Consider the following 135429-nt stretch of genomic DNA (forward strand, 5'->3'; position numbering starts at 1 on the left):
CTGTGTTTGCTCACCTGTGTGTGGGGAGTTTTGCATGCGTGTGCATGTGTGCGCTGTGCGTGTGTGCACGTGCGTGCGTGCAGCAGTGAGCCAAAACACACAGCCAAACCCCAGCACACAAACTGAAGGTCAGTGGAAAACACCGGAAACCACAGAAGCAGGAGGCAGCAAGCACTCCGAACCTATATTCAAGGTTAAATCGGGGGAGTCAGCCTTATCGGTGCCAGTGTCAACTGGCCTGGACGTCACTGTGTTTAAAGCTCCCAAGTGATATGATGTGCATCAAAGATTAAGAACCCAGTTGAGGGGCGCCTGGGGGGCTCACTGGGTTAAGTGTCTGTTTTCCGCTCAGGCCATGATCCCGGGGTCCTGGGATTAAGCCCCACATCCAGCTTCCTGCTCAGTGGGGAGCCTGCTTCTCCTTCACCCCTTCCTCCCCACTACTCCTTCCCTTTTTCTCTCTTAAAGTCTAGAGAAAAAAACCCAAAAAACAAAACCCAAGAAACAAAGAACCCAGTCGAGAGCAGAGATTGCGAGTGGGCTGGTGAGGCTGAGGAGACCCCCTAGCCCACCCACAGGCACCTCTCAGGGCGGCCTGTGTTTGTCTCTGACACACCTTCACTGGGAAGAAGAGTATCTTCTTGCTCTTGGATGCCGGCATGCCAGTCCCTTGAGTTGCTCGGGAAGGGAGGGGGCAGAGACCATCCGTGGACACTGATCTCCTGCATGGACGGAGCCCCGCCTTGGGTGTTCTGCACGCAGTCTCGCTGGAGGAGATCTTTGGGAAGAAGGTTGGGGATGGGGTGCAGACACACTGGCTCTAGGCCAGCAGGCTCTGGGCAGGTGCGCCTGACCCCTGAGCCTGGCGAGGACGGGGTGCCACCCAGGAAGGACGGGCTGCAGGGTGGTGAGCGAGAGTGGGCAGCTGCGCAGGCCTGGGACCCGTTCCCTGGCCCGGGGGCCTGGCGTGGCCTCGTCTGTGGGGAAAAGTCATCAGAAGAGTGGGCCGTGGCCGCCTAGCGCATTGTTTCCTCTGCGGCAGGGGGTGGAAATCACCCCAGAAGATCTCGACTCAATGAAAATAAATACATTTCTCCCTCTCCCGCTCACCTCCCCTCCTCTCCGTAAATCAGGTCAGACAGAGATAGACGTAATGTATCACATCATCCTTGCTCAGGAGGAAGATTCAAGCGGAGGCTTTCGGCAATTGGGTGGAAATTCAGATTCGATCTCCTCCGAGGTTTTCTCTGTCTCAACACCCCGCCGTCCCGAGGGTGTGAAAACCTCATTGAGACGGAACCGGTAATTCACGGCGGTCACACCGGGCCCTGCGGTAATGTGCCTGGAGCTCACAGAGAGGCTTTCCGAGGAAGTCGGGCTTCTCCAAAGCAAGCCGAGGCCGAGCAGGACAGCGGCTCCACACCGACAACCGGCGCTCTCATTAAGGTAATTCTCAGAAAGCTTCCAGAGAATTTTGTTCTCCTCAGCAACCCTCTCTTAGCATATTTTGGCTACTAAATGTACTTGACTTTCCACCAGCCTAAACTGATAGGTTCTGCCCCAACGCGGGCAAGCCCGCCGGAGACGCGGGAGACACTCACCGAGGATCGAGGCCGACTGCCCAGCCAGCGGCTGTCCGGCTGTCCGGCTGATGCTCCTGAAAGCCCGGCACCCCGCAGCTTCGCTCGCCGTGCTGGTGAGTTCTCAAAAAGCGGAGATTCCTCCGAACACAAGGAAAGTGAGGCTGGAGGCACCTTCTCCCCCTCGTGCCGTGGCCTGGGAGCAGAGCTCCTTCCCGCGCCTGCGCTCCTGCTCTCCGAGAACAGCTGCTGGGGAAGGCGCTGGAAGGAAAGAGGGCAGCTGCAGGGGGAGGACGGGCGTCTGCCCGAGGGGCCTGGGGCAATGGACAGACTCACGACGCCCAGAGCACGCTCAGCCAGGCCCTGCGGGTCTCGTCCTCCCCCAGACCACACCGGGGCCCTGTGTTGAGGTCTTGACACGGTATTTTAAGAAAGACTGGGGCATCCGGTGGCGGGCTGAGACGGGGATGGAAAACCTCGAAACTGTTTGGGGGAATCGTTGAAGGAAACAGGAATGGTTTCTGAATTGGACTGCGTTTGAGGCAAACGTGATTGAAAGTTTCAAATATTTGGGAGGAAGTTTTTTTAAAAATGGCTCATTTTTACTTGGTGTGGTGTGGAAGATAAAGCTTGTGTTTAGTCCTGCCGCGTTTGCCTTCCTTTCTGCCTTCCTGTCGCCCCACCGCAGTCAGGCCTGTGTTCAAGGAGGCTTCCACTGCCTGCGGGCTCTGCCAGGAGGCTCGAGGACCCTCCCTGACTTTTACAAAAGTTTGTAAGAAATTACTTTCAAGCGGTGGTAGAGAGAGGAGTGGTCTTTTTAAGAATTAGGAGAGTAAGATACTCTGGGAGGAAGGGGATGGACGTAGGTGACTTGCCCCGCGGTGAGCGACCTCACCCCCTTCCACGAAGGCACCCTGGAAGGCAGGAGGGCCTGGGGGCCTGGGGGTTGCTGAGCGGCCACACCCAACACAGCCCCAGCGGGACCCTGAGCATTCCAGTGGTCTTGGGCATGAGTGAACAGACTAAAATAGGAATGTCCCTGAGTATTGGCTCCCACGGGCCCGTGGGAACTTTTCCCTGCCCCGTGGTTGTCGGGTTTTGGCCGGGAACTTCATACTCACGGACTCTGAGTGCTGACACTGACCGCACTGGAGGGAGGCACAGAAGTGGACGTAAACTGACTTAAGGGAAGGCGTTGCCACTTCTTCCTTGCCTGTATTTAGAGCTTGGGTAGCCGTACGTTCGTGGAGTTCGATGACAGAGCAGGCCCCACGAGTGCAAGGTTCGGAAGGGAGGAGCTCGGTGCAGGCCAGGAAGCCTTAGCTCAGCACGGACACTGCCCAGTGACAGCACGGACTGGGGCGAGAAGCCGTGAACTCTGGTCACAGCTGGGGACTGGAGCGCTGCCCTTGGAAGGGTGCTTTGAAGGACAATCTCATGATGGTCGGCTCAAATCTGAGTTCTCTCCCCCGTCCCCTCCAAATCTGGGGCTCTGTGGGTCTGTCGAGCCGCAGAGTCCATGCGTCAGGGTCGGAGCAGGATGGAGGGTCCAAGCAGCTTGTAAAGACTGACCCCGGGGTCCCGGGGAAGCAGCGGCTGGACTCGAGCGTCCCAGCCCTGTCGCAGGCACGGAGCCCATTTTCAGAGAGGACAGCTGTGTCAGCTTTGACTGTTCTCGGACGTGCTGTGTATTTTGTTTCCTCCTTGATGTCCAAGGAATGTGTTTTCCTTTCCTTTGTTGTTGTTGTTTTTAATGGTGACTGTCAGACTGTACCGGGAATCAAGAGAGAAGAAACTTCAGGTGGAAACTGGAAGTAATCCTGGAGGAATCAGGGCCAAGGAAAGGAAAGACACAGATGGAGAAGAGAGATGGAAACACAGTCACATTCCCAAGCCAGGCTCGAGCTTTATCACAGGACGCCTCGAAGCCCCACTGTTGGGTTCGGCGGGACATCCTCCGGCGACACTCGCTCTGGGTCAGATGAACGTGGGGTTTGCAGAAACCACTGCAGCGGCATCTGAGTGCACACGCGTGTGCCCCGCTCCCACGCAGCCCTCACGCCAGTTCTCGGGCAGCTACCCAAACCACCCGTCGCTGTGCAAAACATTATCTGAGCAAGCTTTATGGGCAGAAATTAGTTCTTTAATTTTAATTATCTTTCATTTGATTGAAAACCCAAAGAATTCCGTCCGTTTAAATGTCAGTTCCAATATCAAAGTGTGGAAAAGTAACTTCTCTTTCCTGTTTTTGATAAGCCTATGAAAATTATTTTCATCACTCCTAACTGAACTACTAGCAGGTTCCGTGTGATGCTAGATCCGGTAAACACAGGGAAGGGAGCTGCACATGAGAAACAGGTCACTCCGCTCTGTTGCTCTGCAAGTACAGAATGTGTAAACGCAATTACAGCTACTCGTGTTATATAATGTAGGGATACTAGGAAGTAGAGGTGACAAAAGTTATTTTGTAACAACTGGGGAAATACTGTTTTCTCAATTTATAAGGATTTCTGACCTCAACTGCACATCAGGAAGATATTTTGGAAAATCTTTTGGGCCGTGGCAATATTGCTCTAATTGGACTAACTTTCCGGCTAGTAACAGTGGTAAAGTCCGTATTAAATATCAAAAGCAGCGCTTGGAAGGCATCAGTAGCGAGCAGAAGCGGACAGAAACGGGAGGGACACAGTCCTTGAAATAAGGAAAGCAAACTAGTGAATGTCCTTCAGCCACATTCATCTGACTTCTCCCCTGAGACACTTCCCAGCTCCCCAGGGCACGTGAGACTCAAGCAAAAGGCGACGGTTTTACCAAGATGAGGAGATAGAATCTGGAGGTCGATGCTGTTGGAGTGGCGGGAAACTAGAGAAAATCCCAGAAGGGAGGGAGGCACACAATGGGCGTCTCCTGAGTTTGTGCAAAAACATGTCCCATGGTCTTGGCTGGCTCCCAACTACACATGTACAGTTAGGGACCCAAATCAGCAGCTGGAAAAGCTAAGTCCCTGAGGAGGCCCTGCACTGCCCACAACAGAGACGGTTTGGAGTTCAAGTTCCATCAAGTCAGGAGGCCTTGATAGATGCTGTGGCTTCCCCAGAACGGACCCCCCTGGGGGGATCACATTTCAGGACTAAGGGTGTTCCCTGCTCCTTTATGTGATGGTGAGTGAGGTGCAGCCCCAAGAGGACATGCAGGAGAGACTCAGGAAAGAACAAAGTTCATGACGCTCACGGGTCCCAGACATGGGAGGCACAAGGCCATATGGAGCCATGCCAGGAAGCACCAGCTGGTCTGGACGGAGGGAAAACCAAAATCAAGACCTTTACTAGGATTTCTGTGGGAAAGAAAGGCAAGACGGGACAGGGCAAATGGCTTAGGACTGACTAGTTTGAATAATTCCAACGGGCTCTGAGCAATAGGGAATGTCTCTTGTTCTGAAATGAAGACAAAGGAACTGCCTCCTGGGGTGCGGCGGCCAGACAGGGAAGGTCTGGCTCCCTACTTTGCTTATCAAAGGTGTGCTTCCGGCTGAGACTTTCAGCATCTCTAAGGGGTTGGCTGGCCCTGGAAGGGGCAGCCTCTCCCCAGACAGAAAAGTTTTAAAGATGTCAAAATATTGTAATATATCAAAAAAATTAGAAATATAAACAATACACAAGACCAAAGGGGAAAACCAAAGCAGACCTATTTTGACAAAGATTCAAACCAAGTTTCCCACATGATCAAGTAATCTGCCACTAATTTAACTGCCTATCAGAAAAACAAATATCAGTTCTTTTTTTTTTTTTTTTTAAGATTTTATTTATTTATTTGACAGAGAGAGATCACAAGTAGGCAGAGAGGCAGGCAGAGAGAGAGGAAGGGAAGCAGGCTCCCTGCCGAGCAGCGAGCCCGATGCGGGACTCGATCCCAGGACCCTGGGATCATGACCTGAGCCAAAGGCAGCAGCTTAACCCACTGAGCCACCCAGGCGCCCAAATATCAGTTCTTTATAGAGGAAGATAACACACTCCAGTTTCTCCAGTATCATCCACAATGTCAAGATACAGTGAGAACCACTAGATATGCCAAGAAATATGAGACACAATCAAGAAAAGAGTCTATAGAAACACGTCAAGAGATGGTCTGGATGTTGGAATTAGCAGAAGACTTTGGGTGACTCAGTCGTTGAGCATCTGCCTTCGGCTCAGGTCATGATCTCAGAGTCCTGGGATCGAGCCCCGCATCAGGCTCCCTGCTCAGTGGGAAGCCTGCTTCTCCCTCTGCCTGCCTCTCCCCCTGCTTATGTTCCCTATCTTGCTGTGTCTTTCTTTCAAATAAATAAAATCTTTTAAAAATAAAATAAATGAGGCAGAATAAGACTTTAAAATAACTATTACAATAATAAAAAACAATTTATGAAAACAAATATGAAAAGATGGACAGAACATGCAAGCAAAGGAAAATTCTCATCAGAAAAATGTGAAATATAAAAAAAAATGAAAATATTGGAAGACAAAGAACATAATATCTGAAATGAAAAATTCCATACATAGACTTAACAGCATAATGGATACAGAAGAAAAAGGATCAGTTAACTTCAAGATACTTCATTAGAAAGTATCCAAATTAAACAGGAAATAATGGAAAAAATAAAAGACCATCCAAGATATGTGGAATTATAAATTTGTTAAAAATACATGTCAATGGGACTTTAGAATGAGGACAGAGGGAAGGGGGCAAAATAAAGAGAGATAATAAAATATAGAGCATCTCTTCTATATTTGAAGAGTTAATGGACAAGATTTTCGATAACATAAAATACACAAACGCACAGATCTGAGAATCCCAGTCAGAATAAACATAAACCACCCCTAGAAATATGATCATTAGATTACTGAGAAACAGATAAAGAGTAAATCTTTAGTTAGAGAAAAACTGCCCATTACATTCAGGGGAACAAACATAAAATGACAGCTGATTTCTCACTAGAAACAGTGAAAGCCATAAGACAATGCAATGGCAGCTTTGAAGTCCTGTAAGTACTTATGAAAGGAAGAAAGAAAGGAAGAACCATTGCAACTTAAATTCTATATCCAGTGGAAATTTCTTCAAAATGAGGGAAAATTTGAGATATTTTAGAAGAAAAATATTCTCACAGAATTTCACACCAATGGACTTGCCCTCTAAGAAATGCTAAAGGAAGTTCTTAAAGCTTAAGGGAAAGAATTCAAGAGGAAATCTGGATCTGCAAGAGGAAACGAAAAGCATCGACGTTCAATATACAGGTAAGGGTAAAAAATTATTCTTGCGTCATTTTCTTAAGTGTGTTCGAAGGAACAGTAATCGTGAAGGTGATGATGACATGTTGTGGGGTTTACGACACACAGAAGTGAAACAGCAGTAACACAACGTGCTACGGGATAAAGGATCATGTTGTGCGTTTCTTTCATCGAATGTGAGGTCTGATGTAGTGAGCAGAGCCTGTGATGAAGTGAAGGTGCGTATTATAGTCGCTGGTGTCACCACCAGAAGCTACTCGGAAAGAAACAGCTGAAAAGCCAATAGCAGCAACAAATGAGGAGGAAAGGAGGAATGAAGAATGAATGGAAAACGGAGAGCAAAGAGCAGCTGTGTCAAGAATTACACTAAATATAAAAGATCCGAACATTCTCATAGAATCACAGCTGGGAGAAAACCAGTGCAACCATCTGCTGCCTACATCGGCCTGTTCTGAATTTAAGACAAAGATAGAGTGAAAGTGAAGGGACAGGGGTGCCTGGGTGGCTCAGGGGGTTAAAGCCTCTGCCTTTGGCTCAGGTCATGATCTCAGGGTCCTGGGATCGAGCCCCGCATCGGGCTCTCTGCTCAGTGGGGAGCCTGCCTCCCCCTCTCTCTCTGCCTGTCTGTCTACTTGTGATCTCTCATCTCTCTGTCAAATAAATAAATAAATAATAAATAAAATCTTTTAAAAAACAAAAAAATTTAAAACTGAAAAAAATAATAAAACAAGTAAAGGGACCGAGAAAGGGCAACCACCTCGGGTCCCCTCCCTCCTCGGGAGCTTTGTAGCGTCACTTTGCCATCACTCAATAAACTTCGCTTTGCTGCCCCCCACTCTGTCCAATCCACCTCTTCACCTTTCAAAGTGGCATGACCAAGAGCCACGGGCCCTGATGGAGGAAAAAAATCCTGTCACATTTATGAGGGTTGGCCCAGGATCTCCACCTTTGTTAGGGACAGCCAACCGAGAGTAGTGGGCACAAGTCTCTCTCTCCTCCACCCTTTTGTTTGTTGAAACAATAGGCACCCATCAGCCATTAAGAGCGATTAGCTCATCTGCCATTCTCAAGTCTGGGTGATAGACTCTCAGGGCTCCTTTCTGACTGGCCCCCCAACAGAAGTTGGGAATGTCAGTTTGGTGGGGGCTCAGAACTCTTCAGCGCAGATCACTAGTTGTGAGGCACCGAGGGGAAACTGAGCAGCGACTGCTCGCTGAGGGGCCTGACCAAGACTACCCTTTGGTGGACACCTGCAGGCTCGTGGAAAGACCTGGCCCCTTACTTGTCCATCCATCCTTGGGGTTGTGCGGTCCATTCCAAGTGAGGAATGGAAATCCTGTTCCATGACCCTGAGGGAGCAGCCCTGACACCCAGACCCTGGGACAGAAATAGGGCCACAGCAGCTCATCTTGGGGCTTCCTATAAATGGAACAGGAAGCTTGAATCACTCAGTTGTTTTTAATAAACCAGAGACTCCTCCAACACTCAGGGACAGGAAGCCTCGTGGTCCAATGAGACCCCATGGGTCCCCAGCCTCATTTCATAGGGTCCTTGCGCCAGAGAGGACAAGCCCCTTGCTTTCGAGGATCTTAAAGTGAAAAAGGACTAGCCTGGTCATGAAGAGACATGGATTCCAGCTGTGGTTTGGCAGTAACTAGCTGTGTGGCAAGACTCATACCATCTCTGCAGTTCAGGTTTGTCCCATATGCACATGATTACATAACTGATTAAATAGCAACATGTCACTAATTGATTAGTTAGTTACCCAACCAACACCTGTTGAGAGATGACTGAGCCAGGGATGGATCTCTGGCAGGGCTACAAGGGGCCCCTGCACACGGTGACCAACTTGTGGGAGGCCCACAGCCTAGACTGCTTTCTGAAGAGAGTACTATTCATTCACAGTGATGCTCAAGGGGGAGACAGCGTGACAGTCTCGAACTGGGGGTTATGACAGATCCAATTCAGGAATGGGGGCAAGACCACAGGAGCTGTAACAACACACGAAAGTAACAGAAATTAGGAGAATCAGTTACTTGGCTCTCTTGTGCTTCAGGATAAATGATCCCATTGTCCTCTCTTTTGAGAACCCACGTCATTTGTATTTTAGGGGCTGTATTTTTGATCGCCATTTCTGCTAGTATGCCAAGCCTATGAATTAGTCCTCAACCACCCAAAGTTTCTCGACCCTCCCTCCTGTCGTCACCATTGTTCTGTTCGACAGATGAGTTACAGGTGAATCTGTGCCATGCCAGGACTCTGTGGAAACCCTCTTACTGTTCACCGCCCCTTTGGGGTCTAGATGGGCCTGTGCTGGGGTGATACCTGGTGTATTTCATGAACTTGAAGGATACATGACATCCCAGAGTGTTACATGAGATGTAACACTGAGATGTTCTGGTCTTATCCAACAGGGAGTTCTCAAACATCAGCATTTAACTCAGGTTCAATTTAACTCAGCCAACTTTTCTATTACGTGTTGCTTGCAAAGAGAGAAGAAAGAGAGAGGACTGAACTCTAATGAAACGATTGAAATTAAAAATTTTAAAATCCCACGGATATCTCAAAACCTCATTTTAGGCTGTTCGATATTTCATCGCTTCATCCACCCATGCTCCCGTCCACCCATCCAGGCACCCACTGCCCCGTCCACCCATCCAGGCACCCATCCATGCAGCCATCTATTCATGCTTCTATCTATCCAGCATCCATCCATCCACTCACCCACCCAACCATTCATCTGTCCATCTATCCCTCCATCTACCCATCCATCCATCCAGTATCTAGTGATTATCCTGGTAGGATAAAGCCATCAGAGAGACCCTTTCTAGTTCTAAATCTCTAAATTCTATGATTTACGGACCCAGCACTATTCTAGCTACCGTGAGGTATACTGAAATACAGAGCATGGATTTCCCAGCTGACTCGGAAGTCACAGTCTAGTCTGCAGTCAGACGGTGGTTCATACATCCAGATTCTGGGTGTTGATAGTTGTAAGCTCTCTCACACACACAATTTTTAAATTGTCATGGCGAGCAAAGGAAATCAAGTTCTATCACCAAGCATCGTGCCTCGCAGGTTGTCGGTATTGCAAACAACAACAGCTAATACATGTGTGCGGGCTCTCAGCTGTGGGCGACTGTGCCCGGCAGGGGCATCTGGGGGGTCTGAGATACCTGGGGTGGGAGGGTTAGGGCTGTGAGCAGCCAGGGGGCAGAGGCCGTGGACCTCCTCAGCATCCTTCAGTGCCCAGGACAGCCCCACAACGTGGAAGTTTCCAGCCCAAAATGTCAGTGTTGCCAAAGCTAAGAAACCCGTATGTGTACACGTGTGTGCATGTGAAACACTGTCTCACAGGTGCCACTCTAACTAACCACTGGGCACCTGTGAGCTCCACCAACACAGCAGTCTCGGGGGCCGCTGGTGTCAGAAGGCTGCGGCAACAGGAAGCCAGAAGCTTAGAAGCTTAGAAAAACTCAGATTTATTGTCTTGTATGTCAGTGTCTGAAACGGGTCTCACTGGGCTAAAACTGAGGTGGCAGAGGGGCTGGCTCCTTCTGGAGGCTGCGGGGGGACATCTGTTCCTTGCCTTTTCCAGCTTCTAGAAGCTTCTGCCTTCCCTAGCTTGTGCCCTTCCTCCGTCTCCTGGGACAGCAATGCCTCACGTCTCAGAGCCTCTCCCGTGGCCACATGTCTCTGGGGCGCGGTGGGAAAGAGGTCCCTGCTGTCAAGGACGGGTATGATTCGGTTGGGCCCCAAGAAGCAGCAGCAATCCCCCCATCTCAGGATTCTGTAACCTCACACCCGTCCTTTCTTGTGGCAGGCGGAAACACTCACGGTTCTGAGCATCAGGACACAGACATCTTCGGAATCCACTATTCCCGCTGCCACACTGGGTGCCACGCTGGGTGCTTCTGGAATCTCGTGAGCAGACACTGAGGGACAGAGAAGCAAACAGCTCAGGGAAGGTTCCGCAGCTGCTTGTGGGGCGAGCGGTCTGCCTGCAGCCCGAGCTCCTGCCCCTTGCCAGCAAGTCAGAACCTCAGACGAACAGAGGGACAGACAGACCAAGAAGCAGCTCTGCCCTCACGCCCTGAGTCTTCCTGAGAGGGAGAGGACAGGGGTGTGCGGGACCCACACCCTGAGCTGCGCGGCAGGGTTGCGGCTTGCGAGATGGCAGACACCGCTCCGTGCCTTTGCCCCGCTTCTGACCTCTGGCAGAGCTGGCGGACCTTCTGGCTCCTTCCCGCGCGTCTTCCCAGCGGGCTCCTTGGCCGTCGCTCCTTCCACCAGCGAGTGTTTGACTGACACGAACCCAGAGCCAGGCTGGGACTCAGCCCCCGTCCCTCCGTCAGGGAGCAGAAGCATGTCAGGGAGATGGCGCCCGAATGCTGCGCCACCGCGTGCCGTCGGCGCAGGGCGGGCGGCTGGATGCGCCTGTGCCCGGGGACGGGCGGGCTCGCAAGTAGGAGCCTGGGCCAGCGCGGGGCGGGAGGGGGCGGGAGCCAGCCAGAGGGTCGCAGGCATCCTGGCCCGAGGGAGGGAGCGTCTGGGCCGCAGTCGTCCCCGCAGGAATGTCACACGTGCCACATCGGTGACTGCCAGTGATCTGGTCACTCACTACTCGTCTGAAAACCGTGGAGAAGGCGGAGCAGGACGGCGGAGGGGCGGGAGAGGGTCTGCTCCGGCCGCGGGGGTCCGCTCGAGCGACCGGGCGGCTCCGAGCATCCGCGAGCTCAGCGGGCGGGCGACGGGCGAGCCGCGGGTCTAGACGGAACCGACCGCCCCCCGGCAGGCAGGACAGGCGGAGAAGCGGCCCCGTGGTGGTCGCGGGCGGACGGCCGGGGCGGAGCGCGAGGTCGGGACTTTGGGATCCGCTCCGCGGAGGGACGACCCCAGACGCCGAGCGGGCCAGAGCCCTCGCGGGGACACTGTGGTCTCAGGACACGCGGGTCCCAAAGGCCGGGGCGTCCGCGTGCGGCAGAGCGGCCAGGGACCGGGGCAAAGCCAGCGGCGGAGACGAGCCGAGGGGGCTCTCAGCTCGGGGTTTCCTTAACCCGTGATCGAGGCACAGTCGGCCGCGGTCTCCGCGCAGGGACCCCACGAGCGGCCGATCGGGGGACACTCGCCTTCCTGCCCTGGGAGGAGCCGTGTGGCGGGGATCCGCGGGGTTCGGAGGCTCCAGACGGGCCGCGCGGGAGACGGAGACGCTCGGTCACAGGCCGGGGAGCTCGGAGCGCGGCGGAGACCAGGGAGCCTGGCGGGAAGGACGGCTTCAACCCACGGCGCCTTGAGGAGCGGCCGAGCTCCGGCTCCTCCCGGCTGGGGACTGGGCGGCCGCCATCTTCGTTCCCGCCCTCCGGACTCTACGGAAAGCGCTCGGGGAACAAAAGCTCCGAGCGCGAACCCAGCGGATGGCTTAGCCCGGCCCCTGGCGGTCCCTGGCAAGGATGGGGCAGTTCCGCCTCGGGCAAAGGCATTTGAGAATCAGGGCAACGGACCCCAGATCAGCAAGAACATCCAGCCAAGACCAAGTTCACTAATCAATGACAACTGTGGAACCCCAGAGCTCCGGGAATACGGCACATAGAATTCATGGTTTCCCCCCCAGGATCCTTTAGTCTTGCAAAGTTACATTTTTTTTTTTATTTAATTTTTTCTTATTCGACTTTTTAAAAATTTTCCTCTTTCCTATTTTAACATTTTTAACTATTTTATCGTATCAATACCTGAAATAAAAATTTTCATTGTTATAGTCATATTTTATCCCTTCATTGTATTTAACATTATTTTTTGTATACATATAGGGTTTTTCTTAAAAATTGTGGGATACAATATCTTCTAATACATCAAAATACACCCTAAATCTAGCACATGGCTTTGTTCTAGTTTCCAGCCTGATCACATTCTTTCCTCTTTTTTTTCTTTTCTTTTTTCAACCAACTACTTATCAATTCCTTTTTTAGAATCTTTTTTAATTTTCACCTTTACAGTCATATTCCATCCTTTCATCGTGCACAAACAAAAGAATGAAACTGGACCACTTCCTTACACCACACACAAAAATAGACTCAAAATGGATGAACGACCTCAATGTGAGACAGGAATCCATCAAAATCCTTGAGGAGAACACAGGCAGCAACCTCTTCAACCTCAGCCACAGCAACTTCTTCCTAGGAACATCGCCAAAGGCAAGGGAAGCAAGGGCAAAAATGAACTACTGGGACTTCCTCAAGATCAAAAGCTTTTGCACAGCAAAGGAAATAATCAACAAAACCAAAAGACAACCGACAGAATGGGAGAAGAATTCACAAACAACATATCAAATAAAGGGCTAGTATCCAAAATCTATAAAGAACTTATCGAAGTCAACACCCGCAGAACAAATAATCCAATCAAGAAATGGGCAGAGGACATGAATGGACATTTCTGCAAAGAAGACATCCAGGTGGCCAACAGACACATGAAAAAATGCTTCACATCACTCAGCATCAGGGAAATACACATCAAAACCACAATGAGATCCCACCTCACACCAGTCAGAATGGCTAAAATGAATAAGTCAGGAAATGACAGATGCTGGCGAGGATGTGGAGAGAGGGGAACTCTCCTACACTGTTGGTGGGAATGCAAGCTGGTGCAACCACTCTGGAAAACAGTATGGAGTTTCCTCAAAAAGTGAAAATAGAGTTACCCTATGACCCAGCAATCGCACTACTGGGTATTTACCCTAAAGATACAAATATAGTGATCCGAAGGGGCACGTGCACCTGAATGTTTATAGCAACAATGTCCACAATAGCCAAACTATGGAAAGAACCTAGATGTCCATCAGCAGATGAATGGATAAAGAAGGTGTGGTTCATATATACAATGGAATACTATGCAGCCGTCAAAAGAAATGGAATCTTGCCATTTGCGACGACGTGGATGGAACTAGAGGGTATTATACCGAACGAAATAAGTCAATCAGAGAAAGACAATTATCATATGATCTCCCTGACATGAGGAATTTGAGAGGCAGGGCAGGGGGCTTGGGGGGTAGGGAAGAAAAAAATGAAACAAGATGGGATCGGGAGGGAGACAAACTATAAGAGACTCTTAATCTTACAAAACAAACTGAGGGTTGCTGGAGGGTAGGGGAGTAGGTACAGGGTGGCTGGGTGATGGACATTGGGGAGGGTATGTGCTATGGTGTGTGCTGTGAAGTGTGTAAGCATGATGATTCACAGACCTGTACCCCTGGGGCTAATAATACATTATATGTTAATTTTTTTTAAAGATTTTATTGATTTATTTTGACAGACAGAGATCACAAATAGGCAGAGAAGCAGATAGAGAGAGAGAGAGAGAGAGAGAGAGGAGGAAGCAGGCTTTCTGCCGAGCAGAGAGCCCGATGCGGGGCTCGATCCCAGGATCCTGGAATCATGACCAGAGGCTTTAACCCACTGAGCCACCCAGGCGCCCCTTATATGTTAATTTTTAAAAAGTATAAAGAAACTAGTGTAAGTTATTTTTCACAATACACGTATGTAACCTGACATAACAAAGACTTTATCTGTGTGATCAACATGCAAGTGACGGGTGAGATTTTACACTCTCTACATGAACTCTGCATGGGAGATGCATCTGTACCCCCAGCACACCTTGATCCAGAAGCCCCATGGGTCTAGACCTGGGGCCAGTGGTCCAGACAGGACAGAGCCTCTGGTCCACATTCATAGCAACTGCGTGACAAGTAAGGCAGGTGCAGAGGGCGATGAAGCGGTGGTGACCTGACCCCCATCCATGAGCACCCACTGGCATGTGGACGTCTGTGTAGGTGGTGGGGCGTGAGGGGACAGGATGGTGTCTTCCACCCTTCACGGTGTGCAAACCCCTAGCCTGAGGGAGGCCACCCACCCAGAGCTTCATAGGAGAAGCTTTGTTCTGCATGTGCTGGGCAGAGGCCTGGGCGTCAGGATTCAGACACCGTGCAGGAAAGCCTCCATGTCACAGCCGCGAGGTTGCCAGGACCAGTCCTGGGGAGTTGGCTGAGCCCCCGACCCAGCCCCCACCCCACCTGAGCCTCCTCTGCGCACTTGCCCATCACTTCCTTGTTCCCCTCCCCATGTTTGCTCTAGTGTCCTCAATAGAGGTGTCTATCCTACGCTGTGATACATTGTTGTTTTTGCTTCAGCGATCTGTTATTCTACAACACGGGTGTTGGCAGGTAGGAGACGTGAGAATTCCAGGTCCCATGCGAAGGGCTTGCACTCTGCAGCCCCAAGGTGCAGCTGCTGGGGACGTTTTCAGTGGCGCAGGGTGGCAGAGGTGAGCGCGTCAGGTGCCTGCTGAGTTTGGAGCTGACGCGGGCGCGGTGCCCTCCCTCCGGTGCTCAGCCCTCTGTGTGGGCAGACTGGCTCTGCTCCTACGTCAACATGCAGGAAAGGTTAAGTACACTGGCCTAGGCGGGAGTTTCCTCCTCCTGCACGGGCCCAGCCCTTGACACCAGGAGGAGGCGTCCGCGCAGGCAGCCATGGGCGTCTGCCACCTTCCAGGGTGGCTGCCAGGGTGTGGGCACCACATCCTCCTCTACAGGCCCGCCGGCCCCCATCTGCCAGGCAGGCCCTCCCACGGGGGGGGGAGCTGGGGGAGGGTGACAGCCGGACTGTGGGTGCCACAGCACCCCGGCATCGTCGGGGGGTGTGGCCGGTCAGATGGACCCCAAAGAGTGGAAATCGGACCCATGTCCGCAGACGCCACCGAAACTCACAAGCCTGGCGGGTCAGGGTCTGAGTTCTGTGCAGTGAGGACTGAGTGGAGTCAGGGACTCAGATGCCTGCAGGACAAGGGTCTGGAAGGTTTTTAGGGGGACAGACCCCATAATAAGTAGGTTCTCTGGATGCAGAATGGGGCCAACACAGTGAGGAGCAGTGTCTTCCTCAGTGCCAGCAGCCTCGCCAGCGTTTTCTAGATGGAACGTTCTGGAACAGTCCAGCGACATCCAGAAGTCTTATTAGCGGAGTTGGGGAGGGGAGTGCTGACAGGAGTCCAAAGACAGGGCCCATGGGAGGCTCTAGAAGCGCCACTGACCAGTTTGGCACCTGCTACAGGAAGGCAGGCCTGTCACCTCAGAGCCCCAGCCCAGTCCACGTTGCTCACATTCCAAAGTTGAGGTGAAAAATGAAAGTTGGAAGTGTATGGGCAACAGACACATGAAAAGATGTTCCACATCACAGACTGTCAGGGAAATACTAATCAAACCCACAGAGAGATCCCACCTCACACCAGTCAGAATGGCTAAAATTAACAAGTCAGGGAATGACAGATGCTGGCGAGGATGCGGAGAAAGGGGAACCCTCCTACACTGCTGGTGGGAATGCAAGCTGGTGCGACCACTCTGGAAAACAGCATGGGGGTTCCTCTAAAAGTGAAAATAGAGCTACCCTCCGACCCAGCAATCGCACTACTGGGTATTTACCCTAAAGATACAAACGTAGTGGTCTGAAGGGGCACCTGTACCCCAATGTTTATAGCAGCAATGTCCACAATAGCCAAACTATGGAAAGAGCCTAGATGTCCATCAACAGATGAATGGATAAAGAAGATGTGGTATATATACACAATGGAATACTATGCAGCCATCAAAAGAAATGGAATCTTGCCATTCACGACGACATGGATGGAACTAGAGGGTATTATGCTAAGTCAATCGGAGAAAGACAATTATCATATGATCTCTCTGATATGAGGAATTTAAGAAACAAGGCAGAGGGCCGTAGGGGAAAAGAGGGAAAAAATAAACGAAACAAGACAAAACCAGAGAGGGAGACAAACCCTAATCTTAGTAAACAAACTGAGGGCTGCTGGAGGGAAGGGGGCGGGGGGATGGGTTAACTGGGTGATGGACATTAAGGAGGGCATGTGATGTAATGAGCACTGGGTGTTATATAAGACCGATGAATCATAGGCCTGTACCTCTAAAACCAACAATATATCATATGTTAATTAATTGAATTTAAATTGTAAAAATAAAAATAAAATTGGAAGTGTAATTTCCTGATGACAACGTCGATGTTTTCCACAAAGCCCCAGGCTGGCGTTGCCTCATCTAGCAAATAATACAAAGCCATTAAAACTGTGGGTGAGGGGTAGGACCCTAGCGTGGCCGTGGCCACCGCCAGTCCCGAGGAGAGTCCCCGTGCACAGGGTGGCAGAAGGCACCCACTTCCCTGTACAAGGGAGCTGCACTGGCTGCTGGGAGGGCACGCAGCCCCCCCGTGCTGACCCCCAGTGGGAGGGTGGGAAGAGGAACGTGGTGCGACCACTCTCTCCCCTGTGGACAGTGGAGGGGACACCAGCCCCAGCGCCCGGCGGAGGGACAGTTCCATGGCTCCATCTCCAGGGACCTGCCTTCAGTTGCCACACAGAAGGGACAGACAGCTCTGCTCTGATGCCATCTTCGCTCCTTCCGCACTAACGCCTCCCTTCTGCTCAGACAGCAGACAGAACGCTGCACAGAGACGAGTACGCGCGTGTGTAAGCGTGACGACGCCCGCACGTTTGTGTCTCCGGGTCCAGAGCCACGCTGCATCTGTTTCTTCTTGAGCGAGATGGCGGCTGGACCAGTGGATAAACCAGCTGTGTGTGAGTTTCCTGCTGCTACTGTGACACGTGGCCGGCGACGAGGTTGAAAACAACACAGAACCTACTGTTCTTCAGGCTGGAATTCTGGAAGGGCCCCCCCACCCCGGGCTCACTTCCAGTTGCCGGTGGGGCTGCGTCCTCCTGGAGGGTCACAGGAAGAAGCTACTTCCTTGCCCTTTGCAGCCTCTGCAGCCGCCCATCTGCCTTCTGTCCCCACAGGCCTCATCTGACGCCCACCCTGCTACTGCCCTCTTCCCCTTCCAAGTGCCTTGTCGTCGGCTGAGCCCACCTCGCGCATGCCTCCGGGTCAGCTGGCTAGCACCCTCCATCCACCTTCACTTAGCTCCCCGGGCCATGGTCTCGTAATGCACTCATGCACTCTTGGTCCCGGGCATTAGGATGGGGGGCTTTGGGGCCACTACTCTGCTGAGCACACCCACCAATACGCCAGGCTCAGTGGAGGCATATGATGCAGATTTCCTAATGAAAGTAAGTAAATAAATAGGCCTTGATATTCAAACTCTACTGAATCAACGTGGTGTTTACCATTTTGGGCAGTGTGCACATGTGTGCATGCCCTGCAGCGGCACGCAGTAGGTCTAGAAGTCTGCAGACACACTGCTTCCTGGGCGGTGGGCACGTGTGTGCACGCTCTGCAATGGTGCACAGTAGGTATCCTCTGGTGGCTCACCGCACCGGAGGTGGACTCAGGAGGAGGCACCAGCCGATGAGAGGCGCTGGGGCTCGCGTCTGCTCCTCTTACGCTGCCCAGTGCCCAGCCTGTTCCCCGCTTGGTCAGAGATGTGGGGCCCAAGATGATTAAACTGAAGGGTGCTTTTGGAGACACAGCGGCACCAGGTCTGTGCTGGGGCCGGGAGACCTGCTTTCCCTTTGGATCCCGTCTGGAAGTGGCTCCTCTCCCAGAGAACACGGACCCAGACACGCCCCTCCGGGTGCCGCAGAGAGAGCTGGAATGAGCCATGTAGTCCCCAGGGCACCGTGGGTGCAGAACAGCTGCTGTCCATTTGAGTCACGGAGCATCATTAGTAGGTAGAAAGGAATCGACGGCCGGTACTTCGTGCTGGAAGGCGGCCTGTGTCTGTGCGCCAGTCCCAGGAAATGAGTGAGCCGCACAGCGGACGGACGGGGCTCATGGAGGGTTGTCTGTGTGCCCAGGATGGCTCGGGGGCCTCACGCAGACCCTGTGGTGGCAGCAGGAGATGCAGAGGCCGGGGTCAGGAGGCCAGGGGGCTCCAGCAGGCACAGAGGGAAGAGGAACTGGAAACCAGTGTCAGAGCCCACCATGACTGTGTCGTCCGCTGTGGGGTCACAAGCTGTCCTGAATGGGCCCAGCAGTTGTCCCCAATCTCTCTTCATCAATCCTGTGTGGAAGAACCGGCAGTGACATTTACAGACCACATGGGAGATGGGAAGAGCCTAGTGCAGACTGTATCCAGGGGTCAGCCGGGCCAGCCAGTGGGCAGCACGCGGAACCTGACACGGCCAGGCCCGGCTCTCACGCACATGCTCTGCTGCTGGCTTGCACACACCTGTCCCGGGCCCTTTGCAGATGTGCACGGCTGGGATTGGGTTCACACCATGGAAGATTTTCTCTGTAATATCAGGACGTGAGTCTTCCCAGAAAACTGCCAGAAACATCTCCGGCCAATGCAGAGGCAAGAGCAGGAAGGGGAATCAGGACCTCCCCGCAAGGCCCTCCTCTCCTGCTGGCCCCGACCCCCTCCAGGCAGCCAGGGTCTCTGTCCCATCCACTTGTCACCCCACAGACGCTCTCTCGAATCCGCCTCCCCAACCAGGAAGATGAACAGAGTTGGGGCTGCCTACGGCTTCCTGCCCGAGATGTTCCACGTCAGAGTGTCGGACCCTGCTCCCCTGGGTGACAGGGCCCTCCTGCTTTTTAACCATGCTCCAAACCCGGCCCTCCTGCACATGCGACACTGCTGCTCTCATGCCCCTCTCCCTCGCCCCCTGCAGTCCGCACCCCGACCTGCGGACCCTGCACTGCTTGCCGCCCCTGCTGACAGGTCTCCTGTACACGCAGGCCCTTTCGTGGTCACCCCCTCGCCCTTCCGAGCACCTTCAGCAGCTTTCTGACCAGAGGACTAGGCCCTCATGATAGCGCCCGTGTCTGCATGGTCTGTGCTCCTGAGCTCCCACCCCCGGGGCCCCAGGCACCCATGCTCCTGCCCCTGGCTGGCTTCCCTACTTTCCCCGGGGAGGGACTTCTCCTTCCTGTCATCCAGATGTGCCTGATGTGCCTAGGGGAGGGCATCTGCAAGCCACTGGCTTCTCAGCCTGGAGGTGCCCTGCCATCCTGGACACCCTGGATGGGGGTGGGTACAGGGGTGCACAGTGTATTTCCCCCTGGGTGTCCATGTGTTCATGTCTCTGTTAGAAGAACAGGAAGAAGGAAGGGCCTGGCCGAGGCTGTGTGAAGGTGGCTGTGTTACTGTGAGCGTCATCTCCCACATGGAGCTGGTTCCTGGACCACCTGTGCAGTCCTGCTCCTTTCTCATCCCTGATCCCAACAGTGAGGCCAAGCACATCTGCCATTGCTGCGCACTGCACAAAAGGTCTGTCCCTCCATCAGCCTTGTGCCATCCTCAGAAATGCTGGTACTTGTTTGATGACAAATTTCAACAAAATCACATTATCCACTTTCTTGGACTTAGAAATCCAAGGTCATATTACTTATGGCTCATGTGTGAGAATTTGGGGATTGTATTAGCATTTGAAGGGAGCCAGAAAACAGTATTTGAGACAAACTTACTCCTAGTCACTGTCCAAGGAAGTTCTGAGAAGCCCGGGACCTCGGGTGCCCGAAGATGGGGCTGAGTCAGGAGGGTGGGGTTCCCGAACCTTCTGAGACTGATCGTAGAAACACACGCGAGAAGCACACCCTCATTGCTCTGAGAGTCCGCAGCTCAGCGGTGATCTCGAAGGGCCGGTGACTGTAAAGACGAAAGGCCCACCTGCTGAGGAGCCCGCAGGGCGAAGCTGGGCGTGAGCGGTAGTAGACTTGAAAGGGGGTTCCCGCAGTTCGCTCAGCGGCTTCCGCACAATCATGTGTGTCCTTGCCTTGCATGAAGCACACCCCGCTAAGGGTCAGCCGTCGGGAGCACCACACACTAGAGATCTGGTGGCGGCCAGTGGAGGATGAAAGGAGAGAGAAGAAATGAGAGGAGAGCCACCGCTGTCACTGCACTCTTGGGCTCGCTCCATGCACAGCCCCCCAAGGTCCCAGAGGTGGGGAGAGCATCTGCCTTTCTTGTTCTGAGGTTTGGCCTGAGGCTGAGCCACGGGGCCTCGTGTATTTGTGGGGTCTGCAGCCAGGGGCTGACAAGCCCTTACAAGAGCCCCCACTGCCCTTCCCAGAGAGCACATTTCTTTACTTCTAAAACTTACAAGGGATGCGGACTATGGTCAAAACCAAGATGACAGATCACAATATGTGGGTCACTACAAGGCGCTGTTGGTGGCGTGTGGGGTGCACTGGGTGTGGGGTTGATATTGTTGGCGAAAGGAGTGTTTCTAAGAGCGGGTTGTTGTGATAGCCGCTTCCTGATGTCTGTTCCCTTGTGGCTGAGACACCGTCCGCAGCAAAGCCCAAGGCTTCTATCAGAAAGGCTGGGGTCGCCCTGGGAGTCTGTGAATGCTGCTCCCACACGGGATGAGGGCTCCTGGGTGTCCCTGGAACATATCCTGTGGCCATTTGCCAGACTCTGACACAACGGACCACCAGCAGTGTGACCATAGCACATCTTAATGTGTGTCTTGGTTTTTAAGTTTCATATCTGAAATGTGTAAACAAGTGAGTTTTCGCTGGGAGATTACAGCCTGGAACCAGGGGTTCTGAGGATGACTAAGAAGGGTGAATACTTAGCCGCTGCAGAGTCCTTGGGCTGTCGGGCAAGGTCAGGCTTCTGGTGGCCTCTGGTGCCATCACAGCCTCAGGCTCCAAAAGACGAACCTATGACACAACTTCCATGAACGCCCAACATCTCAGAGATCCAGCTTGTAGGACAAACTAGACGGGCAGCAGGGTAGGAGCGCAGGAGTGAGGTGGTGCCATACGGCTGGTCAAACACGACACCTGCTGTGTGGAGGTGTGGCCAAGCTGGTTGGGAACGGCACACGCCAGCTCTGTCCCCAAACAGTGTGACCAGGGCTCCGGGAGGGGCCGCTGGTAGAGGTCCTGTGACGATGACTCAGCAAGCCCTTGGAAACCACACCCGTGCTTGCGCCAAACCACCGGCCCTCCTGGGCAATCGAGCGTGGATCAGAAACGTTTGTGGGACAGGTTTGTCCCCCCGAGCATGCCTCCCCCCCAGCAGCAGCTCCTGCAAGCGTCACTGGGTTCTGCCCCTGCGCCGCCTCGCTGGGGGCAGAATGAGGAAACCTCTCCGCTTCCTTGTCCCTACGTGGGAATAACAAAACCTCTGTTGGGGGGTGGTTGGGATTTCTATTGTGATAAATCATTAGAAATAACCTATGTGAAGCCAAGTGCCTGGTACGCACACCCCTGTAGGCGGCCACTGTCCCCTACTCCCCAGCCAGACAGCTGCACAGAGGCCACGACCCCGTGTTCTGACTCAGCCGTGAAATATCCTACCGGTCCGTACCCAGGTGAGGTTAGCAGTGGTCGTGAGGTTGAGAGGAATTGATGCGAACCTGGCTGGGTCCATACTCCTCCGCGTTGCCCGTGTTGTGAGCAAGTGCGTGGCTCTCCCACCCACCGTGGTCGCAGGGGTTGGGAAGGGTGTGACATTGTCTTGTCGCGACAAATGGAAACACAGCAGGGTGGGGGTGGGGAGCTAGGCCTGGACTGACATTTGAACCAGAAACGCATGCACATTATTTTTACAGGTTCCCGGCAGTCAAGGAAAAAACAGCAAGTTTGTTAATTGGTGATGGTTTACGGTAGACTTGCTGGTTTGTGCGTTTACATAAACCTCCTGATTTGATCGCATCCCCTCAGGCTGTCACTTGTTTTACTTACTTGCGTGGACGTCTTCCTAGTGCTCAATGCGGGGTCAGCCACACAGCTGGTATTTTATAAATAGTTGTTGAGTTGCAGAGATAACATACTAAATTTCCTAAGAGTGTCCTTGGGGCGCCTGGGTGGCTCAGTGGGTTAAAGCCTCTGCCTTCGGCTCGGGTCATGATCTCAGGGCCCTGAGATTGAGCCCCACATCCGGCTCTCTGCTCAGTGGGGAGCCTGCTTCCCTTCCTCTCACTCTCTGCCTGCTTCTCTGCATACTTGTGATCTCTGTCTGTCAAACAAATGAATAAAATCTTAAAAAAAAAAGAAGAATGTCCTAGAATTTCTCATATCTTGCTCCTTCCCCTGGTGTGGGGGCACAGCCTTACCTACATTTTCAAATACAAAAATCTGGATTTGAGGAAAGGCTGTTTTCTCATGTGTAATACAGGCATTACTAGGAGGGATCCCATCCAACGGTGAGCCCTTTGCCCAACTCTCATGACCAGATCGCAGCCCTCGGGGACGCAAGGAACAAAATCAAGGCCCGTCTGGTGCAGTATGACGCAGAGGACAGGGCCCCAGGACGTGTGCTCTGCAGTTAGCTGAGGTTAGGTCTGTCTCTGGATGTCTGCAGGGCTCGCTTTCTCATCTGCACCATGAGATTCTTGAAGGACAGATAACTGACACATGAACTTGGCCTCCCACTGGCATTGTCCCTCGGAATTGGCCTCATAAACTTGATTTTTTTTTTTTTTTTTTTTTTTTACTTACTGCCTCTTGATTGTGTCCATTTCTTAAATTGGAGTGCCGCTGACCTACCATGTTCTATTGGCTTCAGATCTAAAGCAACCCTGTGCACCGCTCAGTGCTACCCACGGTGAGTGGGTCCCCGACCTCAGCACAGCGTGTCTTGCAGCACGACTCCCTGGATCCCCTGTGCTGTGATCAGCGAAGGGCAGCGTATCTGAAGAACACTGAATTCCTGCTCTGTCTTCCGCTGTACTGAGACATAATTACACACGGCCATGTGTAAGGTCCTGGTGTCCCGAGTGACGGTCTCGCACACCTGTGCGTCCGGAAATGCTCATCACGGCAGCGCTAGCTGACCACCCCCGCCACGCCTCTGGTGACTACCATCTCCCTCTCGCGGCGAGGACGTTGAAGACCCACGCCCTCACGGCTTTCAAGCATGTGATACAGCATTGGTAACTGTAACCACCACACTGGACGTCGGGCCCCTGGACCTTATCCATCCAATAACTGAAGGTCTGTACCTTCAACAACACCGCCCCTCTTCCCCCAGCCCCGGCCCCCGGCGACCAGCGTCCCGCTGTCCGGGTCTTTGGGTCTGATGTCTTTCGAGTCCATGGCGGAGTGATGCCGCGCGGTACCGTCTGTCTCGCTTCGCCCAGCGTCACACACTCCATGCGCACCCATGTTGTCGCAAACGGCAGGATTTCCTTCTTTCTTCGCTGTGTATCCGTGTGTAGCGCATCCTCCCCGTCCGCCCACCGCTCACAGACGCTTGGCCGTGTGCTCTGGGGAACACGCCGCAGGGAACGCGGGGCCGCCGGTATCGATTGCGGGGCCGCCGGTATCGATTCCGTGTCCGGATTCCGCTTCCTCTGGGCAGACACCAGCAGTGGGATCGCTGGATTACAGGGCGGCTCCATTTTCAGCTTTCTGAGGACCCTCCACACTGTCGTCCAGAGCGGCTGCCCCAGCTCGCCTTCCCAGCAGCGGTGCACGGGGCTGCCCTCTGTCCGCGTCCTCGCCGCATCCCTCATTTCCTGTGCCGCGGGTTTTAGCCGTCCCGACAGGTGTGCGCGATCCCCGCCGCGCTGGTCGGTGATGCTGAGCGTGTCTTCATGCACCTGTCGGCCGTCTGGATGTCTTTGAAGATGTATCTGTTCGGGTGCTCTGCTAATTCTTTTTTTTTTTTTTTTAAGATTTTATTTACTTATTTGTCAGAGACCGAGAGAGCAAGAGAGCGAGCACAGGCAAGCAGAGAGGCAGGCAGAGGCAAAGGGGGAAGCAGGCTCCTTGCCGAGCAAGGAGCCCGATGTGGGACTCAATCCCAGGATGCTGGGATCATGACCTGAGCCAAAGGCAGCCGCTTAACCCACTGAGCCACCCAGGCGCCCTGCTCTGCTCATTCTAAAAGTCAGATTGCGTTGTTTTTTGTTTTTGCTTTTTGTTTTTGCATGAGTTTCTGGATGTTGGCCCCTTGTCAGACGTACAGTCTGCAAACATTCTCTCCCTTTCTGCAAGGTCCCCTTTATCCTCAGTTGTTTCCTTTTCTCTACAGAAGCTTTTTGTTTGATGCAATTCTACTTGTCGCTGTTTGCTTTGCTACTTTGTGCTTCGGTGTCATATCTGTGAAACCCTTGCCAAGACTCACGTCAAGGGTTTTTATGGTTACGAGTGTTAAATTTAAGTACTTAATCCATTTCAAGTTCATTTCTCCTGCCTCCTCCCAAGACAGCAGGTGGGACATTAGCACCAGCAGCTCATGTGTGGCAGCCCTGGGTGTGTGAATGCACTGTGTGTGTGTTCCTAATCCCTGTAACCTCTGAAAAAATTGCAGTCATCCTCAAGCTGATATTTTGTAGAATAAACGTAGTAAATATCAATGTGATAGAAAGTAGTAACTTCTGTTTACACTAACTTTTAAAACTCTTAGGTCATCATATTAAAAGTGAATTTAGTATCAATATTAAATAATATATTAAGGCATTTAAGAGTATGGCCCCGTGGAATCAGGTATGTTTGGTCTTGACTTAAGATAATCCCTTGGAGATTTCATAAAAAGGAAAGAAAAGTCTGCTTCAACATTGTCTCTCCCACAGATAGAGACAGAAGATGCTGACCGCGCAGGTGCACTGCCTGTTTGTGGGGGCCGTGGGGGAGCTCTCAGCGGGTCGTGGCTGCTGCTAGCGCTCCACGATGCTGCTGTTCTCTGCGGCGGTGCACACTCTCCCCGTCCGGAGCCAGGACCCGCGGTGATGGGACACACACCAACAGTTTTAACTGGGTTTCTTTTTTCAAAAGCGGTGTGATGTGGGGCACCTGGGTGCTATAGTTGGTTGAGCGTCTGACTCTCGATTTCAGGGCTGTGATCTCAGGGTCGTGAGTTCGAGCCCAACGTTGGGTTCTGTGCTCAGTGAGGAGTCTGTTTGGGATTCTCTCTCCCTCTGTTCCTCCCCCTGCTCCCACACTTTCCCTCTCTCACTCTAAAATGGATAGATAAATTTTTTAAAAAAAGAAAATTTCTTTTGAAAGAAAAGCAGTGTTATGAAACTATCAGATACAGAGCACATTATCTGATTCATGATGTGTTAGCTTTGAGTTGTTTTTAATTATTTTTCACTGCATGGTCCTAACTTATGACGGTTCAACTTACAGTTTTTTGACGTCATACTGGTGTGAAAGCAATCCATGTTCAGTAGAAAACATACTTGGAATTTTGAATTCTCTGATCTGGTCCCCAGTGAGTGGCATGACGGTGCTCCGAGATGATGCGGGTCAGCGGCTCCCAGTCGGGCCCGTGATCACGGGGTAATGGCTGGTACACGGAGAGCCATCCCATACCCAGACGGCCATCCTGTCACGTTCAGTGTGGGACTCGGTGATCACAGGAGCTGTGCGGCCCCTCAGTATGACATCGGCTTTGTGCAGGGCAGTCCTGGAGCCCAGCGTGGGCTGACAGAAGTGTTCAGAGCACATGGAAGTGAGCCAGTCTAGGCCATGCTGTCTGGTGGGTCAGGGGTACTGAGTGTGTTTTAGCTTATACTTTCAGCTGACAAGGGGTTGATGGGGACATCACCCCACCATAAGCTGAGGAAGATCTGTAGTCTCAGAGCTCAAAGAGCTTTTCATCTAAACAGAAACAGTACGAATCTCAGCCTTTCATTCAGTGTTAGAAGGAACCCTGCCCATACTCACCTTGACCTGTGCACAGGTTGAGTGGAAGAAGCAAAACATCCCACAGTGAGCAGACTGGTTTCTGGACACCTCACGGTGCCCACTGGGGCGTGGTGCCTTCAGAGCTTACGACGGGAAGTAGATGGGCTGAGCTGAGCTGGTCTTCAGAACTGCCGTCCCCAGGCCCCTGCTGCACTGCCCTGTGTCCGGGGTGTGCAGCCGGCAGTGGTGGAGGGGTCCCTTCTCCATCCCGACACCCCCAGGGCGCCTGTCTCCATGGGCACACACCACCACCTTCCTTGTGAGCACTGGGTCACAGCTACATCCGAATCGGCGTTACCGTTTGCATGCTACAGATGAAGGACAGGAGGCCAGGGAGGTTAAATAACTTGTCTACAAAGGAAAGGAAGAGAAAGAAGCGACATGAAGCTCATTGTTGCTAATAAGGCAATCATGTTTCAGACCAGAGCTGAAGAACTAGATCCATGAGTTTTTGGGTTGGGATCGATCGGTGACCGGGATTGTTCTACCTTGCAGGCTTGGTGTCCTGTTCTGTGACGGCTGCTGTAAAGGAATAGCACAGATGGAGTGGCTCCTAAAGCTGAGACCTTTCTTCCTGACCTCTCTGGAGGCTGGATGTCTGACATCACTGCCGCAGCAGACTCGGTGTCTGGTGAGAGCCCACTTCCTGGTCCACACACGGCATCTTGTCGTGTGTCCTCACGTGGGGAAGCAGCGAGGGGGCTCCCTTGGGGTCTCCACCATAACGGCCCTGATCCCATCCCATGGGCCCCATTTCCTGGCCTCATCACCTCCCAAAGTCTCCATCTCCTCACGCCATCACTTTGGGGGTTAGATTCCGACACGAGAGTTCGGGGAGTTGGTGGCAGTCACAAACATCCAGATCGTAGCAGCTGGTAAACCTTTGGAGAAAGTGATTCAATTTCAGTGACAGACTCAATATAGCTCTTAACTATCTCATTCTTTTTTTTTTTTTTAAGTATAAAAGACTTTTTTATTCATGTTCTCTCTCATTTTCATAGAGTCAAGAGGTAAGTTGTCCACAATGACAAGGACCTAGTTAACTATCTCATTCTAAATCCAGACCTTTTCACTTAAAAAAGGGAGGAATCTTGTCCATTCTTCTACCTCATGTCACCTCTGTTCAAAACTGTCAGGTTTTCCCTCTTCGTTGCTTTTAATTCATTGTTCTTGTCTGTAGTGTTCTGCAATTTGTCTATGATTTTTTTAATTAATCTCTCAGTACTTCTACTATTCTTTAATCTGTGCGTTGCTGTCTTTGATGACTCTGGGAAAATCTTAGTTGAGATACCTTCACATGTTGCCTCCTTCCCTTGCTCCTTCCTGGAACTCTTGAATCAGACCAGGGTTTGCTCTTCCCCATCCTATTGGGCTTCTCAGTGCGTCTGCTTCATACCTCCTAAACCCTGTGTGTTTCCAGCTGCCCCCCACCCCATGACATACCTGCTGTGAGCCCAGGCAGCGAGCCCTATGGACGGGATCACCAGGATCCCTGTTAGCTCAAGAGGCCCGGGGGAAATGGGAGGAGAGATGCTGGGCGCCTGCACCCCTTGGCCTCCCTCCCAGCACCACGTTCCTGTGCAGCAACAGCTCCGGTCCCAGCACCTCCCTCTGGGGGGCTGTGATGCTCCCAGTTTCCAGTCAAGGGGCCCTTCACTGTCCTTTGCTGGTTCTTTGAACCGGCCATGGTCCTGCTCGTGGTCTGTTAAAATCTCCATCCATCCATCCCTCTGACTGTGCTATTTCCTACCCAAACAGGAAACTTAACGAATCTCTTTCTACGTCCCCCGCTTTTCTGGGTGGTAACCTGGATAATTCTTCTCATCCGCGTTGCAGTTCCTTTTCATCATCATGTCCATTCTGTGTGGAATCTGCTTATTCCATTTTCAACGATTACTTTTTTCTTTCAAATCAGAAACTTAGTTGGAATTTTGCCATCTTTCCGAGCATACTTTTCTTCCTACCTTTTGCTACGCGTATTTCAAGTCTGTGTTGCCTCCTTACACGTGAGAAACCATACTCTGTTGTACTCTGTGTCTGGTAGTTCCAGGGTCGGAGCTCTCTGTGGCTCGGCTTCTGCTCTGTTGTTTCTGCTGGGTCTTGCTCTAACACCCGTTTTCTTTGGGATTTAATATTTTACAGTGCACTGCTCATTTTCCTGGGAAAATTATCTGTAGGGATTCTTTGAAGCCTGGCATGAAAATCGGTTCCTTCGGGGAGGAGGGCTTCGCCAGGTCCTCTGCAATCATCATGAGGCCCAGGCTCGGCCACAGCTCCTTGGGGTTCCCTCACCCATCTGCTTAGTGCCGAGCGTGTACCCTTTGGGCCCAGCTCTGTGGGGTCAGTGCCCTGTTTCTTCCCCTGGGGTGGGCCCTGGGCTGTATTTCAAACCTCTGCCACCAGGCTAGAACACCGAAGCTGGAGTGGTCCGGAAGGCAATGTCAAGCGCATCTGGGTGTTGCCCCCCCTCCCCGGCCCCGATACGTCTTCCAAGCACTCTTCAGATCAACTCAAAGGGTGTCTAAACACAGTCTAGGCACCTTCAATGTTTGTGATGTAAAACGGATCTGGGTCACCAATTTCCTGGTGGCAAGAAATGGACCTTCTTCTTTAAAAACGTGTTCGTGTGTGTGTCACGGGTCAGCCTGGAAATGCCGGTATCTCTCAACGATAAGTGAGCCTGAATTAGGACCCGAGTTAGCAGCCAGGGGCTGCTTTTCTTCAACTTCTATAGCTTTTCATCTTATTTTTTAAAAAGATTTTATTTATTTATTTGACAGAGATGACAAATAGGCAGAGGGGCAGGCAGAGAGAGGGGGAAGCAGGCTCCCTGCTGAGCAGAGAGCCCGATGCGGGGCTTGATCCCAGGACCCCAAGACCATGACCTGGGCCGAAGGTAGAGGCTTAACCCACTGAGCCACCCAGGTGCCCCTCATTTCATTTTTAAAATAAAATGGGTTAGACCACATTGCTCACACTAGCCAGTGTAGAGTGGGCCCATGAAGAGAAAAGGGGAAAGACAGAGAGGTGGGCCAGGCTGAAGACTGGAAAACGCCCCATGGGTGAGGCCATATTCGCTGGGAGACAGAGCACGGCCTGGAGTGCCCAGTCCTGACACGCTGGCCTCCTGCCTCTGGCCCTCCTGCTGGAAGTCTTTCACGTCCGCTATGGCTCCAGCTCTCCGACCTTCACGTGCTCATCCTAGTTCTTCTCCTTTCTGAGTGTTTCAACTCATGTTTTCGGAATACGGACACGGCACCCTGCCGCAGAGATTCTGCAAACAAGCATAACTCCATAAAATAAGACTAGAACCTTATGCGAATTAATCCTGATGGAAAGTAAGCTCTGAAGACGGGTGTGGACGGAAGCAGAGTGTAAGGAGAGAGGAAGCAGCCGGGAGCTACTCACCAGCATCCTCTCACGGTGGCCGGAGAGCTCAGAGCACCCACCTGCCAGTTCCCACACGTGCCGCGGCAGGCGTGTAGTTTCGCATGAGTAGATGGTTTGGAGAACGTCCGTGCCTGTGTTAGCCCCGTGGCTCTGAGCTGGGGGCGGATGATGTTATTGCCTGCCCCGCATCGGTTTGGTTACGAATTCAAATTTTCTAGCTCCACTGTATCCTGATTGGAGCTCACATTTCTAAATACCTGAATTGTGGACTGAGCCTGTCCTCAGGGAGTGACCCCTTGAAAGGCCGGCATGGGGGCAGTTAGCGCCGTTTGCAAATAACCGTTTCTCGCCCTTCCTCCTGTATCCTGTCCCGTGGGGCTGCGTCTGGCAGAGGAGCCGAAGGAGGAACACGCGACTGTCAAAGTCGCAGTCGCAGCACAGCAGTCGGCAGGCGGCCCAGGTGGCTCTCCGGACTGACGGGCCTGCACCGAGCAAGACAGAGCGCATGGTGCTGCGACGGGCACCCTGTTTGTGGCCACCACGTCACTCAGACGACACAGACCAGTACGTCCTGAGAGGCCAGGGAGCTTCTGTGCGGAACAAGCGGTGGGGAAGGCCCTTGGCTGGTTGCTACTCCGAAAGCCGGTGGCAGGACTAGGATACGCTTTCGTCTTGCAGAACTTCACAGTCAGTAACTGAGCTTGTGACAACGACATTTTATCATCAAACTGGGTACTCTTGCTGGTTTTACTTGGAGGGGTGGTCGATGGTCTGTTCCTGAGCACCAAGAACTCAGGTGTTGCGACAGGAACGTGTCGGTGCTCATCTTGGTCTTTCTGGGTGTCACACAGAATGTCCATATTTTTTTTAAACGTTTCGTTTATTTGAGAGAGAGACAGAGAACAGCTGGTGGGGGGCAGAGGCAGGGGGAGAAGCAGGTTCCCCACTGAACAGGGAGCCCGATGCGGGGCTCGATCCTGGGACCTGAGATCATGACCTGAGCTAAAGGCAGACATATCACCGACGGAGCCCCCTAGGCGTCCCAGAATGTCCAACTTAAGAAATTCTGCCTGCACCTGATTTAGAATCACTTGGAAACTAGTCATGCAAGCCAAAGTGCACAGATTACAAACCTTTGGTTATCACCTTTTATTTTCTTTTAGAAATGAGGTATAAGATTCCGTCAAAACTGAAGGCCCTTTAGGAAACTGTAGAACGGAGACAGTTTCCACCGTGAGTTCCTGTAACAGAATGAGGCGCGTACCGTCCCTGAGTTAAAGCACGGAAACATCCCTCTGGATGGCGGCCGGCAGGAACAAGGGTGTTTCTTCTCCAGCACAAGCAGCACGGCCCTGCCTGACCCTCGTTCCCAGAAGAGACCCCACCCGTGCACACACACAGCCCGTGCTCGAGTCAGCACCAGTGTCGTGGGGTCGTTCGCAGCACATGACCCGCAGTGCCCTCGCTCATCCATCTCCACGGAATACCAAATAAAGTAGTCGTCCTAACGAGGTCAGGAGCAAAGTTACTCCTCAAATGCGCAGCGAGGAAAGTGGCTTTGGAGTCCATTTCCAGCTGTGCCACTCAGCAGCTGGCGCCAGCAAACAGACCGGTTGACCTCTCCAAAATCAACATTCTTATCTGCAAAATGAGACGATCACGTCCACCTCATGGAGCTCTGGTAAGAACAGTCACCCAGCCAATCGTAGAGGCACCCTGTGTGGCTTTGTTACGTAAGGCCAAATAGGAATTTGCTCAGATAAAAACTCAGACTATTATCCTACGCAAGCACCAACAGCACACAGGTAACACTGACATGGTTTTCCTGCGTAGCTACCGTGCACCAAGCACTCCGACAGATGCTTCACACGTACCAGCCAAGCCTCACAGCAGCCCTCTCCGCAGGCATGATTCCTGCCCCGTTTGTAAGCAAAGAAACTGAAGCTTAGTGGAGTTGAGAGCCTCAGCCAAGATCATGTGGGGTGGAGACAGGCCTCAGAAACAGAGCCCACGGTCTTAGCCCACCGTGCAGCTCTGAAGAGCTGCACGTGTTACACGTGTTACACGACCCCTGTGGAGGGAGTTCGAATGCTGTCATTGCCCTGTGTGGAATGAGGGCACAGCCCCAAAGGATTCACACCCCGACCAAGCTAAGACGACATCCGTCCTGCTGCTGCACTTCAGATCCAGCAGGACTCACAAACCTGAGCGGCAGACCCCGTGCGGACCCGCCGTTACAGTAACACACCCCACTTGCTAGCTACTGATGAATGTGTCCCCCGGAATCCATGTGTTGAAGACCCAATCTCCAAAATGATGGTATGAGGAGGTAGAACCCATGTGACGGGACAGTGTCCTCATCCCCAGGGAGCTCCCATGCCCCTCCCACGGCAAGGAAAGCCCATGGTAAGAAGGTGACTCCTAGGAACCACGAAGAAGGTCCTCGCCAGAATGCAAGCGTGCCAGCACCCTGATCCTGACCTCCAGCCTCCGGAACGCTGGAAGTGAACATCTGTCCTTTAGAAGCCTCCCTGTGTGTGGTCATTTGTGACAGCTGTCCCAGTGGACTGGGGCGCCAAGTAACGTCATTAGAGTAAAATTCCCCTTGAGTTTTTAGTGTCACATTAGAGATAAACCGTGACAGGTAAACCTTTCACCTCTTCATCCTTCAGCGACTTCTCTCATAACCGATCCCAGCAACGACTGATAGATAAACACATACAGCCCTCCTGTGCGGACTCAGCTGACGTCCCCTGGGCCAGCAGTGGAGGCACCACTGGTGCATGCCAGGAGACCGTGGTCAGGAGACCGCGGGTTGGGAGAGCGTGGGCCAGGAGATTATGGGTTGGGACCCTGAGGTCTGAAAGGCTGTGGGATGCACGGCCGCGGGTCAGGCTGTGGTGGAGAAACCCGGGCCCAAGCACGAGGAGCCATGCTGATGGGCAGAGCTTGCTTGTGGTGCATGTGTACCTGCGACGAAAGGAAGCACCCTCCTGCCCGCTCTGGGGGCCGCACAGCTCGTCGGCACGTCAACATGGAGCGAGCTGGTCTGCAGCTGGCTGGCCGGCTGCAGGCTACGCGGGATCCGGGCCTGCAGCCTCAGAACACAAGACCTTCGTGTCCCTTGTCACTCCAGCCCAGAACCCAGGACCTCTGTGTCCCTTGTCGTTCGGGCTGAGGCACCCACCCCGGCTGTTCACACGTGAGGTCCCGTGCTCCCTCGCCTGCGGTACGGCTCAGTGGGACGACAGAAGCAGCACGAGGCCAGATTCCCCATGTCACGGCCCCCACTGCAGCCTTCCATCTACCCATTCCAACCACTCTGGAAAGCTCGGGGCGCTGCTGGTACTGCAAGGAATGGCGGGAGGCCGAGACACACTCCCTGCTCTCCAAGGGGCTGTCTCTTTAGGTGGATCCAGGGGACATCTAGGCAACAGCCCGAAGTAGCACAGGTCCATGCCAGACGCATGGGCCAGAACAGCTTCTGGGGACCCAGGGACATGACCACAGACGCTCTGGAGGGGTCCTAACGCTTTGGTACCAGACAGCTACCAATGGCCAGAGACTAATCCCCACACAAAGTCTCCTTTCAGGCAAGAAGCCTGGTCACACTTCCCTGGCCCAGACGCTGCTATGAGATGTCCTGCCCATGTCAGAATTACGGCAACAGGAAAATACAAGAGAGGAGACCCGGCCACAGAACAGAGCTTGGAGAACAAGGCTGGCTGAAGTCGCCAGGAAGCCCCACAGGGCACCCTCGAGGGCCGCCCCAAGGCTCGCCCTCTGAGGAGCCCCGGTAACCAGACATCTCCAGAAACGGTCGGAATCAGCTCAGGAACTGATGAGCTGCCCTCACTGAGGGTGGCAGTGAGGAGAGGCCCCCAGAGACCAGCAGCCTCTCCACGGACGAGCGGCTTGCTCTTAGTGGCCTGGGACACACGCCTGTGCCCCAGGAAGCCATGCTCAGCCAGGCAAAGTGCAGGTGGGAAGGGTAGGACTTAGATTCTCAACACACGGGTGGTGTGGGATGCGAGGTACTTCTGCACAGGAGTGCGGCTCTGGGCCTGTGATGCTCGGGCACACAGACCCGCCGGGCAGCTGGACAGCTGCTGGCGCGTGGCCTGGTGTTCCCATGGCCCCTCTCCCATGTCACACCCACAGACGCTTTAGAGCAGAGGCTGGTTCACAGGTCTCTTCCATTTGTGGGGTAGTCCCCATCCCTTGTGAGCAGCAAATAACTCAAGATTCTGCATGACCCCCACTCTCTGAGGGATGATTTCATTACCACATGTGGCAGCGGAGACTCTCTGATAAGAAACCTGGCATTTACTATCCTTTACGGCAATGCTCAGGTCATTACCTTGTGCTGACCCAAAGAAGTTTTCATATAAAAATTAACGATATTAACTCCTCTTATGCCTTGTGCTTTTGCACACATCTTCATCAGTTACCACAAACGATCCTTCAGAGGTGGCATTGTTTCGCCACTTGACGAAGAGGGGCCAGGGCTAAGAACTGTCAGGTTTCCTGCCAGAGTTCACGTAGCTCGCAGGGGGCAGACCCGGGATGCGGACAGGGGCCATGGACGCTCCACCATCACGAGTGCCCATTGTTTTAGGTAAATAGGATTCCAAGCTCAGGAGAGAACAGTAAATACCAAAGACCTGTCAGTTTTTCACTGATGGGATTTATAAAGTTCTCTCGTTTCTTCTCTGACACGAATGTTAATGTACCTGCTCTTTGTCCAGAGTCTTGTTTTTTCTGTTTTTTCTTTCAACGAATGGTTCCTTTCCTCCATAGGAACAAGCAGACTTCAGCCGTTCTGCGTACAATCAACAACATCGCATACACTGACATTTGGTAACACTATCCCCATCGTAAAGAATTCTGTGCCCTCCACGGAGTGTCTGCATATAAGGACTGTGTTTACCAGGCACTGGGATCCCGTCCCCTTCGCCCCTCACAGCCATGTGACTCTGGGGAGAAGCCAGCCCGCGATCTCACGTTAGCACCACACCACGAAGCGTTGGGAGTATCATGGAGACTAAGGAGGAAAGCACTTGGCAAATGTTAACAACCTGCCCAAATGCAAGAATTGTTTTGTTATCGCCTCCAGTGAAGAGCTAAAGAAAGGACAGTCGACTGCCCGAAGCAAAGGATGGACTTACTGAAATACCGGGTTTTTAAAGAGGAGGGGGCAGCCACTGAGAGTGAGGGCAATGGAGAGGCTGAGGACACGCCCGGGGAGAGGCAGAGTCCAAGCAAAGCTTCGCAGAGCTGTCCTGTGGTTCGGCAGGTGCCTGCAGCTGGAGGCCCCCGATGACCCCGGGGGCTCCCTGTCTCAGAGCCACCACACGAAAGGGGGCTCGTGTAGCTCACTGACGGCACAAAGCTGTCCTTACAGCTCGTGACAGACTCGTGAGTCACAACTGCTTTCGACACTGAACATTAGCAAGTCGTTTAAAAATTGACAGGACCTGGGTTCGAGCCCCACATCGAGCTCTCTGCTCAGCAGGGAGCCTGCTTCCTCCTCTCTCTCTGCCTGCTTCTCTGTCTACTTGTGATTTCTGTCAAATAAATAAATAAAATCTTAAAAAAAAAAAAAATTGACAGGACCTGCTCAAAGGACCCGAGAAGGCAGAGAAGCAGAATGGCCACGGGTCCAGAATGGCGACGCCGGGCCAGGCCATCTAGGTTCAGACCCAAGTCGTCCCGGACGGGCCGTGTGACCGCGGGCGGTGAGAGCCTTGCCGTGCCTTGGTCTCCCCACGCTCCGCTGGGGCTTGCAGGAGCTGAGTGAGCTAACACGCGGTCCGGGGCTTAGACGGGGCTCGGCACAGGGTCGCACCTACGCAGACTTGCCCGATGCGCGGTGCTGCGTCACCACTTGCCCGATGCCGAGCGCCCGGTGCTCCGTCCCCACCACCCCGCCCCTCGGTGGGACACCACCGGCCCCTGGACGCTCCGACGCAGCAAGCAGCCCTCCGCCTCGGACGAGGCCGCGTCCCTGTGCTGCTGGGACTTCCGAGTCTCCGAACCGTGCCCCGGGTCTGACCTCACGGTGGCCCGCGGCGCCGTCTCACACTCATAGGACTGGGTCAGCCAGGGCGCAGGGGCCCTTCGGGGCTCCGCAGGGAGGAGCACCTGCCCCCGGGGACGACCGTGCGAGTGTCCGACCCAGGACACGCTGAGTCCGTCCGCAGGCACCGGGGGCGCCGGGGGCAACTCCCAGCCGACGGGGAGCGCCGGTCTGCAGCGGAGACGGGAGCGTCCGCGCCGTCGGAGAGATCCGAGCGGGGCCCTGAGCCCGGCGGCTCCGGAGGGACTCCCGGGAGCGGGGCGGGGGCGGAGGCGCGTGGACAGGGGGCGGGGTCTGAGGCGGCAGGGACGCGGCGGGAGGCGCGCGGGAGAGGGGAGTGATGACCGGCGACGGTCCTACCGCGCCGGGACGGACGGGGGCGGGCGCGGGAGCCCGGCCGGCAGGACTCGGACGCCTTCGGGGCTCGCGGCGGGCGCGACGTCTCTACGGGTCTGGGGACGCGGGCCCGGACCGGCCTAGCCGGCTGGGAGCGGGAGGGGCGGAGCTTGGGCCTCCCCGTTCCGCCGCGTTACCCGCGCGTTCGGCCTCGTAGCGTTCCCGAGTCCGGCGTCGGCGGGAACTGGTGCCCCCGTCCCCGGGCCCCTGAGACACTCCCCGAGGCCCCCGAGGCCCCCAGAACCCCGAGCCCCCCGCGCCCCTGAGCCGGGTCCGCCCGCCCGGACCTGACCCTCTCTCCCCCTCTCTCCCCCTCGCCTGCCCCGCGGATCCCAGCAACTTCCCCCGCGGGGACCTGCCGCCGGGCGGGGGCGCCGTGCGACTCGGAAGCGGAACCTGGGGACGCAGCGGGGGCATCCGGAAGTGACGCCCGTCAGCGGAAGTCCCGCCCGCCCCGCCGGAAGTCCCGGGCTCCCGGTCCGCGCTCCCTCGTGGTAGGTTGCAGGCATGGCGCACTACAACTTCAAGAAGATCACGGTGGTGCCGTCTGCCAAGGTAGGCGACCGCGAGGGCCTGTTCGCTCTCGCTTCTCCCCTGCCGGGTCGCCAGGAAAGCCCGAGCCTGTACTTCGGGCGGGGACAGAGGTCGCCTCCTCCGGCGGGTCTGCCCACGTCCTCGGCAGGTTAGAGCCTTCCGGGGTTAGCGGTTGTCCCGGACACCGGGGGCTTGCTTCGGCGTTGGGGGTCCCTTCCCCAGAGGTTAGGGTCCCCCCCCGCGTTGGGGTCCCTTCCCAGAGATCGGGGTCCTCGCCTCCATAATTAGAGACCTTTCGCAGCCCTTGGGATCCTACCCAGAGAGGGAGGAGGACAGTCGGGAAAACTGCTCGTGCGGGAGGGGTACAGGTCTCCAGGCTTGAGGTCTGTGTCCTTCCCGTCGCCGACAGGTGTTGTGGGCACCCGTTTGCTTGTCTCTGCTCGGGGCAGTTCAACCAAGAGTTGTTTGTGTCTCGGTGACTTCTCCTATCTCGGGAAATTACAGACAGTAGATTTTGGTTTTACTTGTTTTATTTTATTTTAATTTTTATTTATTTATTTGTCAGAGAGAGAGAGAGGGAGAGAGAACAAGCACAGGCAGACAGAAAGGCAGGCAGAGGCAGAGGGAGAAGCAGGCTCCCTGATGAGCAAGGAGCCCGATGTGGGACTCGATCCCAGGACGCTGGGATCATGACCTGAGCGGAAGGCAGCTGCTTAACCAACTGAGCCACCCAGGCGTCCCGGTTTTACTTGTTTTATGAAAGTCAAAGATTTGTGAGTTGAAATTGCAGGACTTTTTTCTCTTGAATGTTTTTCTGATTTATGCCTGAGTTACTAAAGTTGGGGAGGGCCCTGGGTGTGTGGATATCAGGGTAACATCAAGAACGGATGGGACAGAATTTATTTTGGTGGCCATGTGCTAAGGGCTTTTTAAAGGCCAGAAACTATGAACGTGATCAAAGTTGAGTATAAAAGATTAAAGATCAGTTAGGAAAAGTGTATTTAGAAACATGTGGTACCATTGCTTTTAGTCTTTTGAGAGGATTTCAGATAAGCAGATAAAAGGTGGGTGTTTCCGTGTACTGTGTCTTACTTTGTGTAATTGCAGGACTTTATTGACCTGACGTTATCGAAGACTCAACGGAAGACTCCAACGGTTATCCATAAACATTACCAGATTCATCGTATTAGACACTTTTACATGCGGAAGGTCAAATTTACTCAGCAGAATTACCATGACAGACTGTCCCAGATTCTAACAGATTTCCCCAAATTGGATGTAAGTGACTTGGGGACGCAGATGGTGATGTGAACGGGAGCCAGCCCATAACTGGTGTCGACAGCCGGTTCGTGTACATCTCTGACAAATAGGGGAGGAAACAAATGATTCGCTTGTCATACTTTGTGAGTTAGTGGCACAGCTGGGAACAGACCACAGGAGTTTGACTCCTTAGTATTCTTCTTTCCCCCGTCACACCCATGTAAGAGGCCCAAAGCTGTGTCCTCGGGCTTGCTCTGTCACCCCAAGGCTGGCAGGTGGCAGCCCAAGCTCTCAGCGCTGTCGCTGGGAATCTGGCAGCTCCCTGGCTTGGGTGGGCTTCCTGTCCTTCCTCCTTCCAAGGCTCCCTTTCCTGTGGCCTCAGGTCACATCAGTCGCCCGAGGTCCACCACTGTTTGTGATCCTGTCGCCTTGTTGGCCAGGGATGGCCAGGTCAGCACTGGCCTCTTTGCGACTGCTGAGAGGAAGTTGTGTGGGGAGCAGGGATTTGTGCCTTGAGTGAAAACAGTTGAAACCTTCGCTCTGCAGCATAGTCGAGTTTGCTTATTGGTGAAGCTCGGAAAGCAGGAGCCAACGCTGCTTACGAGGTCACTGTGTAGGGTCACACAGCTGCAAGGTGATTTGAGGTGGTAAAGGACATGGGGTGGGGTCAGCAGTACAGGGTGAGAGCCTAAATTTGCCACTGTCCCAAAAGAGTCTGTGAAGCTTGCTTAAGGCCGAGGGGAAGTTGGTTTATGTGACAGGAGTTTCTTCTGTATTTGAGATGGTGATGGTTCGTTTGAACAATTACAGATGTGCCTCAAGTAAGAGTAGAGGTTTCTGCCAGCAGAAGGCGCGCACTCCCGTGCGTCTTCCAGGCGTGCTGAGGTGCTCCATACGGGCCACTGAACGTGTGAATAGTTTCTGGGGCGAGGGTGGGTACCCTAGAACTTCCCTGGTGGGAAACAGAAGAGTGAGGTTTTTGAAAACTGGTGTGATACTCAGAAACACTTGATCTGAGCAAACAAAATGCTGTGAACTAATTAGTACCCGATTTCTGTAGTTCTTTGTAAGAACTTTTATCTTTTTTCTTCTTGGTATTTTTTTATACAATAGAAGTTTAAATTTGTGAACATTCTATTACTTTTTTGTTCCCCAAGGGGTTGGGGAGGAAAAGAGGGAGAGAGAGAATCTGAAGCAGGCTCCACACTCAGTGTGGACGTGACACTCGGTCTCACCACCCTGAGGTCATGAGCTGCACTGAAGTCAAGAGTCAGATGCTTAACTGAGCCACCCAGCTGCCCCCTGCGCTTTTTGAACTAGAGTGAGCTATCTGAGAAGAATTTTGGAGTAGGAGGGGAGAGCAGCTGCGTGTCTGGGGATCTGCTCAGGCCCCGGGAGCACAGCAGGCACCGAGGCCCTGTGCTTGTCTGGTGAGGGGAAAGTTGGTAAACGTGGTGGAGATCCGCGGCGTGGCAGCTGAGCGAGGAGAGCCCAGGGATTGTGGCAAGGCCTGAGGGCAGCGAGGTGGTGAGCCGTGCGGCCGCTCACAAACAGCACTGAGGCCACAGGAGCAGCAAGTGCAGAGGCCCGGAGGGACGCAGCGTGACGTCTTCCAGAAGCAGGAAGACCGGGCGCTGGGGCCGGGTGTGGAGAGGGGAAGGCTGCAGATGGGTCAGAGCGGATGTGTCCGCCAGGCAGCGGGTGCTTGTGTTCTGTCTTAAGCTTTCCAGGCTGACCCTGGGACGAGCCGAGCTTCGACTTACCTTGTAGAGGATGAGTGGCCCGTGGGGTAGGAGACCGCTGGAAGGTCGGTGCACCGCGTTCAGCGGCTGGCGGAGCTGAAGAGTTGAGTGCTTGGGAGGAGGAACTGGCGGGTTTGCTGACGGCACAGGTGACAGTGCTGGCGCCGTCCGTGCGCGCGGGAACGTGGAGGGTTTGAGGAGGAGGAGGATGGTTTGTATGCATTGATCGAAATGTGGGTGAGACATCACACAGAAGGGCATGTGGTCTGGAGCTTTATGTGAGGTCTGGCCTGGAGATGTCCCTGCACTTAGATCCACGTGAGGTCACCCAGGATGTGAGTGAGGAGAGAAAAGTGCTCCCAGGAACTCTGATGTTGGGTGTTGGGTAGGAGCACGAGGCCACAGGGATGGAGGCCCTTTGGATAGAAAGCATCGAGACGTGTGAGTGGCCAGCTGTGTGCTGTGCAGAGCTCTGCAGGGATGAAGGGAGTTTGGGGCGGGGCTGGTCTGATGAGCTGTCTGGGTGGGCTGGTGGAGACGGTTCTGACCAGACTGGGTTTCAGGGAGGGAAAGAGCCTCTCTTCGTGATGTTTGCCAAGAGGGGAACAAAGGAGTAAGAAGGCTTGTGGGCTCGAGGGGGCTTGCAGACTTTCAGATTGGGGGGGCGATGACAGCATGTTTGCAGGCCTGGGTTCAGGTCTTGAGGAGTGGGGGAGGAGTCTGGTGCACAAATGGAGAATTGGCTGGGTTTGTGGATAAGGGTGAAGGGGGCACAGTCTTGGGCCCAGGCCAAGTGGGCAGGCAGAGGCAGCAGTGACCCCTGGGCTCGCTTAGATGTTTTCTCAGAGAACTAAAGAGTCATCAGGAGAGAGGGCAGGGGGAAGATCCTGGGGGGTTGTGGAGAGAGGAAAGGTGGGATGTACTTCCCCAGGAAATTATTCTGCAAGTAGTCCTGACATCGGGGTGAGAAACCTGTACCAAAAAACCGCTTGCTGTGTTTCTGTTCTAGGACATCCATCCATTTTATGCTGATTTGATGAACATTCTCTATGACAAGGATCATTACAAGTTGGCTCTGGGACAAATAAATATTGCCAAAAATTTAGTGGACAAGTAAGGTATTTTCTTAATACAGTATCTTTCAAATTATTGCCCAAAGTGGAAAGTATCTCACATATTTGTCTTTATTTAAGTGTGGCTAAAGATTACGTGCGTCTCATGAAGTACGGAGACTCTCTGTACCGCTGCAAGCAGCTGAAGCGCGCGGCCCTGGGGCGCATGTGCACCGTTGTCCGGAGGCAGAAGCAGAGTCTGGAGTATCTGGAGCAAGGTGCCCTGCTGCGGGAGCGGGACCGGGACCGGGACCGGGACCCGGAGCGGGAGCGCCGGGGCGTGTGCACTTCGCGGCCCGGTTCTCGTCAAGAACTCCTGTTCGGAATATTTGGTTTTGTTTTCTTTTAGACCTAACAGGGTCGAATGACTTTTCCCCGTCTCGCCTATCAGAAATTCTGGCAGGCTAGTTATTCCCGAAAAAGTAGCTAGGAGTTAAAATGCTTACAAATTACTAGTACTGTTAAGAGAATTTGTTTTTCATATTTCATGCGTAAGGCACATACGTTGTAAATCTCAGGGAGATACCAAGAAAATATGTAAAAAATAAAATGACCCATAGTTTTAACCTATTGATATTACAAATTTTTACCAAAAATTGCATCATGGGATGCCTGGGTGGTTCCGGTAGTTACGCGTCCAGCTTTTGATTTCAGCTCAGGTCGTGATCTCAGGGTCATGGGATTAAGTCCCTGTTTGGGCTCCATGCTGCTTGGGATCCTCTTCCCTGCGCGCCCCCAGCTCGGCGTGTGCAAGTGTGTGCCCTCAGATAAATAAGTCGTCAGGAAAAGCTTCGTGGTATGTGTCAGCGTGAAGTGGCTGCCTGGGTTTGTTACGTAGTACTTAGAAGACAGTACTGGATTAGCGGAGTATGCGTGATGACACAGTTAGGTGCCTTTTTATGTACATTTTTATGCTACAGATGCTTTTAAGTCATTGTTTCCCTGCCTGGGTATCTGCAGATAATTTGTAACAAGTTGTGCTACTTGACTGCCGTGACAGTGCTTCCAAGGGTCTGTTCGGTCTGACCCCGAGGGAGCGGAGTGGTCTCACTGTGCCTTGTTGTGTGGAAACAGCCCAGGGCCTAGGCAGGAAGCCGTGCACGCACACTTGCTTCAGAATCACTCTGATTCTAAGCAAGATACCGTCTCACTCAGTAAGAGCGGTCTGGGCAAGTCGACCTGTTTCTGGCTCCATTTTGGACCTGTCCAGTAGGATTCTGGATGCAGCCCGATTTGGGGAGCTCTTCAGTGTACTGTGGTGTGTCTGCAGCGAATCCTTTTCTGTTCGTGTGTTTTCTGTCAACTCGCATTGTAACTGTTGGAACGGGCTTAATGAGCCACGGCCCGGGAGTACAGCTGACTGAAGCAGATCACGAAGTTTGACTTCTTCCGTGGTTCTTACGAAATTAAGTGCGTGTAATGTGCGTCTCCCACAGTGCGCCAGCATCTGTCCCGTCTGCCGACTATTGACCCAAATACGAGGACGCTGCTCCTGTGTGGGTACCCGAATGTTGGCAAGTCCAGCTTCATCAACAAGGTCAGTGTCTGCTTGTGGCTTAGTCATGATCTCGGGGTCTTGGGATGAGCCCCGTGTTAGGCTTCCTGCCTCTCCTTCTGCTTCTCCCTCTGCTTATGCGCTGTCTCTCTGTCTGAAAAATAAATAAAATCTTTAAATAAATAAGGTTAGTCTGTGTCTGGGGATAACGCAAGTGACCAAGGACCTGAGGCTCGAGTCCTGCTGTGTCCTGTCCCTGTGGGTTGGAGTCCAGCTGGCCGACCAGTCCTTGAGTCAGTGCTGCCCTCAGCGTACACAACCCCTGAATCTGTATGAATCCACATTTGTGTTGCTGTCTTGGAAAACATTGTGTTTTTTGGTGTGTGTTGCTAAGTTTCTTCGGGATTCACGACATTTGAGTGTGGGTTGTTAACACGCAGAGAGCATAGTCTGGGAGCGGTGACACGGGGGCAGCCGGTGTGGATGGACAGGCCGCAGTTGCTGGACCGGGCTTCCTGAGGTATTTCCTGGGTGTCACCTTGCGTGATGGGTCACTTGTCACATAAGATACTTGGCCCCTGTCCTGGGGAGTGGCCGGGTTGCCGTGTCCTTGAGCGAGTCTTTGTTGGGACTTGAGGACAGTATTGAGTGACATGGTGCTTCAGGACAACTTAGCTGAGCTCCGGGGACCTGAACATCGTAGAAACCGCATTTAAGGGGCACCCCGGTGACTCAGTCAGTTAAAGGTCTGACTCTTGATTTCGCCTCAGGTCGTGATCTCACAGTCATGAGATCGAGCCCGTCATCAGGCTCCTTCTCAGTGCGGGGTCTGCTTGAGAGTCTCCCTCTCTCCCTCCACCTCTCCCTCTTGTGCCCATGGGTGCACACTCTTTCTAAGATACGTGGACACGTCTTTTGGAAAGTAGTATTGGTTCATGAGTAAATAGAACAGAAGGTCAGTTCACGCCAGCAGGAGCTCGGGGGCCAGTCGGGAGCAGGTGCGGATGTGTGCACCAGGAGCACTTCTGCTCGCAGCCCGTTTGCAAGTTTCTCTCTAGTCCCCAGCAGTGCTGACGTGACAGGCCGCGGCTCTGTGGTGCCCGAGCCAACGGTCCAAGTGCTTGGGAGCCACTCGGTCCCTTACATGGAACCAATAAACCGTTGAGTCCCTTGGGTGCATGGACTACTTTCCAAGACTTGGTAGGGACGTGTGGCTGGTGGGCCCTGTGTCAGCCGTGCAGGTAGGGCATTTCTGTCTGCACAGCGAGTTTGTGGGGCACTCCCAGGCCCGGGGTGGATCAGAGCGCAAGCTGACGGACACCCGCCAGGCTGGTGGCCCCCCACCTCCCTCCTGTCTGATGGGGACCGTTCCTGTCCTGGCCCGGTGGTGGGAGGAAGTGGGTGGAGTCTGTTCGTCTGTCAGCAGAGGCTTCTGTCCTCCGCGGTGTAATTGTGCCAGGTCTCTCTCCTTGTGTGGTCTTGTTTTAATGCCAGAATCCTTCGTCTCAGTAACCCCTAGGTGTGATGTTGACCTTCTCAAGGGGAAATGAGGTGTGAAACTTGTGTGACTGGGGAAGGTGGTTGTTGTGTTTTAGGTGACAAGAGCCGATGTGGATGTCCAGCCCTACGCGTTTACGACCAAGTCTCTGTTTGTGGGGCACATGGATTATAAGTACCTGCGCTGGCAGGTAAGTGCCCTCACCTCCAGACACGGAGCTCGCGTTCGGGTGGCTGTTCATGGGGGTCGACTTCAGGGATCCCTGAGGAACTGAGTGTCTCCCTAATTCCAGTGCGCTGGGGGGAGGACTCTGAGGAGGCAGGAGAGATTCTCGGGGCCACCAGGAGCGCCACTGCGGAGAAGACTCCGTGAGCTTCCCGGCTGCCTGAGGGCGGCTCAGGGAAGCAGACGGTGGCCTGTGCGGACGTCCGCTTGTGTTAACGGCCTCCTCGTCGTCTCTGACCCTGTTAATACAAAGGACACTTATTAGCCGTTTAAAAGCTTGGAGCAGTAGAATTTCATTCCATAAATGGTGAAGCCGTTCCTAACACAGGGGCCTGTTTGCCTGTTGCTTTCCTGTACTGCTCGGTCGGGGCCTCTGGCTGGCTCAGTCGGGAGAGCACGTTGCTCTCGACGTCCGGCTCAGGAGCTCAGTCCCTGTGTTTGGCATAGTTTGGCATATGTTAAAAAGAAAAAAAAAGAGGAGTCCTTTTCTCCAGGTCTTTGACTAGTTCTTTAGTGACCTCTGTGGGGTCCAGCCATCCCCCCTTTCTCTTCACATTTAAAGCCTATTTGATTATGGTCGGTGGGAGACCTATCTTATGTACTGGCTCTGTGGGGGCTCGTTTGGGGTTGCGTCCCTTCCAGGGTGTGCTAGACGGGAGGTCTGTGGGTGTGTGTGCTCTGGGATAACACATCTGACCGTTAGGTGGTGGATACACCGGGGATCCTGGACCACCCTTTGGAGGATCGGAACACCATTGAGATGCAGGCCATCACGGCGCTGGCTCACCTGCGCGCTGCCGTGCTGTATGTGATGGACCTGTCTGAGCAGTGCGGGCACGGGCTGAAGGAGCAGCTGGAGCTCTTCCAGAACATCCGGCCTCTGTTTGTCAACAAGGTACGGGTGGCAGCCAGGGCTTTCGGCGTATAACGTGCACCGTGAGGACGGTAGTTTCAGTATCTGCCTTCCCTGTTCCAGCCTCTGATAGTCGTGGCGAACAAATGCGACGTGAAGAGGATCGCGGAGCTTTCTGAAGACGATCAGGCAAGTCACCTTAATATTTTGAGTATTTCTTACCTACTAATTCCAAACCTCATTTCAGACCAGCAAAGTTCAGAAGGAATCTTAACAATACTAGCCCGGGTTTTTAGTTTACAGTTGAGCTGGCAACCTTGGCGGGTTATTGGTGGCAGACTAGACCTGGCCTTTCCTGACCTCTGCTCTGCCTTCGAGGCCGTGGAAATGCCCGTGCGCTCAGCAGGTTGGTACATTTAACCTATGGAAGGTCTTACCTTGGTGCCAGAGAGCACACAAAGCGCCTTGAGGTAGGCCTTGCCTCTTCCGGCCTCAGGCGGCCCGGTGCACTGAGTGGCACCTGCAGAGTAGGGGTGTAGGTGGGAGGGTCTGTGGGGATCACGTGTCTGCTGCGCAGTCCTATGGGGAAACGAGCTTGGGGACTGAGTGAAGGAGGAGCATCTGTGAACTTGCCGGAACAGAGAGTCAAGAGTGTTCGCTGTACTTCCTGGAGGCAGGTAAGGTGGTTAGGCCTCGCCGTCCACACAGCTCGTGCTGCAGCCCTGGAGAAGCTTTGCACTGGCACCGAGGTTCTCGGACTCTGGGGCACACCCAGGCCTGCAGGGTGGAAGCCTGGGAGGCGTCCCTGGGGTGGGTCACCCTGGAGCTTGGAGAGCAGTGCACTAGATAGCCACACTGTGGCCCCATCTCCTGGAGCACGCGTCACTGACCAGCTCAACGGAGAGGGTCTCCAGGAGGTGGTGTACTGTCCCTTCCCAGTGCCCCTGTCTTGTACTACTGGGACACCGAGTGCTCGGGAAGAGGGTATTTTCAACAGCCGTGCTGGTGTCTCGGGCCCTGCACTGTGTTCAGTCAGTTACTGGCCAGGTACACGTGGCCTGGTTGGAGAGGACCCAGTCCCTGATAAGTGAGCTCCAGTTTTTAGGTGCCTGCACGGGGGGGTGGAGACGAGGGTAGAGTTGTGAGGCTCAGATGTTAGGGTGAGTGTCGGGCAAGGTGCTCGGGCTTTGAGGTCAGGTGTGCCCAGGCCCCAGTTTCGTGGTCTGCCTGCTGTGACGGGGTTGGTTTCCATTCTGGAGTCCCTGGTACTAAGAGCCGCATTCCTGGGTGGCTTGTCGGCCATGTCATCAGGCAGACGGGAAAGCACGTGGGCAGGGGATGCCATCGCAACGGTGCTGTTGGGTCAAGCCGAGGGTGCAGCCTGCACGTTGCTCTGGCTTGTCGCTGGTCTTATGTGCGATAAACACGGTCACTGTGAATTCAGGTAGAGGAGGGGTGTCTGGGCCACAGGCTAGTCAGACCCCAGTGTCCCCAAGATCACTGCTCTTCGCAGGGGAGGAGGGAGTCTCCTGGTAAGTCAGACCCCGTAGTGAGGGTGGTGGCCTTGTTTGTGACCGGTTTTCCCGTCATAGGGTTGACCAACGTCTGGACGAGGGTGTGCTGGTGAAGAGGCGCACAAACGAAGCCCCTTATTCCAGATCTGAGCGATTGCTAGGTTTTTGTGCTGTTTTGTAAGGAATTCTCTTAGGTTGTAGAGACCAAATGTTTAATTTAGAAATCTCATTGAAGACATTCTAAAAGAAATTCTGTAGGGGCGCCTGGGTGGCTCAGTGGGTTAAAGCCTCTGCCTCTGGCTCGGGTCATGATCCCAGTGTCCTGGGATTGAGCCCCGCATCGGGCTCTCTGCTCAGCGGGGAGCCTGCTTCCTCCTCTTTCTCTGTCTGCCTCTCTGCTTACTTGTGATCTCTGTCTTCAAATAAATAAATAAAATATTTTTATAAAGAAAAAAAAAAAGAAAGAAATTCTGTAGCTTGATGTTGCCAGGTTCCTTGTTAGAAGATGATAGCGTAGAAAAAAATGCTCCAGGGAGCATTTGGTCTACTTCCTAGTCTGGTTTGATCTTCCTGGTAATGGGTATTTCCTTAATCACAGAATAATATAGGGAAAGATCAGCATTTGGGGAAATGTCCTTTAGATGAGTTTAGAAACGAACCGTGGACGTGCCAGCTAGCATATATGATACCCGTGTGAAGAACAGAATTATTCCTGGGGAAGTGGAAATAGATAATGGCGCTCTCGTTTTTTCTTTTGTCTTCCCAGAAAATATTTGCAGATTTGCAGGCTGCAGGATTTCCTGTGGTTGAGACAAGTACCCTGACGGAGGAGGGGGTCATGCAAGTGAAAATGGAGGTCAGTGCTTCGTGCTTCCCTTTAGGGCCTTTGTCATCAGAGGAGTCCGTTTTGGGGAAGGAAGCGCTGTCTGCAGGCATCGTGGGCAGGGAGCCCTCGAGGCGGCTGGGTGGGAGAGCCTGTGCACAGCACTGAGCCTGGTCCCTGCCCGGCCAGTTGAATGCGGGGCTTGAGGGGACCCTCTGAGTCCCGCATGGGTGGCTTCGCTCCTTCCACTGCCCGCTGTCCTTCCGGACCTGGCAGGAGGGCTGCAGGAGCCGTACTGTCACGGAACTTGGACGGACGTCGAATGAGCAAGAGGAGCACAGAGAGAGACGTTTCCTCTTGGGTTTCAGGTGCAAGTCTGATCACTTAGGCCGGTCTGATGCTGTGGTTGACTTGGCTCTGGTGCTCTAGTCACAGTCCCTGGGGGGTGGGGCGTGAACCTGGCTCAGGGCACAGCACGAGTCGCTGGTGGCCTGAGGCAGGCCTGGAAGGACCGTGGAATGTTGCCTCGCGATGCTGCCCCAGCCTGGGCTGGTGGCCTGCTCCCTCCTGAGCGTGTGGTCTGCCCCAGGGGTTTACGTGGACTTTGGCGTGGTCCTCAGGACAGCACTAGCTGCTGTGACTCCCGAGGAAAAGCACATGGCAGGGTCTAAAGCTTTGGAACATGGTCTGCTGATGAGCTGGGGGTGTGGGGGGAGCTGGTTCCTGTCCCGCACCCCCGCGTCCAGCCCTGAAGGCGGGATGCCTTGTAAGCCTGGTCCTATTTCCTCACCTCAGGCTTGTGACAGGCTCCTGGCTCATCGAGTTGAAACCAGAATGAAAGGAAATAAAGTGAACGAGGTGCTGAACAGGCTGCACCTGGCCGTGCCGAACAAGAGAGACGACAAGGTGAGGTCGGCCTCCCGAGAGCTGCAAGCCAACACCCGCCGAACGCGGGGCTCTCGGGCACCGCACATTCACGCGGAGTGACGGTGCCGTCATGTGCCCTGACGTGGTAGTAATGTCTCGTTCGTCCTTCCGTTCTCTCTGATGTGTAAGAGGTGTGCCACATTCCTTAACATTGTTGGTTTTCTGGGCACGGATGGCAGCGTCGGTGAAGCGTGTGAGACGGGTTCAGCCCAGGGTGCAGTCCTCAGGGTTGTGGGATCAAGCCCCGTGTTGCTGTTGGAGGGGGGGCGGGGGGGGGTCCGCACTCAGCGGGAAGTCTGAGATTCTCTCTCCGTCCCTCCCACCCGTGCTCGCTCTCTAAATCAGTCTTTAAGAAAATTTTTATTGTTGGTTTTCTTGCTATTGCTGGGCTCAGTTGCACGTCTTTATCCGTAACTCTGTTTTAATTGCGGATGTATTCATAGAGTGAATTTTACGGTAGGGAGTGGAGGAGGTCGGACCGTGCCCTCCAGAAATGCCTTCCTGGGCTATGCTGTGCATCACCTGGATCTGTAACGCTGAGTGTTTGCTGGTGTCGGTCTCATCCGTTAAAGATGGTCCCATTGCTGGGATTTCCTTGATGATTAGGGAGGCGAGCTATTTTTTTATTCTTAAAGGTTCTATTTTTACGTAATCTTTACCCCCAATGTGGGGCTTGAACTCGCAGTCCTAAACCCAAGAGTCAGGTGCTGCGCCCTGTCAGGCAGACTTTTTTCATGAGCTTATTGGCCTGTTCGTTCTTCAGGTCATTTATCTGTTACTCATTTAATTTATGATTTTCACGTAAAGGAAATCAGACTCTCACATTCAATAGGTGGTTGTTGTGTTTTGGTCATTTGCATTTTGAGTTGGGATTCCTTTTTCAGCCTCGGGTTGCACTTTTTCTTTTTTAAGATTTTATTTATTTATTAGAGAGATCACAGGTGGGCACAGAGGCAGGCAGAGAGAGGGGAAGAGAAGCAGGCGCCCCGCTGAGCAGAGAGCCCGACGTGGGGATCAGTCCCAGGACCCTGGGATCATGACCTGAGCCGAAGGCAGAGGCTTAACCCACTGAGCCACCCAGGCGCCCCTGGTTATACATTTTTAATCTACTATTTAATATTTAATTTTTAAAATATATGCTATTAGCTAATACTGAGGTGTTTTTGTTTTTGTTTTTGTGTTTTAGCGGCTACTGCACAGAAAGACCTACCATTTGTGATGGCTGAGTGTGGCTCAGTCATTAAGTGTCTGCCTTCGGCTCAGGTCATGATCCCAGGGTTCTGGGCTCAAGTCCAGCATTGGGCTCCCTGCTCAGTGGAGATCCTGCGTCTTCCTCTGCCTGCCACTCTCCTGGTTGTGCTGTCTCTCTCTCTGTTATGTTAGTAAATAAAATCTTTTTTATTTGTTTATTTTTAAAATTTTTAAAAACGATTTTATTTATTTGACAGAGGTCACAAGTAGGCAGAGAGGCAGGCAGAGGGGGTTGGGGGAAGAAGGTCCCTGCTGAGCAGAGAGCCCGATACAGGGATCGATCCCAGGACCCTGAGATCATGACCTGAGCTGAAGGCAGAGGCTTAGCCTGCTGAGCCACCCAGGCATCCCCTTAAAATCTTTTTTAAATAGATAAACTTTGGATCAGGTATGGAGTCTTCCTGTTTCCTTGTCCAGTTGGCCCTGCGGTTCTGCTCAGTGGTCTGTTGGATTGGAATTGGTCTGACTTTGCAGGGAGGTGCATGTCTCTGTTTTTTCTCTCATGTTCCTTTTGCATTCAGCAACGTATTTCCATAACTCTTTCTGGTGATGTCCCCTCAGGAGAGGCCCCCTTTCATCCCCGAAGGAGTGGTGGCACGCAGGAAGAGAATGGACATCGGGGAGCCCAGGAGGACGCGGGTAGGTCTGCTGCAGGGGTGCAGAAGGCCGTTTGTGCATGGGGCGGGCACAGAGCGTGACACTAAGGGCACCTGGGCCCGTGCTGTCAGGCTCCATGAGCACAGATGTGAGTGGTGGGGTCCCCCGGCCATGGGAGCTGGGCCTCACAGGCGTTAAAGGTGTGGGCTGGCAGGCTGGGGAAGAGGTCGTCTCCCGGGGGTGAGGGGGACTCCACAGTTGTGCACCGCGAAGGCCAGCGAGAGCTGACGGGAGTGCTCTGCCCTTCTGTTGCAGGAACGAGACCTCGAAGTGGAGCTGGGAGACGATTACATTTTGGACCTTCAGAGTAAGGGCCGGCGTCCGGGTCGGGAAGCAGCGGGAGGCTTCTGTGCCGCACGTCCTGCCGCCACGCCTTCATCTCTGTCTTCGGGAAGAGACGGGCCCGAGGCTTCTTATAGGCGGTTTGGCGGCTTCGGGACGGCGGCGCTGAGCTCGCGCAGTGCCCAGGTGCTGGTGTGCGCCGCTGCCGCGGCCGGTCTGCCGCCGCCGCCTTCGCCTCCCCTTCTGGGCCTGCGGTCCTGCGGCACTCGCTGGCCAACCCTGGCGTGTGTTCGTTTGTTAGGGGTGGGGTACAAGGGTTCTGTTGTCCACCTGGCGAGACGGGTGTGAGAAGTCACTGTGGACACATCGTGGCTGAAGGTATTAAAAACTGTAGTAAACATGTCCTTTCCTTTCTACTTCAGAGTACTGGGATCTGATGAATTCCTCCGAGAAATATGACAAGATACCAGAGATCTGGGAAGGCCACAATGTAGCGGATTATATTGATCCTGACATCATGCAGGTTTGTGTCACTCGCTGAACTGTGTGATTTTACTCCTTTCGTGACCGTGAAGGTATCAGCATGGCCGTTGGCCTGCCCGGACTTGTCGCCCGTGTTCCTTCTACACCGTGAGCCTCCCCACCCCACCACCAATGGCCTCTCCTGCCGAGGGTCCTGGAGACCCCAGGGCTCTGCTCCTCTGGTCTGAGCCGTGACCTCTTTTGTGGGGCAGGTGCACTCCATGGCCTGCGAGCTCCCTGCCCTCCTGCTGGACCCGCTCTTGCCTCCTGGAGCCCTGCTCCTTGGTGGTGGCTCCCTCCTGCTGCTGTCTCTTTGCAGGTTCTTTCTCTTCAGAAGACAGAATCTTTCTTAAAGCCTTTGTCCTCTGCGGGGCAGGCTCCTTCATTTGCACACTGAGGCCCACACTCCCAGCCCCAGGAACCCGGTCATGGGCTCCTTTAATCTCCACCCCCAGCACTGGGCCTGAACTCAGGATCCCGAGATCAGGAGTTGCACGCTCCATGGGCTGAGCCAGCCAGGCGTTCCCGTAACCGGTTTCTTAGTAACTGTGTAGCCAGTGGTGGCGTTTGTGTTTGGGGACGGCCTTAGAATGGATAAAGGGGATGTTCTAGTCACATATCAGCTCACATTGATAAGTTTCTAGTTTTACAGCAGGACGTGTTCACGTGTGTGTGTGTGTGTGTGTGTGTGTACACACGTGCAGTGGAGGGGCGTGCTGGGGAGTGAGGGGGTAACGGTTGCACATTTCACCTTGATGTCTGCAGTCATCGTCAGCGAAGAGAGGAACGGCACCGGACAGCTCATGGGGTTTGTGGGCTCACTGCGGGGCGTGAGCTCCAGGGCATCCCTGCGCGGGACCGGGTGCAGGCGCTCATCGCCCCCTGAAAGGCCGAGGGAAACTGAGCTCCTGTAGGAATATTGTTACACTTGAGAGTTTTTCACTGTTGTGTTTAATGACAATTCTTTTTTAAGAAATTAGAAGAATTAGAAAAAGAAGAAGAACTAAGGACAGCGGCAGGCGAGTACGACAGCGAGTCTGACAGTGAGGATGAAGAGATGGGGGAGATCCGCCAGTTGGCGAAGCAAATTCGGGAAAAAAAGAAGCTGAAAATTCTGCAGTCCAAGGAGAAGAACACACAGGGCCCCAGGATGCCACGGACCGCGAAGAAGGCAAGTTCTGTGTTTCTAGAGTGCCAGGACCAGCTCGCATGGGTGTCGGATTCTCGCACAGCCGTTGCTAAGTGACATTTCATCCCGGATGTGGCTGTGGGATTGCACATGCATTGTACTGTCGACGGGTACTGGTGTTGGAGGTGGGTTGAGCCCCAGTCAGCCAAATTCTGCCGACGACCCCCTTTCCTCATGACTTCTGGGTTCTGCACTGTTGGAGGCAGCTTCTTTGCAGCTGAACAGAGTGAGGTGGTAGTTTGAGATTTGTGGCAGGAAAGCCGTCAGCCACCCTGTTCCTGTTGCTTATTTTCCATGCGAGTCAGGGTTCATCCTACAGAAGCCTGAGCCGGTCCGGCTTAAGTCCGTGGACCGTTTCTTGGCTCCTGTGACGGGTTAGGATGCGGGGGGTCACACTTCAGGCACGGTGGTTCGACTGGTATGAGAATTCTTTCCGGTCTCAGTCCCGTCTCTGTAGGATTTTTCTCTCCTGCTCTGTGCTCGCCGGGTGGCGGGTGAGGCCAGGTCCTGTGGCACCCTGAGACCATGGGGTGTGGTAGACAGGATGGCGTGCAGGGCAGCTAAAATATGACAGGAGTGGAAGGGAAACAGTGATGTTCCAGACATCTCTTAATGGATGACAGCGTGTCTGAAATACTGTTTTCATGAGATGGCAAGTGAGTGGTTCTTGGTAGACGGGACATCTGTCTGTGTCCCCTGTGGTGCTTGGTGGCTTTGGAAGGAGACGCTGTGGCTGGAGTTTGCGTCTTGGGGCACATCATGTGACCTCAGCGCCAGGGACCCTGCACGCAGAGACCCCCCCGCAGAGCTGTGCAGAATCCAAGGACATGATGTGTATGTCGTCTTATCCGTGGCCACTGCTTGGGAGATGCTGGTTTCAGCAGCTTTAATGCCTGTCCAAAAATACGAACATGAGCTCAATTACAAGACTTAATTCCTAGAAAAAATGTATTGTAGGTCATTGTAAAAGGTACGTTTTCCCTTCATTCTTATTTTAAAACATATCATCAAAGTAATTTTGCTTAAATTCCTTTCCCCCATGTTCAGGTTCAGCGGAAAGTCTTGGAGGATGAGATGCGCAGTCTTGGTGTTGACATGGATGACAAAGACAACGTAAGTGTGTGGAGATGGTCCTGGGGCACGGACGGCTCTGCCTTAGGACACCAGCTCTTCGAAATCCGGGGGCTGGCAGAGCTGGTTACAGAAGAGAGGGGAACTGGGAGCGCGTGTGTCGAGGCTCAGCATGGAGGTGCTGACTGAGAGCTGAACACGCTCGTCCCACCGCTGTCTCGGGCCCCTCGGACGGCTCAGGGCACTCGGCTCCAGGGCCCCTGCGGGTGGTGCAGAGGCTGTCTTCAGCCTCTGTTCTTGTTCCCGCAGTGAGAGTTGAGGGACGCCGTGCACGCTTCATGTGACCCTGCCTGTGGGCTGGCCCCAGTGCATGCACTTTGTGGGGTTTGGTTTTGTTTTATTTTGTTTGTTCTTTTTGTCAGCTTTTTATCGTATTTGTGCCTACATCGTCTTCCATTCCAGGTTAACGAAAAATACGAAAACTACCAAAACCACAAAAGAAAAAAATCACTTGTGTTTGTAGCACACAGAAATGATCTAGTGGACATGCAGTTTACACCTTTTTATTCAGCTTTTTATGGGGAGAGCTTGAACTTTCTCTTTTTCCCTTTAAAATGTATTTATAACCATATTCTATACATCATGCCTATTTCCTATTGTGGTATAGCATTTTTTGGATAATTTTCGAGTAAAAAGTGTTAGTTTAGCCTAAGCTTCTGGGGTGGGTTGTTGTTTAAAAATTCATTGGGTGTCAACTCAGAATACACGGTGATGTGTAAGTAACGTAAAATACAGTAGAAGTAATCTGTGTCTGGGAAAAATACAAGTTAGAATATACTGTCAGAGAACAAAGCGTAAACTTGTTTTTTTAATTTTTAACTTGAATTTTGATATTGGTGACTCAGGTCTTCACGTTGTGGCTTCAGCATAGTGACCAGATAGATAGAGGAGGGTTTGCTGCGTCCGTCTTCATGAGAGGAGTTTAGGCCGTAAATAGTTCAGAACTCTTCCTGGGGCCCAGCAATTAAAATGTGTGTCACATGACCATTGGAATTCTTTTTTTTTTTTTTTTTTTTTTTAAGATTTTATTTATTTATTTGTCAGAGAGAGGGAGAGAGAGCAAGCACAGGCAGACAGAATGGCAGGCAGAGGCAGAGGGAGAAGCAGGCTCCCTTGATGAGCAAGGAGCCCGATGTGGGACTCGATCCCAGGATGCTGGGATCATGACCTGAGCCGAAGGCAGCTGCTTAACCCACTGAGCCACCCAGGCGTCCCGACCATTGGAATTCTGATCTTTTTCCTTCATGAATGATGCTGGAGCATATATATTTTTTTAAGGTTTCATTTATTTTACAGCGAGTCTGTATGAGCAGATCGGGCCGGGGGCAGAGGGAGAAGAATCGGGAGCATGTTCACTGCTGCGCACGGAGCGCAACGCTGAGCTCGATCCCAGGGCCCCGAGGTCATGACTTGAGCTGAAAGCAAGCGTCGGACGCTTAACTGTCTGAGCCCCCCAGGCACCTCTGGAGCATGTGTGTTTTTGTATAAAGTAACTTTTTTGTATTCCGGATTAATGTATCAAAACAGGTTCCCGAATTAGAATAACAGTCAAAAGATAATGTGTTAAAGCTCTTTTCCGAAGGGTTAGACTAATTCGGCTTTTAATCGGTGTGCGAGGGCCGTGTCCACGCGGAGCGTTCTGTTGGCGAGTGTGCGTGCGGGTTGACCGTGCGGCTGACGGCCTGTGCGCCTGTCGAGCAGAGAACAGTCGCTGTGTCTGCTGAACCTCAGCGCGGAGCTTTGTGGGCGCTGTCTCCTGTGGTAACCCCCGAGCTGGAGAGGAGAGGACACTACATCTGAAATAGAAGTTGGGGCATCAGTCTCACGATCTGGGGTGTGGGAGAACGTTGTGGAATGGCCAGTTTCTAGTAGATGCTTTCTGATGGAGTTAAACTCCCATCCGTAACATAAAGCAGCGGTCGAGTGGGAAGGAACATTCGGCCGGTGACTAACACGATGTCTCAAGAGCTGTAGCTTGTTCAGTCGCATCTTTCAGAATTCTCGAGTGTCCTGTCCCCTTGTCAGTGTAATCTCATGTGTGTGACTGCAGCCCTGAATTTGCTGTTCGTGCTTTCCAGGCCCATTACGCAGTCCAGGCCAGGAGGTCCCGGAGCATTACTAGGAAGAGGAAGCGGGAGGACTCTGTTCCACCCCCGTCCGTAGCCCACAGCCGCAGCTGCTCTCGGCCTCCACGGGATGTCTCTGGCCTTCGGGACGTCAAGGTTAGTCCCTGTGATGTGCGATAGAAAACAGGGGCCTCTGTTGGTGACTCATGGACTCAGGCACACCCTGTAGCTGTCGTTCCGAGGTCAGGGACCACAGGTGGGGACTGGTGCCCCCCGAGAGGCCAGCTCAGCATTCTGGACCCTTGCCCTAGAGCTGTCCTCCCGTGGGTGGTGGAAGCATGGTGTCCTAGGACTCTGTGCTCAGAACCGGCGGCCAGAGCCCCTCCAGGGGCTGGCTGTGCTCAGTCTTTTGGGAACGACATTGGATATGTACAGTCTCTTTCACTGAAGCTTTTCTTATTAAATAAACACAGAAATGGTTAGTTTTGGCATTTCGAAAGTTCGGGTACAGGAGAAAGTCTGTAAAGTGGCAAACTGTTTATTTGATGGAAGCCTGGAGATTTCCATCTCCTAGATACCTGGATTTTCATAAGACCAGTTGCCGCTTGTCAGATGGGAGCGGTGTGGTTTCACAGGCTGACTCTGCTTTCTTGTTTGTCTAAGAGGGAACTATAGCTGATGGGCCCAATCTTCCGGTTCCTGCTGGGCGCGGACTTGTCTGGACAGAATGTTCTTCCTGTCCTCGCATGCACAGGGTCGAGGTCTGCAGCCCCTGGGTCCCAGGGCAAAGTGCAGCGACAGACTCGTCAGCGCTTCTCCTCGCAGAAGAGATCTGGGCCATGAAGACAGACTGCTGGCTGGTCGTGACAGGTGCGTAGATGCTTGGGAGTTAACGTGTGTTGTGTGTTCTTATGCTTTGCAGATGGTGAAGAAAGCCAAGACTATGATGAAGAGTGCGCAGAAGAAGATGAACCGCCTGGGGAAGAAGGGGGAAGCAGACCGACATGTGTTCGATATGAAACCCAAGCACTTGCTCTCCGGAAAGCGGAAAGCTGGGAAGAAGGACAGGCGGTAGCGGCCTCTGCCGCGGCAGCATTCCGGCAGGGCGGGGGGCGCCCGGCCTGGTCTGGTGGGGGTCCCAGCCTGTAGACTGCAGAGAGCAAGGACACCCGGAGCTCTGGCTGCTTTGCTGTCCGCGGGGCGCGCGGCTGCCGAATGTTGGTGCTGCCCCAGCACCGGTCTTCTAAGGGCGCGGTGGGTTCTGTGTTTAGGGAGTTTTGATCGCTTCAGGTCTGCAGAACTGGAAAGATTGATTGACGTGAATGTGTTTTGATGGAGAAAAATCTTACTCCTTTCTGCAAGAGGGAACTTTGGTTCATGTGCATCTGGTCTTTTTTGAGAAGAGAACACCTCTGCTTGGGGACACAGGCAGAAGGCTGCCAGCCTGCCTACTAAGAGCCAGCGCCTGTGCTAGATGATTTTCTAGACTTTTCTCTGCGATGTGTGTACCCTTGCTACCTGTCTGCATCTAGCCTATCCAGAATAAACCTCTGAAAGAAAGTGGTTTTGGTTGATTTAGTTTTTTGTTGTTGTTTAGTTATAAATCACTCTAGTTTGGCAAAATGAAAAGGAAAAAAAATAACTCGTTTGTTTTCAAAACAGAAAGTACTCCTTCGTAGGGTGAGATGTTGGGCAGTGCGGCAGCCGAGCGTGACCTCTGCTGCTCGCGTGAGGAGGCCGGCGTGGGTCCAGCGAAGCACAGCCCACCCCCGCTTCCGCAGAAGCGCCTGCTGGCGCCCGTTTGCAGGACTCCCAAACAGGTCGTTGGGCCGCGCGGGTGGCCGATGGAGCTGCCGTGCACGAGCCGGGGCTCCGGGGCCGCGCTTCCCGACCTTCCAGCTGCGCCCACGGGGCCGCCGGCGCACCCGCAGTTACAGTGTGGCGCTTCCCCCGTGCGCGCCTTGCGGCCGTCTTCAGCCTTCCGTCAGGTGTCGTAGTTTTCTTACAGGCGTGTCTAACAAGTGCTGTGTTTTGGGGGCGTAAAGTCGGATTTCCGTGTACGTGTGCTGAAAAACATTCATTTAAGAGAAGCTGAAATGCACGTGGTGCTGGGGAGACAGGAACCATCTCTGTGCGGGGATCGCAGCCGCGGAGCCGTTCTGGAGCCCAGGTCTCTCGAGGCCTGCGTCTTGCAGGGAAGGGCTTGGCTGGCAACTCCATCAGTTTTGGTCAGTTTTAGCCCTTGTGGCTTTGGTGTTCACATAGCAACCCCCGCCCCAGGGCAGGCGGTGTGTGTGTTCCTGTGGCCGCTTGTGTGGATTAGAGGGGGTGGTGAGGACCTTGTCCCCCAAAGGTTAGGATTCTAGGTTTAGATCGCTGACTGCTGGCCGCTGCTGGTGCAGCTGTAGACAGAGACGGACCCGTTCTTGCAATCCCCGACCGCGGAACCGGATGCAGCGGGTTGAAGGAGCCAGTGCCCGTTTCTTTTTCTTTACTTTTTCCTGCTTTACTTTTCTTGGGGGCCAGATACTTAAGAACTAGGACTTTGAAAAGCAACTGCAGGGGCACCTGGGTGGCTCAATGGGTTAAAGCCTCTGCCTCCAGCTCAGGTCATGATCTCAGGGTCCTGGGATCGAGTCCCCCATCGGGCTCTCTGCTCAGCGGGGAGCTTGCTTCCTCCTCTCTCTCTGCCTGCCTCTCTGCCTACTTGTGATTTCTGTCAAATAAATAAATAAAATCTTAAAAAAAAAAAAAAGAAAAAGAAAGAAAAGCAACTACATGTGAAGGGAATTTGGAGAGACCACACACATGCTCCAGGAGAGACACATACTCCCAGAACTATGGGACCTTCAGTGTTTAGCCATGGCTGGCACAGTGATACCCTTAAAACAAGGGAGAGTATCTGGTTTCCAGAATTCCCACATTATAAGATTTCAGACGTCCAGTTTTCAACAAAATCACAAGGCATACAAAAAAGTAGGGAAGTGTGTGGCCCATGAAAGGAAAAAATGCTGTCTCAGGAGGATGAGATGGTGACTGCCCAGACAAAGTTTAGGACAACCATCCTAAAGACCCAGAGCTGAAGGACGCCGCGCAGAATCAGGAAAATGATGTATGAACAAAGAAATAGAAAAGAGCAACAGGTGCCCCAAATCCCAGCATTGGAGAGTACAAGTAACAAAATTAAAAAGGTAGATCAATGATATTAAACCAATCTCTCTGCTTCAAAGGAAATAATCAGTGAAAGAGACCTTAAGAAATGGGAGGAGATATTTGCAAACAATGTATCTTTTTTTTTTTTTTTTTTTAAGATTTTATTATTTGACACGGAGACACAGCGAGAGAGGGAACACCAGCAGGGGGAGTGGGAGAGGGAGAAGCAGACTTCCTGCTGGACAGAGAGCCGGATGCCGGGCTCCATCCCAGGACCCTGAGATCATGACCCGAGCTGAAGAAAGATGCTTAACGACTGAGCCACCCAGGCGCCCCAAACAATGGATCTTAATGAACTTAATAAGCAGAACACATAAGGGACTCCTAAAGGCAATTCTCCAAAGAGGATGCACAAATAACCAATCAGCACGTGAAAAGATGCTGAAAATCACTAATAAAGAGGAATGAAGATGAAACCTACGTGAGCTCACTCCCACCAGGATGGACACTTGAGAGAACAGGTGTTGGCGAGGAGGCGGAGAAAGGGGATTGCTCGTGCGCTATTGGGGGGAATGCAGACTGGTGCAGCCACTGTGGAGAACAGTGTGGAGGGTCCTCAGAAAGTTAAGAGTTCTCACGAGCCAGCAGTCCCACTTCTAGGTAGAAAGCCAAAAGAAGGGCTTCTGGGTGGCTCAGTTGGTTAAGCGACTGACTTCACCTCAGGTCATGATCCCGTAGTCCCAGGATCGAGTCCCATGTCGGGGTCTCTGCTCAGTGGGGAGCCTGTTTCTCCCTCTGACCCTCCCCCTTTCATGCTCTCCTTCTAGAATAAATAAAATCTTTTTTTTTTTTTAAAGATTTTATTTATTTATTTGACAGATCACAGGTGGGCAGAGAGGCAGGCAGGGGGTGGGGGGAAGCAGGTTCCCCGCCGAGCAGGGAGCCCGATGCCGGGCTCGATCCCAGGACCCTGAGATCATGACCTGGGCTGAAGGCAGAGGCTTAACCCACTGAGCCACCCAGGTGCCCTTCGAATAAATAAAATCTTTTAAAAATAAAAAGCCCAAAAGAATTCAAAGTAGGATCTCCAAGAGATGTGTGCACCTCACTCTTGGTGCAGAATTACAACAGCCTCTAGGAGGGCACAACCCAGGAGTCCGGGGATGGGTGGATGAGTAGAAGGGCACAGAGAAAAGAGGACAAGAGTGTCAGAGTGTGGATGGACCGTGAGGACCTTGCCGCAAAAGATAAGCCATTGACGAATGGACCTGCACCCTGTGGTTCAACCTGAGGTCTCGAGTAAGTCTGTCAAAATCCTGGAGACCGGGAGTTGAGAGGCGGAAGCCGGGGGACGGGGAGGGATTGTTTCATGGGGACAGAGTTTCAGTTTTGCAAGATGTAAAAGTTGTAAAGATCTGTCATACGCAGGCACGTGAGTGTACTGAACGGTACTGGATGGTGTCCTTAAAGATGGGCTACGGTGGGCAACTGAATGTGTAAGTGTTTCTTAAACAAAACTTTCAGCAAAGAACAGCCTTGGCCCAGGTGGCTTAACTGGTGAATTTCTGCCAAACATTTAAAAAACATCAATCCTTAAACTGTTCCCCAGAAACAAAGACAAGGTGCGTCTCCTAAGTCATCCCATGAGGCCAGCATTGCTGGGACACCGAGGCCAGACGAAAAACCGGAGACCAAGGTCCCTGGTGAACATCGACACGAAGTCCTCAACGAAAGGCCAGCAAAGCTCAGCGAGCAGGATGGAGGGTCGCCGGGCGTGAGCCCGGGAGGTTCCGGGAGTCCAGGACGGCCGGCGTGCAGATGTGACGGCCCGTTAACGCCGCGACGGCGAGGACCGTGAGACCCTCTCAGCGACACAGGGAGACCATCTGATCAAGGGCGATACCCGCTCCGGGGGAAGCACAAAGCCTGAGCCGGAAGCCACGGCGGAGTAAACGGCGGCACCGGAGAGCGCGCGGCCGCGCCCCCGCCGGTCCTCTGAGACGGGGCCAAGGCCGCCCCCCGCGGGGCTCCGCTGCTGCAGGGCACCGTGTCCGGGCCGGGGCGGCGAGACGCGAGGACTGGGAAGGAGGCGGGCCGCGCGGCTGTGTGCGCCGGAGCTCCGGGACTCCACGCCCGGGAGCAGGAACTCGGCGCGGTCTGCGGGCTCGAGTCCGGCTACGGGACACTCACGTCTCTGGCCACTACAGTGAACGACCCGAGGACTACGCGGAACTAATCCCATTTCTAAAAGGATGAAAAGGAAGGAAGGATTTGGGAACTAACCGGGGGGGATGTGGACGCTGAAAAGCGCGCGGCGCTGCTGGGAGGACCGCGGAGAGCCCCGCCGAGCCCCGCGAGAGCCCCAGGGCGCGGTGGCGTCCGGCTGTCCGCGCGGCCGCCGCCCGCCCACCCCGCGCCGCCCTCCTCGCCGGCCCGGCCACGCTTCTGCAGGAGTAGAGCCGGGCTGCGGGCCACACGGCGGCTTCGCGGCGCGGCCCCGCGCACCCGGAGGGGCAGAGGGGAGCGGAGGACCCCCACGTCCCGTCTCGGAGCGCGCTTCCAAGCTGTGGCCATCAAGGGCGTGCGCGGCCGGGGCGGGGACCTCTGGAGGCCCCGTGCTGCCCCCAGCTGGGGCCGCTCGCTAGCGCCGTCCTGCAGCGCCCGGAGCCCGCTCCGAGCCGAACGAGGGCTCTAATGGCAGCCGCACCTGCAGAGCAGGCCAGCCGGGATGGAGATAGTGAGTAAACGTAGCAGAGGCACCCGGTCTCGGGGACAGCCCCAGGGCCCGGACCGTTTACTGTGGCAGCGGTTGTCAAAAACCTCATCCCGGGAGGAGTTGGCCGTCGGGTGTAGGCCCTGCAGCCTCAGTGAGGGGCTCAGCAGTCCCCTGAGCCCAGACCCCCGACGGGCCCCACATTGCTGGAAGCCAGAACACCGAGGTCTGCCCTGGGTCTGGCCTGCCAGGCTGGCTGCAGGCCCCTGAGCCTCGCTGTGGGGGTGACTGCTCCTGTCCTGGGCCCTGGGAGCAGGCTCGGTGCTGGTGGCAGCCTGCCTACTCGGGGACTCTGTCCTCTCCTGGAAATCTGGACTTAGCTTGATTTCCGCTTTACTTCCCTTCCTTGTTCCAACCTCTCCCTTGTCCTCTACCAAGATGTCAAAAAGAAATGTGATCTCATTAATTCATTCCACAATGTCAGCATAACTTCCTGCACATCCTGAAACTCCCTCTCTGGTTGGCGCTCTCCTGGCAGAACCCCTCTCAGGGTCTCAGTCTCTCATCCTCTTTTGGGCGTGTGCTAACCTGCATAGAAAACCTGCCATTTCCGGCGAAGAACGTTCCGCGGTCGTGTGCGTGTCCCTCGAGCTAGCACATTCTCAGATGCTGACGGGGTCAGCCAAAGCACACACTGATTTCTGAAGTCAAGGACGGCGGTGACGTTTATGTCTACCTAGTGGACTGGCATCACCCAAAGACGAGGAAGGGCGGGACGGGGGTTTTGATGTTGCATTCGGTGCACCTACCCCTTGACCGTTGCTGGGGGCCGTGAACTGCTTGGGAAGCTCGAGCATTTCAGGTCTTGGTTCGGGATGAGTTGGGTGAGACCAAGCAGTCCTAAATCTAGGCTAACTCTCCACCGAGACAGGTCACTTGTGAGTATCTGCCCACTGCTGGGAACCACTAGGCTGTCCCTTCCCCGCTGGGCGGAGGTGCGGGGTGCCGTTCCCTCAGGTCCTGGGCGTCGTTCCTCCACTCGTGGGCGGGCTGACTTGTCCTCACCCGCAGCTTCAAGGAGCAGCCGTCCACACAGCTGCTCCCGTATCACCTGCCTGAGTGTGGGTATGGAGAGTGGGCACTGAGTTCCAGTCTGGCACTCGGCTGTAATGGGAAACGCAGATTTTCATTGTTCTTTGGGGTTTTGGCCATCCCTGGTAGTGTCCTTGCTGCGGAAGGGAGGAATGATCATGAAACAAGCTTTAGGAATTATTACCACTGTCTGGGGCGCCTTTTGTTCGGTGTTCTTTGATTTTAAGCTTGTCTTATTCCGGAAAGGATTTTGATTTTTTAAAAATATTTTATTTATTTATGTCTTAGAGATAGAGAGAAAGAGCACAAACGGGGAGCAGCAGGCAGAGAGAGAAGCAGGCTCCCGGCTGAGCAGGGATCCCAATGCGGGACTTGATCCCAGGACCCTGAGATCATGACCTGAGCTGAAGGCAGAGGCTTAACCCACTGAGCCACCCTGGAGCCACTCCAGGACGGATTTTAGAAAATATGTGGGAATTACTGAATGAAACGCCCCCGTCTGCCCCTTTCCGAAGGCATTTGTCTGAGTTGGCTGGGAGACCACTAAGGCAGGGGTCAAAGTGAGGATCCCAAGACATACCCAGAAGCACCCGCGTCCTCTCTGCAGCCTGGGGGATGAGACGAGCAGCTCCTAGAGCTCGGCCGTACACCGTGGCATCTGCGTGGACGTGCGGACGCGCCCTGCCTGCTGGCCCTCTCACTCAGCGAACGCTTCCAATCCCAAAATACTGGTTACACAGACCACACATAGCCTGACCTAATCCACCAAGGACAGTGGTGAAATGCACAGTTGTCTCACAGCTCACCATAAAATTAAACTAGAAATGACAGGTGTGGACTCTGATGCCAGATGATGTGTGTTTACTGTTCCAGTCCAGTGGGCCTTCCACTGCGCCCCGGGGACATGTGTGATACTACAGAAAGTCAGCGAGGAACAGAGTCCCTCAGTGCATTTCCTTTCTCTTCTTTTCTTTTCTTTCTTTCTTTTCCTTTTTTTTTTTTTAAGATTTTACTTATTTGACAGAGATCACAAGTAGGCAGAGAGGCAGGCAGAGAGAGAGGAGGAAGCAGGCTCCCCGCTGAGAAGAGAGCCCAATGCGGGGCTCCATCCCAGGACCCTGGGATCATGACCTGAGCCGAAGGCAGAGGCTTAACCCACTGAGCCACCCAGCGCCCCCGCTCAGTGCATTTTTAAAAAGAACATGCTGCTCAATAGAGACACATTTAAAAACAACTGAGAAAAATCCCATATGAAGGAGGAAAGTCAGTGAGAAAGAAGACCACACCTGTGATGCCCCAACGAAGCAAGTGTGGCCGTCTGGGTGTCGGATAAAAGAATGAAAAGCACTCAGTTGGCTAAAATACCACAAAGTTCTCTTAAACAGGAATTCAGTGCGAATTTAAAACATAGGTGATACAACGGTTTGAATCTTTCTATGTGTCCTGGCAGGGGAACTAGAGAAATCCATAATCATTTTGGATGTTTGATCATCCCACAAATAATAAGCAGATCAAAGAGAAAAAGTCAAGGTCTCAGTAACTGAAAACCCAGTGAACAGTTATCCAAGCATAACAAAACCCTTGGAATTTTCCTTTTGTGTTATTTTTTGGGGTGTGTGTGTGTGCGCACGTGCACGTGTGTGTCTTAAATAGACTCCATGCCCAACACGAGGCTTGAGCTTACAACCCTGAGGTCAAGAGTTCCGTGCTATGCCCTGCCTTGGAACTTTCCTAAAGAAAATTTCAGTAGATTCTGAAAACAGCCACCGTGTTAGTCACACACTCCAAGATCACGCAAAAGCATTAGAGCTTTAATACCAAAAGTCAGAAGTAAGCACACATGCCAGCCCAACCTCCCATGCACCTCCTAGTGAGTGTGGGAGATATCCCTGAGCCGGACGTGGGTGGGAAACTGCCAACAGGTTCAGACCTGTGCTGGGAGACCTAATTCACTTCTTTCAGAGTTGTGCAAACCCAGAGGATAACAAACGCTGCTGATAATTGAATAACAACATGTTTGACCGACTATGTGCTTTTGTATAGTGGAGAAAAGACATATTATTGTAAAAATCCTAGAAACATTGGACAAATACAGCTCAGTTTGTGTCACAAAGAAATGACAGCTAACAACTCAATAGCAAACCAACAACCTGATGAAAAATGGGCCGAGTTGTAAGCACATTTCTCCAAGGACGACATCCAGGTCGGCGATAGATCCACAGAAAGAGGCTCAACATCCCCCAGCGTCGGGAGATGCAAATCCAAACCACAGTGAGATACCACCTCGGAAGAGCGGAAATCAGCAGCACCAGCAACCACATGTGCTGGCGGGGGTGTGGAGAAGTGGGACCCTCGTGCACTGTTCAAGATTTTAGTTACTTATTTGACGGAGAGAGATCTGTCTGTGAGGATGCAGGCGGGCATCCAGACTTACAAAAGAGTGGGGTCCCCCCTCCCTAGGAATGCCCACCGAATGGGCCCGCCATGTGGGGGGGGAATGAAACCATCAAGCAGGTGTTCCTGGAGAGCAGATGGAAGGACCACCTCTACCACCTCTACCTGAGAATTACGTGACCTGCAGCCCAGGGACCCACTCACATGGCTCCGAGTTCTGTCCCTGTGCCCATCCCTGTACTGGGGGCTGGGGCCACGCAGGGGAGTAACACATGCCCCCTCCCTACAGTCTTGGTTTTTTCATTCTTGTTCTCTGGCCAGTATAGGCTTGAAGACAGAATAACCAATTTTATTTTTAAAATTTTGAGAGAATGCTCACAAGTAGGAGGGAAGGGGGAGGGGCAGAGAGAGAAGCAGACTCCCTGCTGAGCAGGCAGTGGACCGGTCTCAGATTCCAGGATCACAACAGGAAGACGCTTCACCAGCGGAGCCACCCAGGGGCCCCCAGAGTAATCAGTTTCATACAAGACTACTTCTGGCCCCTAAAGGTGTCAGACAGTTATAGATTTGAAGACCATGAATTTTAAGATAAAAATGGTTTTGTTCTAAGGGGTTCATCAGGTCAAAGAACATTCATCCTTCCGTGTTCCAGACAGGCCTTCTAATACCGCGACAGCGGGAACATCTAGTGCTCACTGAAGGTTTACTGGGTGGGACAAGGTGCGCGGTCCACTGGTGCTCTTGATTATGGATCCCATGACTTTATTAAAGGGTTAAATAATGGGATTGAAGTCTTAACAAAGCAGACAACAATATTAAAATGTGGTATTTCTTTTTATTCTTTTTGCTTTTCAGAAAAATTAGTATTTGCCACACAATCTTGCCTGAAGTTTTAAGTCAACTGTTAAGGGATTTTTCTATTGAATTTACAAAACATTTGCTTTGCTAGAACATTTCTCATGCTTTTCTTTGTTATTTGTTACACAACACTCGAGGATAATGCACCTATCTTAAGATCTCAGACCTGAGAAATCTATGGCAAGACTTCTGGAAAGTGCATTAGTCAAGGTATAAGTTAGCGATATGTTCTTAAAGATCTTATTTATTTGACAGCAAGAGAGAGAGAGTGAGAGAGAGAGAGAGCACAAGCAGGGGGAGCAGGGGAGGGAGAAGCAGGCTTCCTGCAGAGTGGGGAGCCTGATACAGAGCTCGATCCCAGGATCCTGGGATCACGACCTGAGCCGAAGGCAGACGCCTAACGACTGAGACCCCCAGGCACCTCAGTCAAGGTGTAATTTAAGTATGAATATATACACATCCCATAACCCAAATTGGTAACACAGACGGTCGTATTTCTGCGAATTTTTTCCCCCTACAATACGGCCTGATGTTGTAGAAGTGGTTTTTGACTGGGGGTGCCTCTGCCCTCCAGGAGTTACTTGGCATCGGGTGTCACGGTGACTGTCAGAGGGGGAGGGGTGTTAATGGCTTTGAGTGGGTAGAACCCAGCAGCTAGACATCCCACAGCACACAGGATGAATTCTCACGGGGAATGATCCAACCCACGTCAGCAGCGCTGAGGTAAGAAATCCTCACCCTGCTGACTCGATTTCCACCTGACAAGCAGCCTGTGCACCGTCCACCGGAGCGCGCGCTTTACTACCTGGCGAAGACTATTCAAAAGATTTAGTGACAGAAATCAGGACATGCAGCATTTAATTTCTTTTGGACCTCCTCCACTAGTTCCATCTGCTCATACGGAAGTTAACTTGGACTACTCTGAAGTAGCTAAGCGAGCGGTTCCCCTGCACGTTCTTCTAGGCCGTCCTAAGAATGGGATGATTCGTAAAGCGTTTGGCAAGAGCGAGGCGTTCTCCGCGCCCGCGGACGGGATCATCTCAACACTCTGAAAATGAAAAGCTTCACCTGCTGTTCCTGCGTCAGGACCACGCGATTGGAGGGAATGCGAACTTGCCCCCTGTGTTGACAGTGACCTCTCACAGGTGTCTTCTATGAACAACAACGCACACATATAGGGGTGTGTGACAAAAAATTAACAAGTGGGTTGTATTTTCAACAAATACTGGTTATAAAGTATCAAGGTTTCAAGTGACCAGTTCTTATGGGGAACCAAATTTCTAAAAAATCACGTTAAGTTTCCTAAGTGGAGAAATTTTTCACTATTTCGCTAACCATTCATTTTCACATTCACATTCTGTGTATTTTCTCATGGTCAATAAACTGATCCAAGTGGTTCAGGTTATCCCACCACTTGAAGAGGAAAGCGTCGGCAATAATCTGAAACCAGGGGGTCAGCTTGATTTCCCCACAGGCCGCCTTCTTCAGAAGTTCTCTTAGCTCTTCCTTGGTCACGTAACAGTAGCTCTTAATCTCATTGGGGTCCGGATTCAACATCACATTCTTCCTCATGAACAGGATGTAATCGATTTCATGTTCCCCCCAGAGGCCGTCTGACTGAGCCTTGTAGTGGATTCGCGTCAGGTAGTTCATTTCCTCCGGAGGCACCTGCGATGAACATGAAACAGCAGCAAAGACTTCAGCACAAGGGACGTCAGGGCGCCTGTCAGTGCGCGCCCGGACTGCGGAACCGCTTCCAGCCGTCTCTGACAGGACGCGGGAAGGTGTTATTAGAGTGTTAGTGCCTAAACTTTTCTCCCTGTGGGACGAACACTCGAGCTGATTTTACGGACAGACCGTAAGAGAAAAAGTCGCTCAAACTAGATGCGTGTCCTCACGTCTCCATGGTACTTTGCAAGGGGAAAACGTATTTACCATTTTAACCAGATGAGAGATACTTTGTTTGCTCGGGTCTCATTTAAAGGGAACAACTGCAGGAAAAAAAAGATCATTCGCGTGCGTCTGATTGGGTAATCAGATCTGCAGTTCCGATTTGAAAGGATTTCCACAGAAAAAGCTATCGTCTTTCATCTGGTCAACTACAAAAATAACCCACTTTATACACTGGTTAAGGATCAATCCACTTCCACACTGGGCTACGTTCTCACAAGAGACCGAAACTCAAGGACTCTTTAGTGGAGCGGCTTCCTGGGCCGGTACCTCACGAGCTCACAGAGCAGAGACGTACCTTCCGTCTAAATTCTAACTGCGGCGTCCTAACGTGCGTTTGGGTCGCCCAGCGGGATTCAGGCGCGCGCTTACCGCTTCCATGGGGATCCCTAGTTCAGCCTCTAGGCGCCTCTGGGCCGCGCGTCGCACCCCCATGGCCTCGGCCTCCTCCAGCTCGCGCGGGTTGCTCAGCGGGTGGCTGCAGCAGGAGTTGGTGAAGCAGCCTGCGGGGGACACGCGTCAGCTTCCCTACCCCGTCGCTCCGCGGATCCGTAAGAAACTCCAAGTTCTAAAACTAACAGGAAGGGGCGCCTGGGGGCTCAGGGGTTGAGCGTCTGCCTCTGGCTCGGGTCACGATCGCAGGGTCCCGGATCGAGCCCCGCATCGGGCGCCCTGCTCGGCGGGGGGCCTGCTTCCCCCCCCGCCTCGCTTGTGCTCCCTCTGTCGCTGCCAAATAAGTAAAATCTTAAAAAGTATGAGAAAACCGGAATTTCTCCGCCCGTCGTCACGGCGTATCCGGACGCGCTCCGTGTCGGCTCTAGGGGCCCCAGCGCGGTGCCCGCTCCGAGCTTCCGCCCCGAGCCCGCGGCCGCCCCCGCGGGGTCCGCACTCACCGGGAAACGTGATCTTGGCGTCCGAGCGCTGCTGCAGCAGGAGCCGGTCGTCCGCGTCGAACAGGAACACGCTGAAGGCGCGGTGCAGCAGCCCTGCGGGGGGACACCGCGCTGGCTCCTCCGCGGGCAGCCCCCGCCCCGCCGCCGGCCTCCACACGCGACCCCGCCGTGCGACAGCGCAGCGCGCCCCCGCGACCCGGCCGCGCACCTGCCCCGCTCCCGCCCCCTTCCCGCCGCCCGGCCCCGGCCCCGCCCGGCCCGGCCCCGCACCTCGGTCTATGTTCGCGTTCAGGTGGCAGTTGCGTTTGGTGTCGGCGCCGACGCGCCGGTCGTCCGCGTCCACGAGGATGCACATCTCCGACAGCAGCTGCGTCTGCTGCGCGTCCAGCTTGCCCACGTCCACCTCCGGCATGCTGGCCGCCCGGCCCGCGGCCCTGGTCCTGACACGGCGCCGCGCCCGTGACCGCGGGTCCCCGAGACAGGCTCCCCCGCCACCCGCGCCCGCCGGCTCGGTCCCCGCTGCCGCGCGCTCCGCCTCCGCGCCCCTCCGCGCCTGACCCACGTCCCACCCGGACCACTTACCTCAGGCGGCCGCGCTCCGCGAGAGCTACCCTTAAGCCCGGCTCCCAGGCCTGGGGCCCGCCCCTCGAGGCCGCGCGCCCAACCGTCAGCGCCCGCGCCACAGCGCGCCACATGCTCCCCAGCCAATCGCGCGCCGGCCGCGCAGACGTCACGAACGCGCGAGGGCGTGTGCAGGGTCCCGACGCCGAGGTTCGGCGGCTCCCGGTGCCCTCTGAGCCGCGCTGTGCTTAGCGCGGAGCGCTTCTAAGGAGGGAGCCCGGCAACAGAGGGGAGGCGCGCGGCTCGGACTATACCCCCTTCCGCGCGCCGGAGGCTCCGAGCAGCGCGTCCGCGCACTTCCGGGTCCTCGGGCGCTCGATTCTGACAGGCATGACGTGTGTGCGCGCGGCCCTCTGCGCAGTCACCCGCGGGGGAGGGGCGGGGGAGGGGCGGGGGAGTGGGTCCGAGCTCGGGTTCCCTCCGCGCGGCGGGCAGGACGAACACCGCGGGGACCGCGCCAAGCGTGCCCTCCCTCCGGAGGCCGCGGACGCACGCCCGCTCGGGCCGGCCCCGCCCCCACAGCCGCCTCACCTCACACCCGCACGTCACACTCACTCAAAATATTAAGTACTACGTGTTTTTCACGTGTTCATTAAGAAATTTCATTTATCTGTTAAAATTCCGAAGTCACTGAATTGGTTCTCAGGTCACAGTCATCCGTGTATTCCGACAGGTTGACCGGACTGTGGCTGCACGCGCGGTGTCTCCAGGGCACACGGGGGCTTCGGGCCGTTTTACGTGTCCGTTTTAGCGCGTCCACGCAGGCCACGCTCCGCCGTCCTGCGCCCGTGAGGAGCGCGGCTCCGCGGCGCGGGCTCTCCCGACGCCCGAGTCTCAGGCCCGACCGACAGCGGAGTGCGCGGCTGCGTCCCGCGGTCCGCCTCCGGGCCCGCCGCCTGCGCAGGGACAGGCGGCGACGGCCTTTGGCTTGGCTCTGGATCCGGGGTCCCGGCGCATCTGGCGCCCTGCTCGGCGGGGGGCCTGCTCCCCCTCCCCCACTCCCCCTGCTGGTGCTCCCTCGCTGGCAAATAAATAAAATCTTATAAAAACTTTTAATAATGTGGGGGCGGGGGCGCCTGGGTGGCTCAGTGGGTTAAGCTGCTGCCTTCGGCTCAGGTCATGATCTCAGAGTCCTGGGATCGAGCCCCGCATCGGGCTCTCTGCTCTCTAGGGCAGCCTGCTTCCTCCTCTCTCTCTGCCTGCCTCTCTGCCTGCTTGTGATCTGTCAAATAAATAAATAAAATCTTTAAAAAAAAAATTGCCTATAAAAATAATGTGGGGGCGCCTGGGCGGCTCAGTGGGTTAAGCCTCTGCCTTCAGCTCAGGTCATGATCTCGGGGTCCTGGGATCGAGCCCCGCATCGGGCTCTCTGCTCAGCAGGGAGCCTGCTTCCCCGTCTCTGTCTCTGCCTGCCTCTCTGCCTACTTGTGATCTGTCTTGTCAAATAAATAAATAAAAATTAAAAAAAATGAATTAGGCAAAAGACTAATAAAGTATATTAAAATTTTTTTAATAATGGTAATAAATTAAGGTATTTGTGAATTCACTTAGACACGCTGCGTGTAAGTACAAGTAACACCAGTACGTGCTCTGCAAACACATCACAAGAGGTTCAAGGAGATGCTTCCGTTCTGCACACGTAGCTTCTGTCCGCGGAGAAGGCCGCTGTCACCTGTCGTACTGGACCCAGTCTATGAAGAAACTCTTACCTCCCATACACATGCTGGAAAATTGGCAAGTAACTGTTTTACCAGCCTTTTCAGATGATCCAGCTGATTTTTGTTTGATAAGAACCAGCCCACTGCCAAGTCCTTCCAACCGGCAGAGTGACCTTCCCCCAGGGACTCAGCGGCCTCCCTGTGAATACTTTGCTAAGGGCAAAAGGTAGACTTTGCCCAACCCCCAGGATCCTGCAAGTACTTTAACACATAAAAATTAGAAATTTCCTTCATCCCTGACTCCACCAAGAAACATGTTGGCCATCCACTCCCCCCCCCACCAAGGCGTATGGCCCACCAATGGACACCTGGCGGTCTCACGGCTGAGGTCTCCCTGGACAGCAGTAGCGCTTCCCAGCAAGAGCGAGCCCCTCAAGGTCCCGGAAACCCTGCTTCCCATATTCCTTAGAGACCCCATCCATAAGTCCTGGGCGGTGTATGAACCGGGTGCAGCTCTTCCTGCCCCTGGGTCCTACCCTGTGCTTTCAGAAAACCACCTTTTCCCACCCGAGAACTCCTTCTTGGCTGTGGGCTTCAAACTTAATGTCTCCTACATCAAAACCGCGTCAGTGAACATCTTAGACGGTTACAGGAACACTCACTGCTTGGGAACAAAACTTTGCCTATTTTCTCATGCCTGATATTGCAATACTGAGTCACTCAGAAAATACTAGTTCACTGGATTAAGCAAATCTTGCAAATGTTGACGCATGTCATTCTTCAGTATCAATCACCTTATTAATACCAGCACTGATTTCATCAGAAAGGCCTGAGGTGCCTGGGTGGCTCAGCTAGTTAAGCGTCTGCCTTCAGCTCAGGTCATGATCCCAGGGTCCCGGGAGCTCCTCCCCCCTGCCTGCTGCTCCCCAGGCCTGCGCACGCACAGGCCACATCTCTTTCCCTCAAATAAATAAAAAAATCTTAAAAAAAAAAATAAAAAAGGGAAAAGTCTTTCAAGCATTGGGACGCCGTCAAGGCCTGGGTGGACAGGGAGGGCGCTGGCCAGTCTACTCCGCTGGAGTCCCCTCTGCGTCCCGTGGCTTCCGGCTGGCTTAAGAGCCGGCCGGCCCCACCCCCGAGTTGCTCTCCTGCCCGTGGAGTCCCGGGCCCTGCTCCTGGATTCGGGGTGACCGAGGATCCTTTTTCTCCGGAATCTCGCACGTCTGCCGAACTCCCTCCTCACGTAACTGAAACTGCGTGTGACTCTCCTGCGCATCTGTCCCCTGTCGCTGTCACCGCCCGCCCGCCGGAACCCCGAAGCGGAGAGGCGGCTCCCGGTGCCCGCCGCGACTCCGGGAGTCTGGAGCCCCGCGTCTCCTCCGGAACGCCTCTGCCCGGCTGAGCCCCACCCGCACGCGAACACTTCGGGATCGCGTCCCCTCGTTCCGCGGCTACCGGGTCCCCAGCTCCACCACGCTTGTTTCCCGCACGGCCGCGGCGCGACGGTCCTGGGAGCCAACGGCGGGCGGTGCCTTGGAGGCAGGAGCCCCGCGCGTCCGGAGCCGTCCCGCCGCTCGGCCCCCACAGCTCGAGTCCCCGCCCGCAGAGCCGTCCGCGGCGCGGCCGCGGCTCTCGGAGGTCTCGGCCGGCCCGTCCCCCCCCCAGCCCGCGCGGACACCAGCCAGTCCCACCTTCCGCGGCGAGCAGCTGACTCGAGTCCTTCTGGCCAATGGCGAGCGCAGGCTCCGGGGCGGGTGAGTCACCGCCGCCGCCGCGCTCCAGTATTAATAGCTCTGCCCCCACCGGGAGCCGCGCGGCCGGCAGCCTCCGCCGCAGCCCGCACCGTGCGGCCGCGGGGACTCGCAGGCCCGGACGCCCGCCAGCGGCGGCCCCGACCCGAGCCGATGGACGCGAACCTTGGGGGGTCGGGGACCCCCGCGCGAGCCCGCTGCAGTGAGTACCGGGAGACGGGCCGGCGGGTCCGTGCGAGCGCCCGCGCCTCCCAGCCCACGGATCGGCCCTTCCGGGCTCACCTTCGGGCAAGCGCCGACCCCGTGGGGCGAGGGCGGGCAGTATCGGGCGCCCACGAGCGCCGCCGCCCCCCCTAGCCCCGGGCCGCCCGCGCACTCGGGCCCCGCCAGCGCGACACGGGACTTCCGGCCGGGGCGCAGGGCGGGGGAGGGACTTCCGTCGTCGCGGCGGAGACGGAGGCTGAGAACGGAACTTCCGGCGCGGGGCGGAGGTCGTGGAGGGACTTCCGGCGGCCTAGGCGCGAAGCGAGGCCGGAGCTTCCGGCGGCTCCGGAAGTGCGGGGCGTAGGGCTGCCGGGTAGCGGAGCCGCGTCAGGGCGGAGAGTCGGTGTCCTGCGTGTCCCGGTCCGTGCGGGCGCCGCGTGGTTGGGAACGGGCGGTCTGCGGCGCAGGGCCCGGTTGGCTTGAGGGGTCGGCGGGCACGGCGGCGGCAGGACAGGTGAGTGCCCGGCGGTCCTCTTCCTCCCCGGCGGGACAGCCCGAGGGTTGGGGACTGGGGCTCCGAGAGGGGCTGGGGGCGTGCCCCGCCCCCCACCCCGACCCGGCGTGCCGCGGTCCTTGCCGCGGGTGCAGGGCTGCGGTCGGCCGGGGGCGGGGGGGCGGCGCCTCGTGCGGAGCCCCAGGCTACGTGCTGGGCCGGGGCGGCCGTGCTGGCGGGTCCGCGGAAGCCGACGAGCCTCCCGGGGGCGTCGGCAGGTCTCCTCGTCTCCGCGCGGGCGGGCGCCCCGTCAGGGCAGGACGGGGCCTCCACGGCGTGACCTTACACGTGTCCTCGGAGCCGTGCACCTCGGGGGCAGCCGGTGCCTCCAGAGTGCCTCTCCCCGCACGCTCGGCTCCCGGGCTGGGGGTCCGCGTGGCTTGCGCGGCCGGGCCCTCGGCAGTCGTGCGGGCGCCGTGTCCTCCTCGCGTGGGCTCGGCCGGCGGGGAGAGCGGCGGACCCCGGCCGCACCGCACAGCGGCTGCGCGACCTCTCCGAGCGCGTGCGGACCCGGAGAAGGTCGCGCTGGGCTGTGTGCGCCCCGCGTCCCTGCGAAGCCCTCGGCCCGGGACAGCTCGGGACGGGGGGCGCTGCCTTCCTCGGCCCAGCCCCCGGCCGGCTGACGGCTGGCCTCGCACTTGCACCCGGGGAGTCCGGGTGGTCCTCTTCCCGCCGCGCTGCCGGTCCCTTCGGGTGGACGCCGCCCGCGGCGCAGACTGGCGGCGCGAGCCTGCCGGCGCCCTCTCCCCGGTGCTGCGGGGCCGCTGGCCTTGCTGTCGCCGCGGCCGGCCATTCGCAGCGCCGCGCGGGAAGAGAGCGCGTCCGAGGGGCTGGGCAGTCACCTTGGACACCGTGACGGGCCCGGACGGATTCCACTGCGCGGTCATTGTGTGCGTCTGCTTAACGCTCGTGAGATCACGGCGTCAAGTGTTCTGTTCTTGCTAAAAAAACGTTCCAGAGTCCCGCTGGGTGTGAGATTGTGAGTAATGTTTTGTATATGGGGGCACGCGCGGCACAGGAGTTGTGCGGGGTACTTCGCATTAAAGCACCTGCGAATGTGGGATGAGGGATTGGGCTTTTGGAGGGAACTGTTTGTAATTCCTTGAAAATAATGTTTTTAAAAAGCAGTAGTTTTTTTTTTTTTTCATGAACCTGTTTAATGGGATCTGCCCTGTAATAGTGGGTTAGTATGAATATTTTTAAGAAATGTAATTATTTTTTGGAATTTCAGGTATTTGTTTTTGATTGTATTTAGGTAAAATGGCACAGCTGTTAACATTGATTACAGTAGATTACTTTTAGAGTAAAGACTTTTTTCCACTTTACAGTTCTGTTCTTTTTTTTTTTTTCTTTTTCTTTTTCTTTTCTTCTCCCTGCCCCTTCAGGGTCCCCCTTTCTTTTCTTCCTTTTACAGTCTTTTTTTTTTTTTTTTGAGATTTTATTTATTTATTTGACAGAGCGAGCACAAGTAGGAGGAGCAGTGGCAGTGGGAGAGGGAGAACTAGGCTCCTTGCTGAGCAGGGAGCCTGATGTGGGCTCGAGGCAGGACCCCATGATGACCTGAGCTGAAGACTGACACATCGGCCACTGAGCCACCCAGGCGGCCCTCCCCTCTGCAGTTCTGTGACCGGTGTACTGAAGTGTTTGGCCTGTGGAAGATTTTGGGACCTGTTGGAGCTCCAGCAGGGACGTTAGAGCAGTAGTGGCTGACGTTACTGATGCATGTGAACCTCACGCTACACGTCGTAGTTCTTCCGGCTCGTCTGTCGCTGCAGCACTGTCTAACGCTCTTCCCTCGTGTCTGGCTCGGAGCCCCCGCCGTATCAGTTCAGTCTTCCTTTTACAGACACCTGCGATTTCCTTGCTCCTCTCTGTGATTTCAACCTGAAAACACCCTACACTTTTCAAACATTTATATAGGGTTTATCCCAATACTGATCCCTGCGGCGGTGAAGACCGTAGATGCTTCAGTTCTCCGGTCAACCAAGGCCTTGTCTACCCTGGGCGGACGGGTGTGGGAAGAAGTGGTGTTGGCACCAGGGCGGACTACTGGAGGAGGGAGAGGATGTGAACGACGAGGACAAGAGTAAGATTTTAAAGAAGGTTTGGGAAGAAAATTTTGATGGAAAGATTAATGAATGAAAAGAAGAAATTGGAAAGAGGCTAGAAAACTAGAGGAACCCCCACTCTAGTTTCAGAAGAATGGTGAATATCACTGAAGACATGAGTGGAGGAGGCAGAACTTGAGTTGGCCGCGTCGTCTTCAAGTATTAAGAACACAGCGCATGGCACAGGCATTACGAGCCCATCACTGAAATGGCGCATCACAGAGCTTAGGTCTTAAGGGATAAAATTACCAAGGATGAAAAAATCTCCATTTAATGCCAGGTTTTGGACAACCAAAACCTGTTCCAGATTTATAAACTGTGATTGTGTGAAGTGTACATATTTGGTTGGAAATCAATCAACGTGAAAAGATTACGTGTATATGTACTGTGTGGTGAAATGACGAAAACAAGCAAAGCTCAGAACAACAGTATTTGGGGTTTGTGGGGAGGAGGGAGGTTGAAGACTCAGTGAAAGGCAGAGGGTGAAGATTTGTTTGTTAAAAGTTTTATTTATTTAAATAATCTTGACACCCCACTGTGGGGCTTGAACTCATGACCCTGAGATCAAGAGTCACACACTCTTCCAACGTGAGCTAGCCAGGCACCACCAGAGGGTGACAGTTTTTGAAATTAGTTGTATAGGAGACTGCTTATTACTTTTTTGGGAAGATCTTATTTATTTGACAGAGGCACAGTAAGAGAGGGAACAGAAGCAGGGGGAGTGGGAGAGGGAGAAGCAGGTTCCCTGCTGAGCAGGGGGCTTGATGCAGGCTCCACCCCAGGACCCTAGCTAGGACCATGACCTGAGCCGAAGGCAGATGCTTAATGACTGAGTCACCTAGGCGCCCCAAGAGTGCTTGTTTCTTAAGGTATAGTGTCTGGAAACCCAGTGGTACGATACTTAAGACAGAAAATCATTGATTCAAAACCTACAGCTTTGAGGGGTGCCTGGTTGGCTCAGTTGGTGGAGTGTGTGACTCTTGATCTTGGGGTTGTGAGTTCGAGCCCTGTGCGGGGTGCAGAGATTACTGAAAAAATGAAAAAACAAAACACTGAAAAACCTACAACTTTGAGGTAAAGGGAAGGTTGGTGTTGCAGTTTTTGCACTTTATATAACCAACTTGTGGAATCTTCAAAATACATTAACTTTCCAGCTTATACTTACCGGAATATTTCCACTGACATAAGTCTTCAGAGAGGACAGAAAAGACCTTTACTCATTTATTTACTTGATTGAAACGTCTGCAGATAAAGTCTCCTCTCTGCGGCTCTATTAGGACGGTTTCACAAGGTTTTGATATTTTCCTTTTTTACAAAATGTGACTTACAAACTGCAAGGTAACTGTGGTAGATTGTGTTAATGATTTGGCAATGGAGATGCTTTATGAGGTTATTAATTTAATTTGTGTAATCACTGAAAAAGAACTACTATGTCTACCTCCTTTTTATGAGGAATATAATTTCTGGGTAATGTTCCATTAAGTCATTTTGGTTTCTTGGCCAAATTTTTATGTGGCACAATTAAATAGTTCTGAATGGTTCCATTAAAAAAAAATTATTGAAATACTCTTAAGTGGGATCATATGAATTGTTTAACCAAGGTAGTTTTGTTATATTCAATTTGTCAAAGTTAATATCAATATAATTTTTGTGTATATAAAATTCTGCCAATTATAGATGCTGCCATTGTTTGGCTTATATCTTTATTTCAGTCATCTCTAATTTCTGTAGCTCTAAATTTTCAGACTGAAATGTCATTAAAAAATGTGTTCTTTAATTTTTCAGTCAGAAATAATTTTTCGGGGTGCCTGGGTGGCTCAGTCATTGGACATCTGCCTCCGGCTCAGGTCGTGATTCCAGGGTCCTAGGATTGGGCCCCGTGTCGGGCTCCCTGCTCAGCGGGGAGCCTGCTTCTCCCTCTCCCACTCCCCTGCTTGTGTTCCCTCCCTTGCTGTGTCTCTCTCTGTCAAATTAAAAAAAAATCTTAAAAAAAAAAATAAATTTTCCACTGGTGTGCGGGGGTGGTTAGGCTCCATTGGTTAGGCATCTGCCTTCCGCAGGGTTCGTGATCCCAGAGTCCGGGTATTGAGCCTCCAGCCCCGCATCTCTCCCTGCTTGTGCGCCTGTGCGCACTCTCTCTCTCTCTCTGTCAGATGAAGAAACAAAATTTTTTTTTTTTTAAGATTTTATTTATTTGACAGAGAGCACAAATCGGCAGAGAGGCAGGCAGAGAGAGAGGAGGAGAGGAGGAAGCAGGCTCCCCGCCGAGCAGAGAGCCCGATGTGGGGCTCGATCCCAGGACCCTGAGATCATGACCTGAGCCGAAGGCAGACGCTTAACCCACTGAGCCACCCACGCACCCCAAGAAACAAAAATCTTTAAAAAAATAATTTTTCTATTTGCTATGAAAATGAAACAGGATTTAAGATTGACTTAGTTAATTGAGATGATTCTACTTTAAAAAAATAATTTTTCCATATGTCATTTGAGGGAGCTGTATTACATGTTTTATTGTGTGTTATTTCTATCTGTAATGTTCATATAAGCTCTTTTTCCATCTTACTAAGAAGAGTAATATTTGGTAAGTCATAGAATTTGGAGGAATGATGGTGTAGACCTCTCCCAGATCTATAAATTTAGCCCCGTTCTCTTTTCCTCTCTAGACCTGTATGCCTCCTGCCTCTTCTGGATTTTAGATGTGCAGAGGCATTGCAGGCATGTTACCTTCAGTGTTCAGTTCTTGCTTTCTTCTGCAAATCTGCTGCCTCAATATCTCAATATCTCAGTAATTTGATCTCTTTTTCACCTATTTCTTATCCCAGAAGTGAGGGCTGTTCTTGACCCCTCTCTTCTGCGCCACCTGCCCTCCCCACCCCAAGTCCATCCATGTACCCCTCTGATCTTAAGGATCATTGTTAACTGCCTAGACTGCTCTAATGACTTCCTAGCTGGCTTTCCCATTCGGAGGCCCGTGACTTTTTCCTGTGTTTTCTACACAGCAGCACGAGTGATTTTTCATGCAAATCTAGTGTCACTTACTGATGTAAACACCTTGAAATGACTTCCTTTTCCTTTTAGGGTACAATCTAAACATGAAAGGCTCTAAGCCTACCTCTCCCACTTGTACCATTCTCTCCATTGTTTGTTGTGCCTTAGCCACATTATCTCTTTGTTAGTACCTCTGATAAAGTAGTTTCGTTCCCAGCTCAGGGAATTTGCACACGCTGTTCCTGCTCTTGGAATACCCACTCCCTCTCTCTCTTTCCACATGCTTAACTCCTACTAGTCCTTCAGTCTCAGTTTAAATGTCAGTTTCTTGGAAAAACCTTGTAACTCTTTAGTTTGTATCTTGCCTTCTCATGATACTTGTATGTCTTTAAGACTAGTCACCATAGGGGCGCCTGGGTGGCTCAGTGGGTTAAGCCACTGCCTTTGGCTCAGGTCATGATCCCAGGGTCCTGGGATCCAGCCCCACATCGGGATCTCTGCTCAGCAGGGAGCCTGCTCCCCCCCCCCCACCGGCCTGTTTCTCTGCCTACTTGTGATCTCCGTCTGTCAAATAAATTAAAAAAAAAAAAAAAAAAAAGACTAGTCACCATAATTTGTAATTTCTGTAGTAAATTCTGAGATATTACGCAAGGTCTGTCTCACAACTCTAAATAACCTGAAAGTAGGGACCAAGTCTGTCTAGTTCACTGCAGTATTCCTGGTACCTCACGTGTTTATGAACTGAAGAGTACTGGTGCATGACTTAAAAAAGGAAATAAATGCTGTTGCTGTCCCTGCTTTAACGATGACAAAATTAAGCTTTAGGAAGGTGGTTAAATGACTTGACCGAGGTTATACAGCTAGTTGGTGTTAGATGTGTTCGTCCATTCATTCACTTACACCATCAAATATTTTGGGATGTATTTATGTCAGGCCACCTGGTTGGCCCTACGAGAACAGTAGTGAGCCCAGATAATGTCCCAGGTGGGACATTGGTGGTGGTGTGGGGGAAGCATTCATTAACTGAGTAAACCACAGATAAGACCTAAGTGTGCAGGTGCTGAGGGCCATGCAGTGCTGTGACTCGCAGTGGTCAGAGGAAGCTCTTTAGAGGAGGTAACGCTTAAGCCGAGGTTCCACGCAGCAGCAGTGAGGAGTCCCCCACCCAGGGTCAGGGGAGGCTGAGCCGAGAACCCGGACTTCCATCTCCCCCTTTACGGTCTCACTGGCAGAAACAAGAATTTGCTGGGGCATGGTCATTAGAGACCTGCTGTAACAGAAGACTTAAATCAGATCCTGGTCTCGTAACATGAAACCCATAATGTTGAGGCTTCAGTTGGAAATTATCTGTCATGAAGAAGTGGGAAAATCTCCCGTTTGAATGAGAAAAGACAACGGACAGCAGCACAGAGATGTTGTAGATGCTAGAATGATTCGACGGGGATTTGCAGGCAGCCAGAATGAGAGTATGTGGTAGTGAGCCATTAGTAATGTTTGAGACAAATGAGAACAAAAAATGTCAGGGAGAGAACACAGGATATAAAGAAACACATGGGAATTTAGAGCTGAAGAGTGTAACTGAAACCAAAACCCGGTGGACGGTGGGACAGCAGAATGGAGAGGACAGAGGAAAGACTGAAGAAGCAGAGATTACCGAACTTGAACAGTGGAGAGAAAATAGACCGGAAGAAAGGGAACGGAGTATCGGGGGCCTGTGGGACTTTGACAAAAACCTGTTGTTCTTGTTACAATCCCAGAAAGAGGAGATAGATGGTGGGGCTGAAAACATATTTGAATAAATACTGGCTGAATATTTCCTAAATTTGGGAAGCTATAAACTTAGCAGAATCAAGAAGCTTTATGAAACTCAGACGAGAGAAACTCATAGAAATCCATGTTAAGACACATCGCAGTCAAACTTCTGAGAACTAAAGAAACAGCAGTGAGAGAGAAGTGCTACTTTTCCGGGAGTGGACAGACGAGTTGACAGTGGATTTGCCATCAGTGACCATAGAGGCCACTAGGACGTGGCATATTTTTCAAGTGCAAGAGGAAAAGACCTTCCAGCTCAGGGTTCTGTATCAAGTGAAAACATCCTTCACGTGATCTGTCGGCGGCCCCAGATCTGCGCAAAGAGAACAGCTGGAGGAAGGTCGCGCGACACCCCGGGAACGCGGGAAGCCACGTGGGCAGCCACGCGGGCGCAGTGGGAAGGAAGCACTGATGGCGGCGAGAGCAGACTTGCTGGTGCACATGGCAGGTTCCCCTCGCGGCTGAAGGTTGAAGCTCTGGACGTTCTCTTGGGGTGTGTGGAGGAAGTGTCTCACGTGACCATTACGAGTGGGGGTGTAAGGAGACGGGAGGGCAGGTTTCTGTTCGTTACCGTGAACTTGTGCAGTGTTGATCATTGGACCGATAGCTGTGAAAACCTAATGCCTGCAGCAGTCACTGAAAGTCATACAGAAGAGGTGACCTCAGAAACAACACCGTATGTCAGAATGGAATGCCGAGAAATGTTGAAGTAACCCGCAGGAAGGCAGAAACAAAACAAAAAAACAAAATGAGGGAACAGAGATTGACTTGTATACTAGGGACAAGTGGGGTTTACTTGTGCATGCAAATTTGGAATGTCGTTTGAAAATCATCTGTGTAATTGGTCTGTTAACAGGGTAAAGAAAAGCCGCACCATTAAGTGATGCAGAAAAAAACATGACAAAATTCAGCACATTAATGAGACTCTCAGGAGTGGGGAGTCTTCTCATCGCAGCAGTTGACCTACAGCTAGCATCATACTTAACGGTCAGAAACCGTTTTTTTAACCTTGAGATCAAAACAAAACAAGGGTGTTTATTGTCACTATTTACAACACAATACTAGAATTTCTAAGCCAGAAGGAAAGGAAATAAAGGCATACAGATCAGAAAGGAAGAAATGAAACTTTTTTTTGGATGACATTAGTCTACATAAAAAATGCCAAAAAATGAATAAAAATCTAGAACTAATAAATGACTTCAACAACAGTGTGGGATACTAGCAATTAACACAAAATGGAAATAAAAATACAATGTTGTTTAACATCACTCAGAAAGTAACAGCACAAGTTTCCGTGTGAATTGAAAAGTCACATGTAGGACTTCTTCGTGGAAATCTACAGAACTGAGGGAAGAAGAAATGATCTAAATAAACTGAGACGTACGCTGTATTCATAGGTTGGAACGCTCAGCATGATAAGGTGCCACTTCTCTCCAAATCGATGAACAGATTAAACACAATTCCTTTAAAATTCCATGAAGATTTTTATTTTTGTAGGTATGGGAAAGATTATTCCAAATTTATGTGGATAGGCAAAGGAACTAGAATAGTTAAGACAATTTTAAAAAAGATTTCAGTGATAGGAATCACTCATGATTTCAAGACCACACAGTACTCCAGGCTGTTTCATTGGCAGGGCGCCTGGCCGGCTCGGTTGGAAGAGAATCAGGCTCTTGATCTTGGGGGCATGAGTTCAAGCCCCACGTTCATTATAGAGATTACTTAACTAAAACTGAAAAAACAAACAAACAAAAAAAACTGTGTTGTTTGGAGAGAGAGAGAGATACATAGATCAGGTGAACAGAAGAGAGAACCAAGAAATAATCTCACCTAAATATAGCCAGTGGATTTTTGACGAAGATGCCAAACTTTATCAACTCAGCGTGGGATGGGTAGCTTTCGATATGTGATGCTGGAATGCTCGGATATCCTCAGCAAAGAATGAAACAAACAAGAAAACCCCAAACAAAAATACCCTGGGATCTAAACTTCACGCCTTAATACAAACACCAACCCAAAGGAGCTCATAAATTTAAATATAGTGTATGAAACTACAATTTTAAAAGAAAACAAAATTTTTAGGAGCTAGAATTGATAAGTTCTTAGACATGAAAGTATGATCTGTAGGAGAAAGATAATTGATCAGTGGGATTTCATTAAAATTTTAAAAGTTGTTTTGTGAAAAACCCTGTTAGGATAAAAGACTGGGGGAAACTTGGTAACCCACTCCGCTGACATGTACCTCGTGAAGGCTGTATGGAGAACTTCCAGATCTCAGCAGTAAAAACCCAGAGTCCTGTCAGAAGCTGGACAGAAGATGCGAGGAGACGTTTTCCTGACAGTACGCGGGAAGATGTGCAGGGTCACTAGCCACCAGAGAAGTGTGTGCAAAGACTGTGACAAGATACTGCACATCGGTCAGGGCCGCTGGAACTGAGCACAGGGAATGCTCCAGATGAGTCGGTGGAGAGCAGAATCCCGTCGCTGATGGGAACAGAAGACGTTACAGCTGTTGTGGAGAAGGGTTTGGCGATTAGTGTTTTCTGTGTTGCCTGAAGTTATAGTATTTTAGACACAGTGAGCTAAATAAATCACTAAAAGTGATATTACGTGTTTAACTTTTTTTTTTAACGTGGCTCTAGAAAATTTGCCATGTTGTGTGTGGCTTGCATTGTGTTTCTCTTGGGACAGCATTGTTCTAGGATCTGCGATCTAGAATGCGTGATTAGAATTGGTTCTCGGGAGAGTAGACTGAGGCTGGGGAGAGTTGGTTAAGGGAGACTTATTCTTTAAGCCTGGCTTTGCCATTTGGTTTTTCAAAACTTGTTAATCAAATTTGATAAAAAGTTACCTGTTTGATGAAGGCTGGGGTGTTTATCTTAAAAAAGGTTAATTTGTCACTTTCTAAATTAAATAACTGCCATAGTGAAGAAGTTTGGAATTGAAAGTAATTGTCGTCTGCTTTTCCTCATTTCAGTTTGGCAGATCAGAAATTAAGTTTCCCTGCTTTTGTTTAGCTTACTGCAGGAGCGACCGGGAAATCACCTTCTAGAAGTAATGCCCACAGAAAGCGGGAGTTGCTCCACTGCTCGCCAAGCAAAACAGAAACGCAAATCTCACAGCCTTTCCATACGAAGGACCAACAGCTCGGAGCAGGAGAGGACGGGTCTGCCAAGAGAGATGCTAGAAGGACAGGTGAGCTCGTGTCAACTGTGTTTGTAATGTTCCAGAAGTAGCCACATACTTGCAAGTCTCCAAAGTGGAGAAGAGTGGGTTACTGAGACTAAACAAAACCAAACCAGCCCCTTCTTCCCTTAATAACCGATTAAAACAACTGTCACATATAATGCCTACACAGAGACGCGTGGCTGGCTAGTGTGACTAAGGAATTTTTAAAATTTTAATTAATTTACATTTAAATTTAAATAGCTACATGTGGCTACTGGCTACCGAATTGGACAGTGCAGGTAAACAGTCTGGGACATGTTTTTTTATTGATTTATTTACATTTCTAGTGGAAGTCCCACACTCTCCTTTGCTAGCATCTTCTGGAGTTAACTCCCATTTGAGGTGAACGTGTCCTTTGCTTGGCCTTCTGAACGCCCCTCCTCCATTGTGATGTAGGATAAGTAGGTGAGCGCGTCTTGGGGTAACCCTTCCTCAGGGTCACTCAGAGGCCTGCAGGCTCAACGGCCTGGCTGCCACGCTGCCCCGAGGGCCCTCGTCTTTGTACTCAGCATTTTCTAGCCTTCTTGCCGAGAGGCGTCCCTGGATGGCGGGTGTGAGGTGTTCTGGCTGGTTCGGCCGCAGGAAGACCGCAGCAGTGGTGTGCGGTGTGAGCCGCTCGCATGGTAGGTGGGGTAGAGGGATCTGAGAGTCCACGTGGCCGGCTCCCAGTGGACTCGCTTTCCAGACAAGGCGATGGTAATTTGCTGGGGAGCAGTGTCCTGCCACACGCAGGTGGTGTGAACGAGCAGTGGTGGTCACTGCCCCCGGCTCAGACTCAGGACTGTGGCGTTGAGGAAGTGGATGCTTGGCGCAGGGACGTGAGACCTGCCAGAGCCCGGCCGCGTCTGTGTGCGCACCAGGCGCTGACCGGCCTGCTGCGCCCGGGACGTGCTGATGGGACGGAGCGCACGTGGGTTTTAAAGCTTTGCTGAAACCCTGGCTTTTCTGTCCTGAGCTTTCTGAAGTGGTACCCAGAGCTCAGCACCGCTGCGCCAGGGTCTGTGAACCGGGACGGTCCCCGGAGCCCGGCCCGGAGCGCTCCCATGTGGCTCCCTCCACCTTCCTGGGGGAGAAGGTCTCGTTTCACCGCACATTTTGCTTCCTGATTGTCAAGTGAGGCTCTTGCCGACGTCCCAGTTTTGTCTCCAGTTCCCGTGACATCCTGCATTTACTGCTTCAGTAAATGCGCTCTTTCAGTTACTGAGTAGTCAGGGTCCGGAAGCACTGTGGGTGCAGGTCAGTAGGCATGGATGCAGTAAGAGGGGTTTGGCCTCCCTGGAGGACGCACGAAGGCTTCTCCCCAAGTGCCCCGTGCAAGGGGGACTGGCTGGACCAGGATGCAGGAGGAACATGGCACAGAGAGGGAAGAGAATATGCGAAGGTCACGAAGCAAGGTGGATGGTGTGGTAGATATTCATTGTGATGGTTTATTTTCCTTTTCCTTTTTTTTTCCTAAGATTTTATTTATTTATTTGACAGACAGAGATCACAAGTAGGCAGCGAGGTAGGCAGAGAAAGAGGAGGAAGCAGGCTCCCCGCTGAGCAGAGAGCCCGATGCGGGGCTCGATCCCAGGACCCTGAGATCATGACCTGAGCCGAAGGCAGAGGCTTAACCCACTCAGCCACCTGGGCGCCCCTAGAATATAGCTTATTAAAATTAACTTACAGTATTGTATGGTGGAACTTAAGAGACTATGTGTAATAAAACCTCGTTTATGGGAACTGTCTTCCTTCTCTGTAGATCTGGAAGTTTTTGAATGAGGTAGGCTTATTCCCTCCCTTGTTAAAGGAAAAATGTTTTGAAGAATTTTTTTTTTTGAATCCCATATTGGGCTGGGTGACCATTTTTATCATTGGGTTGTAGTTTTCGTCTGTAGTCTGTGTAGATGTGAAACTAAGTTCTTAAGCATTTTTTTGTGTAAGAAATAAGAATTTAAGACATTCACTTTGGAAAAGAGTTTCTTACTCATTTTAAACAGAATCTTCCTTTTTTTCAGGATTCTAAGCTGCCTTCCTCGGTTCGCAGTACACTTCTGGAACTGTTTGGTCAAATAGAGAGAGAGTTTGAGAACCTTTATATTGAGAACTTAGAACGTGAGTATCTGCTGTCTTCATAAACTTCTGTGAGATGTCTGGGTAGACATTCATCACTGTGTCTGTTTCCTCCTCTTCTGTGCCACTTGCAGTCCCTTAGGATAACGCAAATTTATGACATTACAACTCCCTAGTCAGAAGTCTGTGGCTGTGTCACCAGGCTCAAATCATGGTGTCGGAAGGACTGTGCCCCTCTGAAGGTGTGAGAGGGAAGTCTGTCCTCTGCCTGTTTTCATTGTGGCAGATTTTGGTCCTCAGCAGTGTGAGGACAGAGGTCGCCATCTTCCTGTTGGCATCCCAGTGTCTAGAGCCTGCCTCACTCTTCACCTTGAAGCCCTTCCACTCCTGCCTCCAAAGCCATCAGCAGCGGGCAGAGTCCTCCTAGTGCATCCCTGAGCCATTTCTAAGGACATGAGGGAAGGATGGGTCATCGGGTCATGCAGGGTGACATCCTCATCAAAGATCCCTTACCTTAGTCACACCTGCAAGGCCCCTTTGCCATGGAGGCCACATGCTCACAGATTGCTTTTGGGACGGGTCGCATTCTGCTGACTTGCCCATTCAGACTGATTTTATGAAAAATAAAGGCATCTTATAAACACTCCTACAGAGAGTTTATCGTAAATTGAGAAAATGCTGATTCGTGTTTCTCTTTAAAACAGACTGTATTTTGAGAACTTCCTAAAATGTATTATCTGTTTGATTTACTAAAGGTAAATCAAAAGAATTTTTATATTAGCTTAGCTTTAGGGGCACCTGCGTGGCTCAGTCGTTAAGCATCTGCCTTCAGCTCAGGTCATGATCCCGGGGTCCCCAGATTGAGTCCCGCATCGGGCTCCCTGCTCGGTGGGAAGGCTGCTTCTCCCTCCCACTTCCCCTGCTTGTGCTCCCTCTCTTGCTGTGTTCTCCCTGTCAACTAAATAAGTAAAATCTTCAAAAAAGAATTAGCTTAGTTTCTCCTTTTAAGTTTATTTTGGAAGGAATGCCTTCCATTACTTAAAGAATCAAGCAGCATCAGGGCTCCTGGCTGGCTCCTTTAATGGAGCGTCTGGTTCTTGATATTGGGGTCATGAGTTTGAGCCCCACATTGGGTAGAGGTTGTTAAAACAAAAAAAAAACAAAAAAAAAAACCCCAGTATATAAAGATAACTACTATTACCCTTGCCTGTCGACCTATTCTGTTCTGCAAAGGAAAACATTTTCTGCATTTTTTGCTTTTAGTTCTTTGATTATTTCTGTAAACTTAGTCCACTTTTACTTTGGCTAGTCAGCTTCAGGCCACGTGCACTCATGCTTCCCTGTGAAACGTTAGGAAAGAAGCCTGTCCCTTACCCACTCGTCTCTCCGTTACTTTGCAGTGTCTGTTCTTCCCGTAGGGTTCGTGTGGATAAAACCTGTGTTATGCGCATGTAACCATTATCTGGTCTTCATACTTTATGTTGTGATTTTAGAAATTGATCAACAAACAGCATTTCTATTAAAATTCTTTTCTCTATTAATATATAATGTGTCATTAAAATATCTTTTACTCAAACTGAGTGGTGTTGAGTAAATAATGAAAAGAATGTAATCTTGTGTCATTTAAACTTTTCTAGTGGACCATTTAATGTTCTATTTTTGAATTCTCCTTATAAATCCATCTTGGAAATTTACAGAGAGAGAAATTATTCGAAGTTTTTATAAAGTAAAACTTAGGTACTGTGTACTGCTTCTGATCTTAGGGCTTTCTTTTTTTTTTAAAGTATCAGTTGTAATGACCCAAGTGCTATTGAGTTTCTTTTGTGATCTAAGGCCTTATGTTTTATGAATTCATGCAGTTTGTTCAAGAAAAACAATAGAATTACAGGGGTGCCTGGGTGGCTCAGTCGGTTGAGTGTCCGACTTTTGATCTCAGCTCAGGATCATAAATTCAAGCCCTGTGTTGGTCTCCGTGGAGCCTACTGGGAAAAAAAAAAAAAAAAAAAAAAAAACCCAACTACAGGGTTACCAGTGACTAATGCCGGAGGAACTTGGAGTGTCTACGGTCTCGTGCTGACTGTCTGGATGGCTTCCTGTGATCTGAGGACAGTCAGTGTTCAGTGGATTTGCTCTGAGCCTTTGCCCTCAGCCTCCCTATTGCCTGACCCAGCCCCTTGGTCTCACTGGAGGTCGAGTAGACAGTGGAGCATGCTGGGAGGTGGCTTGACATAGTGGCAGGTGCGTGGCCAGGTCACGGCCCTGCTGCCTTGCTGCAGTGGCTCGTGTCCTTGGCCGAGTTCCTTCCCCAGATGTGACTCCTCATCCCGCGGTCTCACAGTCCTGTTCCTCGGTGCTGAGAGGGCTCGGTGCTGAGAAGGGCACTGGCATGAGCGTGTCTGCTGATCGTCCCCTCGATGACTCACGTCCTCCCTGTGCCTGCCTTCCCTGGGGTTCTGCACTTGCAGTCGTGGGTGCGAATTCCCCCTGAATTGTTCATCTTGGTTACATGTCCTCTGTATCTGGCGCCTCAACAGCGAAGGCTGCATGTTGTTATGGCCTGTGTTTTCCCCCAGTTTCCGTGTTCTCAGCTAGACTAAACATTTCGCTGAATTTTGGACAGTATCAGAAAAATGTTTTTAAGTGTACAGAAGAGAGGAGAAAGGGGACGACCTGAGGCCCAGGTCCCGGAGTCCTGCCCGTGAGCCCCGACGGCGCAGCATCTTCCCGGTGCTGGAGTTCCTCGTCTTCGCAGGGTGTCGTGAGGTTTGTGAGACCTGTAGGAACTGGGATCTCGTCTGCGTTTAGACAGTACTTCTGTGTTAATGTTGTTACATACTAAGTTTGGAAGTGCATGTCTTACCTTCTTGAAATACACTTCTTTATTCCCAGTGCGTAGGGAGATCGAGACTCTTAATGAACGCTTAGCCGCTGAAGGACAAGCGGTCGATGGGGCGGAACTGAGTAAGGGCCAGCTCAAGACGAAAGGTAAGGGTGCGCTCACGAAGCTTGTCCGACAGAGTATATGCGAGTGGTATTTCCATGTCGGTCACGATATTCTTGAGTGACTTTGTGTGTGCGAGTGTACCTGTGTAATGAGTCCTCAGTGGCAACAACAAATACTGTGGCATAACCTCCAAAGACCACATTAGCTTGCTTTTTTCAAATTCTTCAATACTCAAGGTGCTACCTAATAAAATAGAAGAAATTGTAAAACTATAGGGGAGGGAGACATTTCAAAGCATGTGGGTCAAACTGAGTCTTAAGATAGAAAGTGATATTTTCAAAATTAAACAAATGAGTTTATTCAGCTGTTCTTAAAAAAAAAAAAAAAAAAGGATTGTCCTATACATTCCGTGTCGGGGAAGTGTGGACGTTAACGAGGGACTCGGACTGATGGGCGGTGTGCAGTGGGCGGGACTTGGGCCCTGCGGTCAGCATGGGTGTGGAGGAGGGGAGGGGGCTCCGGGAGGCGGGCTTCCTGTTGTGGCCGTGGCCTGGCCCTCACGCCAGCATGGATGGACCCTTGGGGGAGGGGTGGTCACTGTCTTCCTGTGTGGAACCACAGATGGTGTTTGCTGTCCCTAGTCTGTCCCTGCTCTGTCCCTGCTCTGACACTCTGGGGCCCTGTGCTTGTACGACGTCCCTGACTGTCGCTTGTCTGCGTCTGCAGCCAGCCACAGCACCAGCCAGTTGTCGCAGAAGCTGAAGACCACGTACAAGGCCTCCACCAGCAAGGTACGCCGGGCGCTGGCCCTCGGGCCGCTCCTGTGGTATTTGAGGTGTGCAGACGTGTACCTGAAGCTACATATTTTCTAGTCAGGAACGTGTAACAGACAAGGGGGAATTTCTGCTGTTTAGAGAAATGGGATTTTGCAGGGAATATCATAAGTGTGTTAAGTGGCCACGGCCTCTGGACACCTGGACTCTGCTCTGCCCAGGTCCTTCCTGGGAGTCAAATGTTGCGTGTAAGTAAATAGATTGTCTTTTTCAGGAAAGAGACATTTTGTGTCATGTTGATGCAGAGGCTCTAAATTTGGAGACCGGGACAGTGGGAAGCAGTGAATATTCTCATGAGTCACGTTTCCCCCGTTAGCCTCGCCTTCTCTCTCATTTTCTAAGAATCATCCAGAAGTGAAGGTCTGTCTGCAAGGCACGTAGGGACAGGTGGGGTAGTTTCTTTTCCTAAAAGTTACCTTGTTCTGACTGTCTTAAAGTGGCAAAGATTGAATCATTTGGAAATAAGTTTATCTGGGAGGGAGGACTGCTGTCAGGGATTATTTTGAAGTCCTCTTGTGTGCATCTTTATTTTGGGAGTATTCTGGACATACAAAAGATAAATTAATTATTTAACCGTAATAAATGGACATTCTTTCTGCTAAACCTGAGGGAAAAGCTGAAGTTTGTGGTGTGCTATGGTCGCATGGAGAGTTCTTGTTAACTTCCTGTGTTTCCAGTTTGTTCCGTTGAGCCTAAAGTCACTGAGCGTGCCCTCCACAGGAGACTCACCGCAGTTAACGGCCCCGAGGCAGTCTTGTGGCTACTTCTGCTTATTTGAAAATTCTTAGTACTTCTTCATTGTAAAAAATAGGAATATTGATTACATTTTCTTCTGTTTCCTTTGATAACTCTAGAGTTTAAGTGGTGAATTAAAAAATTTTTTGTCATGTATTATTTAGCTTATACTTAGTAGTTTTTAAGTTTTTAAATAAATTAACATTAAACTATTTTTCAAAATGTGTTGTAAGATTATGTTCTTCCTCATCTAACTGCTTGTTGTATTATCTTGACTTACACGTTGTTTATTCCAGTGGGACAGCTTATGTACACAACACGCTGTCTTAGGATTCGGAAACCTTCAGAGCATTTCTGAAGTAGAAGACGAAAGGAGTGTATAAAGTTATCCCTTGCTAGCAATAGTGAGAAACGAGAATTGGGCCAGGGGAAGGATATGTATTACTATAATACTCTGCTTAAAGAAAAACGTATTTAAATGTATTTAAAGCCCCCATCATTTTAGATCCTACAAATCCATACCTGTGTAATATTAAGAAACATGTAATTAATGATCTTTATCGTGTGCATTAAAGAATAATACTGAAAGATGTCATCTGAAAATTGAAGAAAGACTGAGATATAGCAGCGTGTGTTCTGGTCCGTGCTGTGCGTGTGTGCGGCGAGGAGGTGGCGAGCCGGAAGCGGCATCGCTCGCCTCCTGGCTCAGCCCTGCCGGCCAGCAGTGTGCTCGGTGCCCCGACGTGCGCTCAGCGGACGAGAAGAGAGCTTCCCTTCCTGGGTGCCTGAGGATGGATGGCGCATGTCTGTCGCAGGGCGGGGCGGGGGGGGTGCCCGTCCAAGGCAGTCACTGTAGAGAAGCTTGTGTTTTTATAAAGGTTAACTCTCTCATCGTGAAAAACCCCTTTCCGGTTTTGTTGAAGTACTTTAGATTGTATCTTAATTAAAACGGTAATTAGGATGACAGGTGTAAGCATCACTTCAATCTGCTTTTCTGTCAGGAATGTTCACTGCATGACCCGGTCTTTTGTGGGGCCTCTTCCCTGTCATGACAGGGTTAGGATTTTTAAGAACAAAGAACTGATAGGTGTTCAGAGCACGGTGGACATTTGGAAGCAGCACATGGGATGACTTGTCACGGTGTTCATGGGCTGCATTTGTCCGTGTCCGAAATCGACCAGAAGGAGTCGGGGTCCGTGTGTCTTGAGCAGGGACCTTCGGTTCTTCCGTGCGTGAGTCTGGCGAGGAGCGGGGCTCCAGGAGCGCTCGTCTCCGGACAGCAACGTCTGGGTGAGAGACGGCAGGAGGCTCCCCACGTACCGTGGCCCAGGCTGTGCGCATTCTCCAACTGCATTCCCTCCTGCGGGTTCTGTTGCTGGACATCCGATTGGCACCTCACGCCAGCCAGAGCACTTTTCCTTGGTGTGGAGGGACGGTTTCGCTAGTTTGGGTGGGATAGCCGCTTGCAGAAGGGTGAAAGAAGACGATGGGCTTGCATTTGAGCAAATCGTCTTGTAAAATTCAAACCCAGTTAGATGTATTTCTGCCGAAAGAGTCCATGTTTGTTAAACACGTTGTTTTAGTCGTTCCTGGTGTCTGAGGACGGTTTCAGTGTTCTCCCCTAAATCGATGTACCAGTGGCTTGTGTTGTAATGTCTTTGTTCTAAGAATGAACTTAGATTCATTTTCAGGGCTTCGCTAAATCAGTGTTCAAAAAAGCTGTTTAATCCCGTTCTCTTTTTCAGTTGATTTTATGGTTTCCTTATTCTGATTAATCTTCATTATTCTGGTTTGCTTAAAAGCTGAAAAGCCATTTTATCCAGGAATAGTTTATAAACCAAACTCTGAAGAGCTGTATTTAGTCTCTTTCTCAGCCCTTGGTGTTTCCCTGGTACGAGGAGGTGGGATCTGTCAGCTGTGTGTATCGTGCGGGCCCGTGCCTCGGCCCTCGTGGGCACCCCTGTGCTTCCGTGGTCTGTCCTGTGGACCATGAGCCGCCCGGGGCCTGCTGGCGTGCTGTGTGCATCTCTTGTGCGGTGCGGGCACTGCGCACACGCTCGGTCAGCAGTGCTGGGCAGACGGCGTCTGGGGCCAGTGTCGTCCTTGGACTCCTCCCCACCTGGGCTCTTGCCTCCTGATAATACGTGGTTGGTGTAAATTACTAGAAATGGGGAAAAAATGAAGGTTTCCCCCAAAATAAAAGTGGTTTTAAGGATGCGGGTGTACTCTCTTGTCTTTCATGTCCTGATAGTTCTTTTTTGTTTGTTTGTTTTTCAAAGAATTTGGAAATTTGGCTGATGGGTTGGCTTTGTGGAAGAGACTTGCAGTGCGTAAACAGACCTTTCTCTCCCTTCTGCAGGAGGACGCACCATGCTTTGTGGGAGTGTGGGGTCCTTCTGAGGCCTTAGGCCGGCCTTCATTCTACCGTGTGACCCCAGCTGGAAGGATGCTGCCGTTTGTGCTTACATCGTGTTCCCTTAGTGCTTTAAATACCCTGTTCCGGGACTTAAGCCATTCAAGACCTCTTTTTCTGTTGTACCTTTTTTAAACTTAAAATCATTCAGTCACTAAGTTGTGTATAATACTCCTTCCCATCATGGTTTTAGATTGTTTCCAGCTTCAAGACCACCACGTCGAGGGCCGTGTGCCAGCTCGTGAAGGAATACATTGGCCACAGGGATGGCATCTGGGACGTCAGCGTGGCAAGGACACAGCCCGTGGTGCTGGGCACTGCGTCTGCTGGTGAGTCTGCAGTGAGTCCCTCTACTTGCTGGGTGTGGCGGCTGGTGCAGACCAGGGACCCGCCAGTGTTGGTGGCCGAGTTGGCCCTGGCAGTGGACAGGAGGCCAAGCCGTCACTGACACGGAAGCACTAGGCCCCTCCGTGGCCCGTTGGGCCTTGCTGCTGGGACGTGAGTCTGCTGGCCGGGTGAGCGGACGCTGGCTCTGGGATCCGCAGCCGCGCCAGGAGTCGCTGTTCACAGCAGTGTAAGGCAGCATGTGTTTTACACAGACTAGGTATTTTTTAATTGGCTTTTGTGTTACTCACAGTTGAGTGCACATCTGCTTCAATTGTGAGGTACAGGGGGCTCGTTCTAGGATTCAGGCAGAAGCTGGACCGCTGGCAGCCCAGTTTATCTGTGGGGGGCGGGCATCTGAGAGCCCTTTTATCTCATTAAAGGAAGAATATTTTTTGAAAGCTGTCCAAGGTGCATAACCTGATACCCTTTGAGATAAAAATTGCTGAAGTTAAAAATCGTGCTCACTTGTTGAAAATGACTTCCGGCTTGTGAGAAGTTCCTTACTAGGTTCTGCTTTTTAAAGTAGAAGTAGAAGATGTTGCAGTAGTTAGATCCATGAAGAAAGTTCTCTTTCTTGTTTAAAATTATGTTCCCACGTGAGCACCCCAGCATGTTCTGGAAATTACAATGAAAAAGAAAGAAAGGGTCCTTTTCTGGTCCCAAAAATCTTGTTTGGATCACTGGCACTTCTTTTCCAGATTTCCGTGGTATGTAAGAGGAAAGGTCCAAAGGAATATTTATATCTCAGATACTTGTAACTGGATTTGGATTTGCATTTCAGTGCCCGTGATGCCCTGGAAAGTTTTGATTCAACAGAACAGTGGACCTTTTACCTGAGGACTCCGGCGAGATGCCATCCGTGTCACAGCGCCCTGGGGTCCAAGTCCCTGGGTTTCCGTTTGCCACTTCCCTGACCTTGGGCAGGTCACCAACTTCTGTCTTCTTGGAAATGTTTTCTTTCGTCAGTTAAACTACAGACCAGGACGGAGTTGCAGGAGATACTAGTGACGGTGTAACCTCTCCCTTTTATTGAAAAGACCATAAAAGCGGAGCTGGGCCGGTTACTCTGGTGTTTTTGGATCTTGCAGATCACACGGCTCTGCTGTGGAGCATAGAGACGGGGAGGTGCCTCGTCAAGTACTCGGGCCACGTGGGGTCAGGTGAGCAGCCCCGGGGGGGCGGTGTCTCCTGAGGGGCGCTGCGCTGACCTGCCTGCGGGCCGTGTGCGCTCGTGGGCGGTCGGGGCCTCGTTGGGGGACAGCGTGCGTGTGGGAGTCGTCTGCGTCTTTGTTACCGTTGCCTAGACAGCCGCGTGTCCGCGGATCCGGAGCTGACGTGCGTGCCTTGGTCAGAGACTGTGTGTGCCTTTCAGAGGTTCCCTTGCAGGGAGCTGCTTCCTGTGCTTTGTGTGCAGTAGGCCCCGGAGGGCTGCCGTCCGTCCCTGGGCTTCTGCCGGTGGGTGATGGCCCAGCGACCTCAGCAGCTCCGCCCTGCCCCTGAGCTGCACCCGCCCCACCGGCTGCTGTTTTGTTTTTTTTTTAGATTTTATTTATTTATTTGACAGACGGAAATCACAAGCAGGCAGAGGGGCGGGGGGGGGGGGGGGGGGGGGGGGCAGCAGGCGCCCCGCTGAGCAGAGTCCGATGTGGGGCTCGATCCCAGGACCCTGAGATCATCACCTGAGCTGAAGGCAGAGGCTCAACCCACTGAGCCACCGAGGCGCCCCTGCTGTTCTGACCGCATCTTGCCCACTTCCCTCTGGGTGCCCTTCGGGGTTCCTTCTTCCTGGCCTGGCCCTTCCCCCCCATCAGGCCAGCTCCCGTTTCCCTGTCCTCTCACCAGCCGCTGCCACCGCCCTCCCCTCACGGACACGTGCCGATGGCGCCTGCCTTCCATGCCCGTGCCCGGGTGCACCCCAGCTGCAGACTTGGGTCAAGCCCCACTGCCCAGTGGGGGCCTTTGTGTGGTCCTGTCTGGGCTGTGACCCACAGTCTTAACCTCTCTCGGGGTCTCCTTCCCTCGGGTGTCCCCACTGCCTCGTCCTGCCCCTCCGCATGCGAGTGTCTTCCCCGCAGCCTGCATCTTGTCCCCACAGGGCAGTGTCCGGGCCGCGCAGACGTTCTCAAGCGAGCGCGTGCTGTGGCCTTTGTTCCTTGGTCAGACACCTGCACGTCGCCTGGAAATGGAGTAGGTGCTAGGCGGCCCGTAGAAGATAGGAACCCCTTCTTACTCCTTTTCACTTCTCCCACAGCTTTATGTGTTCTGCTTTTTTCTTCCTTTTTTCTCGATAGCCTGTCCTATTATTTGAGTTATTGAGTTTTAGACAAGGGGTTCTTGCTGAGGCAGTGAGGACCCACTCCCTTGCCACATAACGTGACTGTGCACTCTCGTCCTCGGCACGCAGCTGTGGCGCGGTTCTTACTCAGATCTAAGTGTGGCGACACGGCTGCCTACATACGTGCCCTCCTTGCAGTTGCCATGAGCTCTTCTCATGTTTACCTGTCGTTTAGAGTCAATAGTGAACGCATCTTCTAGCATTTCCAGTTCCTCAGAAATGTAGAATTCCAGGGGCTTAGCTGACAGACTCATCCTGAAAGCACTTGCTGAAGTTGGCTGAAACTTCCTGTGTGTTCGGTGTACGCTGTGTGTCTCCCATGTGTGGGTGTGAGGGCCAGCTGCCCTGCGTGCCCTGACTCAGGTCAGCTCTGTGTTGGGGTGCCTGGGAGCTGCTGTTGTCATTCTCCCCGGGAGAGCTCGGTGGCGAGCAGCGAGGTCCCAGCAGCCAGGCTCAGCCTCAGCACACGCCAGCTGCTTGTTGCGCCGCCACGCTTTTGGGACGAGGGGAGGGCTGCCCTTCCCTCTACTCTGGCGTCCCATCCCCTAAAGTAGCACCACCGGGGAGGCCTTGGGTGGATTCCCATAACCGGAGAAGGAAACTGTCTGCATTGCTCTGACCCTCCCCGAGCTGGCATGGCCTTATCTTCTCTGTTTCTGGGGCCTCCTGGAACGGGACAGGGGGCAGGGTGGCCTTGGGCCCAATGGGCCCTCAGCCATGTCCCTACTATGTTCTGTTTCTGTGTTGTCGTGTTTTTCTTATCATCCTGATTTATTTTTAACTCTAGGTGGCTTCCTTATCTATAAAAAGTGGTAGATTGTTCGTAACGTTCTTCTGTGTGTATTACACTTTGGCAGTGTGATAGTTGATAACACAGTTGTGTTTTCATTTTTCTCTAGTCTCCTATGCATTTATTCATAGCTTAATTAAATGGGAGGATCTAATATTGAACCATTATAGTTCTTTTAATTTTTGAAGTTACTTTGTAATAAATATTTAGGTGTGATAAATATTGATATGTTTTTATTTTAAACCTTTTGTAATATTTTTATTTTGCAGTAAATTCTATAAAGTTTCATCCATCAGAGCAGTTGGCTCTTACTGGTATGTTGATTTTTTTTTCTTTATTGAGCAAAGTTATTGATAATCTTGAAATAGCTGTGGTCATCCTTGTCTCGTCTGTGCTCGTACCAAAGTCAGATGGTCACTGGTAGCCATTTTATGTAATACTTGAGGAATGGGGAAGGAAAAACACGTCTAGTAGAACCTTTTTCACCCATAATGGACTGTCGGTTAGATGAGCTTGACTGTCCCGTGAGATTGCGGGTGACCCACTGTGAGGTCGCCATACAGAGCACGTGGTGGTCGCCAGCCTTCTCTCTCACACAGGCGTTTCTCAGCAGACTGACCTTGCTTCTTTCCGGCCCTGTCATTGCTGCTGAGCTCCTCAGCCGGCGTGCACCTGAAACCGATGGGAAAGTAGTAGCTCCGGTCATGGCTCTCTGCACGGCCAGTGTTTTCAGGCCTTTCTGGGTAGCGCTCCTTGGCCCTGGGGTGTGGGTTTGCCATACTTTTCTGTTGGACTGAGGAGTCTTCCTATAAAATTGTTCGGCACCTGTAGACTTCTGTGATTTGGGGGGACCCTGACAGTAATCTTGAAGGATAGATGTTTAGCAAGTGGAGGTCAGTGAGCTTTTTTTTTTTGGTAAAGGACCAGACGTCCATGCTCTCACGGTCTGTGGCTGTGGGCAGTAAGCCTTTTTCTCACAGTGGGCTGCTGCTTGGCTTTGGCCCATGGGCCAGATTTCGCTAACCCTGGGATAGAGGACGAAAGTGAGCAGGACGCGGTGGGAAAGTCTGTTCGAGAGCGCTCTGTGAACCGACGGGCTCCCACAGCAGCCCGCTGATGCCTGAGTAAACAACGGGGAGGACTTGCCACCTTCGGCAGTGGTTTGGTGTGGGACTGTGAAGAGGGCGGGTGGGGGAGACCAGTGACGAGCAGAGGTGGGGTGTGCAGGAGACGAAGACATTCTCAGAAGGGCTGACAGAAGCTGAAGCAGAGCACGTAGTGCGCTGGAGAGGGGAGCGCAGGGCGAAGCTAGGAGGGCTCGAGGCTCTGGCCGTGAGCTTGTTTGATCCAGTGAGAAATGTGCTCCTGTCCACACGCGGCCACTTTGGGGGACCTTCTGCAGCCACAGAGAGAAGTGGGATTCAGGCAGGCGCTCTGTGAGGGCAAGTGCAGACGTCCACCTGGCATGTCTGTGGGCCTGAGTGCGCCCTTCACCGTTCTCTCTCTGGTCCCCAGTCCGAGCGGCACCTCGCCCGCTTGGCTGGTGACAGTGAAGGCTGAGCACTCACAGGGGCCCGGCAGGCTGTGAGCCCATCAGTGCGGAGTGGAGGGGAGCACACTTTCACATGGGACTCGCTTTTCTGAAAGGCCTCGGAACTGCCAGGGTCGAGAGTTGAAGTGTAGTTGGGTTCCAGTTGACTTAGGTTGGGTAAATGGAGAATAAAATCTGTTTGTACATTTTGCCAGAACCTTCACAGCTTTTTACCCTAAAATGAAAGGGGTATTTTAATCACTGTCTTAATTTGATACCTTTAGTCTCTTGGCAGTGGTATCACATAGTCTCCGAAGTAGCTTCGGGATCGCTGATTGACAGCCTAGCAGAAAGCACGTTTCACACCTGCTGTGCACTGTGGGTAATTGTCCCCTAATTTCTGTCCTCAGCCTCTGGAGACCAGACTGCCCACATCTGGAGTTACGCTGTCCAGCTGCCGACACCCCAGCCCGTTGCCGACACTACTGTAAGCAGCACCTTTACTTACCCTGAGAGCAGGACATGGGGTATGTCAGTAGGGTTCCGGGCATGTGTGAAGTTCAGGATAGATTTTTAATGTCTTACAGACTGGATGTGTGTGGTCCCTCCCCCTTCCCCTCCCGTAGTTTGAAGCCCTCATCCCCCAGCGTGGCTGTATTTGGAGATCGGCCTCCACAGAAGTAATAAGGTCCTGAGGCTGGGCCCTGATCCCAGAGGATTAGTGTCCTCTGTGGCAGACGCCACTGAGCTCTGTGTGTTTCCTCTCCCTGCACGTGCCCAGGAGAGGCCGTGGGGGGTGGCGTGACGAGCTGGGAAGGCCTGGCCCGAAGCCGGATTGGCCGCTGTTTGGGCATGGCCACCCCGTCTCGGTGTTTTGCTCTGCAGGCAGGACAGACCGAGACAGGGTCGACAATGACGTGCCCGCCTTTATGTGTGTCGTACTCACTGCCCTTTCCACTGGCCGTTAATGTTTAAGAATTGTAGGATTACATCCTGTTTCTCAATACTTCATGTATCTTGGACAACTCGCTTGTCCTTCACGTAAGGTGAACAGTGCATGTCATCATCCCATGCGTGGGGTTTTAACGCAGGTAACGAGAGGTGGCAGGGAGAGGAAGGATGAGTGGGTTTAAACCACGAAGCCTTCGATGATCTTTGTCCTGTTGGGTGCAGCTGTTCCCCTCAGCCCAGCACCCTGTGTGTGTCGTCCCGCGGAGACCACCTCCCTAGTTTCCTCTGCAGGGCAGGGCTCTGCCGTCCGGTCTTCACGCGTCGTTAGCCTGTCCCGGGGGCGCGCACGCGGGTGGAGTCGCGTCGGGCCGCCGAGCGCCCCAGAGCCGTAGCTGTCGGGGGGCCGGCGGGAACCCTGCGCTTGGGGCGCTTCCACCACTGAACACTCCTTTCTTGTCTTATTTTGCTTTTTAAAGATCCCTTTACTGATTTGAGAAAGCGTGCACGCGTGTGCACGGGAGCGGGGAAGGGCTGAGGGACAGGGAGAAGCAGGCTCCCTGCCGAGTGTGGAGGCTGATGTGGGACTCAGTCCCAGAACTCTGGGATCATGACTTGAGCCAAAGGCAGATGCTTAACCCACTGAGCCCCCCCACTGCCAGGTGCCCCATATGTTTTCTCTTTTTAATTTGGACCGGCGAGTTTCGCTTGGCATCCACCACATTGATAGATATTGGGGTGGTGTAGTGGAAACGGTTTCAGATGACCTGTTAATCACTGTGTGGCACGGTTGTGTGACGCTGATTTAACCTGGTGAGTGGCTTAATGTTCCTCTTCGGGAGTGAAAATTGAGGCGCGTTATGTAAGTGCCTTCCAGGAGCCGTTCCTGCCCAGAAGCCCTGATTTAGTGAGCGAGTCAGGGAGCCCTTGGTTCTGGAGCTGCTGGTGCTTAGGAGATGACGTCGTGTACTGCTGACAGTGCCGGGCACCCTGTCCCAAGGCTGCTGGCCGGGAAAGCCACTCAGTGAGTTACACGCCATCCCCAAGACATCGGCAGAAATCACATAGTTCTCAGCCTCCATCCCTGCCTCTGGCCGCGTTAGTGTTAAAGATCTTACAATTACTCATGAATAGGGTTTAGCACATTTGCATTTTAAAATCTCTTAGTTCCTTGTGTAGTTTGGGAAAATGACTTCTGTCGAGGTTCTGACCATGATCTTTCCAGCATGGATCCTGCTGGCTAGAGCTTTCTGAAGCGGGAGCTCCAGGCCACTCTTCTGAGATCCGCAGTCTCTCCCCTGGACTTGTGCTGAGGACATCCCTGTGTTCACGCTTACTGGTCGCTTTTCCTTCCAGATACTCGGGGAATAGCCCAGTGGGTGCACCGCTGCAGGTCTGGGTAACTGCACCAAACCGTCAGGACATTTGGGGTTGTCTTTGACGCGTCTCTTCTTCCCTCCCTGTCTTCCTCTTCCATGGTTTCCCTGAGCCTGTGACATCCTACTGCTTCTGCTTCTCACACAGGTCTTGGATGCACTCCCTCTGTCTGCAGGCTACCCCTTCCGTGACACTGGCCCGGAGATCTCTCTGGAGCCATGGCCCCCTCTTCTGCACCTGCGCGAGGCACCGCCCAGACCACCCCTGCCTGCTGGGGGCAGGGAGGGTCGGGAAGCTCCTCCAGAGCGGCCGTGGGAGCTCAGAAGCCTCGTGGCCCAGGAGCTGGTGTTGCCTGGTGGAAAGCCCCGAGTTGGGGCATCCCCATGCAGGATTTGTAGTGACCGTGTTGCTCCTCCCGTCTGGGTGCGGTTGCCAGTCCGGGTCCTTTCACCTTCAGCAGGTTACACTCCTGGGACCTCCCTGCACGCTGAGGGGTGGGGTGCTCTGAGCCCCCATTGGTCTTCATCTCTGGTCCCCATCCTGTCTCAGGCCTGGCTGCTCCTGTTGTCTTCTCTCTGCGCGATGTCAGGAGCAGTCTGTCGGGACTGGCCCTTGTCACCTGGATGAGTCCTTTGCCAGTCCCTGGCCTTAGTTTGTGACTCTGCCTGGCTCTAGCCCTGACTGGATGCTCTTGCTGGGCCTGCCTCTGCGGGTCCGCTCCGCCCTTCTCCTGGGCGCTCTCGGCTCACCCCCGTGCTCTCCGCGCTGTAGCTCCTGCTGCGCTCCCCACCCGCCTGTTTCGGTGGTCTCCCCTTTGCTTCCTAGCCTGTGGTGCGCTTTGAAATTGGTGACTCTGCATGATGACATCATCTGACTTTCCTGCCAGACTGTGGGTCCCTGTCTCCCTGGAGAAATCGCACCTGTGGTTCCACAAGGCTTTTCTCGGTCGATGCTCCTGACCTGTGAGTGCCTTGAGCGGGGTACCCCCAGCCCGCTGCCCGAGTTGGCCACGGCCACACTCCTCCAGGATTTCCACCTCCCTGCCGGCCTCTCATCTAGATCCTTCCGGGCAGTTCTCAGACCTGGCGCAGCGGCGTCCGCCCGTAGCCCTGGTTTTCCTGGACACACCTTGCACCCTTCCTGCTCTCGGCACATTCCTGTGGGCTCAGCGGGGTGTCCCTGCTGCTCGTTGGCATCCCCTCCACGCTGCCCAGCGCAGTCAGTCCTTGGACTCCTTACTCATGTCTGACAGTGTGACCCTCTGTCAACCTCTGTGTTTCTCCCACTTGCTTTCTCTTGAGTCTTACTGGCTGGGTCACCTCTGACCCCACGTGACCCGTGCGAACGTCTGTAACTCACCTCTCGCGCATCTGCCTCCATCCCTTGTTGTTTGTAGAGACCCTGTCTGTTCCCTTGTTAGGCTTTTGCACCTGCTGTCCCCTCGTCTGGGGACGCTGTTCCCCTCGATGTTGGTGTGCCTCGCTCCCTTGCTTTTTCATGTCCCAACTCAGATTTCACTTTAGCAGTCCTCTGAGAATTTCGTGTAAAGTAGCAGCCTTTATGCCTGTCTGTCCCATCTTCTGCCTTGTTTTCCTTGTTAATGCTTATTCCTGCCTGAACTTGTGTGTGTGTGTGTGTGATCTCTGTCCCTATTACGTGTGCATGACATATCCTTACACCGTGTGTACATACACATGACCTATGTTCCTGTATGATGTGCACATGTGATGTGTATCTCTCTGCTGTGTGTGTGTACATGGGACATAGTTCCCTGTACTCTGTGTCTTCCCTGTGACGTACATGAGCACACTAGTGTGTGTGATTACATGGTATCTACTGCTATACTAGTGTGTGTGTGTGGTCAGTCTTCCTCGCTAGTGTGTAAGCTCTGTGATAGGAGGACATTGCCGGTCTCTGTGGCTCCAGTGCTCTCCGCACCCGACGTGTCCGTTGTTCTGGATGTCCGTGTCAGACAGTGGTCCTCTCTGTCCTCTGCTGGGAGCCCGGCGTGTGGCCTGGCAGTGTGTAAGTGCTGGATAAATACTTAATGAGTAAATCTTTTCTTAAAGAGCTCAAGCCTTTCATACTTTCCTTTTAGCTTTAGACAAAAGAACTCATTGACGTTGTAGGAAAATAAAGCGAACTCTTGTATCTCTTCCTATTGCAACAGAATTCTTAGTAGCCCCTAAGAATTCAAGTGTTTCTTTTCTGATTGCAACAAGTCATTGACTTCCAATTACATTATATTACATTCCTACTAATACACGGTGAAAACTTAAAATCATTTTATTTGCCATTTTATTGGTTAGTGGAATGCACTGTAGCTCTTTTGATGTCATAGTGACCTTAGTTTTTTCTTCTTATACTCGGTCAAGGGTTTTAGCCAAGGAGATAATTGTACAGTTGATAAGTAGTGAGCTCCAGTTACACACCAGGTGTGTGCCGGTCCTGGTCATGATGAGGGCCGAGTCCAGAAGGACGAATGACAGCAGTGTGATTATGTAGCCGTGTCAGAAAAGACAAGATTCCCAGGGAGTTCTTCTCTGCTCTCACCATCAGCAGCAGGTCTGTGGCGAAGACGAAGTGGAGTGCTCTGATAAAGACGAGCCGGACGTCGACGCGGACGTGTCCAGTGACTGTCCTACCATCCGAGTGCCGCTGACGTCTCTTAAGAGCCACCAGGGAGTGGTCATAGCCGCTGACTGGCTGGTTGGGGGGAAGCAGGCGGTGACGGCCTCCTGGGACAGAACGGCGAACCTGTTCGACGTGGAGACGGCGGAGCTCGTTCACGCTCTGACAGGTACTTCCAGCGCCAGCGCTTCCAGCCACGTGTGTTTGAACGACGTGCCTGCGTTTGTGTCTTACCTTGCGAATGACTTCTTGTCCAGAATGCTTTGTAGTTCTCATGGTGCTCAGGTTATGATTTTTCAGGGATCCTTTCTGAATCATAGAACTGTTTGTTAAGTTCGTCTTATCTGTAGGGGATTTAATTGTAGCACATTATATCCAGATATTTGAAAAAAAGTTGGTCTGTTAGCTCACTATTGCTTTGTAGCAGATTTCCAGAAAATTCGTGTCTTGAAATAACAGGAACTTATAATTTCATGGTTTTCCTACATAGGAGTTCTGGGCGTGTGCTCTCTGGCCTTTGTGGGTGAAGTGGTGTTTGTTGCCTGGGGCTGTGATCTCATCTGAAGGTCAGGGTCTGTCCTCTTACTTACTGTTGTTGGAAGGATTCATTTTGGTGTGGCCCATGGCTGAGGTCCCCATATGGCCGAGGTCCTTATTTTCTTGCTACCTGTCAGCTGGGGACCGCTCTTAGCATCCAGGGGGTGCCCTCAGGTCCCTCACTGCCCCTCCAGAGGTATTTCCCAACACAGCTGTTTGCTCTGTCTCCAGCTTACTGGAGAGCATCTCTTCTAAAGGGCCTGCCTGATTATGTCAGGCTACCAGGACAGTTTCTTTTGATGAACTTAGAGGCACCTGATTTGGAGGTCTAGGTTACATCTGCAAAATCTGTTTTGCCTCTCGATGTACCGAGCTCACCAGAGTGATATCTCGTCACATTTGCAGGTTCTGCCCAAACTCAAGGGAAGGTATGCAGGGTGTGTACACCAGGGATGGGGGTCACCGGGACATCTTAGAATTATGCCCACCTCAGATGTTTTTGCAAATTTGTCAGTAAGTGAATTTCCTCATTGAGTGTTAAAGATTGTATTTTACTAAGGGCTCCCCATACATATTATTAGAAGTTACTCTGGAAGTGAAGAATTAAGACAATCTGTTCACGTCCTCAGCCTGCTGAGGAGATTTACCAGACCGGCTAACCGTCAGGATCAGGACGTGGGTCACACTCACACTTCTTTTCCTGATCCCTGTAAACGCATGAACAAGAGGACTTGCAGCGCCTGAGGGAAAACCAGTCCCACCATGAGCTTTTGTGCTATTTTTAAATGATTTCTTACTTTTGCTTCCTGTATTCACTTTCACAGTGAGCATTAGCAGTAGAGACCGTAAAGACTTGATTCTTGTGTTAAGACAGCGTCACTCTAACTGTGCCTGCAGGTGGGTGATCTTGCATTTTTGTCGTCTTTGGTTGTAGGGCATGACCAGGAGCTAACGCACTGTTGCACACACCCTACCCAGCGGCTTGTGGTGACCTCCTCCCGGGACACGACTTTCCGTCTTTGGGATTTCAGGGACCCTTCAATCCACTCCGTGAATGTCTTCCAGGGCCATACGGAGTGAGTCACAGTCATTTAGAGATCTTTCTTTATTCGTGGAAAAGGTTTTGGGGGTGGATGTTAAAACTTAATTCTTATCTTAATTTACAGCTCCACTGTCTTCCAAAATGGCTACTCTTTCCTTAAACACTTAGCTTCATTTGTATATTTGTAAGAATTTAGAAGACAGAGTCACTGGAATTCCCACAAAGAATTGGATGCGGGTAGAATGGGGCAGGGGGGAGATCGGGAAATACTCTAGGGTTGGTGGCACTCACGTCCTCTGTGGAGAGGGCCCGACCAGAGCTGGGGAAGAGACATGCACGCGTGTGCATGTACACACACACACACACAGCCATAGACACAAATGCACATGCTCACACACGCACACCCACAGGAACACATGCACGGCTCTCACATACTTTAACTCACACTCACACATGCACACTCACAGCACACACGTGCACACCCACTCACACACAGTAATCTCTCACACACACACGTGCATACACTCTCACACATTCACTCTCACACGCACACGCATGCAACCCCCCCTCATTCACTCTCACACGCATGCCCACGCGCCGGCCCTCCTCTTGCAGTGCCCCCCCCTGCTTGGCATCTGTCGGGCCGCTCAGGCGTAACCATGTCTTAACAGAGTTCTTCCTTCCTTCCAGAAACCTTTCTCCTGGTCTGACCATTCCTGGTAAATTATGTGAACCCCTTCCAGTTACTCGTCCCTCAGATGTCCCCAGTTCCCCGCTGTGCCCCATCCACTCCACGAGCAGGACTCCTGACTGTGTCTTGTCACCTGCGCCCCATGCCACCGCGGCCCCTGCACGCTGTCCCCTGGACCGGACCGTGCCTGTTCCGCTCTGGCCGTGTGTGTCCAGCTGGAGCTTCTGCATGTCCAGAAAAGCTCCGGCGTGCTCCGTGAACACTTCTTAATGAACACTTGCTTATTTGGCTGCTTGAGAATACGGATTTTCTTCATTCTTTCGTATGATGCAGTAAATAAGTCTGTTTTATGTGTTAACGTTAGAATACTACGGTTTAATGTTTAGAATTTCTGAAATGTTCACAAGGAAACGTGGACAGAGATTTTTAAGAAGCTCGAGACCGGAGAGGAAGTGGTGTCTTGCACCTGAGGTGCGCGGCGGTGTCGGTGGGTGACACGCCTGTGTTCTGAGAGCTGCCGCAGGTAACGGAGTGGGAGTTGTGGCCACCAGCTGGAGTTACCGTAGCCCCGGGACAGAAGGTGGCTGGCTCTCCCTGGTTTACCTAGGGTGGTGCTGCCACCTGGGCGCGGGGCAGCTCTTGCCGTGCCCCTGCTGTCACGGGTCTTGGTCCCGTGGGCTCTGCTCTGGACCACGGAGGGGACAGCTTCCAGTCAGCCTCGCCGGGATGACACGGAGTGGGCAGCAGTGGGATCGGGGGTGCCAGGAGCAGCTGCCCTTCACCTGCATGTAGGATGCGGTTGCTCTGGGCCTGGGGGACAGGAGGAGCCCTGTGCCGGCACTGGTGTGCACGGTGAGCCGGGCCCCCCGCACGCACGGCCCTGTTCTGAGCCTGGGCTTCTCTTCTCCCTGGGGCTTTATCTCGAAGAGTTTTAAGCGTGAGATTGAAGGGAGCAGGGCAGCAGGTGTCCTGCTTGGCATGTCTGTGTGATTTGGGGTGTAGTTTTGCAGCTGGTGGATCTGTGAAGTAGTGGCTGTTTGGAGAGGGGTACTTGCAAGGAACGTAGTTGGTTGTGAAGGCTTGTTCTTCTCACGGGATCGGGGTGGACCTGTGTCTGTCCCTGGGCCTCGCACCCGCGTCCCCCAAGATAGGAGTTGGTGCTTCCATTCCGTGTAGCTGAGGACATGTGGGCTCTTGGGCAGACAGAGAAGATGGATACGAGTGCTGCTCTCGCCCTCCTACCCGAGTGGGCACAAAGGAGCACATTCGTTGAGTTAGAGTTACAGAGATAAGAAAATGTTCTCCCTTTGGTGATTTCCTGTGGTAAGGGTCGGAGAAGGGGAGGTTTTACCTTCTCTTAAGCCTTTGGGAATTGGCCTGGCCTGGGGGGCTCGTTGGCCGTGCCTGCGGCTGAGCCTCCGCTCTGTTCCCTCGGTCGTGAGCACGTGCAGGTGGGAGCCTCTGCTCCTGCGGTGTGGAGAGGCCCCTGCCTGGTGAGACCCCACACTGCGCGGTCAGCAGGCGGGGCTGCAGCCCGTGTGAGCCCCGCTGGACGCCTTCCTGTGTTCAATGCCCTCAGCGTCTGCAGATCGTCGCAGTTTGGAAAAGCAGGAGGTGAGGCATGGGTGGGGTTTCTAGGTGAGCCTCTTCTTAGTACCTGTTGCTTTCTTGTCTCTGGCGTGGGTTCCCTTGGTTTGAGCCCATAGGACAAATAAATCCTATGGAATACGGTACCGGTGCAGGGGATACCAGCGTGTGCCCACACAGGGGCGTGCTGTCACCTGAACACGGGAGCCCGGGTACCAGCTACGCGCATAGGAGCGGCTGATTTTGACTGTGTGTTCAGTGTAGCCGCTCACCTGGGATGTTCTGAGTACAGCTTCTCGAGCACACTGGCTCTCCTGCCTCCCCTCAAACCTTTGGTCCCTCTGACGGATGTCCCCGCTGCACCCGTTCCTTCCCACTGGCCACAGCTGCCGTCACGGACCCAAGGCCGCCTTCCTGGCATCCGGCAGTGCCCACCGCCCTAGGAAATAAGTCACACGGTTCTCTCCGGAGCGGCCTCCTGGTCTGGGAGCTAACTCTTGGCTTTCCAGGCTGCTTCTCTTGAATTGTTTTGGCCCGTTTCTTTCCCGAACGTGAGAAGCACGGCTCCGATGAGGGCGTTTCTGCTCCTTACCTGGTGTCACTCGAAGGGTTGTAGGCGCAGTGGTCCTTTCCTGGGTCATGGCTGTAGCAGAGGCAGCTACATGACCACATATTTGTTTGGTTTTGATGTGACGTGGGACACACTGTGCAGAACTTACTATCTTAGGGCATGTTTTGTTTTCTAGGAGCTCATCGCATATTCTTAAGTAAAGTTCCGTTAGAATCTTTTGTTTTATAATGTGAGTAATTCACTTATTTGTCCAGTTATGAATTTCTGTATGTTGGGTTTTCTTTTTTTTTTTTAAAGATTTATTTGAAAGAAGAGAGTGCAGGAGAGGGGAGGGGCTGAGCAGGGAGCCGGATGCAGGGCTCCATCCGGGACCCTGGGATCGCGACCTCGCCGAGGGCAGATGCTTCACCGGCTGAGCCACCCAGGTGCCCTGTACGTTGGGTTCTCTTAAGGCAGGATGTAGCTGTTACAGGTTTCAAGATTATTGGCTTAGTTTTATAACTTGATTTCTCCGGGATCTGGGAGAGAGAGACTTTTTCCTGTTCCTGTTGTCTGTTACCCTTGTGCTGCTCTGTGGATTCTGTGCTTTTTAGCAAAAGGAGAGTTTGAGATGTAGCGCCTCACTGTGGGGTAGAGTCTGTAGCCGTGTGGGGCCCCTTGAAGTTGGTGCTGCTGTGATTTCTGCTTGACGTAAGCTCTGTTTAAAGTTCTCATTGGAAACACTCAGGAGGACAAATAATGGTTTTTTCCTTCTTGATGTGTGCCGTTAGTGTTCACTCTGTACTGTGAAGCTCTTCGTTACAGTGGGAAGGTTACCGGGATGGGATCTGCTTGGGGCAGCTGTGGCTGGGACTCGGGGCCTCGCTGCTGGAGGGTGCTCCGAGTCCCGTGACGGTGGATTTTAGATGCTTTTTATGTCACAGGTGGTCTTCCCAATAGCAGGAACGAGAAATTGTTGTGTGCACTGCTCTTGGAAAGAATGGAAATGGTTAACTGAAGTGTTTTGGAATGTCAGGAATTTAAACCACTGGCCGTGTGTTTTTATGTGTTTCTGTCGTGTTCGTCAGGAGCTGGAACTGAAATCCAGGGCTTTTCATCTGAAATCAGCTAAACCCTTCCATGTTTGTGTGTGTCCCCCGACAGTGTAATTCAGTCTCGTGCCGTGAGTGCCAGCTGGCCCTTCCCTCCTCGTCCGCTGGTGTGTGCTCTGCGGGGTGGTGCGTCCTGCCGACCGCGGCCGGACTCTGGCCTGTGGGCCGTGTGCGCATGGACGTTCTGCAGGCGGCGTGGCTGGTGCTGGAGCTCACCTGAAGGTTCGGCCGCTAACTGTCCTTTGAAAGGGGTGTGGACGCTGCCTGTTGGGAGCGCCCTCTGATCGGAGGCCCCGGCCTCCTCCCTCCCGGCACCACCGCTGCTCTGTGCGTCTTGGCAGAGGCCCCCTTCTTAGTTTTTGTTTTGTTTTGTTCCAAATGCTATAAAAAGGGACTGACAGTTGAGGCAGTCACTGGTCATTAAGCTTCCTCTGTGGGTGGCCAATGACTTCAGTCTATGCCCAGCTGACAGGATCCGTAAGTGCAGATAAGCTCTGGCAGTGAAGAAACTGGGAAATCGGCTTAATATGGGCAAAATATCTGAGAACGCAAAGTTGTTTTTTTCCTGTTTTGCTTTAATCTTCCCACGTGATTATAACTTTATCCTCCAAATGTGAACTGTAGTGTCTTCTAAAGAAAACAAAATACCGCATCTAACAAACAAAATAAAAAAAAAATCACATGAAAAATGATAATGATTGCTTTAAAGCTAAAACACTTTTGTATGCTTTTGTTTCCAAATACCGGGGAAGATCTTTCGTACCGAATACCAAATTCTAGGCCACGTATGCACGAGGTGAAAACAGCTCTTGCGTTGTGCAATTAACAGTCATCTTCATGCTTTAGGAGAGAAAGCATTTCAGCAGCACGACTCCTTAGCTGCGCGCTTGGCTCGCAAGCGTCGAGTTCTGCGCTCGGTCAGAGACTCAGGTGCTATGCAGGCCCTCGGTGCGGGTGTCCGGGGCTGTCTGCTGCTGGAGCCGCCACTGGTGCGCTGGGTTTTGGCAGACTGTGTTTGGTTGGTAAGTCCGTTCTTCTTGGCGATGGCCTGGGAGCCCTTGTCTGTGAGGACGAGGAGGAGGTGTGTTGCACCGCGCGGTTTCTTCCCGGGATGGGACAGCTCCGGAAGGGCCCCTGGGGTAGGAGTGACCGTTGAGGAAGAAGGGGGCCTGTCGTGGCCCACAGCAGCTAGATGCTCATCGAGCCTAACCTCCTTTCACGTTTACCCTCCCTGCCAGGCGCCTGAGAGTCTGGAATTGCCTTTTTTTTACTTAGACGGTTTGAAAATGATTTTGAGAGGATGAGCGAGTCCTGTAACTCCTGGTTGGTTGCTAGCTAAGGTTACGTGAAGCCGAGGTCGGGAGAGACTAAGGATACCCCCAGTACTTGCTGACCAGTGGCCGTGTTCAGTCGTGTTTTTGGACGTGTCCTTTGTGTTTTAGCGCCTGCTTCGTCGTGGTGCCGTGGGAGCGCGCGAGGAGAGCTGAGCATGGCCGGCAGCTGGACTTGCTGGAGGCAGCTCCGCACCTCCCGTTCACAGCCCAGGCTGTGGTTTTCCTGGGACTGCGGCCATTTCCCGGGCGTCGCCGAGTCCCCGCACAGATCCCGCGGCCGCCCTGGGTCGGCCCCTGCCCCTCCGGCCTCTAGCCCGGGGTCTGGGGACTTGGGAGTCCACTTAACAGGCCCCTCGTGATATATTTGAAAGTTGCTTCTGACGCAGCATACGGTTTTTAAAAGTAAGAGGGGACTTAATACTTATTCTTTCAAACTTTCCCATTTCAGAAGGGCTAACGGGAACTAATAAAAGTACGGACTTCGGGAGATGAGCGCACCGAGGGGACCGGAAGAACCGTCCGGCTGTTTACACGGCGTGAACGCCTCCTCCCCGCGCTAGTGCCCGCTCGCTAGACGGACCTGACACGTCTGTGGACGCACCTGCCGGGGTCGGCGGAAGGCCCCGGTGCGGTGTGCGGCGAGCGGCGTGGGGAGGGAGGCAGAGATTGCTTCTGGAAGAGGCGGTGCGCGTGGCCCGCGCGTGGCCCCCTGGCTGCACACGCCTGGCCCGGGTGGGCCTCGCGGCGGCCGCCCAACAGCTGCGCCTGCCAACGCCCGGCCGTGCTGTGGGAGCCGCGGGGGGCAGATGCTGCTGCTGGAGTGGAGGGACGCTCCATTTGCCGTTGGGCCTCCGAGGCTGCACCGAGGGCGTTCCCCATAATCCCTCAAGGACCAGAACTTTTCAAAAAGACTCTTTTCGGGGCATGTGTGTACTGAGAGGGACTTTGGATGCTCTCAGCAGCCTCCTGCGCGCTCTTAGAGCCCCACACTGAGCCGCACGCTGGTGCTTGGTCCAGGCACTACGGCGCTGCGTGTCCGTTCTCGTTGCAGAGCCCGTGGAGCGGAGAGCGGGTACTTAACCCGGAGAGTATAGACTCCGCGCTGTTTCCCATCCTGTCTGATGACGCGTCCCTGCGTAGAGGGCTGGGGAGCAGCACATGCCGACTGCCTGGACCAGTGGGCGTGATCGACACAGGCCACATGGGGGATGGGTTGCCATCGGTGTGGCCGGGGTCAGCTGCCCAGGGGCCAGCGTGGAGTGCGCAGACTTGGATATAAATCGAACACCATCCGGGGCGTTATTGTGATGGTCGCCCGTGGAATTCCGTGTGTGGGGACAGGCTGGCCGTGAGACCTAGCGCTGTGGAAGTGGCGCCCACAATGGCGATCATCTCCTCCCCCTCACCCCTGCCCCCCCCCAACCATTGGTCTGGGACTTGCGGTCCTGGACAGCTGCTAGCCCTGGCTGTGCCCACAAGGTCTGAACCTTTGCTCAAGGGAGTCTAGTAAACCGAAGGAACAGACATGCTTTCCTGTTGCACGTGTAGCAGCCCCCCCAGCCCCGTGACTGTAACAGCCCCATGACTGTCACATCCCACAACGCGTCCCACAGAGAAAGGTGGCTGTGACCCTGGTCCAGGGCAGCGTCTGTCCTGTGGGGCCCGTAGCACCGGGACCCTGGAGAGTCAGTCCTCAGGTGACCAGGTACTGGAGGTGCCGGCGCTTGGTCTCTCCCACGTGAGTAAGGAGGTGCAGGGAGTTGGGAGCTTGTGATAGTGGCTGACTCTGGCCTTTCAGCGTGGCCGGGGTTTCCCCTCGGTGTCCGTGCTTGGGTGTGGGAGCCGTGGGTGCTCCCTGGTGCCGTGTTTCCTGCCCCTTAGGGCTCCTTCAGTGCGTAAGTCAGAAGTCTGATGAAAGGACACCTGTTTGTCAGAGAGGCTGGGGTAGCAGCCCCTTCTGGGCGGGCGAGAGTGTGGGGGTAGCAGCCCCTTCTGGGTGGGCGAGTGTGGTCCTGCCTGTTTCACACACATGGGCGCACATGTCCCGTGCAGCCAGCGTCCCCGAGTGCTGGCACATCCGTGTGCATGTCCCTGTGCACATGCCTGCATGTCCCTCACGTCACCCTCCACGTAGCCCGCACCACTTCGGCCGGCGTGCTCACACTCCAGATCTGAAGCACACTTGTGCGCAGTCCTTGGGCCACGAGGGCCCTTGGGCACCGGCAGTCCAGTGTTTAGGGGACATTACCCCCATGCCGGTGGGAGGGACATCAGGCCAACCTCTCCTGTAACTGGTGAAGAAGAGGGGCTTTCCCATGCGTGTGGTCACCGCAGACCCACGGTTGGGCTCACTGTGCTCTGGGGTGTCTTTAGGAAAGCACCAGGGATCTTTCTTTGATGTTGTGGTTTTTGGCTAAGGTCGTGTGTTTGAGAGTAAAAATCTTATGGCTCCTAATACATTTCCGACTTTAATTTTCCTGATTATTCTGGTGAATAGGGTTTCTGTATATCCTGTTACTTTCAATGCTAGTGTCAAATTTTTCCTTTTGGAAGATTTAAAATAAATGAATCCTTTTAAATTATTCATTTCCTAGTTTTTATACAGAGTCACGTGACAGTGATTTTGGGGCATTGACTATGAATTGATTAGCACGTGACCAGTGAAGTTACATCTAGAAACCAAGGGAATGAACAGTCAGCCTATTAAAACCTGGGGGAACTCATTCTTTACCTAATTTAAATTTTGCCACAGTTGTTGATATAATTACAAATATTCGAAACTTACTTATGGTTGTCTGTTAGCACTGTTTAAGAAGAGTGAAAGAGGGGCACCTGGGGGGCTCAGTCCGTTGGGTGTCTGCCTTCGGCGCAGGTCATGATCTCAGAGTCCTGGGATGGAGCCCCGCATCGGGCGCCCTGCTCAATGGGGAGCCTGCTTCTCTCTCTCCCTCTGCGTCTGTCTGCTTGTTCTCTCTCAGTCAAATGAATGAATGAAGTCTTTGAGGGAAAGGGAAAAAAAAAAAGGAGGAAGAGTGAAACAGGACCAGACTTCACAAAAGGGAACTCAGAGCTTTGACCCTTGATACTACGAGCATGAAGTTACCCTGTGAATCTTACTAAGTTTAACTCTTCTGTCTCCCTTTTAAATCAGGTCGTGTGGAACTATCCTTTTTTGAATGACCCTCTTAATTCAGTTAATAAAATACCAAGAAGAAGGATGGAGCCAGGTTAACTAAGTGCTGTTTGACACGTTCCTGAAGCCATGTGGAGCTGTCCGGGGGCGTGGGGACCTTGTTAATGGCAGAAGCTTCTCCGAAGCCTCGGCACAGGTCTTCCCTGCAGCACGTTTTAGCAGCCCGTCGCGCGCACTGCTGCTGAGAACTGCACGTGTGCCGTGAGGGCCACGAGCGTCGCCGCCCCGCCGGGATGTCTGCCCTGGACCTTCTTCGTGGTGGTGCGTGCTCACAGGGAGCAGGCCCTGCGTCGTGGGGGATGGGAACCCTGTGTGACTTGTTTGAATGTTTTCATCTTACGGTCTGCTTCTGTGGGAGTAGCCGTCGAGCAGTATTCAGAAACATGTTTCGTTTGGGGAAGTTCTCGTTTTCTCCTCTCAGCGCCCGGGATCTGAAGACGCAGGCTCCCAAGCGCTGTCCGCGCCCTGGGAGCCACACAGGGCGGCAGGGCCGGGGTGAGTGCGTGCTCCGGGACCCTCCGTGTGTGTGCGGCTGCCCGGAGACGCGTCTCGCCAGTTATTAGTGTAGCTGACGACGCGCACTGGGGAGTGGTGGCCGGAGAGGAGTGGGCCCTGTGACGGCGTCGTGCCCTGATGCGGTCCCCTCCCGCGTCTTCCGTGCAGGCGTGTGCACGAGCCTAGCCTGCTGGTCTGAGAGCCCCGCTCCGCGTGTCGCGCCGGCAGGGGTGGGCCACAGACGTGCTGAACGTGGCCTTCTCTGTGAATGTGGCCGTGTACTTGCCGGATCGACGGGCTGCACTGACCTCTCCCTGGATGCGGTTTTCCGAGGGCCTGGGGTGTGTGTGCGGCGGGGTGGGGGGTGCTGATGCCCGGTCGACTCTGTCCGGAGGGCTTGCTCCGCCGCTCTGTTCTTCGGGTGCGAACGCAGGGCTTGTTCGTGGGGAGCGACATCTGGAAACTGAGGACTGGGGAGCTCTGCGGCTGTCCCTGCTGGGGGCCCAGAAAGCGCCCTGCTTGGGCATCTCCCCATCCGGTTTCTCCTGAGCTGTGAGATTCCAGCAGAGCATTATGCAAAGCAGTTTCGAGTCTCTGCGTGACTGGGGAGACAGCTGTTCGTCCTAATGAGGAGGCCGGCGTTACCGTCTCTCCATTGTTGGAGGCCCGCGGAGGGAGCGGAATGTTCCAGATCGGGCAGTGGTGTGCGGCGAGAAGGTGCCACGTTGTCAGCTGAAAGCACACGCTCGGCTGTGCTCGGCGACAAGATGGATGAGTCGGCCGCGGTCGGGCAGAGTCTGAGGCTTTCCGGTGAGCGGCCGTGGAGCAGCCGCCCCCCCCGTGGGACCCGGGTCTGAGGGCGCCTTCGGAGCGATTGCCCCTCGCCAGCTTCTCCCTTTGATGCCCTACAATACCTGTCAGGATCGTGATTTATTAAAAACCTAATGTCTTTCAGCACTTCATTAACATAAGGTGAGGCGGTCTGTTGTGGAGACTTTTCTCATCAGTTCAGCAGATCGTTCACAACCCCCTGAGGACGCGAGTCCACGGGGAAGGTCCGGGCGTCCGCACGGCCCTGTCTGTAGCTGAAGTCCTCGGGCTTGCGGTGGCCTCTGCACCCATCTCTAGGCCGGCCCTGATGCCGCTCTCGGCCTTTGGAGCCGGGGATTCGGCGTGGGGGGGGGGGTCGTCACGTCGAAGTTTGCCCGGCTTCCCCTCCTCTCCCTGTTCTCTGTGCATCACCCATGGGTCCCCCAAGGTCTCTGCGTCCTTCACATTTGTTCCCATTGTGACAAATGGCAGGATTTCTTCCTTTTTTGTGGCTGAATAAAATCCCCTTGTTTATGTATAAATCTCGTCTTCATCCACACATCCCGCCGGTGGCCGCCGGGGTGGTCCTTGGTCTGGGCTCCTGTGAGCAGAGCTGCAGTGAGCATGGGCGCACAGAGAGCCTTCTAGGAGCTGACGTCCCTTCTGTGGGATGTGCGCCCCATCATGCGGTCGCTGGGCCGTAGGGCGGCTCTGGCTTCACCCTTCTGAGGACCCTCTCTGCTGGTTTCCAGAGGGGCGGCCCCAGCGTGCATTCCCAGCAGCAGTGCAGGAGGCTCCCCTTTCTCCACGTCCTCACCAATGCTTGTGTTTTTTTTTTTTTAAGATTTTATTTATTTATTTGACAGTGAGAAAGGGGACACAGGCAGAGGGAATGGGAGAAGGAGTAGCACACTCCCTGCCAGGCAGGGGCCGGTGCAGGGCTCGATCCCAGGATCGAGGGGATTCTGACCCCAGCTGAAGGCAGGAGCCCAACGACGGAGCCACCCAGGTGCCCGGGTTCTGGTTTTTCCGTTGGTGACAGGCCTTTGCGTGGGTGTGCGGTGGGATCCAGAGCTTTAGGTTTGCATTTGCTTGTTGATTACTAACGTCGAGTGTCTTTTCATGGGCTTTTTGGGCATTCATAAATATTCTTTGGAGAAAGGTCTATTTAAGTTCTTCACACTTTTTGGGTTTTTTTTTTTTTTTTTTTTTTTTGAGGACTTATTCATTTTGCTGAGAGGGCATGTGTGTAAGTCGGGGAGGAGCAGAGGGAGAGAAAGAATCTCACACAGAGCATGATGTGGGCCGGATCCCACAACCCCAGGATCACGACCTGACCTGAGACCAAGAGTCGGACACTCAACCAGCTGAGCCACCAAGAGCCCTCTTGGCTCACCTTTAAGCCAGTGGTGGTGGTGGTTGAGTTAAAGGAGTAGGTTTTTCTCCAGGGTTCTGGTTAAACAAAGTTAGTGTGAGTTTTTTCCTGAATTTTCTGGCATTGGCATGAGCATGTATAGACGTCTGGCAGGTTCTGTGTAATTCGTGTCTTCCGGTAGCTTCTCTTCGCTCCATTGCCTGAGAAGGCGGAACAGAATGCTGTGGACTAGTTTTCTTGTCTGCTGAGAAGTTGGGTGTGCGCACGTGCACACTAACCGAGGGCTTTCAGCGGGAGGAGCAGTTAGCAGAGACCACTGTCCGCTTCCGCGTGTGCAGGCTCCTGCCCTCTTGCCTGGCCGGGGTCTCTGGCAGCGGGACCTCTGCTCATTCCGCAGGTGGAGAGGACTTGTGTCTGTACTCTGAACCTCCCGAGATTTTCTGAACCTGTGCTCTTGACTTGCAGCACTGTGACCTCTGCCGTGTTCACCGTGGGAGATAATGTCGTTTCGGGCAGTGATGACCGCACCGTGAAGGTCTGGGATTTGAGGAATATGAGGTCTCCTATTGCGACAATTCGCACAGACTCCGCCATCAACAGGTGAAGAGAGCTGTTTGTGTGTCTTGAAAGGGTGAATTATAATGCGGTGTCTTGTTCACGTAAAGTCAGCGTTTAGTAGATCTTGGAAAAGCAGCGGAGGCTTCTGGGGGAGTGAGTTTTGGGGGGTAAGATTTTTTATTGATCCTCCGTTGCACATTTAGTTTCTCCTTTTTGCTGAAACTTACGTATAAAATCAGGCTGTGCAGTGAGCCTCGTAGGCTACGAGTGGGCCGCCCGCGGGGCAGCGTTTGCGTCGCTGTGAGCGTGCGCACGTTACGCGTGAGCGATGTGGTCTCTGCCTGACGCTGCTGACGGCCAACACCTGCGGTTTGCTCGCGTGTTTTGCTGGGAAACGGGAATGGTGTGGAGGCTCCTACTGCGTGATGCCCTGTGGACTCAGACTCGCGTGCTGTCGCCACTTCACCCATAACGCACTTTTATCTCTTCTTTACAGGATCAATGTGTGCGTCGGCCAGAAAATCATCGCCCTCCCCCATGACAACCGGCAAGTGAGGCTGTTCGACATGTCAGGCGTGAGGCTCGCGCGGCTCCCCCGGAGCAGCCGGCAGGTAACCACGCTCCTACTCTGCAGCAGACACACAGCTGTAGGGACAACTTGGAGTCTGCGTCCCAGGTCACCACTGACAGGAATAGGCTGTGAGCCCCCCATCGTTCAGTTGTCTAAAACAGGAGAAAGTCATACTCAAATAGAGTATATTTAATTTATGCATATGTGATCGAGATAATACAATTTTAATTATAATCAGTATAACAGTATTAGAGGTTTTGCATTCTTGTTTTCCTGTTGTCTTCGCATGCTAGGTTTTCGCTGGAAATACTTGGTCTGTGTTTAGAGCTCATGAAATTTGAAGTTGAAGCTGTTTCCCGAGACCTCAGCTAAGAGAATCAGGTGTTCCACAAACGTCCATGAGGTCGTGCACTCCACGCCTCACGCTCTGGTTTGTGGAGCTGTTGGCACGTGTGGTAGTGGTTTCCACGTTGGGAAGCCTGTGCCCTGAAGACAGGACAGTTTAGTCTGCTCCCCTCCAGGGCTGGGACGCGGATTGTTGAAGTGGGTTATCGAACTTCGGAGTACACGTGATCGGAAAGTGCTCAGGAATTAGAGGACCTGATAAGACCTTCACACCCGCTCACAAAGGGCGTTTTTCACGCGCGGTGCCTGCCGAGGGTCCCTGCTGCTGCCCACGCAGCGTTGCTTGCACGGTGGCTTCTCCTCCTGCCATGCCCGTGTGTCCCCGACGTCGCTGTATGGCCCACAAGGGCTGTCCCTGAAACACAGCACGGTGCTGTGAGCGTGTGACTTCACGCTCCGGCAAGGTCCTCCGCAGGGAAGCAGGAGTTCTCAGAGGTGCTCGGGCGCTAATTCTGTGGAGGTGGTTTCAGCCGTGGGATTGGCTGTGCTTGGATTTATTCCCTTTTGAGGTGGTGTGTTAAACGGGGCTGTTTTTTAAGATTAGCGAGTGACATTTCCGGTCACTCCGAGCTGTACAGGCCTCTTCAGTTACACGAATGCGCTTTCCCAGCGGAGAGCCCCGGGCTCGCGCTCCCGGCCCCCTTCAGCTGATGGATTCTACAAAGAGGAAACAGCAGCCCTTACTGGGACCTGGAGCGAGAGGGAAGGTGGCCAGCGGCGTAGACTTGTCTTACTTTCGGCAGAGTGTGTGGGGCGTTTCCCGCAAGAGCGGTTCTGGCGAGGCGAGCGCGGGAGCGCTGGGCGGCCTGAGCAGGGGCTCTGTGTGCGGCGTGCGGGGCTCACGGCGAGGACACAGCGTCCTGGAATGGGCGTGTGGCACCGAACTGTGACGCTGGGCGGGCGCGGGACGTTTCCAGAACACACGTGCCCACAGACCCTCTGGGGACGCATGCCCCACGCATGTCCGTGTGCGCTCAGGCATCCCACGGGGGATGGGAGGCCGGGCTCTAAACCCGAGTTGACTTCCGACCCCGTCGTGGGCGAGTGGCTTGTGCACACTGTTGTTCTGGGCACCGCGGGGTCTCATCCCCGCGCCCCCTTGCTAAGCACCTGCTCTCAGGCTTTCTGCGCGAATGCCTCGAGCTGACGGAGCAACGTCCGCTGGTTCCCGTGCGGACTCTGGGGTTACTGCCGCTTAACGGGTGCGAGCGCGCCCTTCTCCTCCGGCTCTTCACGAAGATGGGGGATGGAGCCGTTTGTCGTGTGCGCTTGCGCCTGCGGTGCCTTTACTCTGGGGCCTGTCGTGTGTCTCGCGTGGTGGGTAGCGCTATTCACACGTGAAGGTTTCACGGAGGGAACTTTGTGTCATTGTGTGTTTTATTGGTACCAAGTGTATATTCCCGGGTCCCTCATACCTGAAGCAGCTGTTTGTTAAATGGCCTTTGAGGCCTTTAATGCGCTTCCAGGTTTCCTCCGGCCCCGTTAAGACACTTCAGGTGCATCGTTTATCCTTTGTTCTCCTGAGCGGAGTCTCTGTCATTTAAGGAATCCCAGCACGCTTTAGGTCTGAGTCTCACTGACTCCGTCGTGTTCTGACGTCACCCCCGTCCCTGTTCCCCAGCGGCACACGCGCAGTGTTTCTAGCTCATTCCGTCTAGTGCTGCCTGTTGAGTTTTTTCTTCCAGTTCCGTCACGTTGAGCGGTGCGGTGGCGAATCTGGCTGAGGGTTGATAGCACGCACGCCTCGGGAGTAATACACTAATTCTGGTTTGTGTGATTGGAAATAGGGCCACCGAAGAATGGTGTGCTGCTCGGCGTGGAGCGAGGACCACCCCCTGTGCAATCTCTTCACCTGCGGGTTCGACAGGCAGGCCATCGGCTGGAACATCAACATCCCTGCGCTGTTACAAGAGAAATAAGGTCGCTGGCGTCCCTGGCTGCGTTGTTCACTGTGGGCCTGTGGACTGGTGCCGCTTTTCTCAAACTCGTCAAGCCCTTTTTGTGAGAGTTGCACCCTGGAAAGGGTGGTTCGTATGTTTTCTCATTGTACCGAGCTTGCATGAAATGTACAGCGAAATGTGTGGTCACATGTCTTATTTTCGTCTTGTGTGTGTGTTGGCACCCTCTGGTCAGTGACATGAAGCCCCCTTCCCTGTAGCACGTCGTGTGTTGTGAGCTCCTGGCGTTTGACAGATGACAGGAGGGCATTACGTTTGCGTGAGTTCAGTGTGAACCCGTGTACTTACTGTGAGGCGTAAGCAGTCTGTGGCGTTGCTGGAGTCATCGTACACATCTACCTTGTACCGCGAAGGTCACGGAGCGACATCTGCGCTGGCTGGCGATCGGCAGGCTTGATGGGAGAGTTCATGTTTACTTCTGTCTGAGGGTTTAGCGTGCTGTGCTGTAACTCAGTTCAACTCTGTATTCTGGTATAGTTGTGTAAAATTAACCTGGAATTGAGAAGTTAACAAAAATAGAATGCCGATTTTGTAACATTTGGAAAGTTTTTTTGAAAACAAAAAGTTTCTGCTCTTTTTATAGAAAATCATTTCAATCTCCTGAGGTCTCATATTAGCAAATTCAAAAATAGGATGATTCTAATCACTGATTTCAGATATTAAGCAAAATTTAAAGCACTTTAGTTTATAGCTATGGTTATAAACAGTTTTAGAAGTTTCAGATGACTTATCCAGTGACTGTGACTTGAGCTTCTAAAGAAGGCCCTGCCTGCTGCCCGAAAACAAAACCTTATTTATTTTCTACACTTTGGTTTGCGCATTTCTAAATGGTTCTCTCCTCAGTGGTGTTTGAGAGCCGACAATGAGAATAAAGGAGTACTACCTCAGAATCTGTGTATCTGGAAAACGTGGGGTCTCGCTGTTGCCCAGCTACAGCACTCTTCACTTACAGCTGGAACGCCGAATTCAGTCCAGAGGGCAAGAAAGACAATCACAGCAAACGTATCCTAAGGACGGAAGCTCTCCCATTAGCCGACAAGGTGGTAGCGGAAACCAGGTTGCACAGGGTACAAGATGCTCCTGTTTTGGCAGCTGGGACCCCTCTCAGTGCTAGTCCTCCCACCGCCTGGGCGAGCCTGTCACTCTTGCCTTCTTAGGAGTTACTGTTGTCTGGTGTCTGTGAGTTCATGTTTCCTTCTCAGTTACAGTTTTGATAAGAGCCATCTCCGTGTACTGCCCTCTTCTTTTTGATACTTTGAATGTGTCCACTTGGAGAGGCACAGAGGGTAATGATGACAGTGATCACGCGTGTCCCCTGCCTCCCGGTGGTGACCACGGTGGAGTGCCGTTTGGCGAGGGGTGTCAGCAGAGCTTGCAGGCCGCCCTCGGTCCTGCGTGAACACGTCTCTCTTGAGGCTCCTTTGGCTCAGGTCCCATGTGCGGTGGCTCATCTTAGGAGCTTCAGCCCTGAATGACCTGGAACGATTCTGAAGTGACTTCCGTCCGGAAGGGAAGAAGGGCCACGGGAAACCCGTCAGGACGTAGTCAGAGCCGAGGCTGCCGACTACAGGACAAACGACTGGTGCTTCAGAACGGCTTTCTTCCCAGAGCCTGGCACCTCCCCGCACCACACCGGAGAACGTGGGCCGGAGCATCCGCGTCCAGCCCCTGCCGACCCGAGCACGCCACGCCCCTGGCGGCAGAGCGCTGTTGACCTTGGGACGCTAAGCTGCGCGTCCACACTCTTGGGCTCCTGTTGTATTTTAATTTGAATGTCTGGGTGTTTTAGAATCTTTGTTAGGAACATTGAAAAATATGTACAGACACAGTGAAATCAAACTTAAGAACCAGATCTCTGCCAGACTAAAAAGTTTGGAGCTTTTAATTCAACATCTCTGGTGGCTGTTTAGTTCTCCACGGACGAGTGCCCCCCACGCCCAGCAGCTGCTCACCTTCTCACGGGCAGGAGGGGCCATCGCCGCCCCGCACCAGGCTCCACGAGGGCATGGGCCCCTGCTGTTGGCGTGAGCTCTCCGGAATAGGACGTCCTCCAGCCACCTGCAGTGTCGTCCTCGGGTGCGGCCCCTCAGCTGCTGTTGGGGACTCGGTGGTGGTGTTTTCAGGAGTCACGGAGATTTGGGATAGGGAGTGCACGCGTGTGCATGAGTGCGTGTGCGTGGGTGTGAATGTGTGAGTCTGCATGTACGCACCTGTGTGGCTGAACTAAGTCGTGTGGTCAGCCACACCTGATCTCATCTGCAGTGTGTTTGGGAATGAGAGTGGTTTTGTCCTGTGTGCTCACATGTCCAGGATTTCATTTAATAAAGGAAGGAAATGTGTGGTTATTGGAAAATGTGTATTGATAGAGAGTTTCGTAAGATCTATATTGGACAAAACAGCACTCTTTCTCAACCACTGCGCATCGGTTTCTGGAGAGACAAAAATTCTGTACATATTTTGGAATTTGAAGAATCCTATGTACATCACTTGTTGCTTTTAAATCTGTGAAAACCGAATTTCTTTGGGGGGAAAAGTATGCATTTATAAGTGTGTTGTGTAGAAGCAAGTGTTTTTTTTTATTGTGTTCATGTAATTGTTTTTAAGTGTTGACTGTCTTCATTGCCAGTATGAAATTCATTAAAAATCCACATTCTGTAATCACTATTGTAAAAGTTTTATTAGGACTCTGTTTTCTTTATTATTTTACTTACTTTTTAAAATGTTTTGCTTTGCTGGAATAACGTTAACAGCTGCTAAACACCATAGGAATGTAGAAATCGTATCATAGTACCGCCTACTTGAAAAACTTATAACTTTGGACTTAACAGATCGGTTGTGTTCTATTTCTTGTCCGTCTCTTAGGCTGACGTGAGGCGACATGGAACTATGCTTCTCCGTTGCAGTATCTCCGCCCGGACGGTTTCTGGAGGGAGTTAGCAATTAGATAGAATGCACGTGCTCGTCCCGGTTCCTCCGAGTTTCCTAAGATGCGTGTCCTGTCCTTAGCACAGTTAAGCTTGTCTGAACGTTTTAAAAGAATTAGTTGCAGCAAGTAGGCCCCGTCCATCCCCTGTGGGAGAATCTGGATGGTCAGTGGCTGCCTGCTCATTCGTTCTCACCCAGGGAGGGCGAGCGGAGTGCCGTGCCGGGCGCCGGGGACCTCAGGAGGTGTTCCCACACGGCTTGCCGGAGCCCCCGCTGCAGGCCGGTAGGGCTTTATTCATTCTCCAGAAGGCAGACATTCACTGATACTGTCTGTCTTACCTTGGTCTTTAGAAACGTGATTATTGTCCAAATTTCACAATGACATTTTCAGTTACATTTAAAAGTTCCTCTGTTAGTATAAAGAATCATGAAGGCAGGGCTCCTGGCTGGCTCTGTCGGAAGAGCATGCGGCTTTTGGTCTCAGGGTCATGAGTTTGAGCCCATGTTGGATGTAGAGATTTCTTAAGTAAATATTAAAAAAAAAAAAAAATTCACAAAGGCAAAACTTTGGTATAATTTTATCAGAACGCCACCAAAATGTGTCTCGCTTACTATGGCATAGATTTTCTGGTTTCCCTTAATCAAGCAGTAGTTAGATCACTTCAGTAATTGGGAACACCTCCATTGTTACATGCAACGTGGGCTGTGTGGTCCGTGTGATGGTGGGAAGAAGCTGGGAATGAAAACCATGGAAGTGCTGAGTACTTAAAACTAATTTTATGAAAACATTTTTAAGCAGCCTTTGGTCTGAATGAAGCCAAGATTAGGCAGCTCTCAAGCTCTGAGAGCCCTGTGAGGCCCAGGTGATGGTGCAGGCTTTGTGGCACCCTGTGGAGGGGGAGGCTTGACCAGGCCGAAGGTTGACGGAGGTGTCAGGAAACAAAGAGAGCTCCTCTCCCAACACCTGGCACTGCGTCCCCGCACGGCCAGCGGCCTTTTTGTGCTCCACCAAACCCTCCCTTGAAAGTTTTGGAACCAGAACAAAGTTTGTATCTCTCCAGTCGCTTTGCTGAGCTTGAGTGCTGAGAGGAAGAAGCCAGATTGATGAGCTCATATTGATGAAGATGATAAAGGAGGATGGTTTTCACCAGGACTCCTTCTCTAACCTACCTTCCTGAGATGCTGTGGGAAGAAAAAGCCAGAGGCGTGCTTTCGAAATGGGCAAAATACTGGCATATAGCAAAATACCGGTATAGCAACGTCTGGAGGTAGTGGTTTAAATTCATATTTTCGTCTGGCCGGGGAATTATGATTTTAACTTTTTGTTTGTATTAAATAGAGTAAAATTTCAAAGGTGACCACAAAGGAAAAGAAAACTTAGAAAAGATAGAAAAAGTGATTAAAAGTGGTTACTGTGGGAGTTGGGAAGTGTGGTAACTGGAGCAGGTAATTTTTTAGTGTTTTGTTCCATAGGTTTAAAATTTTAGAACCATCCAATTAGATTACCCAGTATTTGAAAGATTCCCACTTTATGCAAACAACAGAAACATAAAAGGCACGTAGTGGGGAAAATCTGACGAAAATAAAGGGACTTGAAATCATCCATGGAAATACTTAAAACTTGAACAAAGACTTTAAAAAAGACAAAATGAGAGACCATCATGTGTTAATAGGAAGAGGCAGTATTGTAAGAGTGTCAGTTTTCCCCATATTGAAGTGGATTTGATGCTATTCCAGTACAAATCACCCCAGGGTTTTTTGTGGACTTGGACATCTGATTCTTAAATTTATTTGCGGCAGAGCCCAGGGTTGATGAGGTACTGAGAAAACAGGAGGAGGGAAGGGAGAAGAAAGCAGGGTTTCCCTTAAGCCCAGCAGGGCTGGAGCAGGTAGAATGTGGGACTGGCACCAGGATGGAGGAATTGACCCGTGAGGTTAGAGATCAGGTTGATTCAAGCATCTGTAGAAACGTGAAGTATTTCAGCTCAGAGAGCCATGAGTCTGGGAGGAAAGTGGCCTGTGTAATTAATGGTTCCAGTGTTACTGGTTACTCACACGGAACAAGACGACGAATCTGCTCCCTACCTCACTCAGAGACAAGTCAGCCTCATATATGAAAGGACAAACGGTAACTCTTAAAAATTAAGAAAATATTTATATGATTTTCTGTTTATTAAACAACTCTCCGAAAATGCATTAACCGTACTAGAAAAGATTGATACATTCAACCAGGTTAAAGATGAAGCTTTGTAGCCGTGTGGGACGGCTCTGAAGAGACGAAGTGACAGGGCACAGGTGACAGTCGCAGCCCGCACAGCCTCCCAAGCACTGATGTCCGGGATAGCAGAAGTGAAGTCCGTGTTGCCAAAGCAGAGCAGAAATTAGCAGCAGACATGAGTAGGTGTGTCACAGAAGGGAAACCTGAATAGTCAACAAAGAGGTAAAAGTGGAAATTAAAAAAAAAAAAAAAAAAGCCAAAATGAAATACCGTTTCACAACTGTTAGATTTGGGAAGCTCTGTCAAGCGCTTACTGTTGGAGCTCACATGTGCTGTGGGTGTGGATATAAAATAACACAGCAAATGGGAAAGTGCGACCTTGTGATCTGAATGCACGAGTGCCCCCTTGTCCCAGCGATCATGAGGGGACTGCGTGGAACATGGTTTTTTAAGTGCGATGTGAGGAGGCCACGCATGTCTGTTGCAATGAAGACTTCTGGCCGCTGACTGAGGGTCGGGGTGGGACACGCGAGTCTGCATTTGGAGCCAGCCCGTGTGTGGTTCTGCTGCCCAGTTTGAGAGCTGCAGGGTGTCAGGACGTGTCTTGGGGCACACGAGAAACCACTGAGCACCATCAGCAGGCTGCGGCCTAAATGGTGGCACACCTGTCCCGTGAAATACAGCCAATGAGTGGACCAGACAGGACTGTGTGCGAGTGTGGATATTGGGAACGTAGTGTTGAGTGAAACACCACTTGTGCAGAGCACGAGCAAGCATCCCTGTACACGGTTAGTCATGTATTTTGGACCTTGGGAGCGAAGGCTCCCAACTCTGCATGGTGTTCTCTGGGCCAGGCGCGGAGCGCGGGGTGGGAGGTGAGGGCTGGGCCGGGACGAGCGCAGACTGAGTGCTGGCCGGCTCCCGAGGGCCGCGGTGGGTGCCAGTCCGTTCGAGCATCCGCACTTCGGAACTGCGGTGGCTTTACAGCAGTTTCGTTAATGTGCCTTGTCTGGTTAAATAATAATAAAGGAACAGTACGGAGAAGGTGCGCGCGTTGCAGAGGTGGACGATAGCGTGGAGATGACGGAGGGGATACGGATATTTTTGCCCGTGTCAGGGTCAGGCTTCTTACTCACTTCAGATATTAGCTCTCTTTCCACTTGCAAGCATGTAGTTTGATTACTCTGCAGTGACCGATTTTTCAGTGGGTATGTGCCATGGGAGGAAAGACAAAGCCAATTTTGTTCCAAGATAATGTTCTTGAAAAAATAACTCGCTAAGGAAATTGTAAAAAGGCTGTGTTACACTGTGTCAAAATTGTGTTGTTTTCAAATACATCTTGGAAATCCTAGCTTTAAAGTGGGAAATGTAATAAGGGTTTCATTTACCAGGTGTGATCATAAAACAATAAAAGGAGCTTTCTTGTGTTGCTCAGAATCGGGGACTGAAGTAATTTCAGATCCAGGAGACGGTCCAAAAATTGTGCTATATAACGGCCACATACCAGAGTAAGGACGTTTACTCCCACAGTCTATTTTGCGGAAAGCATTTATTTGGTGGATCAGTTTTGGTATATTTGTTTAAAAATATAATCATCGTTAACAGTGCATGTGCATTACAGACGTTTTCCAGCTCTGAATTAGTTCTCAGTAAATAACAGCATCGGGACAGCTGTGTGGCTCCGTCCAGTGAGCGCCGGCTCTTGGTTTCAGCTCAGGTCGTGGTCTTGGGGTTGGTTGTGAGATGGAGCCCCGGGCTCCCCACTCAGCTCAGGCTCCCACCTGCCTACATAAATAAATAAATGATTTAAAAAAACAATTAAATATCCTGCTGTAAACTTCATTCTTCTTGCCGTGACAGAAGCAACTGTGTATATTCTGTGATCAGTCCCTCAATGTCACATGAAACTAGAGGCAGCTTTCTGGTGCTATAACTGACACAATCTACCCCAAACGTGTACCGTGAGAAGTGAGGTAAGTTTTGGCGCATTTGTCCAGGAAGTCATCACCACAGTCAGGATAATGTGCCGGTCACCCGTCGGCCCAGGCCTCTCTGCAGCTCACCCCTCCTGCCCCCGTGAGCCCCACCGTCCCTGACCGCCAGGCTGCTTTCTGTCATAAGGTGAATGTGCGTTTCCTACAATCTTACATAAACTCACTTTGGTAGTAGTGCTGGTTTTGGTCTTCCCCAAAAGCTGTTTGAGGTTGAGTCGTGGCTTAGTCCTTTTCATGGCGAGTGTCTCAGTGTGTGGACGTGTCACGTTTCTCCGCGTCCCTGCTGGTGGAGGCTTGCTTGTTCTCAGTTTCTGGCTGTCACGGAGGAGGCTGGCTGGACACTGGCGTGCTGGTCCTGTCTGCACGGACTCTGTCGTCTGCATCAGGCAGGCTCACTCGGCCGCGTGGAGGGAGTGTTTTTCTTTGTCAGAGACTGCCGTGCAGTTCCCACGGGGGTCCTACTGGAGACTCCTGGCTTCTGCTCTGACCCTCGGAAGACCTCGGAAGTTCTCTTCTTCCTTCACACCGAGAGCAAAGGTGGACAGACTGAAGTCAGCGACTCTTCTTAGATGCACTAGAGAGAGGGGAGGGCCAGAGACTCAGGCAGAGGTGAACAGTCACCCAGCGCGAGAGGCAGAGGTGTGTGGCGCGGGAGCCGGTCGGGGGCCTGAGGATGGGCATGCGGGAGGGCTGAAGCCCCCGGAGCGCAGGCTGCGGGCCCTCCTGGGTTCCTATGGTGGACATGGACGAGATCCCTCATGTCTGGTCGGGGAGGCGGGGAGGACAGCTGCCGCCTGCGGTCTGACACCACAGACACTTCCTCACCAAGGGAAAGGCCTCGCCAGAGCCGTGCCCTGTCCCTAGCAAGGGGAGGGGGCCTGAGAAGTCCTCGTAGGGCACGGCTCCCTGAACACGGACAGGCCCGTGAGAGTCACAGCAGACCGGGATGTGGCAGGAGGCAGCTGTGGGTAACATGCCAGAGGCGCTGTGGGAAAGGCGGACGCCCTGGAGGGACAGATGGGAAACGGGCGCAGAGCGTCTAGAGAAATCCTGGAGGGAAACGCTCACAGTGTGAATGGCTTCGACAGACCCGACCTGGCCGGGAATGAAACCCTGGAGACCGCTCTCGGGTACGTCGGTAGAAATGCTGCAGGCAGAAAAGCGCGGGGAAGTAAGGGTGGAAGAAGCAGAGCAGAGCGCCCCGGACGGGGTGGGGCCGTCGGAGGGGAGGGAAGGGAGCAGGGGAAAGGCTTGCAATTAGAGTTGAGAATCTTCCAAAAGTAATGACGCAATCCGAGCCCCAGATCAAGTGAACGAGTGCCCAGAAGTGCAGCCCTTGGCGCGCGGTGGAAGTGCAGGGCGTGGTCCCCGCCCGGCTCTGGGGTGGGCTCTGGGGTGGGTGTCCGGTGAGAGCTCCAGCCCCCGCAGGGTGTACGGGTGACTTAAGTATGGGTCCGGAGAGAGGAGGCAGACGTGCCGGGTGCTGTATGCGACGATGGGTCACTGACCGCGGCACCGAGACCAGCGATGTACCGCACGTCGGCTTCGTGAACTTAAGTTACAATATGGCAGAGTCTGGAGGACACAGAGGACGAAGAGCAAAGTCGAGCCGCAGCGGGTGCAGCTTGGCCGCAGAGGAGCCACGCGCACCGCAGGGGCGGGGACGGCTGGAGGGGACGGAGCCCGGTCTCGGATTGATGGACAAAGACAGCCTTTCTGCTCCCGAAGTGTGCGAGGGGGGTTGTACACTCGTCCTGTGGCCTGAAGTTTTCCGAATTCACCTGTTTTTTATAACAGATTTTAAAATAGATTCCGTTGAATTGTCTGCAGAGCGGCCCTGTCGCTCCCTCGTCTTGTCTTGCCGCGTCGGCTGGAGCCCAGCGCGGGGTCGGAGATGCTGGCGGGCCCCCACTGCGTGTTGTGCGGACGAGAAGACACTCGGCTGTGCCACGAGCTGCCGCGGCGGCAGGGCTTACGCGTGCGCTCGCTCCGTCGGCGGAATTCCGCATCGGTTGTTGAAGGGTTTTCGTCAGGAACGGATGTGGGGATTTTCTCTCAGTGCTGTCTTTGTATGCTTACTGAGATAATCTATGATTTTCTTTCGTAGTTTGCTGATACGGTGCTTTCTATCGATGGATTTATAGGACGCTAAACCAACCGTGCATTTTGGGGATAAACCCTGTTCTGTCCGTGCACTGATTTTTATGTTGCTGGGCTTGATTTGGTATTGCTCTGCTGAGGATTTTGGTGTCTGTATTTATGAGAGATATTAGTCTGTACCTTGTGTTTCTGGACCATTGCCTGGTTTTGGCATTCGTGTAATGTGGGCTCATGGGATGAGTTTGGAAGATTCTTCAGTTTTCTGGAAGACTTTTTGTAGAGTTGCTATTATTTCTCCCTTACATGAACTTACTGCTGAAGTCGCAGCCTGGAGTCATGTGTGTGTGTGTGTGTGTGTGGTGGGGGGGAAGGTTCTTCGTTATAAATTAAGTTATTCAGATAAGAGGTTATTCCTAGCAGTTTTTGCCCGAGTAAGCTTTCATAGTTTGCCTGCCTGCCTCCCTCCCTTTCTTTCTTTCCTTCTTTCTTGGTTTATGTATTTGAGAGAGAGCACAAGCAGGGGGAGCGGCGGGCAGAGGGAGAAGCAGGCTTCCCGCTGAGCAGAGAGCCTGATGTGGGGCTCGATCCAGGACCCTGGGATCATGACCTTAGCCGAAGGCAGTCGCTTCACTGACTGAGCCCCCCAGGCGCCCCCATAGTTTGCTTTCCAGGGCTGCGTGCCCAGTGCTCTGCGCCCTCTGCGCCCCGCCTGTGCCCCCGCACGGCCGCACCCTTTGCAGCAGCATCTCGTAAGTGGATCCCACTTGAAATGTGGGAGCACCGGCTTCCCACCGAGTGTCCCCCGTGCCTGGCCACGGGCGGGTCGCCGTGGCCGGGCGCAGTGTTCGTGCTGTTACTGGTGGGGACAGCCTCATCTGAGCCACGGCCCCTCCCGCAGGTGAACGGTCCGCGGCCGGATGGAGCGGCTCTGACGGGGTGTCTCGGCGGGAGGAAGAGGTGAGGGAGAAGGGCCGGCTCCCCCAGCCACTGCCCTGTCCAGACCCTTCGCCCCGATGGGCTGCCGCATGGTCCCAGAGTCCGCGGATGAAGACGCGGAGGTTTTGGGGGCCGTGTTTCTGCCTGTCACAGCGGCTCTGCATTTCCGGTCAGTCCTTAAAGAGTCTCCTGTCCACGGCCACAGCTGGGCCGTGATTAAACTCCGTGTTTTAAAAGAGCAGCGTGGTTCTGAGCTGCCGCGAGTGCACGGCCTGCGGATGTCTGCCTGGCTGCCCCCCACGTTTCTGCTTTACAGTCTCTCATTTTCCACGATTCTCTGGAAATGTGCCTACCAGCCTGTATCAGCTCTCTTTTCCTCTACAAATGAGACAGACGCTGTCAAACATGAGTCAGTCACTGGGTGGGTCTCCATTTCCTTATCTGTAAAGTGAGATTTTTGGATTTCCTGCTGGTTTATTATGCCCCTCAGAGTCCCAAGATCCGACGCTGTTTGTTCTAAGGGAACTTGCAGTGCAGGGAAGGGGATGGGGGAGGTAAGAGATCTCTCCAGCTGTCGAAATCCCTAATCCCGGGTTTCGGGGGAGTGCAGCGGCTGTGGTAATCAGGAATTTACCTGAAACCGTAGTCTGTTGAAGGAGCCCCCTCGTGGGAGGTGCCTCGGCACGGGCCGGCGCAGCGGGGCCCTGGGAGGCCGTGTGGAGCGCGGCGGTGCAGGCGCCGTCCGTGGTGCGTTCAGCCACGCGGGAGGGACAGAGCGGCTACGGGTCATTGACACTTCTGTGGTTCTCTGAGTCTTGCTGAGTCAGTGCCCGGTCTCACCTGGTCCTGCGTGGCGTTTGGGTGCAGGCAGCCTCCCGGCGGCCGGAGAGAGCCCAGGCGAGAGAGGCCAACAGCTCCCCGCGTGTAGCGGGACATCCTGCAAATAAACAGAATGCTGCTGGGTGCTGGCAGCCCGCCCGTCTGGGTTTGTGGCCAGAGGACTGTTCTCTCGTTTTGGTTTCTTTCTGTTTCGCTGTCTGAGGTCGAATGAATCCCTGGAAACTCCTGGGTTGCACGGGCACGTTTGTGTGAGCGACTGTGCCTTGTCTTCCAGGCTGCACCCGTCCCGTCCCCGCTCAGTCCCACAGGTCCTGAGCTGCTTGTGCCTTAGGCCCAGGCCCCCGAGGAGCGCCGGGCCGAGACAGGGGGTCCCATGTGTGATGTTTGCACCTGGAGGCATGACAGGGAGCATGACTGGCCTGTCAGGGCAGGACTGCTGTTGGCTTTGAATGACGCCCATCGCCAGCCTTAGAACGGCCGGGAGTGAGCCCCCAGACTGTCCTGGGCCCGGGTCTCCAGCCTTGCCACCGGTACTCACGAGCACAGAACGGACCCATCGCAGCAGCTGTGGTTTTCTTCAGTTGGCCTGACGGCATTTTCATGATGTGATGTGTGCCCTGCAGCTGCCCCAGGCAGGGTCGTGGGGAAGGGGCGTCTTTCCATGGGTGCACCCGTGTCCTTGCCGATTTCTGTGTGTGGGCGTGCCTTCTCGTCCTGCGAGGGGCAGAGCGCCGTGTCTGCCTCCAGACTGGCCACCCATATGCGATGCCTTCCAGGGAAGCAGCCCCTTCTGTTGTCTGTCACGGTGTGTGTGGAGCGGGCAGTACTGGGCCTACAGCAGGGACCCCGGGACGCCGTCCTTGTGTTGACCGGTTTCCCCTCTTCTGACTTTCCCCGTAAAGATGGGAGCAGAGGTGAGTCCCAAAGGGAAGGTGGGGAAGGGCCGCCACGTCTTCACGATCCCCGCCCCATGGTGGTCTCCACGGGAAGAGATCGACGTTGCGCTCACCTGGCGTTTGAGGCCCAGGAGTGCGTTCAAGGGAAATGTGTGTGTGAGAGGTGAGACAGACAGACAGGATGATAGGGGCAGAGACGGACATGCGGGGAGGGGCATCTGAGCCTGGTGGGCTGGGGCGGCAGGTGCTGGGGGACAGGCATCGGGGGCTTGGGGAGTGGCCTGCCGCTGCGGGCACAGGACAGGACTGGAAGGGACGCTCCAGGAGAGGACATGTACTTGGCACTCCTGGTCGGCTTCTGCTTCATCGCCTCAGCTCCTGGCACACTCCTTCGGAGGGCTTTTGTTTGTTTGGCATTTGGTAGGTGCACAGTCGGTATTTCCCCAGTTGAGAGTTTGTGCAGGTGACGGTGGGGAGAAACGGGTGATTGGAACTTGAGCAAAAACGGAGAGCAAGACCCAGGTGCAGCTCTAGGATGCCCCAAGCTCTTGAAAGGAGGACACTGTGTGGTGATTCTGGGGGGGGGTTCACATCACTCACTGGGGTACAGGGCAGGAGGTCTTGTGGCCCAGAGCCTGGGTAGAGGCTCCTAATGCCATCCCGGAGTTAGGACGACCTGCGGGGGTCAAGCCAGACGCAGGGGAGGCAGGTCGGTGATGATGCCAGGACTCTGAGAATGGACACCCACGAGAAGAGGGGAACAGTGTGTGGGGGAGGGCGGTGTGCCGTTCCCACGCCCTGGACCTCAGGCGTGGGGGATGGTGCCCGTGGCACTGGGCTCCCTGCCCCGTGTCCTCCATGGCTCAGAAGATGTCCCAAAGTAGAAGCAGCCCCCTCACACCTGCAGACTCCCAGGAGCTCCCGTGCCGGCGTTGCCCCGGGAAGGAGGGGCTCGGAGTCATGGCCCCCAATCGTGGAAATAAACCTTTCAGTCATAATCTATCAAAAAAATAGAGTGACATGCAGATTGAAACAGTCCAAGTCGAGGATATTTACAAGTAAAACGGTTTTATAAAAAGTCAGTCTACACCAGCATAAACTCGGGGAGAAGAATCCCTGTTCTCCGTACAGGCCAGCACATGCCCAGAACGTTCTTTGTTGGGCTCAGAACACACACTTAGAACTTGAGAGACACTGGCCTGCTCACGGCTGAGCCCCTGCACTTGTGGGGGACACTGGGCCTCTGGCCTTCCCGAACCTGCGTGACAGGTGGTTCCAGCAGCCAGGCCGCTGAGCCTCCACGCCCGATGCCCCAAGGAGGCCGAGTTACTGCGTGAGAGCTGCCTGCATGGGGGCAGCTGCTGGACTGCCCTCCGTCCATCGGGGAGGCTGGGCACCCGCGGGGGTGGCTCTTATCTGTGTGCGCTCTGGTGACATCGGACATCGGCGCACCCCTGGGAACCGTGATCCCTGGAAGGACAGTTCCCAGAAGTCGCTCACGCCTGCTGAGGTAGTGTCAGCCCCCTCAGTGTGTGGTCAGGGCGCCTGCGGCTCCCCCTAAAACCCGGCCCATTTCCGCTTCTGTCCTAGCCCTCCCCTGTTCCCGGCCGTTTTCTCCTCGGCACGGGTCCTTCGTAAATCATTGGCACCTGAGTGCTGGGATCCGCGTCTGTGTCCGGAGCACCCCAGCCGGGATGGCTGAGGCAGACCATGGGGCCCAGCCCACGTCAGTGCGTCAGCAAAGGGACCATCCCAAAGGAGGAGAGCACGCAGCAGGCGCCTCCCCTAGGAGGCCGCCTCTCCGCAGGGCCTTGTCTGTCTGGCCCACTGCTTCTGGAGCAGTTGAATCCGCCCACGGGGCTGGCGGGTGACAGGGCCTTCCAACCGCAGGCCTCATCTTCCAAGGCGGAGTCGGACGCTCTGCCTGCGGGAGTTGCTGGAGTTCAGGCGATGTGCTCTTGGAGCTGCTCAGATGGGAAGCAATTGGTTGTTTAGTTGCTTGGCTTGTTACCGAAAAAGAAAAAAGAAAAAGCATTTGGTGGCTTTGGAGCATGCTTTCAGTTTGCGGCTTGGAAAACAGGATTTTCATCTATGGAAATGTCTCCGTGTGATTTCGTACATGAGGAGGTGGTGTCTTCATGAGCCCCGCAGCCGCAGCCGGAACCGCGGGGTCTGCTTCCCTGCGTGGTGGGGCTGTGCGTGGAGCAGGCGCTTGGCCGCGCCGGGCAGAGCGGCGGGAGCAGACGCGGGGGAGGAGATGCGCTCCCCCCGGCCGCAGATGACAGGACGTCACACCCAGGAGGCCAGACACAAGCAAGATGAGCCTCACGGTCGGGGACCCGCATGGGACGCACCAGGCTTTGTGCTGGAGCCAGATACTTTGAGTGGGTCAGAATTCATGCTTTCTGGTAATTTTCTAAGTCCTGCTGGGGAGGGAAGGGTAGGATGCAGGAAGTCTTGGGCTTGCTTCCCGGGCGCGCGGCCTGGCCGCGTGCTGCGTCTGCAGATGAGGTCTTATTCCAGTGCAGTTCTCCTTCTGACCTTTCTAGAAGGAAAACAGCTCACGGCTCTGTGGCTGCCGTGGCTTCATGCTGCCCGTGGAAGGTTTGTGGTGCTGTTATCGTCCCTGCTTCTGCAACACACTGGCTCCCGAGCCCACGAGGACCTGACAGATACGGCGCTGCTCTCTCTGGGGAACCGGCACCGGTGGAGGGGCCCCTTCTGGATCAGGGTGACTTGTGAGCCTGTTACAGGTCTTGCTTGATACCATACATTTCTGGAGCCGTGCTCCTTCCTCACACTGCGATTTCTAGATGGGAGCCGCAGGAGTTCATCCTACAGGGGCTGCGCCGGCGGGCAGCGGGGCTCCTGGGTCGCCCCCAGCTCAGTGGATGAAAGCGCCGACGCGTGTCTGACATGAGGAGCCCACGCAGCATCGTGTGGTGGAGACACTTTGCTCGGCGTGTTTCCTGTGTCCTTGGCCCCAGGCTGAGTTTCAGGACTGAGTGTGGATAAGTCGGGATTAACTGGCCTGCCCGCCTCCCTTCTCACTGAGCTGGGGGAGGGGCGCTCTGTGGAGATCTCCTGGCTTCTGTGGTGAGACATGGTCCCACCGCGCCCAAGACGACCAGGGGAAGATGGTCTCCTGGGAGATTGGCTGCTCAGGAGCGGGGCTGGGTACGTTCCAGTGACCCTGCCAAGTGACCTGGGGAACGTGCACCCTTTCAAGGGCTCTTGTGTGTTGTGGTAAGAGCCGATGCTTTGTCCCCTAGTCACCAGCAGAGGATGGCAACATGTGTGTGAGTCTGGCTGGTGGGCCGCACGGGTTTTCGGTTCATGACCTGGTTCACACAGCGTCGCCACAGTCTAATACATTGAGTTTTGGTTGGGTTCCGTGGCCACTCCTGTACCCCTGATAAAGTCACGCGTATGCGTGGTTTCTTCTGAGATCGTCCTAGGCGTGATGGTGCCAATGGACGTGGAGTTCCAGAAATTGCTCTCTTGGGGACTCGGGTCATTGCTGACTGTGCATCTCCAAGGTGACGGGTCTTGCGAGAATCCCGTGCTCCTTGCATGTAAGTTCTGTGTCCCCGTATATGTGTGTAAGGTGTTCCTGGTGTGCCACTCTTCAGTCCCTCCAGGGGACTCCCTGGCCTATCACACTGGGGGCTCACCCGGGCCGGTGGCTGCAGTGGTCTGTCAGCACACGGCAGTAACGGTATCTCGCACGCACTTGAGTCCTTGGTGTTAACCAGAGGCCCCCAATAGCATCTCTTTCTTTGCCTTCAGATCTTGGGCTCCCAGGAACTGCGAAGCTCTGGTTACAATACCTTTGGGTCCAAGAACTTTCTCAGATCCCTGTGTGGGCGAACCCTGGGCTCTCCCTGGGTCAGGAAGAGCGTCATGTGTGTGAGCTCAGGGGGGCCTCTGGGGGACGCGTGGGTGCAGGGAGGAGCTCAGACTTCAGGGTTGGCACATCTCAGGCAGGTGAAGGCCTCTGGGGACCGGAGTCCTCATTTGTTGCTGAGGACAGATGCACCTGCCTCTCCAGCTGTGCGGTTTGGAGGCACACGTGGGCGGCCCACCACGGTTGAGCAGTTGGCCATGGAGGGTTTAAGGTCAGTGTCGCTGAAGCATGACCTCCATTTCCATTCCTGTTGACAACCAAGTCCCGGAACTGTTCACGCAGGAAGCCCTGGGTTGGGTTGGGCATGGGTGTCCAGCGGTCCTTGTGTTTCGTCATTTCCGGGGACTCGGCTCCCCCTCCCCCTTCCTGGTGTTTGCAAGCAGACACCCTCACGCTTGCCGGGCATGCGGTCTGTCCTGACGGAGGCCTTCCCTCCTCCTGGGGACGCGGCCTGTGGCCTTCCTTCTGTCTTTGCCCTCCGTCAGTGGCCTCGCGCCCTCGCCCCTGCTTTTCTCCGAGGGAGTTTGTTTCTCTTGCTTCTCCAGCACAGGGACGGATCCCGTGAAATTCGATGCAATTCTTTATGTCCCACCGGTGCGAGCCTTACAGGCCCCCCGCACGGCGGGGTCGCACCGCGGTGAATGCCTCTTCTGTGAGGGTTGGTGCCCTGCTGGCAAGGACCGATGCGGCTGCACCTACCGGCGTGCCTGCGGCCGCGGGACTAGAAGCGCGGGCTCCTGACCGCGTGCACGGGGGGGAGCCGCGGGGTGAGGGCAAGGTCATTTCCATGGGCGTCTTGGGTGTTTCCTCCACTTTAACTACATTTTCAAATAAAAGGGCTTAAAGTCTCCTGAAGGTGAGAGAAAAGTATTTTCCGAGAAATTGCTTTCTTTTTTTTTTTTTTTTTTTTTAAGATTTTATTTATTTATTTGACAGACAGAGATCACAAGCAGGCAGAGAGGCAGGCAGAGAGAGAGGAGGAAGCAGGCTCCCCGCTGAGCGGAGAGCCCGATGCGGGGCTCGATCCCAGAACCCTGAGATCATGACCTGAGCTGA

General features: G+C 53.1%; 3 protein-coding genes across 5 annotated transcripts; 2 read left to right on the forward strand and 1 right to left on the reverse strand.

Moving 5' to 3' along the window:
* The first annotated feature begins 36775 nt into the window (after window positions 1-36775).
* On the forward strand, window positions 36776-56941 carry LOC111158612 (GTP binding protein 4). The gene is made up of 17 exons (XM_022520754.1): window positions 36776-36861; window positions 37948-38118; window positions 40852-40955; window positions 41036-41172; window positions 42391-42491; window positions 44045-44137; window positions 44876-45067; window positions 45149-45214; window positions 47306-47395; window positions 48158-48268; window positions 50102-50179; window positions 50453-50504; window positions 50902-51002; window positions 51975-52172; window positions 53238-53303; window positions 55400-55543; window positions 56310-56941. The coding sequence occupies exons 1-17, from the start codon at window positions 36814-36816 to the stop codon at window positions 56460-56462; spliced, it is 1905 nt and encodes a 634-aa protein (XP_022376462.1). The 5' UTR covers window positions 36776-36813; the 3' UTR covers window positions 56463-56941.
* Window positions 56942-65967: 9026 nt separating this feature from the next.
* LOC111158623 (isopentenyl-diphosphate Delta-isomerase 1-like) lies at window positions 65968-69314 on the reverse strand. Its single transcript, XM_022520769.1, has 4 exons — window positions 68711-69314; window positions 68441-68533; window positions 67920-68050; window positions 65968-67265 (listed from the first exon to the last, which is right to left on the reverse strand). Exons 1-4 carry the CDS (start codon window positions 68850-68852, stop codon window positions 66948-66950), a joined length of 684 nt encoding a protein of 227 aa, XP_022376477.1. The 5' UTR covers window positions 68853-69314; the 3' UTR covers window positions 65968-66947.
* Window positions 69315-73079: 3765 nt separating this feature from the next.
* LOC111158604 (WD repeat domain 37) lies at window positions 73080-121209 on the forward strand. 3 transcript variants are annotated; one of them, XM_022520740.1, is made up of 14 exons: window positions 73080-73188; window positions 83153-83330; window positions 85361-85457; window positions 88305-88400; window positions 89086-89150; window positions 92534-92669; window positions 93816-93887; window positions 96122-96166; window positions 97794-97870; window positions 102268-102508; window positions 103811-103952; window positions 115531-115665; window positions 116120-116234; window positions 118387-121209. In XM_022520740.1, the coding sequence occupies exons 2-14, from the start codon at window positions 83193-83195 to the stop codon at window positions 118516-118518; spliced, it is 1491 nt and encodes a 496-aa protein (XP_022376448.1). In that variant the 5' UTR covers window positions 73080-73188; window positions 83153-83192; the 3' UTR covers window positions 118519-121209. The 3 variants fall into 3 exon arrangements, with proteins under 3 accessions (XP_022376448.1, XP_022376449.1, XP_022376450.1); XM_022520741.1 differs by having other exon boundaries at window positions 102271-102508; XM_022520742.1 differs by having other exon boundaries at window positions 102274-102508.
* The last annotated feature ends 14220 nt before the right edge of the window (window positions 121210-135429 follow it).

The sequence above is a fragment of the Enhydra lutris genome, unplaced genomic scaffold (assembly GCF_002288905.1).
Source record: "Enhydra lutris kenyoni isolate GAN:26980312 unplaced genomic scaffold, ASM228890v2 scaffoldscaffold61, whole genome shotgun sequence".
Lineage (NCBI taxonomy): Eukaryota > Metazoa > Chordata > Mammalia > Carnivora > Mustelidae > Enhydra > Enhydra lutris.

Excerpts from the sequence above, each read along its gene's own strand:
- LOC111158612 (XM_022520754.1), top strand. The coding sequence starts at position 36,814 with ATGGCGCACTACAACTTCAAGAAGATCACGGTGGTGCCGTCTGCCAAG. Across the intron at positions 42,492-44,044 it reads AGTCCAGCTTCATCAACAAG|GTGACAAGAGCCGATGTGGA; the intron begins GTCAGTGTCTGC and ends GTTGTGTTTTAG. Across the intron at positions 47,396-48,157 it reads TCATGCAAGTGAAAATGGAG|GCTTGTGACAGGCTCCTGGC; the intron begins GTCAGTGCTTCG and ends TCCTCACCTCAG.
- LOC111158623 (XM_022520769.1), bottom strand. The coding sequence starts at position 68,852 with ATGCCGGAGGTGGACGTGGGCAAGCTGGACGCGCAGCAGACGCAGCTG. Across the intron at positions 68,051-68,440 it reads CGCCAAGATCACGTTTCCCG|GCTGCTTCACCAACTCCTGC; the intron begins GTGAGTGCGGAC and ends TGTCCCCCGCAG. Across the intron at positions 67,266-67,919 it reads TAGGGATCCCCATGGAAGCG|GTGCCTCCGGAGGAAATGAA; the intron begins GTAAGCGCGCGC and ends TGTTCATCGCAG.
- LOC111158604 (XM_022520740.1), top strand. The coding sequence starts at position 83,193 with ATGCCCACAGAAAGCGGGAGTTGCTCCACTGCTCGCCAAGCAAAACAG. Across the intron at positions 92,670-93,815 it reads GCTGGGCACTGCGTCTGCTG|ATCACACGGCTCTGCTGTGG; the intron begins GTGAGTCTGCAG and ends TGGATCTTGCAG. Across the intron at positions 93,888-96,121 it reads CTCGGGCCACGTGGGGTCAG|TAAATTCTATAAAGTTTCAT; the intron begins GTGAGCAGCCCC and ends TTTATTTTGCAG.